General features: G+C 37.9%; 1 protein-coding gene across 2 annotated transcripts; it reads left to right on the top strand.

Moving 5' to 3' along the window:
- Window positions 1–44,329: 44,329 nt before the first annotated feature.
- On the top strand, window positions 44,330–122,395 carry RB1CC1 (RB1 inducible coiled-coil 1). Of its 2 annotated transcripts, none has more exons than XM_040550422.1 (24): window positions 44,330–44,515; window positions 56,683–56,798; window positions 58,648–58,775; window positions 61,660–61,786; window positions 62,045–62,215; window positions 72,593–72,795; window positions 73,913–74,348; window positions 77,150–77,320; window positions 85,843–86,027; window positions 88,737–88,923; window positions 89,004–89,085; window positions 89,921–89,982; window positions 90,964–91,067; window positions 93,017–93,143; window positions 101,071–102,986; window positions 107,005–107,164; window positions 108,958–109,066; window positions 109,182–109,422; window positions 110,351–110,402; window positions 111,729–111,776; window positions 115,710–115,768; window positions 117,568–117,695; window positions 120,784–120,854; window positions 121,424–122,395. In XM_040550422.1, exons 3-24 carry the CDS (start codon window positions 58,705–58,707, stop codon window positions 121,499–121,501), a joined length of 4,788 nt encoding a protein of 1,595 aa, XP_040406356.1. In that variant the 5' UTR covers window positions 44,330–44,515; window positions 56,683–56,798; window positions 58,648–58,704; the 3' UTR covers window positions 121,502–122,395. The 2 variants fall into 2 exon arrangements, with proteins under 2 accessions (XP_040406356.1, XP_040406355.1); XM_040550421.1 differs by having other exon boundaries at window positions 117,568–117,704.
- The last annotated feature ends 21,784 nt before the right edge of the window (window positions 122,396–144,179 follow it).

The following is a 144,179-nucleotide window of genomic DNA, read 5'->3' as shown; positions in this document are numbered from 1 at the left end:
CACATTTAAAAAAAAAAAAAGTGGAAATTCCTGTGCCACATCTCAAGAGCCTTCACAAGGCTGGCTTTTGTATTTTTGTTTGTATTTGTTCAGTAAATATAAATGTAGAGAACTTTAAGGGACTTGTTATAGAAACAAAGATTTAGCAGACTGATGGAGAGTCCTTTCTTAGGTGACGCTAATAAATAAAAAACTACAGTAATTCTTTCCCTGTTGGACCACACGAGCTTTCCTTGGCAAGGGATACAGTTCACCAAAAGGCAGCGGAGACAAGTCACTAGCTCTGTAGAGACTTTTGTTGTATGAAAGAATCAACAAACAAAACAGAAAGATTTCCCAAAGGTCTTCCTCGAAGACAAAATGGAATGAAGGTTGGGAGAAACTGAATCCTCAGCCGACCTCTAATACTGACCTCTAAGATTTCTATGCTACCTATGCTATCTATCAAGGAAAATGTAAGACTTCTAAATACCTTGGAAAGTTTGTTCTTTTCCCAACTATGTGCACCCGTGTATGCAGAAACAGAAAATATGTCACTTGGAAGTACTATAGCAAGGAGGAAATAAAATGGAAATGATAATGAAGAAAAACATAGAACAAAAAGATAGGATGCCATGGTTATTGGACATAGTAAAGAAATAACTGACTAGTGTATTTCTGTTATTGCGTAATGTTAGCTGCTGTGACATAAGAGTATCTTTTAAGGCTGTAACAGACTTAATGCCTTTTTTCTTTCTCATCTTCAGAATAAGGGTTAGCAAACCGTCTCTGTTGTTTCTCTCTATCTCTCTCTCACTTTCTTCCCCCACAAATTGACTTCATGCAGTTCTGTTTGATTTCTTCTAACAAATGGGTGTCCTAACATGTGTCCTAAGAAATGAGTTAAGGTGATCAGTACACTGTGAATAACAAGCTTGTGCGCAAAATTCATAGAAAAGTCCTACCAGACATAAAATATGGGAAGGTAAAAATCTAAATTAGCTGAATTACTCCTGAATGCGGACTAATGCTTACATGATCACAAGCTAATACTTATCGTATTTTTACAAGGCTATGCAGGAGCAAATCTACTCACACTGAGACCCAGGTTTGTTGGAAGGTGAGTGATGGATATACAGCTTAGTGTATTGCATGCAGGTTTAATTTAGCATCTGCTTGCTGTTGCAAATTAATCTTAAAGTAATCGGTCTCCATCTTGGAAGAGCAAATGTTCCTGAAATAAAATTCATATAATAAATTGATTGCAAGGTAAAAAAACAGAAAAAAATTAGATGCCAAATATAAATGATTAGATGAAAGGTACCTATTTCCATGCAACCAATGTGATGACAATTAAAGACAGGTGTGATTGATTGCTATGAAACAGAAGGCAACTTTTGATTCACTTTATCATTGATTCTAAAAAGTTGCTAATTTTGATGGTGTGGGGTTATATTTATGAACAAGCTTGCTTATGATTTTTTATTGCCATTTAAAGTCTAGGTTTTTCAAAGACAAGTCCAGCATTTTACTTTTATTTATACAGATGTTCATCACAGTTCCTTAAAATTCTGTCCATTCTTTCCAAATCATTTTTCACTATTTTCTTACCAAATATTTTTTTTTTCCATTATGACGATTATGTACTGTAGCTAATATCTAGTTATTCCTGGATACATTGTGCTTGGACTGAAGAATAAACGGAGATCTAATTTCTGTTGCTCATTTTAACCCTGATATTTTAATATAGTGTTTTTGTTTTTGTTTTTCAGCTACTTACCTTTCTCCTTTTATTTCCCTTCCTGTCACAGTTCTGAGTCTCTCAAAATGAAACTCTCTAAATGCTAAAGGTAAACATCCAGAATCTGGAAGAAAAATGGAAACCTTGCTAACTCCCAGATATTGCGAATTTTTATGTAAAACAGATGCCTGTAACTTTCATCTTTGATCAAATAACTTAAGTGCAAACATACGTGAAGCCAACCTTTGATCAAACAAAACAAAACAAAACCCCACCCTACACACAACAAAAAATAGTGTTGGTGATTCCATATGATGTGCCAAGAAGCGAATCTTGAAAAGACTACATCTTCAGGCACTGGCTATATTCTTTCTTACCAGTATAGTACTGGAGTCACAACCACAGAATCACAGAAGAGCTGAAGTTGTAAAGTGCATCTGCAGATGATCTAATCCATCCTCCTGTGCAGACAAGGTCAACAAGATCAAACTGCACAGAACTGTGTTCAGTTGGCTTTTGACTGTCTCTAAAAATGGGCAACCTGTTCCAGTAATCAATCGTTCTTACAGTAAAGAAAGTCCGTCCGTCCATCCATCCATCCATCAGTCTCCCCCCTTATATTTAAGCAGAATTTCTCATGTTTCAGTTTGTGGCCATTGCCTCTCATCCTTTCACTGTATACCACTGAGAAGAACCTTGTTCCATCTTCTTTACTTCCTCTGATCACATATTTATACACATTGTTAAGGTTCCCCTGACTCTTCTTTTCTCCAGTCTAAACAGTCCAAGCGCTCCCAGCCTTGTATGACACTTTCCTTGCTGCAAAGACACACTCCTGCCTTATGTATCACCTGTCATCCACCAGGACACCCAGGTCTCCTTCTGCCAAACTGCTTTCCTGCATACTGTTTCCCAGCCTGTACTGATGCCTGCTGTAATTCCTAGCTAGGGGCAGGACTTCACACTTCACTTAGTTGAACTTCATAAGGTTCTTGTTAACCCATTTTGACAGCCCTTGCATTCCCTCTGAATGGCAGTGCAACTCTCTGGTCCATCAGCCACTCCTCCAACTTCTATATCATCAGCAAACTTGCTGTCCCATCATTTGGATCACTAATGAACAATATGGGAGGCAGTATTGACCCTTGAAGTCATTATATATAAGTAGTGGGCATTACATACATGTGGGATCATGATTTCCCTCAACTTTGTGAATTAGTAACCCTAGAGAGTTTCTGATGAAGGAAAGCTTCCTCACCTTAATCATATTACTAATTGGAAAAGGAATTCCAGCTTGACTACATTTATATAGTCAAGATCATGGGATGATGTGTGAGCCACCGCTCATATTTTGTATGATGCATATGCCAACTTTCTGTTTCAGAAAAAATGAGAAAATGCAGTCTGAATATACTGTTTTTCTCATAGATTTCTTTTACTTTTTTTTTTTTTTTTTTTTTTTTTGAGAAGTAAAAGCAGAGATACACACACGTTGTTTTGTCTTCTTAGCATAATGCATGACAGGAGACTGGGACTGGGCGAATTGGAATGCTCAGCAGACCTGTTGTGAATTTTAGAGAAGAAATTGAATTGTTTGGGTTCTAAAATATGTTTCCCGCTCCTAGGCATCATTCATCATACACACTTTAAAAACACGATACAACACAATATTTGCAATACACGCAGTACCACATGAGTACTGTCAACACTAAATCCTAGTCAATAATGATACAGACCAGATAGGCAGGGAGATTCATTTGACAGTCTTTCCAAGGATTTCTGAAGTTTCTGCTGATGTTTTACACATCAGGATATGGAAGGAATATTTCAGACCTCCTTTTTTTTTAATCTGGAGACAGCAACACGCTGGCGACGAGATGCTGGAGAGCAGCCCCGCAGAGAGGGATCTGGGGGTTGTGGTTGACGGCAAGTTGAATATGAGCCAGCAGTGTGCCCTGGCAGCCAGGAGGGCCAACCGTATCCTGGGGTGCATCAAGCACGGCACTGCTAGTCGGTCGAGGGAAGTGATTGTCCCACTCTACTCTGAGCTGGTGCGGCCTCGCCTCGAGTACTGTGTGCAGTTCTGGACACCACAGTACAAAAAGGACGTTAAACTGTTGGAGAGTGTCCAGAGGAGGGCGATGAAGATGGTAAAGGGCCTAGAGGGGAAGATGTATGAGGAGCGGCTGAGGTCACTGGGCCTGTTCAGCCTGGAGAAGAGGAGGCTGAGGGGAGACCTCATCGCAGCCTACAACTTCCTCACGAGGGGGAGTGGAGAGGCAGGTGACCTATTCTCCATAATTACCAGTGATAGGACCCGTGGGAATGCTGTCAAGCTGAGGCAGAGGAAGTTTAGGCTGGACATCAGGAAGAGGTTCTTCACCGAGAGGGTGGTCGCACACTGGAACAGGCTCCCCAGTGAAGTAGTCACTGCACCAAGCCTGTCTGAACTTAAGAAGCGATTGGACTGTGCACTTAGTCACAGTGTCTAAACTTTTGGGTAGACCTGTGCGGTGCCAGGAGCTGGACTTGATGATCCTTATGGGTCCCTTCCAACTCGGGATATTCTCTGATTCTCTGATTCTATGATTCTAACACAACCATTGCAGATGAAGAATCAGTTACATCCATGCCCCTTACACAGCTTTACCCCTCTGGCAGATCAGGAGCTGAAATCAGCTGTGAACATCACCACTTGATGAAGCTGAATGTAGTATAATTAATGTTGAATTGCCCTTACCTGAGACGTTTGAGGTGAAAAAATGGTCAATCTGGCATATCTAATATTGTTATCCTTTGCTTATTTTTAAACAGATCCATTAAGTTCAACAGTGAAGCAGTTTAACAAATGCATGTGCTCCTGCCTAACAGAGTCATCCTTAACCCAGGTTAAAAATATACTAGAAGCTAATTTGAATATCTGGTCCCAACAGCTGATAAAAGGGGATGACCAGCTAGCAGGTGGAGGGAGGTGATTCTTCCCCTCTGCCCTTGTGAGGCCCCACTTGGAGTGCTGCGTCCAGGTCTGGGACTCTCAGCACAAGAAAGACATGGACTTGTTTGAGTGAGTCCAGGGAAGGTCCACAAAGATGATTAGAGGGCTGGAGCACCTTTCCTGTGAAGATAGGATGAGGGAGTTGGGGTTGTTCAGCCTGGAGAAGAGAAGGCTCCTGGCTGCTTATTGCAGTCCTCCAGTACCTAAAGGGGGCCTACAAGAAAGCTGGGGAGAGACTCTGTGTCAGTGATTGTAGTGATAAGATAAGAGGTAATGGCTTCAAACTAAAAGAAGGTAGGTTTAGATTAGATATAAGGAAGAAATTCTTCACTCAGAGGGTGGTGAGCTGCTAGAACAGGTTGCCTAGAGAAGCTGTGGATGCCCCATCCCTGGAGGTGTTTAAGGCCAGGTTGGATGGGGTTTTGAGCAACCTGGTCTGGTGGGAGGTGTCCCTGCCCATGGCAGGGGGGTTGGCACTAGATGACCCTTAAAGGTCTCTTCCAGCCCAAACCGTTCTATGATAATATGATTCTCTGATCATATAACCACAGTGTTTAGGTGTGTGCTGGGAATATGTGAGCTGTAACCAAGAATCAAGCAGAAGAGGTAAAGAAACACATTCTGGATTAGTGCTCCAACAAATATGCTGTTGTTTCAGGCAGGCAGGCTTAACTGTAGCTCTTCCTCCTGCTGTATTTTATTAAAAAGCAGCTGTTATGAATGCTTTTTGTTTGAACTGTCAGGCTCAGACTGCCAGGCTGATCCCTTACAGGAGGGCAAAGCTCACTCTGTGGCTCTCCAACTTGTTTAAATATGCCAGATATTTGTTCAGTGATGTTAAAGCTGGGTAATTCTGCACATGTATCAGAGAAGTGTCTGGTGAACTCTGAGTCAGAAAAGCCTCCAGGCATATTTCTATGGAATCAGAGATCCCCAGGGGGAGATAGCAGCTGGATGGAGGTTTCTGAGGTTATTTGGTGTTTAGGGAGAAAGTTAGGTCATTCAATCTTACTTTAAGTGCATTCTTTATTTAAGCTGGTTGTTCAAATAAGGTTATATAGCTGGCAACATATTCAGCAGTAAAATTGTTCTTCTCTGCCCTTTAAAATTAAACTGAAAATAACAAACCAATTTAGTTCATAAGTAATTACAATGGCTTCTTAATTGTCTCAGTGCGGGTTGCCACTCCAGCTGATGTGCTGACAGGGTATTCAGCGACTATCTTCTGACATTTTCTAAGGGCCCCTGGAGATGTCTGACATAACCAGTGGCAGCAGTTGAGCATTGAGCTGGCCTCCCTGCTGCACTCTGCAAGCTGCAGGCTGCCTGAGAGCCTTGTGAGCCCACGTCTCACCACACCATTTAAATGCCTGCTCAGTTGGATTCACTGCTGGTGGAAGTGGGTGAAATGAAACTGCTGAACTGTCAGCTGGGGAAGCATGGTGGAAATGTGTGCTTCTCTTCCTTGTCTATCTACAAAGATGGTCCTTTAGTGAAGGGATAGAGGGGAGTGTAGGCTCGTACCTGTTACTGTATCATGTCTAAAACACTATAGTAAAAGGTTCAGAAGTATTAGTCTCTCTCTCTCTGTCTTTCTTTCTTGTCTTTCTTTCTTTTCTTCTTTCCTTCCTTCCTTTTTCCTTTTTCCTTTTTTTCAGCTCCTCCTGTTGGCTGTCAAAAGTTTGTCTACTACTGTAGACAAACAGTAAAGTGGGACCATCTAGGGTGTCACAGAAGGGGAAGGAATTGAAGGGTCAGGGTCAGATTTGGGCAAAGATGACTCAGTTTTTCAGCATTCGTGAATCCTGAGAGATCTAAGTGGCCATGCTAATTGTCATCTTTACTTGGCAATTTCTGTGGAAAATCTGAAAGTCTCAGGATATTGTATTTATTATACCATATTCCACCCCTATGTCTGATGTAGTGTCCTTTCAATTTCTCCACAAGCCTCATATCTGAGTATCCCTCAATTTCTCTGGAGAACGTTTTCTTTCCTGATAATGTGTTCTTCCTCTTCACTACAAACTCTTTCTAGCCAACTGAAGAGAAGAAGTATCCTGTTCTGTTTAGGGCAACAGTTATGTTCTACCTAGGCCTACTTTGCTTTTTACACTGAAATTTTTCTCCTGGCAAAACATTCCATCTCAGGACATTGTGATTAAACTATAAAACGTCTGGTGTGATAGTTCAGTGAGAATGAGTGGTGCTTTATTTCATGCTTTATTCAATTAGACAATGGACTCTAAGTGAGGTAAGATAAAGAACTGACTGATGTGTTTGTCTGGAAATTTTAAACCTGATGGAAGGAAATGCATAAGAAATTTCTCTTATCACATATTCCTCTTTACTCATAGTAGAAGAGTATGTAATTGAAATTGAATATATAGAATCATATAATCATAGAATGGCTTGGGTTGGAAGGGACCTCATAAATCACCTAGTTCCAAACCCCCTGCCATAGGCAGGGATGCCGCCCACTAGATCAGGTTGCTCAGGGCCTCATTTCCACTTTGCCACTGTTACAGTGGCTTCAGGAATGGAAATTAATGAAAAGCAATCAAATGGAAGGTAGAAAAATATTTTGTGGAAGGTAGGGAAATATTTTGGTTGAGGCTGAACAGAAGATAAATTTAAATGAGATTGGAACAGAAAGGAGGAAAAAGAAAAGCATTAATTTTGGATATATTTTATTTTACAAAAAACAAGGCTTTTTTTTTTGTTTTGGACAAGGTATATTTGACTAAATTTACTCTCTTTCTAACTTGATAATATGAAATAAATTTAGAAAAGATTTTCCAATTTGGAAAAGAATTTCCCAAAATATTTTCAAGTAGGCACTTCAGAAAACAAGAATAATAGCTGAATGGAAAAAAAAAAAAAAAAAAAAAAAAAAAAGAAGGTGATGTTCCAGCTCTTCGTTTTCTTCCACAATTGAATTAAAATGAATTTTCATAATGAAAGAAGTAAAAGCAAGAATAAGCATTATTTAAATATAGGCAAAAGACTGTTATTTGGATGTTCTGAGAGCCCCTCTTGCTCTCAGATACTTGCATTTGAAACCTGAGAAAACTTCTGCTTTCTCTACTGTTATTCTTTTAATGATAGACTTCCACAATAAGTCTTTTTAGAAATGTCATCTTATATATATACATATAGCCATTAAAAAATAGCATGTTTTATTTGAAATCCTTATTATGCCAGACATTTATGTAAAGTCCATTGTCTGTTTTATTGGGCTTTTTCTTTCACATGTATATACCATATTTCAGAGCACAGCAGGACTGCACAAAATAAAAGGGCTGGGTACTGGCTAATATTGAAGGCTATCATTAGCGAAAATGAAATTAATTGGATTATACATAGTGTGCTATTGGTTCTTACAGAAATACCGGAATAAAACAGCAGGCTTTCTTGAGAAGGGACAAAATCATGTAAACAAAGCATCAAAAACCCCACCAAGGAGCATTAAACTTCTGAAAATTAGAAAGAAATTAACCATAATTGCTTGCTTACTGGGGAGGTTATAACCAGAGCTTCTTAAATATTGTCTGCATTTTGTCAAGAAAACATACAACACACTTTTCTTCCCTACGGAGATGACGTCTACTGAAGTGCCTGCCTGTGCCCATCTATTGCTGGAGAATTCCTGCAGTCAGGTATTATGCAGAGGGAGAATTTTTTATTTGACCTTAGCTGTTCTCCTTCCTGGATTTCACAGAAATTTCTGAAGCTAGAAGACTTCAAATACATTTTTTCTTAAATATTTGGTTACTGGAAGTTGTTCTGTTGGTTCATCTGCCTCCATTTGACATTCATCAGAGTGACCACAACACAGAACAAATGTGGATGCCCAGCCCCATGCTGCGGGGCAACTGAGAGCTGACTCCAGTGAATCTGTGATAGTCCCTTTGATGGTTGTGTCTTTTCCACAGTTAAATCTTCATACCTGTTACTGTGTGGAGCATAACCCACTCTTTGGTGCTCATCTTATTCATCTTACATCAATTAATTTCATTAGCCTTTTTAGTTTATTGGTAAATTCAGTGTAAATTATTCCTGCATAGAGAAATATTCCTCACACTCTGTTCAACTGGATAGGACTACAGATCATATTTAAATACAATACTCAAAATTGTTTGTCATTTGCTTCATTCTGCTTGGGAAATGTCTATTTTTTTTTTTATTATTTTTTCTTCCTTATGTGATAGAAAAATCTAGCAAGACTAGATTGCAAAATTCTAGCAGAAAGAATTGTACCCCTCCACCCAAAAGAAATTTTTAAAGTTTCTTTTTGTGTAAGTTTGTATTGATTGCACATATATCAAACTGATCCATGAATTTTTACTATCCTAATTGCTTTGGTATCTAGAATGTGCATAATATAATAAAAGGTTAGCCAAACTTGCTAATTCAGCAAAACTATCTTTAGCGTCTGAAAAGCATCTCAGCATTCCAGTTTAAAGGCATATAGATTTTGTAAGGTACATTTAAGCAGTGCCAAATGCAGCTGATAAATGGCTTTTTAATGTATCACAAGGTCTTGATGCCTGTTCTAATCTGGAGTCTGCAAGCTACATAGGCCATAAACATCTTCTGAATATTTACAAATGTCTCCTATTAGTCAGAAAGAAGCATGTCCCATCTGATGACTTTTGAGAATAGAAGTCTTCCTGAAGCTGTTGTGGTTTTACCCTGCGGGGCAGCTGAGCTCCAACCATTCTCTCACTCCCCCTCTTCAAAGGGAAAGGAGGAGAAAATATGATGGCAGGGCTCAAGGTTTGAGATAAGGACAGGGAGATCACTCAACAATTATCATCACGGACAAAACAGGCTCAGCAGAGTGAGATTAGAGAAATTTATTACGTATTACTAACAAGCTAGAAGAGTGAGAAACACAGAAAAACTAAAACCACCCTTCCGCCCCCCCCCCCCCCCCCCCCCATCCACCCTCTTCCACCTCCTCCCCTCAGGTGGAGCAGGGGAATGGGGAATGGGGGCTGCGGTCAGTCCCTGACACTTCATCTCCGCCGCTCCTTCATGGTCACTCTCCCACGGGATCCCGTCCTTTCGAACTGAGCCTGCGGGGGCTGCCCACAGGCAGCAGCTCTTCAAGAACTGCTCCCACATGGCTCCGTACCACGGGCTCCATCCATCCCCCAGGAGCAAACTGCTCCAGCACAGGTCCCCCACGGGCGGCAGCTCCCCCCAGACCCCTTGCTCCTGCGTGGGCTCCCCTCCACGGGCTGCAACTCCAGCCCGGGGCTTGCTCCTGCAGGGGCTCTCCATGGGCCAAAGCCTCCTCCAGGCCACATCCACCTGCTCCACCGGGGTCTCCTCCACGGGCTGCAGCATGGAGATCTGCTCCATGTGGGACCCATGGGCTGCAGGGGGACAGCCTGCTCCTCCAGGGGCCTCTGCACAGGCCACAGGGGAACTTCTGCTGGTGCCTGGAGCACCTCCTGCCCTCCTTCTGGTTCTCACTCCTTGTTCTCCCAGCTGCTGTTGCACAGCAATATTTTACCTTCCTTACATCTGCTCTCCAAGAAGCCCAACCAGCATCGCTCACTGGCTTGGCTCTGGCAGGCAGCGGGTCCCTGTTGGAGCCTGCTGGAGCTGGCTCTGATCTGACATGGGGCAGCTGCTGGGCTGTGGTCACAGAGGCCACCCCTGCAGCCTCCTGCTACCAAAACCTTGCCACGTTAACCCAAGACAGAAGCTTCTTATAACATTTCTCATTTTCTGTGAAACCTTAAACATAGTATATAATGTTATATCCATTATTTTTATTACATTAGTATTATAGAATCATAGAATCACAGGGTTGGAAAGGACCTACAAGATCATCTAGTCCAACTGTCCTCCAATCACCAATAGTACCCCCTAAGCTACTAAATCATATCTTGTAGCACCTCATCCAGGTGCTTCTTGAACACTGCGAGGGATAGTGACTCCACCACCTCCCTGGGCAGGCCGTTTCTGCCTCAACCCAGCAGTCCAGCCTATCCAGATCCCTTTGAAGGGTCACCCTACCCTCAGGCAGATTGACAATACCTCCCAACTTGGTGTCATCTGCAAACTTACTGAGGGTACATTCAATCCCCTCATCTAGGTCATCAATAAAGATATTAAGCAAGATAGGCCCCAGTACTGACCCCTGCGGAAAATTATTTTTATCATTATACATAACATTAAACAAAATTAATTAATATTAAACAAAAATAATATTAACAAAAAATTGAAAGTTTAAATACTTAGTGCATATACCATGAGTTATTAATTCAAATGAAGACTACAAAAATGAAAATACTGCAAAAACTATTTGTTTTCTAAGATTTTTTTAACAATGTGAGAAAAAAAAAAGCGTATCCAGTAATTGTGCCAAGAACAAAATATGTTAGTAACAGCTTGCAGGCAAGGCAATAAAAATTTATTCATGAAAAATTCCTAATTACCAACAATGTATGGTATATTCTTTGATGTGTTAAGTTGCAAAACCACTTGTCTGGCTAAAACTACTCACTGTTTCCAGCATATTTTTAGGCTGTCCATCACATATTTTCCCAGGAAAAGGAAGATTAAATCAATTCTGATAGCATAGAATGAATGCTGGCCCTTCTCAAGGGCCTCTAGCTTATCCCAGATGCTGGAGTTTGAGGTAATACAAATCTTTAGTACATTAATTGAAGCTGTATGAAAAAAAGGGGGCTTTACCTAAGACTAATGGTATGAGTGTTATATGACACAGGACAAAGTATTTGCCATTGTTAGAATGAAAAAAAAAAAAAAAAAAAAAAAGTCCAATACCTCTTCCTAATTGTTCTTTGACCTTGGAAATTATTATTCCAGTCTAAGGCGGCAGCATATTTTCTAGTATAAGTCCTCACACTGAAGTACCCACACATACTTAATGGCTGTGTAGCACAGATATTAATGAAAATTGAGATACTCTATTATAAATTGTGAAGTGTGACTCCTGAGATTTACATATCAGATTTCGTATATTGATGCTTTAGTATCCAAATACAATTCTTTCCCCTTTACTACAAGGTCACATATCATATATTTATTATCAAGAGATTGTATTTGGAAGTGAAGTTTAATCATATTAACGGGTTGCTTGTTTCAAAACTTTTGACTTTACAGAGTGTTTTTCATTAAATACATTAAAGTAAGTAAATATTATGATCTTAACCCTTCTAACCCCACCCCTCTGGTTAAGTCAATGTCATTATTTATAGGATGTGTTGGTGACCTCAAAAAAAAAAAAAAAAAAAAAAAAAGACCCCCAAAAGTGATCTGCTCAGATGTATACTGATTTCAGCTTACAGCTGATTCCAGGAGCTAAATGAGACACTTGAGATAGCAGAGAAGTTATGAAATGAGAATGTGTGTTGTGGAAACTGAGCTATGAATTGAAATTAAAATGCAGGTTTTAATAGAGTGAAAATCAAAGATAACTGGGAGATGAGGTTAAGATCATAAATGGCCTTGAAACAGCAGTTTGGATCAGCTTGGGAAGCAAGGACTTTGCTGCGATATTTAAAGAGCAGCAAAATGACACGTTTTAATGGGATACGAAGGTGTCAAGTGGAGCAACAGGAGACAAGTTAGAGCAGAGAAAGATAAAAACTCTTAAAAGTGTCACTGATGCAGATGGAGAGCAAGAATCTGTAAAACAAAACACTTGCAGTTATGGAGTGGGCTTGGAGTAAGAGGTGCTACCAGGATGTCCTGTGTAACTTAATTAAAGCTAGGACAGTTACATATACCTAGAACGTGGGCTTGGGCTTTATATGGGGACTGACGTGGAAAAAAAAGAAAAAAAAAACTATTATATAACAGCCAATCACTTCAAAAGAGCCAGTTACTGATAAAATGGTGTTAGGAAGCTTTAGATCTCGGCTTCTTCCATGATCAAGACGAAACAATGAATGAGGAAGTCAACTCACTTAGAGGAAACTTCTAGGAGGGAGCAGGAGGAAGAATTGGAAGAAGCAAGCTGCTCTGCAGCAGGGCCACCGTGAGAACAGGAGGGGAGAGAGATAGAAATCATAAGTGAGTCAGAAACCACCCGATCTCTGTCCCTGAGTGAGCCACTAGGTATGTGAGAGGATTTCAGCTGTCACCCAGGCAAGCGCATGGTCTGCTATCTGCCCTGATGTTGGTATACTGGAGTCAGTAGTCAGGAACTGGAGGGCAAAGAAGCCAAGCAGTTGGGATACTTTTGTAGGGAAAGGGGCATTGGCAAAGTGATTGGAAGGAAAATGGGCACAAATCCTCAGCCTCTGGATGTGACTCCTGTCTTGTCCGAAGGAAAGGAATCCCTTCAAAGAAGATACTATAAATTTCCAAAGCAAGTAGACCACCATGGAAGGAGGTATCCAGTACCTGAGAGGGTCTCTTGTTATGAAAGTGTGGTCTTCCCAAGCAACCACTATGAGCCTTGAAGCTTTGCTTCCCAAGACATGGCTGAACATTGCTAGCTGATGGAAAGTAGAGAATAATTGTTTTCTCCTTTTGCTTCCATTCAGCCTTTGCTTTTAGAGGTCTATCAGTGTGAAACCACCACAGCTGGTTCAGTTGAACTGCTTGATTCCTTTTTTCTCAGGTGGCTAAGATGGCATGAGCAAAACAAAACTTTCAGAAGCAAGATGAAAATCTTTCTTTTCTGGACTTGGTGATCACTAAAAAAAGGTGTTACATAAAATACTGTTTAAAGTTTTTGAAGATAATTAGATCTCTGATGTTTGTGGGAGTGCTTTGTGCATTCAACTGTTTTGAGGCTGAGATATCACTGACTAATACAGAAATGTGAAGGTGGAATGCTGAGTCACATGGCTTTCAGTGATACCATAGCTAACAAAGTGTGAACAAAGATATAAGAACAAATCTTATATTTTTTTAAACAAACACTTTTGTTAAAGTTAAGTAATGCCCTTTATGCAGTATTTGTTTCCCTCTCTTTTCTTTATATTGAATTCCTTAGGGTCAAGGGATTTTGTGTGTGTGTTTAGGTCACTGTTAAGTGCAATTTAAGAGATGATTTCAGATATGCAGGCTTATATCACTCTCAAAAAGGTGCATATACGCATTTGCTATTGTTTCTAGTACTGTGCATCATAAGGTATTAAACCTCTAAGTATGTGTTAGACAGTGATGTTTATATCTTAAAATGGTTGGTTTAAACAACCATCCAAAATGTCAGACTTACCTGAAATAAGTCAGAATTTCTGACTTTTTTCTTTCGTGTTAGTAGACTCTATAGAAGTAGACTCTACAGAAGGCTTAGTTCATCCTTGTATAACGAATCTTATTTTTAAATTAAAAGTAATGCCATAACATGTCTTGAGTCTATAAACATATACTTAAATAACGGCATTGACTCTCCCATTGGTGAAGGACACAGTCTTGTTCCAGCATACTTTCTGTACAATTAAGTCATCTTGGCTAAATTTGGCATCTGAGTGAAGCAGATGAGTAATAAATATCCCTGTTAGTCTTTATAAGCTCCAGAATTAAAACTGAGTTTTCTGTTATTACAGATAATGAGGTAAGGAGACTGTTGGAGCACTTGCAGCATATTCGTAGGACAACCAGGATGCTATAACACTAGTTCAGACCAGTGACCCATCGATGCCATTACCATGTCTACAACTAATTGCAAGAAATTAGATAGTTTCTTCAGATCCGTGAGGCAGACAGCAAGACAGTGATGATAGTGCACAGAAGCACGTATTGCTCAGACATCTTTGGTATCTTTCTCATCATCCCCTTCTATTGCAACTCTAAATATTTATTTAAGCATCTCCTATCCTATTTTGAATTCTGTTAAGCCTTCTGCTTCACTGCTATTTGTGACAGTGAAGTCCAATATGCAAGGCATTCACTTACTCTTTGAGAATTACTATTTCTGCTGTGCACCGTAAACCTGCTGCCTTCACTTTCATGCACTGGCTAGTGACTCTCACCTTGGCTTTTTAGGCTCACCTAGCTTTCTTTGTGTGTGTTCAAACACTCTGTGAAAATGCTGCTATAATTACCCCAAGTACAGACTGAGATACCATTGTTTGAGTTATTAACTTATACTGCCTTTAACAAACGCCTTGATGCACAGCCTTAGTCTGTTTTGTCTAGAAGGGTTTAGTTTTATATAGTCTTTGCAAGAAAGAAACAAAACTCAGTCCTGAAATGGCATGTGATAAAGTGCCAAAGATTTATGCCCAAAACAAATAATTGAGCATGCATTAGCTTGGACAATACTACTGGGCAAGGATTGTTAAACAAGCCAATAGTTTAACTACAGTCATACGAAGCTAGTTATCACAATGACTTTTTGTTGCATCTCTGTGGCTACATAAAGGTAATTCTTTAAAAATTTCAGTTACACAGAAATGTAATTTCATTTTTCACTTTGAAATTACATTTTCTTTTCATTTCAGTTGATGTAAATTCAAATGAAGTTCCACTGTTTCCTTTCTTCTCTCTTTTGTAGATCTGAAAAGATGTCTTGCCATTCCCTATTTCTTAATGTTATCTCTCTCCTCATACTCATGGTGCTGCCATTAAACTTTTTCACACGCTTAAGAGTACTTTATCTATCCAAAAGATTAAAGCAGATGGGCTAGCTTTCTCTCCTCTTCCTTTTTTTTTTTTTTTTTCCTTCTTGGTCTCTAAGTAAGGGTAAATTTTTTGCATCTAGTGAACTGCCTGTAGTTCTGTATGCGGGGAAAAAAAAAAAAAAAAAAAGAATATCTTTCATAAAGTAACTCTGTAGCCATAATTAGTAATTTGTGCCTGAAAAATTCTGAGTCTTTGAAACATAATTTGAACTAGAAAATCCAAATCAATGCATTTACTGAATGGTAGACAACAATTGAAATGCAAAAGCAATATTTTTTTTCAGAAACACTTTATTTAAACTTATAGCTTATAGTATTAACGATACATTTCAGAAATTGAAATTAATAATCATTCCACTTAACAATACTTTTTAAATAGTCGGTTGTACAAACTGCATAAAAGCTTATACTTTCGTTGCCCATAAATTCAGTCTTGTGCCTCTGAAAAGCTTCCAAAGTGTTCATTCTGCTTCATAGAGAAGAAGAGAAATAAAATCAATAACTTCTTTGTCAAAGACATTTCATGCACTAGTGAAAAGCTATTCACATAAGGTAGAGTTTCAAATATCTCAGCTGCTTGGATTTCTGAAAGCTGCATCTTCCAAACAGAAACAGATTCAGCTGATTTTCTGCCCCAGCAAGTTAAGTTTTGTGCAGGGAAGCCTAGGATAAAGCCGCAGGAAGGTGGGCATTGCCATGTTGGCATAAACAGCCTCTTGTACAGGTTCTGGAGGAAAAACAAAACAAAACAAAACAAACAAACAAAAAAAACCCTGCTTGTTTTGGAATAGGATAACTGGGCCTGGATGAACCACTATCAGGTCTGCTTAAGAAAACAACAAAGTGAGCTAAAGACTGTTTTACTAGAGGCAGAAGACAAATGCAAATGTGGATTTTTTGGAGCAGCATATTTGCAAAAAGCGGCAAAGTACTGCAAAAGAAAATGTAGAAAACGTAGCCAGAAAATAATAAATAAATAAATAAATAAATAAAAGCGTAGCCAAAAAAAAACTTAAGAATGGATTGAGAATAGCCCTGATGAGAAGGACTTGGGGGTGTTGGCTGATGAGAAGCTCTACAAGAGCTGGCAGTGTGTGCTTACAGCTCACAAAGCCAACTGTATATTGGGCTGCATCAGAAGCAGCATGGCCAGCAGGGCGAGGGAGATGAATGTGCCCCTCCGCTCTGCTCTCGTGAGACCCCACCTGGAGTGCTGCATCCAGGCCTGGGGCCCCCAGCACAAGAAGGATGTGGGGCTGTTAGAATAAGTCCAGAGGAGGGCCACAAAGATGATCAGAGGGCTGGAGTACCTCTCCTACAAAGACAGGCTGAGGGAGGTGGGGTTGTTCAGCCTGGAGAAGAGAAGGCTCTGTGCAGACCTTGTAGCAGCCTTCCAGTACCTAACAGGGGCCTACAGGAAAGCTGAGGAGGGACTGTTTCAGGAAGTGTAGTGACAGGACAAAGAGTAATGGCTTTAGTCTAAAGAGGGGTAGATTTAGGTTAGATATAAGGAAGAAATTCTTTACTATGAGGGTGGTGAGGCACTGGCATAGGTTGCCCGGAGAAGCTGTGGATGCCCCATCCCTGGAGGTGTTCAAGGCCAGGCTGGATGGGGCTTTCGGCAACCTGATCTAGTGGGAGGTGTCCCTGCCCAAGGCAGGGGGGTTGGAATTAGGTGATCTTTAAGGTCCCTTCCAACCCAAACCATTCTATGATTTTAGGATTTGAAATGCTGACACTGTGAATGAGTCTCTTATAAATGAAGGCTCTTTTGAAATGTGATGACCAGATGTCAATGGTCCATTTTAAAAGTGTGAATCTTTTTGGCACAGGCAACAGGCAGTCTGTGACTGCATCTTCTGAGCTTTGCAAGTGTGAGGTGGGTGGTGAATGACAGATCAACATTATCATCAATTCAGCTTCCACTGAGCCTTGTAATCCCATGTAAAAGCTGTCCAAGGCTCACAACACATATCTTTAAAAAATGTTGCACCATCCACATGTGTACCAATAAGATTTTATAAGTAATAGAAATTGAAAACAAAAATATTATGTTTTATCCAAGTTTTAAATGTAGAAAGCAGCATAAACTGTACAAAGGACTCTTTCATAAAAGCATGTACTATAACCTGGACATAAGGATAAGGAAAAATGGAGACAGAGTAAATACAGGAATTCCATTTTAAGGCATAGAAGAAACTGAAATCTCAAAGCAGCTTTAGCCTTTAACAACAAGAAACTTTACAGGATGACAGCACTGGATTTAGCTGCAGAAGGTGAAGAGCCTTCTGTACAAATGAATGGGGTGATAGAGATGCCAAGCAAAATCCTTCCAGTTCAATGGAATTTTATTAGTCCGGATTTTTTTTTCAATTTTATTGCACTGTTGGAAGCCTGTGTTTTCAAAAGTGCTCAGCTTTATCTTTTAAAAAGATCTACAGGGATAAAATTGACCCTGAGTTCTCTAACGCATCAGGCCATTCTGCTCCTGCCAATATTAAGATCCCTAAACCCATGCTACAGGGAAAGCTCTTGCAGTAAGGACACTACATGAATTCTCAAGAGTACCCATAATGTATGGTTGTGCCTTCAACAGTTTTCTAAGTGCATTTGAGGGCTACTTAGCCCTATGTCAACAGCAGGAATCTGCTTCTCAGTGTCCAAAGTTACACAAGAAACCCCTGTGGCATGTAGAGCCCATGGGAGATGATAACATTTGAAATACATTGATAACATCATGAAGGCAGTCTATGCTTGCCTACATCTCAAACCACTTCTGCACACTAAAGTGCCTTAGATATTTCTTATGCAGAGCTTCCCAAGGCTGTTTATCCTATCCGAATCTGTGAGCCCATTGTAAATCAGTCCCTTTTATAATAATCACATAAACAGATTCCTTGGTCACAGTCATGGGCAGGGACCAGCTGATTTGTCTAATGCATGTAATGAAATGTCTTGAGGAGCACAAAGCTGAAGAGACTTGCTCCATACACTCTGCATCAAGATTGTTTCATTTTTTCTGAAAACTAGAATGCATCTTCTCAGCTATGTTGAAAGGCTTCAGCCCTGTGGCCTCACTGGGATATATTTTTTTTAGTGTATTTATGTAGAAACATTGTAGATTCAATGACTTACCATTGGATTTTGTTATTGTTGTTGTTTTTGTTCATTTATTTATTTATTTATTTTTAATATAGATTCCGTATTTGTATCAAAAGCTGGTCTCCTATGTGGGTGCTGTTAGGCTATTGCGAAATCATCTTTTTAACCTGCTTCAGGAATAAATAAATAATTCAGCCTTTTAGGAAACAACTTTAAGAGATATTTTTCTGACCTTGCAACTCCTCTCTGAATCCTCTCCACTCGGTTAAGCTCCTTCCTGAAATGCAGTTACAATGCTTGGCACTATTGTGCTACAGTTGGACTGTAGTTCTTCTAATACTTATATAAAATACTTACATAAAAATGCCTTATTCTTAACCTTTACGGGCTTAATTTTCATATATTCTTCTTTATAACTGTCATTTTCACTTGCTTTTAATTGCTGTCAATTTGTTGTGTATATTTTCCATTTATTATACATTGGTAGCTTGGAGTGTTTCTTTTCCTTACAGTATTTACTTACACTCAACAAGTACAGAGTTTAAATTAACAGAGCATTCTTTCTCTTGCATGTTAAAATATTTTCAAATAATTATCCTTTATCATTCACATTTACGTATTTGTATTTTTTTGGACTAAATGATCTCTAAAAATCCCTTCCAACCCAAACCATTCTGTGATTCTATGATTTTCCTCCTCTTCAGCATTTTAATCTTCTCTTTCATGGTAAAGGCTTTTCTATTTTATTTTATTCACTTTGAGTTGTGTCTCATCTTTCTAAACTTAAAATAAGCCATATTCTTTACTTTCTACCGATCATATTAGAAGCCAGTTTTCAGTCTCTAGATGCAATGGTAATATGTCAACATATGGGAACTGGAGTAATTATTTAACAACAAGTGATTATTATCTTTGTCTTGAACATATGCAGGCAAATGCAACAGAAATAATTTGTTGGAAATGCAAAATATATTTAAGAGGGAGAATTAAAGGTTCAACCCACCTGTCTATAAATGTTAATAAAATTGCCAATCTGTTGCCTGTTCAGAAAACAAAAATCAGAGTTGATTGCAGTCATTTTTATCTCCACAGTTTGCAGTGACAGAAAAAATTACAGTGAAGCAAAGCCTACAAGTCCAAATGTGGTTTCGTACATATAATTTATCTCTCTACCCACACTCAGTTAAATAGAATGCTTTGAGGTTCATCTAATTTCCTTGTTCCAACACACAAACACCCACCATTGAAGTTAATGGTTTTTATTTTATTTTACAAAGCTTTTCCAGCTATGCTAAATTAGCAGGAACATTTTAATCAAAGCTTGCAGTGGATAGTCCCTTGCCAGTCTCTGGGAACTATGGTTTGGTGCATGCAGAGGGTGTGTTTGCTTGAAGACACCTATGCACGGATGTCTGGTCGGCTCATCACATGAACAGAGACAGACTGGTTGAACTGTATTACTTGATCATAGCTCTGACAAGCTTTAACTAGTATCTGAGCACTTACTTCCTTGCTTTTGTGCAATTTGCAAAATGAAATTAGAACCTAAGTATTTGGAAAGCCATGCAGATGATTGACCTTTGGAGTATTATGGAGAGAGCACAGGTAAAACAAAGCATGAAATCATGGCAGCTTCCTGCCTTACAGTAGTATCTGTAGTGCCTTACAGTAGTACCTGTAGTAGGCTGTTTTCATCCTCTGGAAATGTCAAAATTACTTTTTGCTATCTATTTTTGTCATCTTCAAAATCAGTGCAGCCAATTGGAAATGCAATTGCATTTACCATATGAAATGGGCATATTTTACACTATCCCCAGACAGAAAACAGTTTTTGATATTCATGCATAATACCTTGGATATGGTTTGAAGAAGAGAGAGCTAGGCTCCTCACAGAGGAGCACAGTGGGAGTATGAGAGATCATAGGCATGACTTGAAACAGGAGAGGTGCCAACAGGACGTAAGGAAACTCTCTTCCACGTGATGACATTGTCAGTCCTTATGTGGGTCTGGTAATGCATATCTCGTTCAGCTCCACTGAGTGCCATAAGAACCCACACCAATGGCCATAAATATGTTTATAGCCATAAAATCAGGATAGATAAAAATTGGTGAAGTCCTTTGGATTGTCTCAGATATTCCTCAAGAACTCTTTGAGAATGTTTCCTATTGTAACTCTCCTAATCAAGAGCTGGTTTGATTTTTTTAACGTTGAAGAATATTTGAATTATTTCTCCTTAGAAACTTACTTTTTCCATTTAAATGTTGTTTCTTCTGCTTCAAAGTACTTTTAACAATTGATATTTTCAGTAATTAAAACACGTTAAAATTTCCCATGTAAAATGAAATCCTATATTCTGTACTGCCCACTTTCGTTAAAGTGCTTTGTGTCAGATGAAAATGAAAGCATAAAATGACTTTATTTTGAACTGTTGTTCATCACATTTCATAGTGACTACTTTCTTTGTTCAGCATAAAAAGGATTTTTTCGTGTATAATATGTAGTATGGAGTAATATCTGCTTTGTAAGAAAGTATTTCTGTGGGGCAAAATCAGGTGTTGTGAGAAAAAAGGCAGCAAGATTTGTTCCACCCAAGACTATCAATAGTACCTTGCTCATTCCTTGAGCAAAGGGTCAATTCCCATACCATATAGTGTGATGCTCTGCGATAAAAACTGGGGTAGAAGAAAAAGGTGGTGGTAATTTGGGGCATTTAAGTTGACTTACCTAGAGACTGGCTGGGCATTGATCTGCCTGAGGGAGCTGGTGAATTGAAGCCTTTGGTCACTTGGTCACAATCCACTTGGTCACTTTTTCTTTTTTTTTTTCCCCCCACTTATTAAACTGTCTTTGTCCTGACTCAGGAGTTGTCTTACTTTTGCTTTTCAGATTCTCTCCCCTGTCCCACTGCTGGGAGAGGGGTGCTGGGGAGCAAGTGCACAGCTGCTACTAACCATGGCAGGGTTAGTAATATAATTGGATTAATTTTTAAGAAATATTCTGAAAGAAAATAACTTAGAGCTAGTTACTACCACAGATCTAACCACTCACTTTTCAATTACAAGTTGGATTTCTTTGATTTTGCTTTCTCTATTATAATGAATGCTACCACATTTTCTTTTCTTTTTCTTTTTTTTTTTTTCCTTAATGCGAAAGAGAACTTAATATTTTGTCTTACAAAACAAGAAATCAAGGAATACTTTATGTCTGATACAGGCAATGCCAGAAGATAGGATGATCTGACAAACAATAAATGATAGATGCTAGCCACAGTGTGATTTTGAAGCATCTGTCTTAAGTATTGTGAGGTGTTCCCTGTGAGATTTACACTTTTCTCTGCCTTTGTCATTTTGGGTACTATTATAGGACTTGCACTCAGGTCTGTAGGAATATTAGATATTGGATATTCTACTGGCTAAGGGGGGGGGGGGGGGGGGGGAAAGGAAATGTGCTTAATACCTTTAGTACTTTCCTTTATCACTGCTCTTCTGTGAGAGGAACTGAGTCTTAACTCGATGCTTACAGAAACGTTACTTAAGAGGACCTATGCAAAACCAAATATATAGTGCAGGTGTCTGCAGTATAATACCACACAGTTTCTACTAACAGAGCTATGAAGAAAAGTAGTGAATATTGATTAATATTTCATTTTCTAACATCATTCTCCAAACACTAGTTTTGGCACCTCTAGCAAGTAATAACAGCCTTTAGCCTGTGTGGGAGCACATTTGGCTTTGACGGCACTGTTGGATGCCAGAGAGTATGTTTTGTCCCCAGTAATATCTGGGTCCTTGCTTTTCTCTTTGCTAGATTCTACAAGGGAAAATGCTGAAAATGTTGAACAACGTTTGGATCTAATGCAAATTGTTGTTTCTTTCATCTAGAATTTGTATTAGCTTAAAAAACTTAGTTTAAAAACGAAAACACTTTAGTGATGATTTAGATAACTAAAGCAGATGGAGTAGACTGTGTGTGAAGATTTTGTTTGTACATTTTGAAAGGCATTTAAAAAAATCAAATGTATTGCCCTATACTGATCTTCTAATAAGAAGAAAGACCGTTTTCTCTGCCATAAGATCTCTGCTAGTTTCTTCACTTAATGTGTAGGAATGGAGTTTCATTGCAAACAATTTCATGGGAAAAGAAGTATTTAAATTGAATTTCTCTGAAGAAATGACATGAATGTTGCAATATATTGACTCAGAATGTGCTTCAAACTTGGGCTTTATCAATATTTCCCTCTGGTTGAGGTATGGGAGGATGCGATGTGGATTGAAAATAAAAGTAATTAATTTTGGAATCTTCTGGGGAATGGAGTTTCCATTTGTCAGTCACCTACAAGCCCAGTCACTGCCTCCTCCACATTTCTCCCTGGTCACATTCTGAGGGGGTTTATTTATCAAGTTGCATAGCTGGATCTCAAGCGGTAAGAAATACAAGAGGTGAAAATTAGCAATTGCTAACATTGTAACTAGATTCCCAGGCACAATAATTGGGTCTCTTCTCAAATCCAGGAATTCCCATGCCTTGCACATTTCTGATTCCAAATTTTGCTCAGACCTCCAAGTACAGCTATTTGCCTGTTTCTTTCAGTTATGGGGCCAGAGTAAGCTGCTTCCAGACCTGATCCTTGCTCCTGTCCTACTTTTATACTGTAAGGAGAAATTGATTTTTGAACCTATTTTTAACCTACCTCTGTTTCTTGTTTATCACACAGCTCCACAATCAATTGTAGTGGTGCATCTCAAGCAATGATACTGGAGCAGCAGTCAATGTGATTGTTGAAGAAACGTAAATCTAAACACATGATTTTTTTTTTTCCCTTTGTCATGATGAGCTGGGTACAAGTGCTTGAAAGTCTGCTTAACCTTTCTGAAATAATCTTTGTGGGAGCTGTGAGCTGTTAATTTGTTTAAATGAGACACCAAGTTTGAAATCTAAAGATGCTAGAGTGAAAATTCAAAGTGCAAATTGCTTCATCACTTCTTATCCTAGCAGAAGCAGCCATCCAACATGGTTCCTTCACAATCCTGCATTCAAGCATTTGGAAATCAAATGTACATAAAGTTTTCAACATAATTACCAAAACATTCACAGGTCTATGGATATCAATATTGACTGACATTCGTTTCTCTCCTATGCATATTAATATTTGTTCATGGCAGCTTCTCTCCTAAGCATATTTTTATGAAAAGATTATGGTTAGATATTGTCCCATCCTGACATTACAGAAATATGTACTAACCTCATGAGTAGTTCTTAATACCTTAGTTTTCTTTTGCTTAATATGATTTTTTTTTTTTTTTGATTAGTTTCCCCAGCTTTTCTGTAAGTTTCAGTAGGAGAAATTTCTTCTCAGAAAGAGTAGTCAGACATTGGAATGGGTTGAGATAAGAACACTTTAATAAGACGGATAAAAGAAATAAAACCAACCAACCAAACAAACAAACAATAAATAAATAAATAAATAAACAAGTGATGCACAATGCTCACCATCTGCTCACCACCTGCTGACCAATGCACAGCCAGTCCCTGAGCAACAGCAGCAGCCCCAGCCAACTCCCCCTGTTTTATCATTCAGCATGACACCCTATGTTATGGGACATCCCTTTGGCCAGGCTGGGCCAGCTGCCCTGGCTGTGTCCCCTCCCAGCTCCTGGTGCACCCCCAGCCTCCTCGCTGGCAGGGCAGCACAGGGAGCTGAAAAGTCCTTGGCTCTGTGTAGGCCCTGCTCTGCCACAACTAAAACATCAGTGTGTTATCAGCATCATTCTCATCCTAAATCCAAAACACAGCACCATACCAGCTACTAGGAGGAACATCAACTCTATCCCAGCTGCAACCAGGATAAAAAGGTACAATTATAGTTTTCAGTTTTGTTTAGTATCTGTATCTTTCAATAGATCCATTCATGAGTTTGGAACAAGAAGCTATCATAATTATTTTATCTCTGAGTTGAAAAAGAACAGAGAAAGAAACATGTTTTGAAAATAATTTTCCACTTTTAATATTTTTTCTTTGTATCCAATCAAAACCTTTTTAGGCAACTACGAGTGGTTTTCAACACAAGGAAGTTATTCTTCTCTGAGCTGAGACTTATTCACCTTTAGCAGTGGCAGAGTCAATATCTCGAGAGAAAATAAAACATACTTCTAAGTGGATTTTAGGGTGTGTGTGTGAAAAATGAAGACAGACACTTGCCATAATTACAGTTCAACTTTTTTGTTTCTAATGATGTGGCTGCTTTTGAACTTGCAGGCACTTCCATGCAGGCAGCAATTTGGAAAAGAGTAAGTTATAGCTTTGGTGGGCCCACTTGCTCAATACCACTTTTACGGGAGGGATTTCATGAAGCAGTTGCTCTAGCACCAAAACTAATGCTGTTCCTTCCCCATAATTTTAGGTATTTCAGTAACTCAAACAATTATTTCAATTTTTAAACATATCTCTTATTAGCTTTATAAGTCAAGACTTTGGGTCTAATCCAGTGAACGTGCCTTTCCTGTCACAGATGAGAAACACATTTCACTTGGAAGAGAGAAGCAGTAATATGGTTTGTTGATGTGAAGTAGTGATTTAACAAAGCTTATGTGACTTAAAGATTTGATGATGGCAATTTTTTTTATTTACTGCACAGAGGATAAGGACAGACAAGATCATCAGGGAGGCCTCCCATTGAGTCCCAAAGTTCATAGTGTACCCCCTTGCTCTCTAAACTCCTTGAACCAAGGAGGTAGGGAGCCTAGGTGCAGCTAAATACAATCCCAGTCCCATGCTTGGTCAGAGGTTTATGTCTGAAGGATTATATATGCACAATCAGTCCTTTCTATTACTTAGAAGTGTGGCTGTCCCATTTGGCACATTTCTGTTGTGCAATTTGGCTTTTCATACATTCACTTTCAAAGCAACAGTTTGGAACTGGAATTAAAATGATGGCAAAAGGCCCTAATCAGAGCCCAGGACCTCATCCAACCTGGCCTTGAACACCTCCAGGGATGGGGCATCCACAGCCTCTCTGGGCAACCTGTGCCAGAGCCTCACCACCCTTTGAGGGAAGAATTTCCTCCTAACCTCTAATCTAAATCTCCCCTCTTTTAGTTTAAAACCATTTTCCCTTGTCCTGTCATCATCTTACTGAGCAAAAAGTTGCCCTCCATCCTTTTTATAAGCAACCCCACCTTAAGTATAGAAAAACTGCAAAAAGGTCACCCCGGAGCCTTCTCTTTAGCCTGAACAAATAGGCAAGAATGTTTTAGTAAATTAAAGATTCTTTTTAATTGACTTGTGGTCGTAGTCTTTTGTACATGCTCCACTGACCCTCAGCTGCTGAGCAAGACATCTCATCTGTCTGTCAGCTCCTCCAGCGCCCAACTTGAGCCAATACCATGGTTGCTCTCTGCCTGAGCAAGGCCTCTGGTGCAGCTGGGACACTTTTTGAGCAAGGGAACAGCCAGACCAAAGTGGGGGTGGGAGCACACTGTCACATTTCCTTTATACATACAGACGACATATTTTATTTTTCCATGACTGTGGTCTCATCTCCTGCAGGATTGCAGCTTTTTGTAGCCTGTGCTGTTCCAATGGAAGGTTATTTGGGTTAACAGCCACTTGATGTTGCTATACCAACCCAGCTGATTGTGTAGCCTTATTGCTGAGCAGCTGGCTTGGTACAAATAAAGGTTTTACAAGCTACAACTCAAGCAGCTGGCTCCACAGAACTATTAGTAAGGCTAAGGCAATTCCCTAGTGAAAAGAAGATAGATCCACACATTAGCAAGACAAGACATGCTGCTCATACCCTACTGCTAGCACTGATAAGACTTTGTGATTTCTGAGGTCAGGCACAAATGTTGAACTGAAAGACGGGTCCAACTGTTGAGCAGTATTTTATCTTTCCCTGGATGGTATAATTTGGACTCTCGATTTAAGCAGACAACATTAAAACCAAAAAAACAAGTACCAGAGAACAGTAGGATTCAAGCTTATGGTCAGAAATTCAGTGAAAAATATATCATAAGAAAAAAAAATGAATTAAGTAATTTTAGATTTCCCTACTTTTCAAGAATATTCAGTTCAGTACTGATGATAGTTCAGTATTCCTAGTATTTTTAATCCACTACTCTTTTCTTTACATAGATATGCTAAACATATCCATTTAACTGCCATGACATCCTCTGTGTGGAAAGGTAAATACTGTGAATATTTAGGATCTCATCAATGCCTTTCTTTTAGCAGTCCTGAAAACTGGAGCAGGTAAGGGGACTCCATATGGCTCCAGTGTGATTATAAATGCGCAGGTCCTCTTCAGACCAAGGCAAAACCACTGGTGGAGGATTATACTGGGGATGTATTCTCTATTTTGAGATTATTAGTGTTTAAGAACTCTGCAAATCTGTTTTGTTTTCAGCATTTTTTACATATTCACTCATTATTTCTTCAAATATAAGTTTGCTTTTGATAGCCAGAGCAGGCTACCAAAATAGGCCCAGGGTGCACAACTCAGCCAGCCTCTGTGCTGCAGTGGGTGTTGAGGTGCTGGCTGTGGACCAGCAATAATGAGAGCTATGGTCTGAAAAAACAGCGATGAATTCTTTATACTGCAAATAATAAATATTGTTGTGGTTATTAATTCTCACATAGAAAGTAACCATACTAACTGTATTTATCTCAAGATCAAGATGGTTGTTTTAAATATTTTTTTTGACATTTAATGTGTTTGTTTTGACTGAATGTAAAGTTGATTAGAACTAATAATTCCCTCATTCTTAACTGTGATTCATGAAAAAGTCTGGAGTGTTTTCAGAGATTAGCTTACTGTTACACTTTATACCAAGTGATTTAATTTAAAGATATTTACCACACAACTCATTGTTTGAACTACTTGCGGTAATGCAGAGAAAACTGATTTTGCAACCACCACTCTATTCCTGTGTAATTACAGCAAAATGTTCAACATTCTTTTTCCAATTCAGCTTTTTCATCAATGTGTTAACCTCAGTCTGTTTCTTTCCTTTCACCACAATCAGAATCAACTTCAACAAACACTCTGACGTCAACATGATCATAATGCAAAATCCTTAATTTTTGATAGCAAAACTCTAATTTTAAGGTAAGCTTTTACTCTTGTGCTCACTTTGTATAATAGCAGTTCAAGCAAGTCCTTGGCAGATTTGTCACCTCAGAATTGAAATCTAATGTGGTTGTTTGAGGCTTGAAATTTATGTGAAATTAATTATTTTTCATAAGCTTGCAGCAGTACTGCTTGGTCCAGGTCCTTTACTAATAATTCTGACATTCAAGCACACCTGCCTTTGACAGCGGCAATGGCAGGGACTGGTGAAACAAGAGGAATAAAAGAGAAAGCTGGTTCTGCTTAATCTAAATATTTACAATGTTATCACTGCTGGGCAAGCAAAGTTCAAGTTTTAAGTTAGCAAGTTTAAATTAACAAAATAATTTAAGCATATATTAGCAAGAAAAAAAAAACATTTTAGGCCAAATTCTTCAAAATAGTTCTCAGTAGAGAGATTTTCTTTCAGATGTAACAATTGTATCACATTGCAAATTTCCAGTAGAAAAATATATGCAGTTAATAGCACAATAATAGGAATTGATGAAAGGAAAACCAAAATATTTTGAATTTGCACAGAAATAGCTGTTTTTATATTCCATATGGGATAGGAGCTTTCGATTCACTTTTCATGGAAATGGTGGAGGGAAAAGAGTCTGGAGAGAAACATTGACAATGATTTCCAACATCCAAAATGAAAGAACAAATGATGCTTTCCCGAGTTGTTTGTTTGATTGTAATGGCTGAAGCAGTTTTATTAATCAGACCATAAAAATATCTCTGAAAATGCATGAGAAATTGTTTTCTTTGAGAAAACAAAGCCTCTGGAGACAGTGTTACTATATCACGTCAGAAGTCAAATAGCTCTTAGTATTTAACCACAAAACTGGAAATGAAAGGATGCATTCTGTGCAGTAGCAAGTTTGCTGCTTTGTCATCAGAAGATTTTTAATGGTTTAAAAACTATGCATAAAGAACAGTTTTGAGCTTAGCTTTATGTTATACATTATTTAAAGCATTTCTTGTTCTATATCTAACTTGCTCCTACACCTACAACAACATTATGCCAGGAATGTCTTCACTGGAGTCCTTACCAAATGCTGACACAAACTTGTCAGGCTGTATTTTCATTTCCCATGGAAAGTGATTTTTTTCCTGTCTCTGTTGGATAGGTTTTCCTCCATAAGTCTATGATACTTGTTGATCTTCAAAAGCCACAAGGTTATGATCCTGGGTCCCTGCTCGAGCAGCGGGGTTGGTCCAGATGACTTCCAGAGGTCCCTTCCAACCTCAACCATTCTGTATTTCTGTGGTACAGAACTGACGATGACAAGCAATTTTTTGAGCAAAAGGTAATTAATCCCAAGCAAAAATCACTCAGAAAAATCATTTGCTGTCCAGCTTGTGATTGTTGGAGGCTTTACACAGCTGTACTTTCACCTCAGCTGCCCTTGCTGCCAAGAGGCAGGCTTAGGTGCTCACTGTTACAAGCACTGGTGACGTGTTCCTTCCCAGGGATGAGTCCTCCACCCTAAAATTGAGTTCTAGACTGAACAGAGATGTTTTTTTTCTGGGTTACTAGGAAGGCAATAGGGGACTGAGGATCGACAAAGAGCTTAAAGATATCCTTTGTTTACTATGGATTTGCAATATGAAGTAGTTTTATTTCTACAGTGGTAGAGAGAAGGTGCACTTCTTACTAATGCCTGTATTTTGGGTCTGCTTTTGTGCTCAGACTAACTACATGCTGCTTGTGGGTGCAGAGGTCCAGCTGAGAGTGTCATAGGGAGAAAACTTCCTTTATTTAAACAGGTGCAAACCCTCTGTGTAAACTGCATTGCCTTCTGTGGCTTGATGCACAGCTTGCCTCTGAATAAAGCTAGACCTGGGAGGACTTCCCTAGGGACTCACAGACTTGTGAAATAGCAGGTGGTTTGGAAAGACATCTGTGTGTTCTTTGAGTTTCGCTTGCTTTTCAGAGAGAAACATGTGGGAACACTGGCTTGGTTTGACAGATTTCATTCTGCCTTAAAGTTTATTTGACTGAAAAGAACCAGCCCTGTCTTCAGTTTTTCCTCTACCTACATTTATAAATTGGCATTTTTTAACAGTATACTATTAACCATAATACGACGCTGATGAAGCAATTCACCTATAAATTTGGAAGTATTTGTTGTACCACAGTAGAAACATATCAGACATGAAGTACTACCATGACAATTCATGCTGCTCTTTTGCACCCAATATACTACTACACTATCCTGAAACCAATGAAATCGTGTGATGTTAAAAAAGGCATGCATTTATTCATATGTTCTTGATTTAAACTCACTGAAGAAATCTAAGGTAAATCTGCTAATTTTCATTGGCTGTAGAGCATGTTTCATATAGAACAAGTACTATCCTTAAGCATGATATAGAATAAGCTTTTTGCCTGGTATTAAGGCAATCTCTGAGCAGTGAGTAGACAGCTAACCACAGTCGCATTTTTAGTAAATATTGGTTTTTAAAATTCCTATTTTTACATCAGAACAGCATAAAGAACTCCTGCTAACTGGGGCAGTAACTAATATCCTGGGATGAGGACAGAAATCAGGTCTCTGCTGATGCTCTTCTTATGACCTTCCAAAGACTTGTCCATAACATACCATAGAGAAAACTACAAGACCAGTCAAAGTAGATGGGATTAAATGAAAGCAACTGTAAGCATTTGAAACTAACTTGAATTAATCTTGTGCAGTATTCAGAGTTGTTGGTATTTTGTTTACAGTAAAATGTGAGCATGCCAGAAATTCTGGCAAAATACTTATGCTTCTGTGCTCGTATGAAGACCACAAAGCATTACAGTTTGATGATGAACAAAGTAGTTTACCACTGCTGTGAAAAACAAGCATATTAAGGATGCTTTTGACACCTTCTGTCTCATACTGAATATCATGACTTGCAAGCTGAGCATATGTCCTCTAAATTGCCAGCCTTACAAAGGCAATGGTAAAAATAAAATTGTCTTCGTTCTGCTGCTATCGGCAGAACAAATGTTCATCGAGTCAAACATACAGTTAAAAAAAATCTCCTTTTTCCTCTTCCAGTTGCAGAATGATAAAAGCAAGATAATGGAAATGACAGTTGGAACTTAAGCCCACAAAGAAACATCAGTGTAGTGACAGGAATTGTTTCAGTTGTGGAGGCTGGCTCTTACAGAAGAATTTGCCTAATTGAAAAGGAGGTCTAAATTCTCCATGCAGTGTATTGCCTAATAATAATAAGAGACTAATAACCAAGAAGAAAGTCCCTAGAATGCAAGATACTGAGTTGAAGGGACTGCTAAACCAACCAAGAAGAAATGCCAGGCAGAAGTCCTATCATATTCTTGATCTAAACATTTACCTGCACCCCTGTGATCAAATTCACAGCATCAAACTGCTTCTGAATTTGAATGCGTGAATTGTTCCTTTGAAAATCCTCCACTCATTTCTTAAATTAAAAAAAAAAAAAAAAATTTAGCAAGCAATCCAAGGAGCATGAAACCTGTGTTAGAAAGGCATTTGGGCACTAGCTGGAAGAGGCAGTGAGCACCACAAAGATGCTGACAGCACTCACTTTGCTGGATAGTGTCTGGGCTGCCTATCAGAAAAAAAAAAAAAAAAAGAAAAAAAAAAAAGCTTTAACAGAAACGAAAGGGATTTAAGAACAAGTAACAGAAAATGACAATCATAAGATTCTCTCTCTCTCTCTCTCTTTTTTCCCTTCACCTTTTGCAGTGAAGGATTATTAGAAATCCCTGAAATTTGCGGGCAGGCATCTTTGAAGCCTTTGGTGTATATTGAAAATTTTAATCATTTCAGGAGAGGCATTTATCTGATGAGAAAGTGCTTCTTTTAGAGTCTCAGGGAATTACCCTCTCCATTATTAAGGTGTAATATATAGAAAGTGAAGAAGTAACACTTCAGAAAGTCTATCCTAGCAGGCAGAGCAGATGGCATTTTTTGTTGTGCTGATTTCTGTTGAACATCTCCATTAGACCAGGAGTCTTGTACCTGATGGTGCTGAGCACTTACAAGTAATCAAAGTGGGGTCTGGGAGAATGGGTTTTACACAAAGCTGAGCCCTGTTCTGACTGACTGCAGGGCTGGTGCTCCTTGAAACCCTCAATCTCCCTTTCTGGATAAATTTGATCAATCTTAGTGGTAACTTTCATAGCTCTGTAGGTTTCTTTTTCAAAAATGGTGCAGGAGCCAGAATGTTCCTGCCTTCATTGATTTGCATTGCCAGGTACTGATGATTATGGGATTTGGGAAAGAATATTTAGTTTAAGTTTGCCTTCAGCGTAATTCTTAAATTTTGTGAATAATTTTTCCCTTGATACAAAAGATTTACAGGAAACTGTATTTATTTGAAAAGACTAACTGGTAATGAAAAATGCCATGTGTTGTTTCACTAACGTAGTATTTTGACTAAGAGAATGGCCTGCTTGAAAATAAAGAATTTGCATGTTACCAGCAAGTTCTCAAGAACTGTTCAAATATTTTTTAATCACTTAAAAGATTTAGTCATCTCTACTTTAAAACAGTGCGTCTCCATGTTCCCTCTTTGTTGTTTCTTCTTCTTTATTTTTTATTTTTTTTGGTAGTATGAGAATTTAAAATTGCCTATCTATCTTATTTCCTGAATATTTAATATCATATTTGGTTGTGAATGCATTCATTGTACCTACTAAAATAGGCTTTACGAATCTGTTTTTCTAGCTTAGGCTAAAAAAATATAGAGTCCAGTATAAGCAAAAAATGGTCTGGTCTCAGCATAAAATTCTGGTAAAATCAAGGTAGCATTACCTTGTATATTACAGTTCTATAGAATAAGTTCTGTAGAAGTTCTATAATGCAAACTTCTATATGCAAAATATCTAACTCTAGAAATAACATTAGTGGTTTATCACCAGTCATAACACATAACCTTAGCAAATATGTTTCCAATGATGTTCTCCTTCAAAATCTTGTTTGCAATTACTATCTTCCACTGTCATCTAGTGTCCAAATAAACTTTCTGCAAGTACTTAATGATTAAACAGAAGAATGAGAAGCTGCTTTTTCCCAACTTAAACTGAAAGGAAAAACAAAACAAAACAAACAACCCACAAACAAGCAAACCAAACCAAACCAACCAACAAAATAACCAAAGAAACAGAAATTAATTCCTAAACCTTGGATATTTTCTTCTGTCTCTGTAGTTACTCAGCCTTGAAAAACTCTCTGTAGCTGAATACGCAGGTCCAGCAAAGAAATGTGAAATGGAGAAGCAATACAGAGCTTTGAAAAACAACAGCATTACAAATGATAGTTGAAGGAACAGGGACTGCAGGTCCTCCTTGTGTCTGAGCTTGAAGGGAACTAGAAGAATGTCGGCTAGGAGAAGGCATTGTCAAAATGTCTCAGCACAATTAAACATAAGAAGTAAATAAACATCTAGTGTAGAAAGATATTAAGATATTATTGAAAACCAAAACAAAAACACAACAAAATAACAAATAAAACTCTGGCAAAAGAAGAACATGCATTCAATATATTCCATGCTTTCCCATGAAATCTCCCTCTTTCCCACATAAAGTAACAAAAAAGCAGACATGGCAGATTTGAGACATGTTCCCCAACACATTTCTATGGTATTTCAGTGAGCACACTGCTGGTATGGTGCAAAACTGAGCCATATTCAATAGTTTCCTCTTCATATGCCTCCTCCCCCCCTCCCCCCCCCCCCGTTTGTCATTCAGATTAGTGTTTCAATAGAACTTGTAAAAGTATTGCACTGAGAATATTTGACAATCATTTCACAGAAATATCAGTTAATTTTCAAAGTGAAAGATGATATGAAACTCTTGTTTCTACTTACATGTATTTGCCACAGCCACCTGACCAAATTCAGTTTTCATTTTACAACATCCATGTAGCACACAAGACATTCTCAGAAAAGCAGGTACTGTGCTCACATATCCATAAGAAAATAGGATTTAAAATAAGCTCCGATAACATGAGATGTCATTTATGTTATTTAGCCCTGCTAGAATTAGCTTCGAGGAACCATGGCACCACACTCTAATATGACAAACTTAACCCAGGGCATTAACATCTTTTTCTGAAGTTGCTGCCAAACGTGTATTGCCTATTTACTTCATAAATATTATTTCAAGGGGAAAAATGGAAGTATAGTGAAGTTAAATAACTCAAGGTGACATAAGGGCAATTTATTATTATATAACATACTAATAAAAGGCTATTTTTTTTTGTAGTTGTTGTTGTTTTGTTTTTTAATGTAAAAAACTTGCTATTCTTGGTTAAAGTAGATATTGAATTTCAGTAGGTAAGTGCAATAAAAGTTCTAATCTGCTTAATGGGATTTTTCTTAACCTTTAAGTTCTCTTCCTGTATTTACTAAGTATGTAAATAACCAACCATGTTTACCAGTTTTTAGTCAGAAAGAAAGAACTTACTTTCACTCTCTTTCAGTAGGTGATTTTTGTCTAATGTTAAAATAAGGTTATTAGGTTATTTTATAGCCTGTTAAAAAAGCCTATATTTAAGTCCCAGTATGTCCTTCAGAGAGGTCCATATGGCAAATGCAAAAGACATTTGGAACCCGACAAAATATGTATGTGCATTATTTATTATCCTGTCTACTGCCTCACCAAGTAACTAACGAAATTTCAGTAGCTTGGAGTTCTAAAAGAGTGTGAATGCATTTTCTATAGAGAAAACAATTTATTCTATAAATCTGAATGATAAATTCCTTGGATTGAAGTGTGCAGAAATAAAATCTAACAGTAGCTTTAGAACTCACTAGAAAATACTATACCGGGGTGGCTGTCCCAGCTAAAATGTTGCTTTAAGAAAACAGAAGAGAAAATGTTCCCAAAAGGTGTTTTTGTTTTTTGTTTTGTTTTTCATTATGAAATGATTTTTTTTTTCACATGGTAAGCTTCAATTGAAACATAACCTTGAAACCCGCTAAGCAGCATAGTACAACTTCAGTCCTTTGTGAAATGAAGTCTCTGTGTAAAGTATCTAAGTATTGGTACTTAAACTTTTAATATTGTGCTATATTGGACCTCTAAGTGTCTACCTGCTCTTTGCTAGAATATTAGAAATATTCAAGGACATGCCTTTTTGCATATGGTAAATGACATTCAGACAACTTTGTACTCATCGGACTGTAAAAGAAACAGAACAAAGATATGCTTCTTTTCTGAAACACTGCCTAACCTTAGCAAGCACTCTATATGGCTATATCACACAGCTCAATAGTAATTCCTAATATATGTCTTTAATGGAAAATATTAAAACTCAGTTTCACCCTTGCTAAATGAGATATTTGAAAAATAATTAAGAAATATTAGAGAGAAATACATAAATTGTGTAGGACTGACATGCAGGTTGTTAGACCACTGTGTTGGTTTTAATGTATATATTCCCTTGTCTGTTCTGGGATTGATGTTCTACTCTTATTTGATAAATAAATAAATAAATAAAAAGATGAAGCATGAAACCTTATGAAACCACGCATCAAGAGTGGATTTGGTTCCTAAACATACTCCACATCATGTATGTTTAAAGAGAAAAAAAAATAAACTCTGAGAGCTCCGCTTGCTTTCAGGCAGAATCAACATGTAAAGACTAACAATGTCCTCTAGCGTTGCTTTCTCAGAATTGCAATATAGTGTTGCCAGCAATAAACCACGGCATCCATGAAATAGGTAATTCTAGACTGTATTTAACTATGTGGTGTAATGCAGAAGAGGATCTTTTAGAGAAGAAAAAATGCTTATTCTATTAAATAAAGCTAACACCAACAGAAGTACTCTGTTATTTCTCTTAAAAGCTAGTAAAAACTTATGGAACTCTATTTGTTTGGATTGATAGCTCCTGTTTCTGACTATAGCGGAGAAAAAAACTTTCTGTGCTCTTCTTTGCACCTGGATGGGGAAGAAGGACAACGGCTCAGCTGAGAGGCCACTCCATCTGGCTCGTATGCCCAGGACAGGCAAGACAGGAGGAGCAGGAGAAAATGAATTAAACCCCAACAACAAAAGTAGCTGAGAGGCTATTACATTTCATACTGTTGCTGGCTATGCTGTGCATCCTACAGACCTTTTGAGGGGAAAGGATTGAGCAGCAGTGCTTTCTAAGACAACCTTCATGCAAGGACAAGGCTGTTACTGTCCCCTACACAGACAAATACCCCTGTTGCATATTGGCTTCAATAGCCATGAGCCTGAACAGAAAGAGCCTAGATACATAGACACGGTTAGAAAAAGACAGTACTAGGATGTAAATGAATTGCTCGTTTGGGCTTGAGAGGGAACACAATACTTCTCTTTGGTAACATCACAGATATGCCAAGAATCTTTGGCCTCAGTCCCGCAGCCCAGACCTTGCTTTCAGATCTCTGGTGCATCTGTTGGAGAAGCGAGATCGATTCAGTTCTATTGAAAATACCAACTGCTTCAGAGGAATACAAAAAATTGTCTTTAGGGACAAGTTGCCACAGCAGGATGGTTGAAAAGGTTAAACAAAACCCTCTGTGGAACCCTAGCACATCTTACAGGAGGACTCCAGAGGCCTTCATAAACACAGCTGAACTGAAATCACAATATCTTCCTGGGTTCTTCCAGGGTTTGTTCTGGTCAGCAGGCACTGAAGAGTGCAGCGTTTCTATGTCTAATTCCAACTTGGGATCTGGCTTGCTCTCACTTGCTCCTCACTTTTCTTCTTCTTAACATTTCTTTCTTCCTTTGTAATGACAATATTAAGCACACTGCTGAGTTACTGCTTGTATCTGCAAGAGTTTTCTATAATTTTCTTTAATTGCCTCCAATTCATTACTATTTGCTGTGTAAACACAGATTTTTTTTTTTAGAGTACATCTATGCAATACACTAGTCAATCTATATCTGCAACTTGAGATGATTTCTATTGCTTAGTTTCAGAAATGTAATCCTGTCATTAGAGAAAAAGTGACCGTAAAGCCTACAGTCAAAAGTTCGACTCTGCTAGCCCTCAATGGGTCACAGCACTACTGGTGGCATAGCTGCAAGGACATAGTGCTCAGGCTGAGATAGCCAGTTGTGAATTTCCCAAGTTCACAAACCAGTTTTGCAGCCACAGCTGAGCAGGTGATACTTCAGCTGTGCTATCACCAATAAAAGATGTGCAACACTTAACGCAAGCTCTGCTCCACATCTGCGATCTGAAATCCAATACAGAGCACCAACACTGCGTGCAAGTTGTGGGATGAGCTGTCTGCAGCAAAATCACAAAACACCCTGGCATGTGCTAGAATGTACCTCACAAAATATTAAGAGGGACAACGAACTTAGGAAGGTGTGAAAAGCAATGGCTTTTTGAGATGGTCATCTGGAGTATTTCTGAATTTAAGATAACCACAAGAAATGCTTGAATTTCCATATGTCTCTGGAGAGCACAATGCAAAATCAATCGTAAGCACTCTCAGACATTAAGAAGCATTTGGGACAGATCAGGCTTCTGTGCTCCTACGAACTAAGTAAACTGCAAAGTGGAGTTACTACTTGGAGAAATATTAAATGAACAAAATTATGACATTTTCTCCACCTCTGTCTTTCAAAAATTACCTCTTATAAACAAGCCGGAAAAAAAAAAAAAAATTCCTCCTGCAGATAAACCTACATTATTCATCAAGTGGAGTGTGTGGCTGTTTAGTGACCACCAGTAAAGTTTGTCTCATTCAAAATGGGTGCACTTTGGTCAGGTAAGGGGGCATAGGTAAACTTGGCAATTCCTTTTGCCTAGTCTTCCAAAGGGAAAGGTAATGAGAAAAACTGCTCTGAAAAGATAAATACAAAGATAAATGTGGTTGAAATTGAGTGTGCTTTCAATGGTCTTAAAAGGCAGATGAAAATCCCCAACTCCACGGTCTAAAGAGAGCTAAAACTAAGAGCCTATGCAGATTCACTAGTGATATAAAAGAAATAGCTAGAAATTAAACAACAAAGTCAGTAAGTATTATGGGACAGAACAGAAGAAAAGGGAAATAGATAGGAGCAAAGGGACCTGGAAGCTATGAAATATGAAAAACTGGAAAGCTGAAGTCCATAGCCCATCAAGGCAGGGATCAATCACTCTTTTGTTCCCCAAATCCTAGAACTAACACTGAGACCATAACAAGTTGCTGAGAATGTTAATGACATAAACATTGTCTAGTGTTAATCAAGGAAGTAACTAGAACCGGGCTAGGGATTAATAATTTGAGTGAGTAAATCCAGGTAATTTGGATTTCTACACTCCGGTCCATTAAAGTTAATACAATAAATATGTGAAAAGAAAGGAAACTTCAGAAGACTAAAACGCAGAGTTCTAAGGTTAAGGCAATTTTTGAAAGTTGCAAATGGATAAAACTAGTTAAAATCTATAGTTTGATGTGACACCTACAGCACACTTTTTCATCATGATGCCAACAGTTTAATTCAGTTAATACACCTAAAAAGACTAAGAATAACAATAATACTGCTCAGAATAATTCCATGAAAATGGATCCAAAACAGTAAAGCTTCATTGACTCAGGTTATATGTTAGAGGAAACAATAGACATACTACTCACTGAAGCTCATTTCTTCACAGTTAAATCATGAACACAGAAAACCTCTATGCACAAACCTGATTTTGTATATATGCTGTAAAAAATGAAGAAAAGCAAAAACCCAAACCAGTCTTCAAGAAAAGAATCCTATTAAGAATTTGATGGTGGTGAGATTACAGTTTTGACATATTTTTTCTTATTTTCCCGTGCCCAAATGATTATGCAGATAGTGATCTGCATTATCGCTAATTTGCTTATTTAAGCAGAAAACAGTAATTTGTTCTTAGTAGAGATTTTTACCTGTTAGTCTCCATTTCGGTGTCCTTCATGTGTTGATGCATAAATGTACCAAACACAATCATTTTAGAAATACATTCTAGAAAAATATTCATTTTATGATCTTTGAGTATTTTTAACTGCAAAATAGCCTTCCACGATCTCTATCTCTTTAAACAATTCCCTCTCTGCATTGGCTTCAACAATCTATACATGCTTTTAAAATGCATAGGGAACATAAATGATGCAATGAAACCAGCAGACTTCAGAGTTGCTGTATTGCAAAGCTCAAATGCAGAGCAAATTCCAAAGCTGCAAAACCCTGAAAGAGGATTCTGCCAGCACCCACAGCTGATCTCATCAATGAATATAAAAAAGCTTCTAAGAATGAGTAATGAATGCAAGTACACTCAGAAGTCAGATTTTTATTTTTTATTATTTGAAAATGATTTAAAATCTAGCTTAAATTAGTCTACTCCTACATAATCTTTTAAAAATACTTAAACTAGGTACTTAGGAATGGTACTTAGGTATAGCCTCTTCTGGTGATACAAAGAATCGTCACTTCAGTTTATTCAGTTAATTGAGGTCAATGACTAATTCTTTGCATTAAGAATCTGTGAGCTAGAAGAAAATGATGGTTTTGTTTCCATTCCATTCAGGAATAAAAATGAATAAAAATGAAACAAAAAGCGCTGAATGCTATAAGCTACAAGACCAAAGGAGAAAAAATAATTCAATATGTTAATAGGTGATATTTTCTTTTCACAATTCATCTTCATTTAAGCACAAAGTGGGTTTTATAAATTTGGTTTGAGGCTCTTAATAATTTATTTAAATATAATTAATAAATTACATTAAATGAAGAGTTTCTGCATCTTGAATTTCTAATCTGAGTTAATTCAAAACTTGTGGGTGGGGAGAAGTTATACGCTAATATAAAATCCAAGCAGTACTTTTTAACAACAACAAAAGAAAACAAACAAACAAACAAACAAAATGCCTAAGTTACTGACTTAGATTATATGTAATCATACTTTTTCTAGCCTTTAAAAAATAGACTGCCCATTAAAAACTAAACATAGGAGTGGACATGGTCTAGAAGAGTATGAGGCTGTCTCAGGGCAGTGCCTGATGAGGGGCATCTCCAGGCTGGGTGCTGGGACATTGGTTGGCTCGTGGCCTGGGTTTTCAGCTGAGTACATCCCAAATCCCTTTTCCCTGAATAATGCCATTTGAATGTGGCTTTGTGTACTGTGGTAGAGTTACAGTGAGATGTAAAGTTCACCACTGAGGCTGAGAGGAGCTGCAGTCTCACAGGTAAGCCTGCACCCCTTCGTTTGTGAATTATTTCTTTACGGTGACTGATCCGGGACAGTGACTGATGCAAGTCATGAGAGGATGGGAATATGTGATCTGTGAACAGAAAGACCACCAGGTATTTGGAATGATGTTTTGCAAATGGGGACAGCGTATCCCATGCCATAACTCTAAAATGAAGAGGTGTCTCCACAGCTTTCTAGCAACTTAGGCCAACTGAATTCCTGGGATAACTTCTTCAACCCGGATATCTGTTTATATAATTAATTTTCTTGTCTGTAGGAATTAGACTTAACATTTAAAACTATAGTTGTATATGTGAATGTGATTGAAGTGCTTTAATACAAAAAAAAAGGCTGCTACATATTAAAAAGTCAATTCTATTCCCAATAACATGAAATACTCAGTAATACTAATACAGCAATGCCTTTATATAATTGTAATTATTATTACTGTTCTGTGTAGTGTTTAGTGCATTACTTGTTTTTCCTTGTGTTCAGTATCCTCCATGTGTTGTGGAGAGGAGGTGGTGCGGGAAGGTTTGGTTGTAACATTACACACAAACGAGGTCTCTAAATTAAAATGAGCAAAGAGGATTTTTATATGATTATTCAGGTGGCCTGTGTTCCTTTCAAAGCTCCTGCTCTTAACCACGTCTGAAGGTATGTCCATTCTGACTATTTTATCTGAGGTTTAAATGTCATTTGCATGTTTCTGCCCAGGACCAAAACCTGATCGCATGACCTAGATGTTAAATTGAAGCTAAATAATTAGCTTCCTGCACAGAGCTCAGGCAATGAACACAAAAAAATCAAGTTACTCACTTATGAATTCAAAACCTATGTAGTCAGAATTACAGAAATATATTGGGAAGAGTCACGTGATGTTAAAATCACTGGTTAGGAATGATCCATAAAAGGGTCAGAGGGAGTGGTGTGCTGTCAAAAATGGCATCAGCTGCTCCTGAGTCACTGACCATTCAAAAACAAATTACTGGGAGCTTATGGACCAGTCTGTGCTCTAGAAAGAAGCAAGAGATGGGACAGTACTTGGTGTTTGCTGTGGAGTGCCAGGCTCCATTAAGGGATAATCAAAGTTCTTTAAGCCTCTCTGCCTAATATGGAGGAGAACTTGTGTTGTTGGAGGCTGGTATTTACTTTGTACACTCCAGTTCAGAGCAGTAATTTACTTTGTGCTTTAAAAACCCCACTATTTTAAAAAGTGATTAACTTGTTTTGTTGCAGGAAAACTTAAACTGAAAACAAATACTTGTTCAAGATTTCTTTAAAAGATGCTGCAAAGACTCAGTGAGTGTGAATGGAGAGACAAGGAACTTAGGTTTCAAACATCAGCCTGGCTCAGCCGGGAAGGGAAAGCAGCTATGTCCATTATCCTAACCCCCTGACCCCTCACCCCTCAAAAAAGACAAAATTGAAGGGAAGTTGATAAAGATATCAAGTGTAAGGGAAGCAGAAGTGCACAGGGACAGTTATGGGCAAGAAGAGCTAAAGAAAACAGGAAGATGTGGTTTTTCAAGTACATTTGGAACTGAATAAATACCAACAGTATTGGTCCATTACTGGCAAGGCAGGTTACAACTGCAGATGAAGAAGCTACAGAAAGATTGATATGCTACTTCCATGTTTGATACTGAAATCATTCTGCTGACCTAGTGCTATCAGTTTAAAGGGTATGCCTGACAGAAGTGTTAGGGATGCACTATGGGAATAAACACTTAGGAGCAGAACTCGAGGAGTTAGCTTATTTGGTGTCATGGAGAAAATTCAGAGGTGCTATGGAATCACATGTGAACAAACATCTCCAGAAGAGAAGCATGTAAGCAATTAAATGGCTGACAGTGAAACTGCCCAGTTAAGATAACAATATGATGCTAATTAACCACTGTAATCCTTGAAAGTTTAGATTGACACTGAATGTCTTTCTTAAAACACTGTAAATCAAACAAGAGTTTTCACAGTCTTGTCCCATTTGTTTTGGGAGTACTCAGACTAATTCATGTCTCCTAGTTTTCTTTTGGAATTGAATTAAATCAATATATGTATATATATTTCTCTAAAGCATTTTCACTCAAAAAGCATTCTTGACTTCATGAAATTACAACCCCCATAGTTTGTAGTAAGTAGCTAACCAACCTTGCTTCAATTTTTTTAAATACATAGCTTTGGCTTGCAACTGGAATTTTGAAATATAAATCACATTTGCAGTGTCTATACCCACTTATGGCAGCTCTCATGGCCCAAACAGGCTCTGCAAGCCCTTCCAAGGGGTTGGCTGTCCTGCTCGAGGCCAGCTGTGACATGGTGTGGTCATGGGGACCTGGTCAGGCTGCTGTGAAAGGACTGTGTGGGAGGCCCTGGGGGGCTGCTTCCCCTCTGCTCAGGAGCTGCATTTACGTTTCAGCCCTTGGCCTTGGCCTTTCTTGAGGTACACTGCAGCTGTGACCCCATGGATCCTGATGCACTGTGCTGGCTCAACCCCAGGCCTGCCTTGTCACCATGGATTTGCCTCCCAGCCGCTGACCTGGTGGCTGAACCAGGTTTTCATCACCAGACCTCTTTCTGGTACAGTGGGACTGCACTCTTTGTTCATGATGACAGTGCTCCTGCCAACCTAGCCGTCAGCCTCGGCTGCCAGCTTGCCTGCCCTCACAGAGCACCCCTTTCTTTTTGCTCCCCAACTACAGCTGCATGAACACGTAACTTAAGAGACACATTCCTTGGTATACCAAATTTAGCTCCCAAAATTAAAAGCACACAGTGAAAAACTCCTTCAACCTCCTTGGCTGTTTTACAGAATGTGAAAACAATGTACTGGTGAATTCTGAACAATACGTTGAAAGAATACTAACTTAAATTTGGTACAGCGCTTTGAAAACGTGAAGAATTATCAGCAACCCCAAATTAATGCTTTTTTATACACATCCTGGAGCAAAATAGTCTTCATAAAATACAGCTTTTCAGGGCAGAAGCGCTAGATATGATGTTAAACTTTTGTTTGTTTTTGTTCAGACAGGCTCGTGGAGAAAAAAAAAAAAGCCACTGTAATTAGTTGCTTGGCATGAAGTGGCTCTGGATCACTTTGAGAGGAAGCAACATAATGAAATGTTACAGGATCAAGCCAGACCAACCTGCTCTGCTAGCAGTGCTTTGCTTACTCCTGTTGCTGCTTCAGTCCTTCCTGAGCTGCCTCTGAAATCAAGGTGTCCCATACGTGCCTGCCGTCGAAGACTAAACAGCACTTCAGTGCCTAGAGCCTTTATGCAATTGCTGAAAGCCTGAATGGCAGAGGTGCTTTGTCAGGAAACTACCAAGCCCATTGGCACCGCCACTTCAGTGTCTGAGTAATCAAAGTTAAATTACACAAAGCTGCCCTGAATTGCTCAATTGCCCTGATCATATTTCCCATTAAATTATGTCTGCTCATTTCGGTACCAATGCCTTCTCTACTCCAGTCACGGTTGTACTCTGAAGTGCCAAAGTCGTCTTCCAGAATGTGGGTAACTAGGCCACGTTTCCCTACAGGCTGCAGGAGTCAGAAAGCACTCGGTATCAGGTGCCACATGGTAGCAACTGGGGGTAACGAGGTCTTATTTACTTGTAAATCCCACAGCAGTGTTTTCCAAGAACAAATACCTGTCTGCACAAGCTGTGGCTGTTCATTGTTGTCTTTAACGTGACAGACAGGCAGGAAGCTCTTCAACCTGACAGAAATAACTACTTCAGTTTACTGTGAGAACCATAAGCCTGGTCTAGCTTGTAAGAAAGCGTGGTTTTTGGCTGATGAACTAAGGAAAAAATAAAATTGGGTGAAGGGCTGTGCACATGAGATTTAAACAGGCCTAAGAGGAAACCTCAGGTGAGGAGGAAGAAAATGTTCTTTATAATGACCCTAGTTGTTTTACTAAATGCATCTGTCCTGCAGGCTGAAAATGAGATGCCTGTGCTCTCACTTTGCATTCCTCCTCTTTTGCGCTTGCTTCCTATTCTGACCACGACATTGTGCTTTGAATTTCTTCTATTCCCTGACCTGCTGCCTATGGTTTATGTTACAGGAGAGGTCACGGTGCTGCAGTACAGAAAACCCAACAATACGCAGAAAATATAACACAAAGAATATGATATGGAGAAGATATGACGTAAGGGAGCCTTGCTTCTTCTAAGGATGTCCTGAACCCAAGCACCGTGACTCCCACCTGCAGCTGAGGCAAACCCCCTCACGCCGCCCACTATCCTGCTCTTTTGTACGTGACTAGACCACGAGAGAAACCAAAAATAAAAGAGAAACCCGAAAGCGAGGCGTGCAAAGTTTATTTTCGCTTTCCCAGCATAGGAACAAGAGGCCAGCCCCCGAGGAGGCTCAAGGGCTGCTTCGTGCCAAAAAAAAAAAAACAAAAAAAAACACTCATGAGCCAACTCGGGGAGGCGGCGAGGGGATCCCCTCGGCCTGGGGAAGGCAGAGCAGGTCGTTCCCAGGCGTCGGGGGGACTGAAATCGGCCCGGCGGCCGCGCCGCCGCTACAAGGAGGAGAAGTGAGGCCCGGCCCCACCGCTTCCGTCGCCCGGTTCCTCCCCGGGGCCGCCCCCTCCCGGCGTTCCCCGGCTCCGGAAGCGGCTGACGACAATAACAAACAGCGGTGGCGGCTGCGCCCCGGCTCCCCCGGCCCCGCACCGCCCGTTCCTCGCCTGCCTGAGCCGCTCGGGGGGGCCCCCGCCCAGCCGCCGGGCCCGGGGGGCGCCGTTGCCGCCCGCCCGCCGCACGATGCGCGGGGCCGCCGCCGCCGGCCCCCGGGGTGAGTGGTGCTGGGAAGGGCGGGGGGGCGCGGGCCCCTGGGCCGCCCCGTTCCATCGTAGGGAGCCGCGGGGAGGCCGGCGGGGGGCTGTCCGGCTCCACCGCCTTGCCGCAAGGGGGCTCGGCGAGGGCTGGGAGGCGAGGAGTCGGGGTACGGGGGGGTGGTAGTGATGGCGGTGGTGGGGACCCCCGGGCGGGCGGGTTGGGGCGCTCCCTGTCCGCGGCTTGACGGCGGAGCCCTGGCAGCGAAGTTGCTCCGAGGGATGACTCAGCCGGCCTGCGCCTCCCTGCTCGCCCTCGGCGGCAGGCAGGCAGGCAGGGCAACGTCGTGCTGGCCAGGGCTGACCTGCCGCCCTCTCGGCTCTTGGCTTCTTTCTGCTCCCCAGGGAGCCGTACCCCGCGTCCAGCCTTACCCTGGTTTACCCTTGCTGTGGGGCCGGCCGGGGCTGGCTTTGCTTCTGCGGTGACCCCAAAGTTTTGTCTGACTGCGGGGTGGAGGTAGGGCTGCTAACCTGGCTGCTGGGGGAATCGCATGAGCAGAGCCTGGCATCGCCGTCTTTCTTTACTTTATCTAGAGATTAAAGAAAAACAACTCGTGCCTGAAACCAAGGTACTCAGCAGTAACCTTGACATGTTAGTTTAGCCCTCTTTTAGCCGTAGTTGTTTTTACTCTACCATCTGTTTCATGCCTGAAGTAATTAAGTGGTGCGTTCTGTCGGCGAGCCGAGCAATGCGTTCACATTTAAAGTTGCGCCTGTATTTCACTTTGGGAGAGAATGAGCAGGTCGGATGTCTTTCCTACCACTACGTAAATGTGAGAAGTGGTTGGCGTAGTAGGCTTTCTGGAAGAACTACGCTTCTGAAATCAATGGGTTGATTGCACAGTATAAGTTATCTTAACTGTGTTGGAAAAGTAATGAAGATGGAAAAAGATGCATCTTAGAGTTGAAGTTCGTATAGCTTGGCAGTAGCATGAGGAGTACTAGATAATAGAAGCACTTCATAACTTCATAATAAAGCAAGCTTGTGCACACTTATGATATATTTATGTTGTGGACCTAAAATAAATTAATATCTAGTACTTTGGGATGTTCTTAGGAGATGAAGCACATGGAGAAGGGACTTTGCTGTTAATTAATGTTTTCCCTTACAATTTAGCACCAAAGAACAAATACTAGCAAGAAAGAAATTGGATGTACAAATCATTAAGTTTAGTTTAAATAAAAGTGTGCAGAGGATACAGTTATACTTACTCTAAATGCCATCTAGAGCTCCAAATGGTTTTATTTTATGGGGAATAGTGAAGAGAATTTACCTGAGAATGTGGAGAAAAGGACTTGAGCAGTGCCAGTTATGGAGCCAGAAACAGAAGCAGGAATCTTTGGGATAATAGATTAGTGTAAGATAGATGTACCTGCACTTTGGAGGTATGTTAACATTGTACACTTTGTATAAATAGCTGTATGTTTTGTAGGTTTAAAAAAAAAATCACAAAACCAACCAACCCCACTATATATTGTACTGTAATCTGTTGATCTGGCCTTTTGCTCGGCACAGATTTGGGTTAGTAGTGTCTGAGATCTTCCTCAAGGGGCTGGCTCTCTCCCCATGTCATGTTACCATATTTATAATTAGAAGTGTACCAAGCAGATTTGCGCCTGCTGGAGGAGAGGGCAGCGGTTATTTTGAGGTCTTTTGTGTTGTCTGTTTAAAACATGGTTTGTCCCTCCGTGTACTTCCAATATCGCTAAGGTTATACATAGTTTTGCAAAACTTGAAGTGAAAAACACTTCAAAAAAAAAGCTACAAGGCTATTTGTAAATTTCTTAGAATTTCAGTTATTCTGGTTAAACTGGAGGTAGGTTTATGTGGGAGGATAGGAATGGTGTGTGTCCTTCTGCTCCTTTTGATATGAGAGTGACAGTTGGAGTAGAATTGTTGGAAAGTTTTCCTTATGTTATCCTGTGGGGTTGGTTGTTATCAGTGTGTTCTTATGCCTTTGTTTTTAAAGTAATAATTTTAGTGGATGACTGGCTCTGCTCTGTGAGGATCTTGAGGCTTGTATTGCAAAGTTTGGGTTTGCTCACATACTACGGTAAAATGAAACAGGTCAAAATGAAAACTATTGTGTAAGGTGGGTACTCTGAAAAGTATAGCGTGCATACCAGGCTGTCTCACGAGCTGCTCCAGAGTCATTTGGACAGTGTCCAGGCTGCTATGCCTCTCCTTCTGCATGTGTGTATTGCTCAAGAACAGTTATGCTCCTGATGTTGGTCTGTAGCTCCATGATACTACACGAGGAGTTTCCGAAAAGGGGAGAAAAAAAAAAATCTAATACCCTACCAACTTGGCACCAGAGCATTAGCTGTTAGTGAGGTCCTTAGAAATAGTAATCTGTGAAGAAGCAAAGCTTGATTACAAGATGCAGGCTTACGTAATGTTATATTATACTGCAAGGCCTGGTTGAATGCACTGATACCAAGCAAGCAAAAAAAAAAAAAAAAAAATGTAAATTACTAACCTAGTTGCTAGAGTTCATGCGTGCATTTTGTAGCCGATTTTTCAGAATAATGATTTCTGTGTACAAGTTTTTATGATTTTTTTTGTCATAAAAGCTTGCAGTGTGATTGATGGTGATAGAGAAATCACTAACAGTAACTTGTTCGGGGAACTAGTTAGGGATTCCGTGGTGGTTATTGCGAAAGTCACTCCTCTATGGGCTAACTCATGTTGCAGATCTGCTTTTAGTTCAGATTTGAGTTCCGTTGGAAGACAACTAGCCATGTATCAGCTGTTTCCCTTTGTAAGCAGGGTTGGAAGTGGATATATTTTGATGTTTTCTAAAGACAATGGGATTTTAACACATCTGGATTGTTAATATCTAAATTATATTGTTGGCATTTGTTGATAGAAATATCAAAACAAATTTATTGATGTAAAAACTTTTGCTCAGAGATTCAGGTAGGGCTGGTTGCTCTTAAACGACTAGGAGAAGCCCCTGGGGTGTGAGGAGAATTCTTGCTTGTCTTCTGTCCATCTCCACATGTGTATTTTCCTTTTGTTGTTGGGGTTTGCAGTTGGGGTTTGCATTGCTCCAGCAGGGTTCTGAGCTCAAGCAACCAACGGCAGTTGCTAGTGGAGCTTTTTTATGTGCATCCAAGATGCTGACAGTTTCTTCTGGGAAGAGATTTTGCAGCTGGGCCTGCTGCCTTTATCACATCAAGGTAAAATGATTACGGAATGCTGTATATAAATCTCTAGTAGCTGGTGTACCTAGAAAATCAGCTGTTGTAGAATGTGGTAGCCTGCTTTCTGTGACTTAAAGTGTTATATGAATTTCTCTCCAATATGTATTGATTACCTGTTGATTGAAAATGAAATGTAAAGTTGCTTTGGCTAGGTGGGTTCCAGATGTCTTGCTGTGTTATGCCACTCCGACTTCAGAACTTTTCGTGCTATGAATAGCTTTTCTTACCTGCTAAGGATTATTTTTGAAACGCTATTTTTGCTTTTTTTTTTTTCTGGAGTTTGGGAAAGTTTTGGTAGTGTGTGTGGGGGAGTAGTGTGTTCGTTATTTGAATTGCCCGCTTTTTATTTGGACAGATGAGTTGAAACTAGTGTCTATATGATAGAAACACAGCACAGCAATCTTCATTACTACTCTTGAAGATACGTTTGAAAGGCCAGCATGGTGTTTTCAGTTTGAACAGATTGAAAACAACGTGTATTTTTGAGGTAGAAAGTGGCACTGGAGAAGTAATTAAAGGGCAAGTTTGACTTTCATCACGAAGTCACAGATCAGACCTCTCTTAGCAAAGCTGCAATATAAAATCTATTCAGGATGGCACTTTGCTGAGACCTGATTTCTATGAACATTTGAGATAGCTGCTTCTAAATTCCCAAATTTTGTGTTCATATTCTGTTTTGTGACTGATCTTATCTTGTAACTTATCTCCCCTTTTTATATGGTTGAATGTTTGTGCTCCATTCTGTAAAATATGCTCTTTTGTCTATTACATGTGTTGCAGAAATGGCTGCAGCAATTCTCATTCTTTTTCCTTTTGAATGGCGGTGTTTTCATGATATTGCAGGGATTATAAATGTCAGTGTTTTATCTCAAATTTTATTTTGGGTTCGTCGCTGCCTACTAGCTGTGATGGTATGTCAAAAGTATGGATATTCGTTTCTTACTTAGTGTAGTTGTGCTTGGGTTAGGCAGTTTACACTGATAAAATGGTGCTTGTATTGATACAGTTTTCCTTCCATCCTCCAGTGTGTGTATTTCTATTAAATTCAGATGAAATGAAGGTTGTTATGTAAGAATATATTGTGTAACTGGACTAGGAGCTCTTTTATAGTATATAATGCTTATGTTATTGTTACATTGCAAGTATTTTACTAGTAAACTCGAGATGATTTGTCTATTGTAATTAAAAATACTCTGTACAGATACTTGTGTTACCTACTAATTGGAAGAGACTTGATGTAAACCGAATGAACGCTTTAAACAAAAACCCTAAAATATCTCTTACAAAACTTCTCAGATCTCAGTCTGAACAAAAAGAGGGGGTGGAGTGTGTAAATTTGCCTTTACTTATCTTATGTGGAAGACTCAAAGATAAAGTACGCTTTTTTTTCAATTCATGGGTATATGATACAACAGAGCAATTTCACATTAATGTTCTGTCAACACAACCAGAGTTTAATAAGGTGGGGGTACAGTTGTCATACATAAAGAGTTGTGGGTTTTGTTGTCTGTGTTTTTTTTGTCCGAGGTTGTCTGTTTCATAAGTTGGTGATATTCCATGGAAGGATTTATTGATGCACTTTGTTAGTTGTTTTAAACTGCCAAAGATTTAGCCAAGAAAGGTAAAGAGGCTAGTTGAAGAGGAAGTAAAATCGAACTTCAAGAAGCTGTTTAATAATATTCTTCATACCCATCCAGCACTTCTTCTCATTTCTTGATACATTGCTGTTATCTTTCAGATTGATTCCAATAGAGACCTGAAGTAGATTTGTAATTATGTAATATGCAAATAGAGCAGTAAGCTGATTTGCCAAAAATCTAGATATGATTTTTTTGAAATGTGTTCATAGGGAGGATATGAACTCTGCATGTTCGTAAGTATCCATATGAAGAAGAAAAAGTTTGAAACCGTTTTGGAAGTTGCTGATTATTTGAAGATTTTACCATGATTATGGTAGTGTTGTTTCTAACTTGCTACAGCAAAGTAATCCAGTTTTCTGCATCTAACTATGGAAGGTTGCACAACTGAAAGTTGATGCAGGGAGAGGAGCAGAAGGACAACTGGCTGAGGAGGGGACACTGCTGCTCGTGCTCTAATCAGTGTTTGTGGTCTTGGTTAGCCAGAGAGAGAGTGGTAAAGAAGGAGAGGCATTGCTGCTGACTTGTCTGATTTTGGTGTAAGAATTACAGGAATTTTTGTTGGCTGTTTCTTACAGAATTGTTTGCAAACACTGCGTAATTTTACATGCTAATCATTTTTAAAAGAGCTTATTACAGGGAAACCTCCCCACCAGTATGGAGTCAGTAACTTGAATAAAACCACCTGAAGCTCTACATACCCAAAAGCACCATTCTTTGCAAAGCATTAATCTCCATAATTGGAGAGAGATGTGTAGTCTGGCAAAATTACACTTTAAAAAAAAAAAAAAAAGCTGACTAAACCTTCAGTTAACTTTGCAAAAGACAAAGTTGCAGGCAGCTGTGCAAAGACTGTTTCCATCAATTAAAAAAAAAAAAAGGAAAAAAAAAGAAAAAGCACTTTTACAAGCTGTGGGCTGTTTCCTAGCAATAAGAATGTCAGAAAACCTTGATTTGTTTTCCAACTTCTACTTGTTAACCAAGGCACAGAAATTTCCCTTTCTGACAGATAAGAGATGTGGGGTTTTGCAAAAGCCAGTCAACTTTTTTTTCTTTTTTACTGTTGGAGAAGAACTTTTGCCTGATTCATTATGTGGATTGTGTTTTGGCACAAATACAGTGAAAAGAGTAATGTAAATAGATGCTAGCCCTCAGAACTGAAGTTTTATAATTATATACATACGGAATCGTGACATAATGTCTAATAATGTGCTCTTTGCCTCATAAACGTGCTTGAAACTATTCTTTTCTTACAGTTCCTGGTACAAGTTCTGTCTGAACTTGAAAGAAGCTGCATTGTTTGGGCCACCTCAATTTCAAAGCTACTCTTTGAGGCATGATGTTTTCTTACCTGCCTGGCTGCAGTCGCTTCTGGTCTCATGCTCTTCCACCCTTGGTGGTGTTGGGGACCCGTGAGGGTCTTGCTCCACCTGCCCTGCTGGCAGGGAGAGCAGAATTAGCTCCCACATAATTCTGAGTTGCTCCTTTATTCATACATACGATGGTCATGTGTAACACCTATTTTGTGAAAAGCTAAGAACAAAGTTGGCATCGTGCCAAATGCCCAATGAAAATAAAAGTAGAAAATGCCTTTTACATTCTGAATTACTGAGTTTTGAAATTCCTCATTAGTGAATTGGGAAGTAGGGACTTGGCACGTTTCCTGGTTCCTGTGCAAAATTGCAGCTTCTTTCCTGCCTTCAGAGTGGAAGGGACTTGCTTTGCTGACCAGCCTGTGGCTGTGAGGGCTGCTAACAAGGCAGGGGCTGTCAGAGGCGCTTTAATTAAGTAACCGCTTCTGTGCCTGACGCACATCTCGGCACAGTATAAATAGAGCTCCAGATGGCACCTTGCAGATGTCAGGGATTGACAGCCTTTCTTGAAGACTACTACACTGTGGCTTCAACATGAGATTTTTAGGACTTGTTGTAAGGTGGCCGTGGGAGATAGGATTTCCACCTGGAGTAACATGCATCTTGGTCATTAGGTGTGGCCTGGTTTAAAACTTTTTGAAGGGGTGGGCGATGGGGTTTCTCTCTGCATCTGGGTCAGGAGAGGCCCTGTTGTTGATTCATCAGGCAGCACAGCCAGCCGTATCATGGGCAATGTCAAAAGCAGCATGGCCAGCAGGGCGAGGGAGGTGATTGTGCCCCTCTGCTCTGCCCTTGTGAGGCCCCACCTGGAGTTCTGTGTCCAGGTCTGGGGCCCCCAGCACAAGAAGGGTGTCGGGCTGTTAGAGCAGGTCCAGAGGAGGGCCATGAAGGTGATCAGAGGGCTGGAGCACCTCTCCTAGGAAGACAGGCTGAGAGAGCTCTGGATGTTTAGACTGGAGAAGGTGCTGGGGAGACCTTGTAGTGTCCTTCCAGTACCTAAAGGGGGCCCACAGGAAAGCTGGGGAGGGACTCTTTGTCGGGGGTGCAGTGACAGGACAAGTGGCTTTAAACTAAAAGAGGGTAGGTTTAGATTAGATATAAGGAAGAAATTCTTTACTTAGAGGGTGATGAGGCACTGGCACAAGCTGCACAGAGACGCTGCCCCATTCCTGGAGGTGTTCAGGGCCAGGCTGGATGGGACTCTGAGCAATCTGGTCTAGTGGGAATTGCCCTTGCCCATGGCAGGGAGGTTGGAACATGGGATCTTTAAGGTCCCTTCCAACCCAAACCATTCTATGATTTATTGAAGAAGTTTGGAATTTGTTTTTTGAAGTGCCTCTTAAAGCATGTTTCCTTTCAGTTGCCCAGATAAGGGTATGCATTTGCATTGTGTTTTAGAAATGAAGCTGTTTGTGTTGCTAAAAATATTAGTGAAGAATGTAGTGAGGTCATCCTGTCTATTTTTCTGGGTGGTTGCAGTGGTCTTTTGCAAAATTAAGAGATTTTTGGTTAGAAGCATTGGTGGCAATAATGAGGAAAGCTCCTTGACGTCTGCTTTTAGAGGTGATCTTACAGCATGAAGAAAGGTGTTTTTTTCCTTAAATTCAATTTTAGTCTCTATGTTCCCTCTCCTTTGATATTAGTAAATGTGATGTTAAATTCTTTGCTTCTGAAGTGAGGTGTGGAAGCTAGATCAAGAGATTTTTTTTTGAGAAGGGCACCAGAAAAAAAAGCAAGAAAATAGAGGTAGAACACAGATTTGTAGAAGAAAGCAAATTGAATTGGAAGGAACATTCTGTGCTAGTCTACTACTTTGTCTATTATAGAGTTGCCTAAGTTGAAGTGAAACAGGAAATCCTGCTCAGAGGAGAACAAGGTGAAATCATGGGAATTGCAGCAGCTCAAAGGCAAAACTTAAATTTTTGCTGCATGGACATGAAGGGCAGCTTAATAAAATGATAATGTGCTCCAGAGTTGGTTCTCCATCCCCAGAGGTAATGAAGGTGTATTCTCCTTGAGGAGAGATGTACTCCAAATACGGTGTTCACTGAATGAGGAATACAATGTGAGTCTTTTTAGCATGTGACAGACTTGTCAGACTTCACCTCGGATGAATTGCCCTTTTGGCAGGTGGGAATTCAACACTGATCCCCTGTGAGAAACCAGGCCCTTGTAATCACAGGTAATATTTGTGACTCATATTGGAGGCAATATCTATTACCTGTAACGTAGCCTCAGTAAGAGAAGAGAAGAGAACTGTCCTTTATTAGCTTATACAGATGATGTTCATAAAGAGCTATTGCAATGTCTAATCATTAGCAATGTGGAAAATTGCAGGCTTTTGAGTGAATAACGAGGGTACTGCCCTGCTTAGGTACTTAAAAGCTAGTTCTGTCTGTTTTTAGAGCCATGCTCCTTCCAACCTGGAGATAAGCGCGGGGGCAAGGAGTTCGATCTCCTTGGTCCACTCTGACCTTGGAGGTGAAGCACTGATGAGTACAGCACTTACTTGGCAGATATGAAGTAACGCTTCCCCACTAAAAGAAAGGTACCCTATACTGCTGATGCATTGCTGTTCCCTCTTGAACCCATGGGTTTTATGGGAAGCCGTGACTTTGGCATAATTTAGTTTAAGTTCTAGGTGCTTAAATAAAAATGTGTTAACTTGGATTACAGACAAAACTTGAACAACCCAGTTCATAAAGGAGGCATGGAAAATGAGATGTGAAAAAAAAAGCACACAAAGAAACATACAAAGGGGAGAGAGAGAGGAGGAAAAAAAAAGTGCGAACTGAAATACTAGAATATTGTAGAGGAAACCTGATAAATTTAAAGTGAAGTTGATGATGCCCCTTTTAACACAAACAGCAAAAATAAACATTGATTGCCGTCTTTGTCCTACCCTGCATGCTGTATTCTAGTGTTTGGGTTAGTGAAGTTGGAAAGAATTGCACTGTGAAGCAGTGGAACGGTCAGGGTGGGATGATGGAGCAGGGATTCTGCACTTAGTGGGAGAAGTGGATGGCTAATGTAGCCATAGGATTATTTGTGGAGTGCTGTGAAACCCATGATGTCTGTGCTGTAGTTACAAAAAGGGAAGGTCTGTAAACAGACATTCATTTCCTTTTACAGATGTAGAAATAACGAGCATATTCTGAACTAAATAAGCTGCATTTTAAAATTTCTAAACAACATACATTGAAAGTATTGATCACCACAGACTTCAAAAGTTCACAGTTGTTTCAGAGTTTATATTGGATAGGACAAGCTTGCAATATTCTTGTGAAGTGAAGCAGATGTAATTGTATTGCAATGTAAACACAACACAGAGCAATGAAATAAATGTTATATTGTCAGCATAACATATTCCTGGCTGTTTTTGGCGTTAGCTAATGTAACAAAATACACATCTGAGTTACTTCTTGAAGGTTTTTCTGCTTTGTGCTATTCTTACCTTCACTTTTTATCATCTTAATCATTTTTTATATTCATTTGTACTATGTTCTGTCTGCTCCGGCAGTTACTACAGCAATTCCTCTTTTCAAATTTTTGGCACTTTTAAATGACGTTGTTAATAATTCCTGGGTGTTGATCATACAAGCTTCCACCCCATGACTTGAAAGATCTTATTTCTATGATAGCATTGACCTGATGGTGCAGGCAGGTCATGCGGTTCAGACAACAAATCTGGGTGGACAAGTCATTTCATTACAGCTTCTAATTACATAGTTAGCAGCTTTGTCTTCAGTAGTTGTCAAATTTTGTAATTTTTCAACCTCTTTTAAAGTTGCTGGAAATAATTCATCAGCGTAACACTAAAAATCCTAACTAACACTTGTATACTATGTAACAGTGTAACACATTGTGAAATTCTCTTAACATACTATTGAAGTAATGCAAGCAGAAGAGTAATAAAATGTATTTGTTTATGGGTATGTTCTGTTGAAACTTGATGGTTCCTGATTTTCACTCCAAGCTTATGTTAAAAACTTGTGTTACTGCTGAATCATATTCTTGAATTCTAGGAACAAACCTAAAAGCTGATTTGTGGTATGGAGCTGACCTTACTTGTGTTAGCCTACTTTAACCTTTTTGAAGAAAAAAGATTGAGGCACCTGTGACTGAATTTCATGTGTATCTATCTCCCTTTAACTAATCTTGGACGTTGTTGGGCAAACTCAGGCAGGCGTTATCCAGAGATGCGAGAATAGTGAGAGCTCTCAATGTTAAGTTTCTTCAATTGTTGAGAAAAGAAGCAGCTTGGGAGACCCTTGGTCCTATCTTCAGATGATGGCCCCTGCTAGATGGAGGGCTGCAGCCTGCCTTCCTTATTCCTTAGGGAATGTGCAGGAAAACTCAACATTCAAAGCATATATTTTCTAAAATCTTGCTTCATGTGACTCCTCTGCTCGTGGAAGTACTTAATGAATTTTGTGGCAACCGTGGGAGTGGGTAAACTCTACTTTTTTCTTCTTCTTCTTTAAATAGTAACCTAACAGTGTGAACATAAAAATTTGTCCTGCTTGTCTGAGCATACTTCAGTTCCCTCAGGATTGTTTGTTAGCTTGTTTGGTGAAGTGTTGGGTGGAAGAAACAATACTTGGTTTCTGACTTCTGAATGGTCTCAGAGGAATTAGAAGGATAGAGGTTATAGTACTGGGGTCCTTCCTTGTGGTAGAAGTAGTTTCTTATGATTTATGGTAACATCCATTACTTCAGTCTAAAACAAGTATTCATAAATTTATTTTGCTTGAGTACAACTGCTGATAGCCAAAGGAGGATGCTTCAGTTAGTACTTTTCCCAATGGTGATACTTAAGCACATTGCTTTTTTTGTCATACTGCACCTTTACTTCTGACTGGGTGATGTATATGCCTTTTGAATGGGAGGAAAGAGGGAGTGTGCAGGAATGGAGGAAGATAACTTAAAAGCTCAAATAACAAACTGCCTGACAAACTGCCATCTGTTCCATGCACGTAAAATGCAGTTGTGTAATCTTTCCCTTGATCATAATGTTTACAAATTCAGGATGAAGAGAGTTTGTTTCCAGTTTACTGTTAGAGGCATGGGTTGCGTAAAACAAGTTACATGTTCTAATGGTTTTGGGGCTTCAGCAATCCTATTTTTAGTAGTGGATTATCACCCTTTATAGTGTCTGATCATCTTCTCAGAGAGCTTGCTCGGGTATTAACATGGTAGAAATAACGTTTGTTTCAGTTTGATTGTGCACTTTCCTGACTGCTTTTGTACCAGTTGAACTGAACGAGTTACTGAGCCCTGCTGCTTGTCACCGCCTCCTTGCCAAGGGCTCCTTCTCCTTCAGCGTGCTACCAAACTGATAGCAGTTAAAATGAACTAAATTGGCATAAAAAGCCCACTTTTGCTGATCTGGCTCACTTTGATTGTTGTATTTTTAACAGCATTTCTGGGAGAGGAAGCCCATGGCAAAGATGCCAGTGATGAGCAGCTGGGTCTGGTAACATCTTTAGTTTAGGAAAATGCCTCTTTACTCTGTTTTTTCTTAGATCAATTGCATTGTGTTTTGAAGCTTAACACCATATCAGCATTACTCTTAGCATCGTATCAGAATTTTGCACCAGTTCTGAAGAACACTTGGTTAATGGAAATACAAGCAGTTCTTTTTAGTGAACTAACTTTACCTCCTTGTAAATACTGACAAATGTTGCAGTGATTTTAAATTGAATTTGTGGGAAAAAGTACTAAGGTGTGTAATAGCTTTGCGTAGACTTACAACTGGATGTCACTGTTAATTTAAAAAAAAAAAAAAAACTACATAATTCTTTCTAGTATTGGCATATACTTTGGCTTCAGTGTTAAATACAGCGATAACCATAAAATCCTGATGTTTTAATGGTACCAGTAATTACATTCTGTGTCTTTTCTTTACAGATCTTCTGTGGTTTTGAACAGTCATGCTACTCTGTTGCCAAAATCAAGTAAAGCAAGCAGGCATTTATTCTCCCTGTGTATTTGAAGAAGGTGATAGCTTTCTATAGTGCCTGAAGGTAATTCTTTCTTTGCTTGAAGTTGAAAACTTTGAGACTGATGCATGTGTGGCAGATGCTGTCATAAATATTTCTGATCTTGATACTGTGTTTTTTTTTTTAGAAGCTTTAAATGGTTAGCCATAGTGTTAAGAATGAGGTGTATCAATTAAAATTTCACTTTCTGTACATGAATAAATGAGGCTTCAGGACAGATTGTCTATTAAATACCACTCAGGCTTGCAAAGTACTGTTTCTGTGAAAACTAGATACTATACAAGTATTTTACTCTGCTTAGGTGGGAAAGACGAGAACAGCAGCTTTTACGTGCACTGTGGTACTCGTTTTAAACGTTGTATTTAACGTGTATTTCTAATTTTATATGGACCATAGTCGCAAATGAAGCACACTTTTGGCAAATGAAGTCTCTCTGTGCTCATGAGACTATTAAATTCACTGGCCTAAGCTATAGAAATAATCAATGAATTACTGCTAGTATGTTCTTGAGATTCAGGAATTTTTGTATGTCTAGTAAGTTTTTTAACAGAGTATATTCCTTACTAAGGCTTTTGTTATTTGACACAGTTCTCTTTCTAAGCCTTGTTAAAATGCATGTCTTGACTAGTTTATGTTCATGCTTGAAAAGTGTGCAGAAAGTCATTCTTGAAAAAAAGCTGTTAATGACTTTCTGGAATTGTTCTTCTGGTAGAACTATCTTCCGACCCCTCACACACTTTAATAGTTGTTTTGTTATTTTTCTTTGTGGTCTGTCAGATTTTTTTGTCTGTGTAGACAAAGATAAATGCATTTTCAAACTCATTTTAAAATAGTACAAATAGCTGTGTGGGTCTTGTGTGTTTTCCTCTTATTTCAGGGAAAGGAGGACTACTTATTCTTCCTGTGAAGTAATTTAATCCAAAAAGTTATTCTTGTAATGATGTAGGAATATTGCTGAGTCTAAAACTTCTCCAGCTTAACTTTTCATCACTCTTTTCACATCAAAAAAAAAAAAAAAAAAGCAGTGCATTAGTGACTGCAGTGACAGTGTACTTTTGCAGCCACTCTGTTAGTGTGGAGAAAAAGGCCTGGAAGTATGGAATATTTCAGGGGTAGAATATCAAATCTGAGAATGTCTTGCAAAGCAATTAAATGTTTTTCTTCTATTATGTGCTCTGGAAAAACATGTGCTTGCTTATAGTCATTAATCCAGAAACTTGTAGGGCACATGACTGAAAATGTCCAATGTTTCTTTGATCGTTCCATAGTGGCTAGTAGTGACTGAGAAGGTAGCTATAGATTTAGCAGTGCTGAAAACAAAGGAAAATCTGTATTTTTTTATCTGTCTGTAGTTACCTAATAGCTTTTAAAAAACTAATTTCAGCAATTTTTTTTATTGATATTGTTTCTTTATATCTGAGAGGAAAAAAATTATGCATAGGGATAGGTAAACTTTGATGTAGGTTGGGGAATGAATACTTACAGCTTAGACCATGCTGCTATTTGTAAAGTGTAGAAAAGATAACTAGAAATGACTATATGGGGATTTAAAAATATATTTCATAACTGAGAAAAGCCAGGTAATCATGCCAGATGATGGCCTCTGCAACTGAAAGTTGTCTTCTCCTCTCCTTCCTGTCTTTCCCCAATGTATACTTTCATGTGTTCTAGCCCATCTGCATATGAGAATGCCCTCCTGTGCCCATGTTTCTCGTAAGAGGAGCATCTGTACGTTTACTAGCAGCAAAAGAACTGCAGAATATGAGAGCTGATATATTAACCCACTACGTAGCTAAAAGTGTTTCTTTCAAAAGCATGTACGTACTTTTTCATAACTCATATGTGAAACACACTTCAATCTTTTTTTTTTCAGTTTCTAGATGATTTTAAGAGTGGAAATTATAAACTTCAGAGACCTAAAGAAATCATCATGAAGCTATATGTATTTCTGGTCAACACTGGAACTACCTTAACCTTTGACACAGAACTTGCTGTACAAAAGTAAGAAAGTAAATTAATCTTGTATTGTTTGTTTTCTTTTAATAAATAAAAGAAGTGGTGTATGCTTTGTTTTTTTTGTATAATGAGTTCTTGAGAGTTGATATTCAATTGTGTTTTGAGTATGTCCACATAGTTCCCCCCACTAGGTTTTCATGTATTTCAGTGAATTGGGGATTTTTTTATTAGCATTTTCAGTGTCTTGCAGGTGGTTGTGCTTCTGTGAGGTCCCATGAAAGAGCAGGGAGGTTACTTTCTGCAGTAGTGACATGGGATGTAGGTGTTATTTACTTGATCTTAGCTCTGTCTGGTGTTATACTTGGGATTACATTTTAGAAAAAACTGTCAGATTTACTTCTGGTCTTCTGTGATCTTTTATTGAACAGCATTTTTGATTTTTGTTTATTGGTATCATAAAATAAGTTCTGCGGATTGTTTTTTCTACTTGCAGTATTTATACATCCTGAAGAAAATGTGTTCTGTAATGTTTTAGACTAGATGCTGAAGAACTGGCGTATAGGTTTTTGTCTTATGTTCCAGGATGGGAAAAACTTGTTTCTGTTGTATGTTGTAAGGCTCTAGCATATCTTACAGCGTTCTCTATATAAAACATAAACTTCCAAACTGTGAACTGTTTGAAATATGAGCAGTGTGTTAGATTACCAGTCAAATCCCAACGACTTTACAACTTTTTTTTTCCCCACTGCATATTAAATGCATCTTGCAACCTTAATGATGCTTTAGAGAGACCTAGATATGCTAAGTATATTATAGCATCTACCCTTGTTCTCATGTAGAACTCTGATCTAGTACAATAGATCTTGTATAACATCATCATAGCCCATGTGCCTTGGAGCTAGCAAGAGCCAACCTGACCTGCTGTCTTCATATTCTGTCAGTGTTGAATGAGTTGCAAGTAATTCATGTACATGCTGTTACATGTGCTAGATAATGCTGATTGAAAGACTTCCATGGATTTTGTAATGAAGTCCATTGTTTCCATACTCCTGAATTTCTGTTTGTAACTTTCCAAATTCACTTGTTGAATCATGATTTTGAAACTTTTGAGCTGGAAGAGCCCTAACACTGTATGCATTGAATGATTTTGTATGCTGTTTTGCAAAGCTAACTGAGGATATTATTGGGGATGAAATAAAATACCACAGCTATTTTGGATCTACTGAGTTATGAAGCTGGTGAAGGGACTAGAAAATAAGATATGAGGAGTGACTGCGGAAACTGGGGTTGTTCAGTCTGGAGAAGAAGATACTGAGGGGAGACCTCATCACTTTCTACAGCTACCTGAAAGGAGATCGCAGCAAGGAGGATGTGACACATTTCTCAAGTGACAACTGTCAGGACACAATTAAATAGCCTCAGGTTATGCTGGGGAAGCTTTAGATTGGAAATCAGGAGAGGGTGGTTAGGTATTGGAACAGGCTAGCCAGGGAGGTGTCACCATCCCTGGAGGTATTTAAAAGATGTGTGGATGTGGTGCTTAGGGACGTGGTTTAGTGGTGTACTTGAAAGTTTTAGGTTGATGGTTGGACTTCGTGATCTTAAGCATATTTGCCAACCTAAGTTATTCTATGATTCCGTGATTTGCAGACATCAGTACCTCTGTGTGTCATCTAGTACATTGAGATCTCAAAATTGCCTAAATCATGGTGAGGTGCAGCATTTGAACTGCCAGACAGGGTATCTAAAGCCTGGTGTGGGCCAACTTCTTGCTCTGTCTGTTATTTTTTGAGGAAAAACTGGTGGACAAAACAAAATACAAGACTATTCAGCTGAGTAGTTTAACTTTGTATTCTGTATGTCTGTAGACACTTGCTCTTTTTAGCAAGACCTTTTTCTTGGGTTCTTTGCCTATCTCCTTGAATGTGTGCCAGTCAGTTTTCTCAATGAACACGGGGATGACAGGTGAATTCTTTTTGTAACACAGCTAGTGAGTACTAGCCTGTGTTTGAGGTGTTTGTAGGCTATATTAGGTAACAGATCTTTATTTTTTCAAGTACCTTATAGCCAATAACTTTGTTTTGATTCCCGCGAATTATATCAAAAACAGTGATGCTTATGTTGATTATTCACTTGATAATCTGAAGCTTTTCAGTGCCTTTGCTCAGTTGTCACCACTGTGTGTTATAGTTTTAGTCAGTTACTGTATCATATTCACAAATTCTTTATTTTGTTTGTGTCTTTGAGACAAAGTCTAGAATTGTTAAAGTAAGCAGTGTCATGAAGATGTCATCACCTGGAATTAAAGCTGCTAGGATGCTGAATAAAAGCAGGGATGGCTTACTGGTCTACTGTTTTTAAATTAAACGTGTCTGCAATGTTTATATTCGTTTGTTGCATATTCATTGATTGAATTTCCTGTCAGTTGAGCATTATACTGTGCTTCATGTACTGTAAATCAATCAGAGTTGATTAAGTGGAAATGTGCTTAAATTAGGCTTAATGAAGTGTTGAGTACTCTTGTTGTCATATTATAGAATTTCAGAAAGTCATTTGTATGCTCATAAAGTAAGCATTCAAAGAATATAATATGACTTTTACAGTTGTTATCCTAAATGCTTTATTTGATCTAGACTTTCAGCACATTATCAGATCTTATTGGAAGAAGATTGCTGATGATATACCAGTGTTCTAGAGGCTCTACTCCTTTAGCTGATAGCTTGTTAGATGGATATCCAGAATACAACGTATTACAGCCTTTACAAACTTATTTCATTGTGCAGAATGTGCAGATATTTCATTGTGCAGAATGCAAATGTAACAAGTCTTGCCTTGAAACGGACAAGTTGCCTGTCTATATTACAGGAATATGTGAAATTAGACACACAAATGTTGTTATTGTCATCTTCTCCCCCATTTTTTTTTTCAGCGTGGCTGATCTGAAACATGCGATACAAGCAAAGTATAAGATTGCCATTCAGCACCAGGTACTGGTTGTCAATGGAGGAGAGTGTATGGCACCAGACAGAAAAGTGTGTAGTTACAGTGCTGGAACAGTAAGTGCATACTGCATTTGTAATCTAAGCTGTGGTAGGGGAAGAAAAAACTTTTTTAGTAAAGGATTTTTAAGTATTTTTCCATAGTATATCATGTTTGCTGAATTTTTCATTTGAGAAACCTTTTTTATCTATTCAGTTTATTTATACATGTGGATTTTAACATGGTCTTAAGACACATTACCCATATGATGGAATAACTGGTGATTGAATGGTACCTTTACTAAATGTGTGGTTTCACTTTCTTCTTGAGTGTAGGACACCAACCCAATTTTCTTATTCAACAAAGAAATGATCTTGTGTGAGCGTCCCCCAGCTATCCCCAAAACTACGTTTTCAGCGGAGAATGAGATGGAATTGAAAGTAGAAGAGTCTCTAATGATGCCTGCAGTTTTTCACACGGTAGCATCACGGACACAACTTGCTGTGGTAAGTAAATTTGTAGTGTACTTGCGCACAAAAGGACAATACCCTTTTTATGTCAGAGCGGTAACTTGATGCAAATTTTGAAGTAGTTTTGTCAGAAGACAGTGAAAATGATATGCTATTAATGATCTATTCTTTAAAGCCTTTGTCTCTAATTTTCAAGGTAGGTACTAAAATGTGCTTCTGTAGCATTTTCAAAGCTGCTTTCGAAAGCAAATTGTAGTATGGCTTTATGGATGCATATGTTTCCAGCACTGGCAAAATGAAAGAAATTTGGTTTCTTTGGACTCGTGCCTCAATTCCCTGCCTCATTTTCAGTGACTTTATTCTGTCTCAACTTGAAGACAGAAAAGTTTGTTAGTTCAGAAACAGTATTAACCCAGATAGAAAATATGCAGCATAATCTCTTTCAAAGTACCTTTCCAACCTCCTGTTTCCTCTTATAAATTTCTCACCAGTTGCATAGACATGTAAAGCTAAGCTTCATTTTCCTGAAATGTCTTTCAGGTGTCTTTCAGGTGTTTTCTTATTGAGTGCTGGCTTGTACTCGCATAGAAAGCAAACTTGTTAGAATTCTGATTTGATTATTTCATATTACTTTGAGGAGGGGGCTACCCTGCAACAAGGGTAGTAAAATACCAAGTGTGCAAGCAGTATGAACGGCTGCATGTTCTAGAATGTGACGTGCGCAGTAGCTGAACTAACTGCGTTTCTTCGTGTTACGAAATGCTGTCCTCATTTTCCTTTTCAAATTTTACATTCTAAATGGGTTAAATAATACAGTCTCTAATAATTATTTAAAAAACCGTCTCTAATAATTATTTAGATTTCCAACAGTTAGGAGTGGGTTAGTGGTTGTGTAGCATTTAGCACAGACTGAATAGTAATTCATGCTTTTAGCATGTTGTCTTGGTAATCATTTGCAAGTTTCAGTAACAACATTAAGGCAGTCCAAAAGAGTATTTAGTATTTTAAGTGATGTACTTTTTAAGTACTGTACAGAAGAATTCAGAGAAAAGTGCCAAGTCATGCATATAGCACAGAGTTTCATTTTGCTTTTTTTCCCCCTTGGCCTATCAGGAGTGGGGAGGTTAGCTTGAATAATCTAACATTGACATACTGTCTAATTTAAGGCAAGGATCAAGTCCAATAAACACTCTTCTTCCATCTACCACCTGTTGACAGTTATTGCTGACTTAGTAAATAAGACCTTGAGTAATTAGGGATCTGTGAATCATATGACTGTCAGACTGAAAAGAGTAGATATAGATGTGAATTCATCTAGGAGTAGGAGGTTTTCATTTGTGCTCCTTGCTTTGAGGAGTGTGAAGATAGTTTTTTCAGCAGTTGAGACTGAAATACTGATTTTTCTGAGGTGTTAAAAGGATTTTATAAAAGTCAATAAGACTAGTGTCTGTTAAATGCTTAACATATTAATTGATTTGATATGAATGGGAGTTCTGGTATTTATGTATGAACTTTACTTGAAAAGGTGGTATTAATGAGTTTCTTGTTTCTAATTGTTGATATTTTCTCTCCTTTGTTTTCCCCATCTCTGAAGGGGAAAAATTAACACAGCAGGGATTCCCGATTTTTGTTTTCATCCAGTGAAGTTACTATACATTGATAGATAAACAGATTTGATTCCCGTGGAGTAAGTTTTTATATTCCAGGAGTGTTTTTTTAATGTATACTTCTACTTGAGAAGGATTGTTAGTGCTACCTTCTCTTCCCCCTCAATTCTGAAGGCTGTATTAATACACAGAGCAAGCAAGTTTATTCAAGTGTTTCTGCTTTTAAATTACTTATCTTAACTGACTTGTTCTGTTGGCAAGTCTTCTGTCAGGGAAACCCATATTTCAGAAATACTCTCAAAGTCCGTGTGAAGTACAGCATTTATTGGCCAACTGGAGCTATAACATTTAGCTTAAGACTGTGGAGTTTACATAGAGATGGAAATCAGTTCAGGATCAAAGTAAAGAAATCTTTCTATGCTTGATGGAATCTATTATTATTGTTGAAGGAGGGTGGATTTAGGATTTTAAAGGTCTTTAAACATCCACTTAAGTGGAATGGAGTTGTTGTTTTAGCCTGCACATTGATCTTGTAAAAGATTGTCCTATGTTCCACACTTCTTCCAGCTCTTCCCTGCTGGTAAAGGGCAACAATTATAGTATTTTTTCTGAAAAAAAAATAATAAAGACTGAATATCTAGTTATGTTCTTAAATCTGATGTGCATTTATACCATCAGTTAGCTTTGTCCAATATTTGAAATATTTCAAAATCATGGGCTCTGTATTTGGCTGTGAAAATGCTTTGGGTGCTTTTCTGAGAGTTGAGGGGAATGCTAAGAAAACAGCTCTGTATCATAGAAGATTAGTAAATAGTCTAACCTGACTTGAGATGTGCCAGGGTGCGAAGACTTCATAAAGGAGTATTATAAAAGGAGTATTGCAGTGTTACTACAGCCTTTCATGATGCTTACTTGAAGCATATTGAGCAGTAATTCAGAAGAAATTAGAGAAAGGCTAGAAATGTGGTTAGATCATTAATCTTCTTCAAGGTTCATTGTAAGCCTCTGGTCTGGGAGGAAGATGGAACATGGGATATTAGTCCTTCTCAAAATTAAGATCTGGGGAGAAGAACAGAGTCTCTGAACCTCTGTAGTTGTGAGAATGATGCATCCAAAACCACTATACTGTACACTAGATTTCATGCAAAATGGGCATGAAAAATCTGCAGCATAATGATTGAAGGCTTATCTTTTAATTCATTTTAGAGACAATTTGTGTTACCAGAAAAACAGTTACAGTACTTGATGGTGGTTTTGCCTGTTGTAATTATTTAGGGAACTTAAATAATTATCATGTATTAATAGTAAGTATTAATTACATTTAAATATGTTTTGTATTAGAATAGAAATCTCAATCTAAATTGTTGCTTATGATTACAAAATCTTATTGTCAATAATAAGAAACAGTGATGTGCAACTACTTAAAAGTAGAGGAGAATGTTAGATAGCTGCCAGTTTACATTTAATTTACTATCTCTTCTGCCCAGAAGATATGCAGTATAACTTTAAAATCAGATTTTATAAGAAATAGTAAGACAGTATATGAAATAGTAAAAATTGCTTAGAAGATGACTTCCATTTTACTGCGCAGGAGTACAGTAACTATTCTTGGTTATCTCTTGTAGCGCATGGCCTGCTTCTAATTTAGTAATAGGCAAATTTATTTTCTTGTATGGAGTGTTATATATGTTTCAGGGTGTAATGGATTTTGTCGTCATCTTAGTTTTCCCTTATTTTAAGTCTTCCTGAAAACTTTTGAATTTGATCAGTTTTTCCATGGGTTGTATTATGCTGTAGAACAGTATGAAAAGGTTTTTTTTTCTTACCTTATTTTGAACTTTATTTGTACTGTAGAGAAAGCTGACAGATATCTGATTCACTTTCTGGATATGGTGTTTTAAAAACTTGTTTGCAGTAAAAAAGTAGTTCTGCGTTTTCCTTTAACAAGTATTTTTCTTAGTCTGTGTATTTATTTTCTTCCCCATTGTTGGTTTTTTTGCCTGCCTAAAATCTTGTTTTGTATCTTTCCTTTGTTAGATGGGCAGCTAGAGCTGACCACTACTGATTTAGATTTCTCTTTTTTGTCCTAATTTTCTGATATCCTTGGTTACTGTCAGGTAAAACAAAAGTTATCTTTTAGTTCACAGTGAAGGTCCTGTTTTGTTCCTGCCTTACAGATAGCTCAAATATTCTGAGTTGGGTAAATAGTCATATTCTGTGCATTTCTTCAGGAACGTAGTTATAGCAGCATAATTATAGTTGGAATTATTGTTAAAGAGTCTCTTAAGAAATCTGCGTAAGCTTTGCTACTTCATGGCTCGTTTTTTTCTTCCAGGTCAGTAATTTAGAATCATCGGGAGGGAAAAAATATGCAGAACTGTAACATTTTTCAGTGATATTCATGGAAGACTGTTTGTTTTCATGGCCTGCATTTTTCTCTTTCAGATGTTGCTCTCACCTACGTTAATGAGCCATTGTCACATGAATAGCTCAACTGCTTTTATGACTTGAATGAGCCAAGTTAATTCCACTTACAAATATAGTTTTTTCTTGAACAAGGAACTTTAAAAGTCCTACGGAATGTTTGCATTCTTGTAACTTTTTATCCACATGGTATAGAGATGTGTAAAAGCAGCAGATGTTAATTTTCTTATTTTCTGATTGGAGCTAATTTCATTAACTTACATTTAATCTTTTTTTTAGGTTTTAATACCTCCTAACCAAAAGTCCTTCCTGTGTCAAGCTTATTGCCACCTGTTTGGTTTTCCACTGTACTATAACTACCCATATCAAGATAAATTATTTTCTTTTTCGTTTCCTGAATTTAACACTTAAACAAATTTCTTTAAGGTGTGTGTGTTTTTTTTTTAAACTGGAGATCTCATTACATAAAATTCACAGTATAAAAACTTTAAAGAAGCTGTATCTGTTACCACAATTTGCTCTTTCACTGATTAAACTGAAATACTTTCCATAGCTTTTGTCAAATGTGGTGATGTCTCAGTGTTTTAAACTTTTTTTAATCATCTTTTCCTTGTTCAGTGTTTGTTTCATATATTGTCTGGCTTTTAAATAGCAGTTAAAGCAACTTTCTAAGCCTATTTTCATTTTATGTCCAAGTATCCTGGTTGCCCTCTGGCTAAAAATTTACTGTTGAGATGTAAGTGCCTTAAGTGTTACAGCGTGCTTTTCTACAGCTACCCTACTTTCCTACTTCTCTTCCAGTTCATCAGTTTTGGCGTTGAGCTGCGGAATGTGGACAATGAGGTGCACAGAGTGTTCGCAAAAAGTTGCGTACATATCAGCTTAGGAGAAAACAAGCTGTTCTCTACACAATGCATTGCGCAATGAACTCTGTTCTGTGAATCTTGTCTAATCTTTTTTTAACACTACTGCTAAAAAAATCTGATAGCTTATCTTTTAGAACAGGGTTTACTTAGCTATTTTTAAGTGATTTAACTGAAATTCCCTAATTTTAACTGAAGTCACAGAAGAAGGTTATTGGAGACTTGCACTTTTGGTTAGTGGATATATTTCATATTTCATGTAATACTGTTGCTGACATCATCAAACTGTCAATTCCAGTCATTTTTCCTTTTAGAGATAGGGATGGCAATGAGAAACTGTGTGGTTGTTTCATAAGGCTATGTAAAACCATGTCTGTAGTCGTAGTACCTACATCATTCTTGGTTCAGTTCCAAATGCTTCCAACCCTAGTGAAGATATATAATCATGCTTCCTGAAAGCGATGTAACTACTGTTTAAATATGTACACTTTCACTTTGACTAGAAAGCTACTTTGAGACCCAGTGGAAAACAATTACTTAAAAATGTTGAGTTCTTAAAGCATTTGTAATGATTCTAGCAATTGTGTGATTAAATTGCTATTATTCATCCGTTTTTACTAAATATTCTAATAGCAGGAAACACTTCTAGCTCTTCCACAGAAGTCCAGACTTCTTTAACTTGCATCAATGATCAATCTCATCATCTTTGAATGTCTTTGAGCTGGGCAGGGTTTAAATAGAATAGCTTTTATGATTAAATGTTTTTTGGTTGGCCTTTTTGACCAAAATCATTAGGTTAAGCTTTTGGAAAATTCACTGGGAGTGTTTAAAAAAAAAAAAAGACTTGGATGGCTTGGAAAAGCTAGTGAAAATTATCACTTACCTCATACCCTGCTTTGATTCATTGGCTGGGTGTTTTATATCAGCTTCTCAGTGTCCTTTTTGGTGGTAAATTCTGTCACTTCTCTTAGCTTGCTTTTAGGATCTCAGCCAAGAGCTAGTGAAAACAGGACTGAAGAAAAAGTCACTAAGCTATGAATAGCTTGGCTCTGTATCACGCTGATGAAATAAATACTTAATAAATATGTAGTAAGTCATGAACTGTGTGGACAAATGTTCAAAGGACAGTCACCAAAATTGATCAATATTAAAGGAGAATGGAATAATCAGCTGTCTAATGAAAGACGAGAAATTATCATGAAATCTCAAGTCTCCCTCACAGTCAAGTTAACTGTTCTAGCTTCAGGTTTTAAAAGCTGAAATCCTGAGAAGTGGTTAATATAGTAACATTACTGTTGTTTTCAGTTGACGTGTTAAAAAAGGGATATTGGTCTTAGTTTCTGGTATTGGTAACCAAGATATTGGTTACCTTTTGTGGAAGTGTTTATCCTCTAGTGTAGTGTGTGGTGTGTGTAACTTCACTTTCAGGGATCCTTTTTGGTGGCCTGAGGTTGATTACTTTTTTGTTTAGGGTGACTCAAACCTGTAAGGAGTCCTTTAACAGAATTTCAGACACATGGCAATAGAGGACTTTGATGCCTTGTTTCCTTTTACCACAGGGTTGTAGAGAATGGAAAGAACCCTGCATTTCCTGAGAACTTTTGTTCTTTAGAGGTAAGTCCAAAAAAGCGCTTAAGACAAATGGACCTTCCCATGATTTTTTTTCCCCATTTGGATGAGCAAAATTAGGGTGTTAGGATGCAAGGGCGAAGTCTTGAAATTAATGGGAAGCACTTTACCAGTTAATTCTTGTTTCAGATAAAACGTACTTTGTTGCTTCTACTGATTTTGGTTGCAACTTACTAAATTGAAATAATTAGAAGAATAACCTATGGTGAAGTCATGCTGATAGAATAAAATAATTCAAGTAAACATTCTGTTAAAACATCTAGATGGAGATAAAGAATCTTTCTGGTGAGCCTGTGGATTTTTGGACTAACTAAAAAGGCAAAATGCCTTTATTTCCTCTTCAACATAAATGGGCAAGTTGGGTTTGTCTAGTCTTGTAGCAGTGCTTCTTGAGGTCCATATTCCAGTGGTATGGTGAAACTCAGTGTTCTAGGTATATCAATATAGTTGAGTAAAATGAATGTAGCTGTGCAAGTCATCTAGTTTTTAATTTTTATGTTCTGTGAACCATTGGTTGTCTGCAAATTACTCTGATCTGTAGAAAAATCAATGACAAAAGCATACCTGTTGTTAGGCAGGCTTCATTTTCTGTGCTGGAGCTTTACTGAGAAGTGTTAAAACATGTTGAACTGCAGGCCTTTATTTATGTCTGTCGTTTTAGATGTTACTCGTTTGGAAGGGAACTGCTTAATTCTTTTATTCATGCAGCAATACTGATTGTGTAAAATAGATTGGTGTTGATCTTCTAAAGTAGCTTGAGGATGCCTCCCCTTTAATATTGCTTATAGAAAAGGCAGGAAAAACAAGCCAAATCACTTGAAGCTGCATTCAGTAGTGATGGAATGATAAGAAAGATGCACCTGTGCAGATTTTAATTGAACCACTTGAGCTACATATAAAATATCTTTTTGCCTCAGTATCTTATTTATGGTTGCTTTCATAATGAGATTTTTTCTTTCAGTGTTCATGTCTTCTGTGTGTATGTACAACACTAAAGAGCTGTAGCTCATTTCACACTGAAGATGAAACTGGTTGAATAGTTACACGGCACTGGGGTGTTTTTATATAGCAGTTTCTTTGGGTCTGCCTCTATTACATGACAAATCTTGACAGTTACTAGAATGCCCTTCTGTTATGTGGTTTCTAAAAAGCATTAATTTGCCTCTATGGGAAATACTGTTCTTTACCCTTTCACTTTTCTGGGACATGAGTTTCTGACTCGGATTAAGTTTGGGTAAATCATGGCAGGTCAGACTCCTAGATAAAAAGTGTCAGTGCTGGTCATCTGTAGTATAACAAGCAATCTCAGTTGTAATGTTTTCCTATTAAAATGTGATAACTTGCAATTTTTATTTTGAGTTTGAAAGTGCTGTGACAACCTTGACAGAATTAATGTCTTAAGTTGACAACACTTAAATTCTCCAGGGAGTATCAAAGATGACACACAAAACTTAATAGAACAAAACTAACTTAGCAGCTTCTGGCTCCTATTTTGAACTCAGTAAATAGATCTAGCTTAAAAAAAAAAGTGGTCTGAGTTGAGAGTATGTCTCAGGGCACAGCATCTGTTCTTATCAAGCCTAATAGTTGATCTGTGCAATACCAAGTCAGTTTGTCCAAAGGAAAATAGAACTAAAAGTCCTCTATGCCCAGGGCTTTCAAAGAAACATTTTAGTTAAGGGGTGGGAGAAATTCAGTCTTTATTTTCCTCAGTACACGGTGATGGTACTCACTTGAAGATACTGCTGCATAAAAAGACTTTGAGATCAGTTTAGATTTTGTAGATAGCTTAAATTGTTTTAGTCTTCAAACTAATGTATGGTTTCCATATGCTGTCATTTATAGGATTCTTGCCGATAGGGTGGGGGAACGTTGACTTTGGGAAGGGAGTAGTGTTTGTGGGTTGAAAGTAGAATGCTCATTTACTTTCACAGGGCATACATTAGAGTACAATGGAGACATTTAGTTGCCTTTCAGCTTTATATTTTTCATATATCTTTTAGTATACTTTAGGGTAAAAAGTCTGTTCTGGTTTTCAGTATAAATGAGAAAGCAGCAGCTCTTTTTTCGTCTGCTGCAGAATTTGTTTGAGTAATTTGTATTCAAGAATGAGTAATAAAAATTCTTCAAGTTGTCAGTATTGCGTTAGTTTGCATGTGTATATTTAAGTTGTACAGAGGGACTGGATCTAGTATTAAGGTAATGACTTGAAGATGTCAGCACAACCTGGATGCTGTCCAAGTTGTGTTGCTAGTTTTGACTTGGGAAGCGAGAGCTCATGCTGCAAATAAAATAACTGTTCTTTTCAAAGTAGAAATTCTTCCCGTTGTGTGCCCAGAAGGTGAACAAAGTTCAGAAAACAAGACCAAGTTGCAAAGACATACTAAAGGAAAACCAGTGCCTGTACTATGAAATGGTAGAAATTTGTAATAGCTTTTGATTTCCTTGGGTTTCACATATAAGTAGTTATATATTCATTGTTTGCATGCTGATAAGTTAGATACCAGTAATTTGAAAGACAATGGAATTTTGTGATGCTGCTGGAGACAATACTTGGACTTTTTTTTGTTGCTTTTTGTTTGTTTTTAAAGTGAGTTTGTAACTTAGGCTTTGTCAAGATTAATTCTGAAATCTTCAGATAAGATGCTCTGCAGTTTTGTGATTTATTTTGGGAAGATAAGTGTTATTGTTTGAAAATTTTGTGTATGCATATGTGCTGTAAACCATGTGGTCAGAAGTGAACGTATTTTATAATATGTTGAGGTTTTTACTGCTTTTTCACTGTACTTAAATAATGTAAACTTGTTTCTCCATGTACGCTTCTCACGTGCACTATAACAAGGGAAAGATATGCTTTGTTTAGTTCAACGCTATGAACAACATGCAAAAAGTTGTAGGATTTTTTTCCTTGGTGGGTAGGCAAACACTAAAACCAAACATCCAGGTATTCTGAGGAGACTATTTCCAATTTAGTATGTTATAAAGTGTTGAGCTGAAGGATTAAGTGTGACTTCTATATTATTTTCTCATTTGGGTGTTTGGGAAGTAGGCATCTTGGGGGTAGTAGGGGAGATGCAGTTTGTTAGTATACTTTAAATAGATTTTCTACTAATAGTTAAAATTTTGGAATTGAATAGAATAAGGCATTGCTATTAGTGCATTTCTAATAGGATTTGGTACTTGCCATATCTAGGTCTCTTTTATCTCTGCCATATTGGGTGGTAATTAAATTTTCACCTTCTTATGGTGGGTAAATGTTTGTGTCATACAATTATTTAATAGAAAAACTGTGTTGATTTGCGTGCACCAAGTTTCAGGGTGTTTTAGAGTTTTGTATGCTCTCTGCTCTGCTTCTCTGGTTTATTAATTGCTAAAAGACTTCAGTTAAGTATCTGCCCTCCCTTTTACACTATGCATCTCTCCCTGCATCTGATGTACCTGTGTTTCTATTGATGGATACTGCCATTCTTTATCTTATTCTGAGTTTCTGCTTGGCTCTTCAATAGTTTTCTCTTTAATCTACCTTGTTTTCCAGCTCCTTCTGCTAGATTAGTACAAGCATTATTATTCACGTGTGCACTGAATATTTTATATTAGCAGAATTCAAGTATGAGTTTTTCTTTTGAACTGCAGCTTTTCATCTGCCTATTTAGAAGAAAAATAATTCAGTAAATGCTCTATAATTTTTTCATCCTCTAACTGATTTTCTTAAGAGTAAAGGAAGTTATTTTTGGTTGAAGTTTTAAGAGATGTGCAGCTTTAGCTGTCACAGTTTAACACTTTTTATCTTAATATTTTCTAAGTGTCTCACTTTTCTATGGTAGCTATATAAAACATCACAAGTCCGGCTAAGTGAGTTTCATTTTTTTTTGTTGGATTTTTTTTTCTAGGAAATGTATGAAGTTGCCAAGAAGCTTTGCTCATTCTGTGAAGGTCTTGTACATGATGAACATCTTCAGCATCAAGGCTGGGCTGCCATAATGGCCAACTTGGAAGATTGTACATACTCTTACCAAAAGCTACTTTTCAAGTTTGAAAATGTATATTCAAGCTATTTGCAGTCCATAGATGATATCAAGTTGAAACTCACACAGTAGGTTTGCCATTTAACTTCACTCTCAATCTCCAGAGCTTATTTACATTTTTTGTGTTGTATATCTCTTGCTAGTTTTAATTAATCAGGCGTGTATTTGATTATGTCACTGAAAACATTCTTTCTCTTCTATGCTAGTTATTTTTTAAATGACTTTTTTTCATTGCATTCATCACCACACAGAAACCTGTATTGAATTATCTGGAAGATTATGCTCACTAATGTGAGCTGTTTAAGAGCTGGAGTCCTTCCAAATGTACACTAGAAATATCTAGATAATAAATTTAGACATTAAATAGTATTTTAAATACATATTTGAACTTCTGAATTATATACTTCTGAATACTTACATATTAAGAATGATGATCTATGTTGCAAATTTGAAGCTACTTATAACACGGAATCTTGGTGTATATATACATCTTTGGGTGTGTGTATATAAATGTATACTTACAGCCTTGCAAACTCTGGATGTTGCTTGAAGGAAAATATTTTTTTGACATCTTTCTGGAGACGTTATACTATTGTGGTATTTCTGTGAGTGAAGTGCCTAATAGAATTTCAGGTACTTAGAGAAATCAAGCAGAAATATGGTTTACCTTTTTTTAATAAAACAAAAAATAAGTTGGACTTCATAGTTTTTACCAAATACGTAGAGAGCATTCAAGCTCTGCAAAAGTAGTCAGCCAGAGGGCACTCAATCTTTACTAATAAGCATTGGTGTATACCTATGCAGAATGCAAACATAAAAGTCCCAGTTGTGTGTTTAAAATATGGATGTCTCAGTTATCAAACTGCCATGTTTTTTCATGTTTTTGTCATCGCATTATGCCATATAATATTGACATATAAGCTTATATGACATATAAGCTTACCCTGAAGTTTAGAAGAGTTCATATTCAGCAGTGGAAGAGAGCAAAAAATTACTTTCTGTGCTCTCATGATGTTGTTACTGAACGCAGTGCTTTGAAAGGGTAATAACCAAATTCATTTTGAAGTCTGTTTCAGTTCTAAAATATACAAATGGCACTTTAATTATGAGTGGCTTGTGTCAAAGTTGGTATGCAATTGGCTTCTGGATACTGATGGCTTTTTGTTTTCACCCTTTTTAAAAAAGCTTGGGTTCTGCTGTTTCTATCATGGCCAAGATACCACTGCTGGAGTGCCTAACAAGACATAGTTACAGGGAGTGTTTAGGAAGACTGGATTCTTCCGCTGAGCGTGGAGGGGCAGAAAGTGAAGAAACTGAGGATGGGAAATCTCCTGAACTGGTGCTTTATTCTGATGTATCTAAAATGAACAATAAATCAATGTTAGCATCATTTTGCAAGTCAGTTGAACATTCAGCTTTGGAAGGCACAAATCCTGAAAATGTAAAAGATGATAAGGAGTCTGGTCAAAATGCTACTGTCCAGGACAATGAAGCATCAGTAGAATTGAAAGATGATGATCAGCCTTCATTCAATGTGTCTTTGTTAGACTGGATAAACGTTCAAGATAGACCTAACGATGTTGAATCGCTGGTCAGAAAATGTTTTGATTCTATGAGCAGGGTAAGTTAACAATTTTTTTCTCACTCAAATTATATTGAAAATTTGCTATGGGATAGTTTTATTTTCCAGATGACGGTTCTTTTGAAGTGATTCAACTTCCTATAGCTTGTTGTTTCTCAAATAACTTTCTGAAGGGAGACCAAAACAAAGTGGGGGTGGGGGAAATATTTTGTGAATGAGTTCTTGAGTTTTAAGAATTTGACCTCTGAGAAAATTTATAATTTCACAATGAATGTTCATTATCTTGGAGGTTTTGTTGTTGTTTTGGGGTTCTGCTGCCTTTTTTTTCCAAAAGTAGCTACTCCTTCTGGAAAGCCAATAATTTCTTGTATCAAAGCAGCTTCTGCTCTCAGTTGATTGTGTTTTTGTGCTTATAATGAAACTAAAATTTTCCTGGACCAAATTCACTGTTAGTCTGTACTTAAAAATACTGAATATTTATTGAAAGATCAAATTCATGTAGTTAATCGTGATATTTCTTCATTCTTTATTAACTGGTACATGCTCATGTTCTTTGTAAGTCACTGCTTTAGCCAATTAACGTTGTAACCTTTTACATTGAGATATCCTTCTTTCTTGCTTGCTTGTACCTTTTTCTGTAGCTTATATTTCTTATGTTGTGTAACCTTGTTTGCATATGTATTGTTTTAATATAACTCAATGTACCTGGAACAAACAAAAAAATAATTTATATTGTCTTGGACACTTTATTTTAATTAAGGTAAGAATGGAAGACTCTCAATTATGTCTAGGCATAATCTGTTACAAGGAGAGTTACCATGTGATCAGTTTTACTTTTTTTAATTCTGCCTTAAAAGTAAGTGGAGAATTGGGCTTAATATTAAGGCCTGCCCAAGGTTTTGAGCTGTCTCAATTTTAGTAGTACAGAAAAGGCTGAGTGAATGACTGGGCTTTCCAAGTTGTGACAGTTTTACTTTCTTTTACCAAAACCAAGTATGTTCAGTGCTGTCTCTGAAAAACTTTGCGGAAGTCTGAGACAATCCTCTGTTTTGTTTCTTTGGTAATGCTACAAGGTGCTTTCTGATAGTTTTAAGCAAGTAACAAAGCCCTGTAGTTCAATTTGAGGGCGAAGAAATTCATTTTGTTCATACTAGTTAAGTTGTCCTGTATTATGTCCCTATATCTATCAATATTTTGAGAGACAGGAATTAGAGTTGCTTCAAAATAAATGTAGTGATGCTGAAGAAAAAAACAGTTAGTTGCTGTACCTTCTTTAGATTAGCTTGAAGTCTTATTTGACCTATGTCACCTGTTTTGAGTAGGTTACATTGTAACTGTGTACTTTTCTGTCCTTGCTTTTCTTATCTAGTTGTTTTTTTGTAGGGGGGGGTGGGAATGAAGTTGCCCCTGCAATTTTTTTTCCAATCGTAATTGACAGGTAGATACTCCATCTATTCTGGCTACCACCAGACCAACTATAAGTGATCAATTTTGATTTAGTTCTCACAAAAACTCAAAAGCTTCAATATGATAGCTCCTAGGAAAACATTAATTTACTCTCTTTAATGTAGCACAGACAAAGGATTCAATCTTTGTTTGCCATTGATTTAGAATTAGAAAACAGAATTAGTGTGTAGCTGAAAAGGAAAATCAACCAAATAAATATCTCACAACACAGTTGTCATCTCAAGTAAATATTAAGAGAACACTTCAATGTGAGAATACAAAAGCCAATCATTTTTTGTTACTGTTCTTCGCCATTCTTCCCCTGCCCTGTCCTTTTTGGAAATATGAACCATACAAATGACTTACAATTGCAATTCTTATTTGAAACTCTGAATTCAGGTAAGATTTTCATTGAAGTGTAACGTGTCTGTATGAGATTTGTAACAGAATGAAAGTACTGCATAGGAAAGCTTTTATACAGCCAAATACTAGATTGGGGAAAATAGGGTTTTTATTCATGTTAATATTGATACACGTAAGTGTATCTTTAGGAAGGTGTAAGTATGCTTTTTGGTGTGGGTCGTTGTAAAACCTGCATATTAGTGGAAGAAGTCAGTGTTATGACAGCTTGTATGACTTTGTACTTGTATACTTTTCATTAGATTCTCACTTAATGCTTTTAATTTGTTTTGTTGCTTCTTTAGTGAAACTTGAAGGGTTACCCTTACTGTCTGTGGGTGTTGTAGCTTCTTAATGTTTCACAGTTTATTTTTTTTATTTTTTCCTGGATGATGGGTCACAAAGGAGTATGATGAAACAATTTTATTAACGATGTGTTATCAAAAATAATAGTGAAAAGTATTAGAAATGTACTATTTTTCTGTAGCTTGTATTCTAGTTACTAGTACTGATCTGCCTTATATACGAAGCCATAAATTAAACACTTTCATTTAGTGGGAAAGTGCTAATGAGTCTTGCAGCTCTTTCCTACCACCCTCCCTATTGCACTTCCCACTGAGTCACATTTGTCGTTTGTTCTGATTATAGCTGTATAGACTCTTTTCTAGTGTACGCTCTGTCCATTAGCTTTAATTCTCACTGTCCCCTCATTGTCCCTTCCCCTTGCAAGGACCTGATTTGTACGATGATCTGGTTGGAAAACTTAAAAGAAGCTGATGCATTGATCAAAAATCCACAATCTAATTAATTCAGGATTCTGAAACAAATGAAAGATGTAGGCATGTCTTTGATTCAAAGAAAATGCTTAGTGGAAATAGTACTAGAAACGACAGAATAGTGAAGGAAAAATATTAAGGTTATGAAAATTCATGTAGTTATTTCATGTTACCTTTGAATACATCAAGTGCTAATTTTTTCCGTTATTTTATTTCTAGCTCGATCCAAGGATCATCCAGCCGTTTTTGGCAGAATGTCGACAAACTATTGCCAAACTAGATAATCAGAACATGAAGGCTATTAAAGGCCTTGAGGATAGGCTCTATGCATTGGATCAGATGATAGCAAGTTGCAGCAGACTGGTGAATGAACAAAAAGAACTTGCTCAGGTAATGCAAATGTATATTTGTGTGACGTTGGAAGATGGTAGACTTTTGATATGTGTATGCTGTTAAAGGTTATAATGAAACAGTTGCATGTCTTAATGCAAGATAGTTTTCAATGTGTTACAGTAAAGCGCTATATTTATAATAATTGGACAGTTAAATATTATTTTTACATGTTATGTTTACAGTGCACAGCTGATTACCGTATTCTTTTGAATACTTCAGTGTTCTTTTATTTTTTGATCTGAAAAGAGGAGTTACCACTGTTGTATACTTCAGGAGTAAGAGCAAGTCTGTTCACCTTCAGGTTTCAGTCATGGAGGGATTTATTGTTATCCTTGTTGTCTAGAACTAAGGAAAAAAATCAGAGCTTGATTGAGAGATACGGAATAAGAAAGAGACACATTAATTTTTGTTTTTGAAGGCAAATACTTAGCCCTTGGTAACTGCCACTATAAAAGTACCCGAGAAGAGGTAATGTGCTTAATGGTTGATCACCAAGCTTGTAGTGAGGAGAAAATGTAGTGTGCCTGTCATTTGAAGTGGTAAGAAATTTGATTTAAAGCTTTTCTAAATATTAAAATACACAAACACACGAGCTGTACATTTTAAATAGTATAGTGCTGTAGTAAAGTTTCTTTATTAAATGCAGCTTCTGTGAAGAGCTTCAGTTAATTTTATACCCGATTGTCTTTTGGAACTAGAAGTATATTAAGACCTGTACGCGATCATTACCTGATGTAATAGATGTGTAGATTTTCACCATTGTGTCAGAATGGGGACCATAAGGAAACAAACGAGTTACTCATTTCTGCTTGGTGCGGTGTATCATTAGTGGGAATAATTGAGCAGCGTTCTTCCCTATCTTGCTGGTCAGCTGGGTGGTTAGGGGCCCCTTTCAAGTCCTAGGGAAGAATTGGACTGGCAGTCATGTAGGACCCAGGTTTCCAGCTGCATCCTCTGACTGGTGTGTAAAGGTGGGTGCTACTAGTTCTTCTGGCAGCATTACTTAAAAGTGGAGACTGTTCTCCAGTAATTTCAATGAGTAAGTCCAGGCATAAGTTTTTGTTAAATGTATGCAAGACAGACATACAAAAAAAACATGTTTATGTTGTAGGCAGGTGCTAAATCCAAGGGAAATTTAGCATGATGGAGAAAGCTATTCTTGCATCTCTCTACTTGGTTGCCCAGTGCTGTTGTGGTCTTAGCTGTGTTCTCCCTCTCCACTTGAATGAGGAATGTACCTCAAGTTTACCAATTCTACTTGAGTGACATGCCTAAAAGTCAATTGGAAAGATACTTGGTACCTTTTTTAAATACCTCTGTACGTTTTGATTATGTGCCTTTTGAAGATTTATCAGACTTCAAAGTTTCAAATCTTCATCTTTGCCTTGTCTTTTTTTGTAAACTGGCTGTTTCTTTTGTATGTGTATCATAAAAGACACAAGTTTTTTGTTTTGTTTTAAGAATAGTGAGATAGACTCATAGAATGGTTTGGATTGGAAGGCACCTTGAATATCATCTTATTCTGATCTCCCTACCGTGGACAAGGACGCCTTCCATTAGATCAGGTTGTCCAAAGCCACATCCAGCCTGAGCACTTCCAGGGTTCCACAACCTCTATGGGCAACCAGTTTCAGTGCCTCACCACCCTCATCAAGAAGAGTATGCCTTATCTTATACCCTAGATAGGACAAGGTTTTTTTCTTCCGTAGTGAATTGAATGCTTGTGATTAAGTACGAAGTGTACTCCTAGATAGCTTTATTCCTTCATTTTATATGGAAGCATTTCTGTATATGCTGCATATATGATGGAAAAGCCTCAGGAAGCATTTTCTAATCAGATCTAGGAAGACATCGTACATCGTTTTTCATTTCATATGCTTGTATGATTTCATCATTTAATGTAGTTGTTTAGATACCGTTTGAAAAAACTAGGTGCTTGTAGATGCTTAATGTGAGATTAGAGCTACTATCATATTAATCAAGTGATAGTCTTCATAGAAATCTTAAAAAGGATAGCTATGTGCAAGGGTTTCATCTTATTGAAAAATATAGGCAAAGACTTGGGTATTTTTAAAGGGAGTGCTTAAATTTTTTTGATAACTGTTGATATTTGGTGTTACTAGAAGAAAACTCTTCCTTTATATCACATTTTTCAGCAGTGAACTATTTCTGTTCATAAAGAAATAGCAAGTGGATGTATTTTATGGAACAAGAGTAAGGAACATCTAAATGGTAATTCTAGCGGCAGTGTATGTATTGGAAGTTGTATACTTGTCTTTCCCAGGCTGGAAAAAGCTTATGTTCCGTCTAGAATTTGACTTGACTTTCTATTCCAACTTAGGTTCTGTTACTGAAATTCAGAACAAACTTAGCCCACAGAACAGTCATCTGCTGCTAGAAGGCCTCGTTGCTTAGATAATTTGTTTGTCCCTTGGACTGTCTTAAGAGTTATTTTGTCTCTGGTTAGTCTTTTCAATGAACTGACTCTTAAACAGCCTTTTATATGAAAAAATACTTTTTGATTTATGTACTTGAGTAGTTAATCTCCAGCTGCTGGAGCAATGGAAAGCTGCTTTGTTAAATTCAAAAACTATTTTTCTCTGTGGAAGCTGGGTTTTGTAGCATAAGCATATATAACTATGGTCAGTAGGTGGCATTATGTAATAAGGGTACTCATATAGAACATTTGGAGCCTCTTTAATCTTTCAGTATGATTCTGTCCAGTAGCTTGTCCTTTACAGCATTTTCTTGCATTTGATTTTTTTCCAAATTTTCTCAATTAATAGTGTAGCTTTTTAAAACATAGTTACATCAAAATTCACTTCTACAAACTAGATTCATAGAAGTGTTAGTCTTCTGTTAGTTCTGTTAACCATAGCCAACACACAGATTTTCAGATGGCTTTCTTGTTTCTGGGATTGTTCTGCTTCTCATAAAGTTAATGAGAAAAGAACTTTAATTAAAAGGGGGAGAGTTATCCATATTGTCAGTGTCATATTTTGTACTTTTATATCCCTTCCACTTATTGACATTAGGGAAATCTTATTTTGTTTTTTGGGGGGATTTATCATGCTTCTAGGTCTTCTCAGCTGTTAATTACCCCACCGACTGCCACCTTTCCCTGTTGACTATTTGAATTTAAGTCTAAAGTGTTAAATATTCTTTCTTGTTTTGTTTTTTTTTTTTTTTTTTGATTTAGAAATAGTCACTGTGAAAATCAACGAAAGAACTAGCGTACCTGTTTATTTTCAGGGCTCTTCTTAGTTTACCTGTGGTGCTCATGTCAACCCTTCCCTTTTCTCAGGGCTAAAAAGGCAAGAACTTGTTGGTACAATTGATTACTTTACATCTTGGATTTCTCCAACGTTTATTGTTTCCTTGCTTTTTTTATTTTACTGTAGTTTTTCTTAACTAGCTGTTGTAGTTTAACCCCAGCAGGCAGCTCAGTGCCATACAGCTGCTTGCTCACTCTCCCCAGGTGGGATGGGGGAGAGAACCAGAAAGGTATCTCTGGATACCCAGTGCCCTGAGCTGGTGGAAGGGGATGGGGAGCAGGATGTGGCCTTCGCTATTCATGAGGAAATGGTTGGCGACCTGCTACGGAGCTTGGATGTGCGCAAGTCGATGGGGCTGGATGGGATGCACCCGAGGGTACTGAAAGAACTGGCGGAGGAGCTGGCCGAGCCGCTTTCCATCATTTATCGGCAGTCCTGGCTATCGGGGGAGGTCCCAGTTGACTGGCGGCTAGCCAATGTGACGCCCATCTATAAGAAGGGCCGGAGGGCAGACCCGGGGAACTATAGGCCTGTCAGTTTGACCTCAGTGCCAGGAAAGCTCATGGAGCAGATTGTCTTGAGGGTCATCACGCGGCACTTGCAGGGCAACCAGGCGATCAGGCCCAGTCAGCATGGGTTTATGAAAGGCAGGTCCTGCTTGACGAACCTGATCTCCTTCTATGACCAAGTGATGCGCTTGGTGGATGAGGGAAAGGCTGTGGATGTGGTTTACCTTGACCTCAGTAAGGCTTTTGACACCGTTCCCCACAGCATTCTCCTCAAGAAACTGGCTGCTCGGGGCTTGGACTGGCGTACGCTTCGCTGGGTTAAAAACTGGCTGGATAGCCGGGCCCAGAGAGTTGTGGTGAATGGAGTCAAATCTGGTTGGAGGCTGGTCACTAGTGGTGTCCCCCAGGGCTCGGTACTGGGGCCAGTCCTCTTTAATATCTTTATCGATGATCTGGATGAGGGCGTCCAGTGCACCCTCAGTAAGTTTGCAGATGACACCAAGCTAAGTGCGTGTGTCGATCTGCTCAAGGAAAGGAAGGCTCTGCAGGAGGATCTGGATAGGCTGGACCGATGGGCTGAGGTCAACTGTATGAAGTTCAACAAGGCCAAGTGCCGGGTCCTGCACCTGGGGCGCAACAACCCCAAGCAGAGCTACAGGCTGGGAGATGAGTGGTTGGAAAGCTGCCTGGCCGAGAAGGACCTGGGAGTATTGGTTGATAGTCAGCTGAATATGAGCCAGCAGTGTGCTCAGGTGGCCAAGAAGGCCGACAGCATCCTGGCCTGTATAAGAAGCAGTGTGGCCAGCAGGTCTAGGGAAGTGATTGTGCCCCTGTACTCGGCTCTGGTGAGGCCGCACCTTGAGTACTGTGTTCAGTTTTGGGCCCCTCGCTACAGGAAGGACATGGATGCGCTCGAGCGAGTCCAGAGAAGGGCGACCAAGCTGGTGAGGGGTCTGGAGAACAAGTCTTACGAGGAGCGGCTGAGGGAGCTGGGCTTGTTCAGCCTGGAGAAGAGGAGGCTCAGGGGCGACCTTATCGCTCTCTACAGTTACCTTAAAGGAGGCTGTAGAGAGGTGGGGGTTGGGCTGTTCTCCCACGTGTCTGGTGACAGGACGAGGGGGAATGGGCAAAAGTTGCGACGGGAGTTTCAGGTTGGATGTTAGGAAGTACTTCTTTACCGAAAGGGTTATTAAGCATTGGAATGGGCTGCCCAGGGAAGTGGTTGAGTTGCCATCCCTGGAGGTCTTTAAAAGACGTTTAGATGTAGAGCTTAGCGATATGGTTTAGTGGAGTACTTAGTGTTAGGTCGGAGGTTGGACTAGATGATCTTGAGGTCTCTTCCAACCTAGAAATCTGTGTCTGTAAAAATGTGAGAAATCATGAGTTGAAATAAAGACAGTTTACTGGGTAAAGCAAAAGCCATGTGCACAGGCAGAGCCAAACCAGGAGTTCATTTGCTGCTTCCCATCAGCAGGCAGGTGTTCAGCCCCTTCCAGGAGATCAGGGCTCATCACAATGGTTTCTTGGGAAGACGAACACCATCACTCTGAACATCCCCCCCTTTCTCCTTCTTTACCCCAGCTTTTATTGCTGGGCATGACACTCTGTGGTATGGGACATCCCTCTGGCCAGCCTGGGCCAGCTGCCTTGGCTGTGTCTCCTCCTAGCTTATGGTGCACCCCCAGCCTCCTCACTGGCAGGGCAGCACCAGGAGCTGGAAAGGCCTTGGCTCTGTGTGAGCACTGCTCTGCAACAGCTAAAACATCGGTCTGTTATCACTACTAGTCTCATAAAAAAAATCCAAACCACAGCATTATGCAAGCCTCTACTAACTCTATCCCAGCCAAAACAATGACATTGTTTTTTTTTCTAGTATGCTGAGAATTTTATTTCTGATCTGCATGCTATGAGAATTTTAGTTTGAAATTTATTTTAAAGATGGATTCACAGATACAGAAACCTCAAAAGACATTCAAACTATTCAAACTCAAAAAATAGCCTTTTGGAACTGAGAGTAAAGCTGGAAGGAATTTCCTAGCTCAATGCATCCAGTTTTGTGTAATTGCAAGCTCCATACCACGTGGCCAATTTAAAAAGCTTACTGAGATGCAATTTAAAAGCAATTATTTTCTTGATTTCTCTGTACGTGTTACAGTTTTATACAATCTGATTGTCCTAAAATGTATAAACATCCTTTCATCTCAGATCTGCATGTATTCTTGTCTAGTTCAAATCTATTTTCTCATGCCTAATCCTGTCTTTGATTTTGGTACTTGGCAATTCCCTAATGATTAGCACAGCATGTTCAATGTCTTTGTCTTCCATAGCTAAACAATTCAAGTTCTTTTGGTGAGACTCCTCATCTCGATCATCTCTAACAATTCTTCTCACCTTTTCTAGTTTCCATTCACTTGGGCTGAATAAGACAGGCAGTTAAAACGCTGGCAACCTGCTTTTGTTTGCCAAAAGGTCCTCCCTCATTCAATGCGGAAGTTGCACAGAGTTCAGTAACTGCATAGCTCTTCAGTATTCTCTTCCATCTGCTGTGTGCATCTTTCATTTTCTTTTCGTTACACTTAACCTACTTTTATGATACTTTACTTTCTGATTTCTGTGCTTTTCTCACTAGGATACAAATACTTATTGCAGGCTTTGCAAATAAGCTTTATAGTATTTGATGTCAAGACCTGTTCGCTTTCAATATTAAACCAGCAATGACAGTAATTTCATTTGTTACCTTGTATATGTAATTCTGTATGGCTTACTGTTCTCATTGACTTCAACATCAGAAAGAAACACTTAGAACTAATGTCTGTTTTTTATTTCTTTATTAAGAAAACAAAGGGTTAATAAACAAGCTTATGGAAGTACAAATGTAGTGTCCGCTGTGTTCAAGCAATGTGTCAGATGCAACATGGAAGTGGACAAAATCAATGAGCAAAATCATAGGTGAAGAACCACACTGCCTCCAGCAGTATTTTGTCTCACCTGTTGCATGTGACGAAGGAGACAATGGCCCGGCACAGTAGTTCTTATGTCAGGATGCTTCCCTGTCCCTGCCTTTGCTGCATCTTCTGCGTATGTCTACATATGCTACCTTCTGTAATCACCAATCTAAGACATGTCTAAGATGGTCCAACTTTCTTGTTTTGCCCCCTGACCCTTTTACGGGGTTGCCTGTTGTCATCCACAACATAACAAGTAATTCCTTGCCCTGCCCAATCTCCAACTTGCAAATAAATGTCTGGCTGCACGTTTCCATTCTTGTTGTCTTGCTGAAGCTGCTTTCTCTCCCTACTTCCTCTTGTTCCACTGGCTCATCAGAAACAAGAGTTTAGAGCAAGTGTTCACAATTGGAGAGACTTGTCAGCACTCCCCACCATGATGCATATGGATAAACTAGAGACCCTATTGCTTTATGGCAAGTGTTTTGTTACCCTTGACTTAGCTACTTCAGCTTTTAAAATATTTTCATATCTTTCTGGATTACTGAAGAGAAGTCAGTGGGGAGAATTTCCATTCATGAAACTTCTTCCACCCTCACGTATGGTATTGATAGGATGTTTGCCAACAAAACTTTCTATTTGGTTGTTATGCAAAGCCAGTGCCCTTTACAGGAATAAAAGAAGAAAAATGTATTACTGATAGTGTTTGCAGTATTCTCAGCTCTACAATTGGTAAAATGGACAACTGTTTCAGAGAGTCTGTGTTGTGGTCTAGATTCCACAGAAAATCCTGGTCATAATGCTCTTTTGTCCTTCTCTCTTTCATTGCGTTTTCTTACACTGTAGAGACCCAGGGCAAATTCCTAATTCCTGCCCCATAATAGGAAAGTTAATACTTCTGAGTAAAAACAATTATAAGAATTTTAACATATTGCAAAAGCACTTAATGTTCCTCAGGTTATTTTTTTTAATGGTTCAGTATTTGACTTTTCAGAAGATACTTGTGAGGAACAGTCTTATACAAGTAGACAATGGAAGAGCTAATGACAGACAATTACATCCTGGAATAATGAAGGCTAAGTGAAAATTGATGCTTCTAATAAGGAGTATCAGGCATCCTTAATTGTCACTGCATGTACTTATTTTGCTGTGTTTTGAAGGTTATACATTCCATACTGCATAAAGATGTTCAATAATTTGTCTTAGGTAGGACTTGCATGGCTGACAATTTAGTGACAATTATGATGTACTTCCTAATTGGCAGATAATGAATGAAGATGATGTTTAACTTTGTACATAGATTCATCCTAGGAAGGAGGGGGAAAAATTATTTTCATATATGAATTTAATTGTTTAAGAGGTAGATTCTTTCGCCCACAGGAATAATACTGGATATGCTATAATGTTAAGTCTTGGATATGCCAGAATTTAAAAAGCTGTTTGCAGGAATTAGAATGATGGTTGATTGCATTAGAATTAGTATCTACTTCTTTCTGCTGTATTAAATTTAAAATCTTTCACTTGTGCTGGTTAGTTGTGGGAAGTTCTTAAAAGGTTGTGTTGGTAATGTTTGGAGATTAAAATCTCAGCTGAGATTTATTTGGTATTGGATTAGAGAATGGAAGTAATGTGAGCTTGACACTTGATTTCTCTATGTAGGATTCTGTTATACCCTTTAATAGTTACAGGAATTTTATTAAAAGTCTTGCATGCTTACAGAGAAGATGATTACTTCAGTGCTTTTTGATTGTTACAAAGCTTGTGTAACAAACGTATCTTTTCTCCTATAGGGATTTTTGGCTAATCAGAAGAGAGCTGAGAACTTGAAAGATCCTTCTGTGCTGCCTGACTTGTGTTTGAGTCATGCAAATCAGCTGATGATTATGTTAACTAATCACAGAAAACTGTTAGATATTAAACAGAAATGCACCACTGCCAAACAGGAGCTTGCAAATAATCTTCAAGTCAGACTAAAGTAAGTTACAACTTCTCAACTTGGCACTGCAAATTCCACTTGCATTGATATTCTTAAAAGAAAAAGTGTCATAAGGAAATCTTCAGTAATGCACAGAGGCTTTTCTCAATGGAAGAGAAAATAAAAGTTGGATCAGTTGAGGTTGTTTATCAACTCATCTGTAAGTATGAAACAAAATATTACTTAAGCTGTAAGAAAAAATCTCTTAATGACCTTCATATCAATAAAACAATATTCTTGAACCAACAATCCCCTCTCCTGTCATCAACCTTGAAAGCCATCAATATCTTATTTAAAATCTGGCAATTATATTGATATTTTCAAAAGAGTGTAATAAATATAAGTAAAACATTCTTCAGTAGCTTGTGATCATATCAAAGCAAGAAAGCATGACATTAGTTTATTTACCTGCAGTTAATGAAAAATAATTACATCTACTGACAGTGTCATTTTTTCATGTAAGTGTCATTGCCTATGCCATAGAAGGCAGTAAGTAGTCTGTATTGCTAAACGTAAAAAGTGTTCTTTCCGCTATTAAACCTAATCCTTAAGCTTTATTTAATGTTATGTCAGATACATAGGGAAAGTGTACAGACTTATAATCCTTTCTGAAGAAATGATATGTTTATACTAGCTGTTAATAATTAAGCAACATTAGTGAAGGGTATAGAGGGCAAGATGTATGAGTAGTGGCTGAGGTCCCTTGGTTTGTTCAGCCCGGAGCAGAGCAGGCTGAGGGGAGGCCTCATGGCGGCCTGCAGCTCCCTCACAAGGGGAGCGGAGGGGCAGGCACTGAGCTCTGCTCTCTGGGGACAGCGACAGGACCCGAGGGAACGGCATGGAGCTGGGACAGGGGAGGATCAGGCTGGGTGTTAGGGAAAGGTTCTGCACCCAGAGGGTGGTCGGGCACTGGGGCAGGCTCCCCAAGGCAGTGGTCACAGCACTGAGCCTGTTCGAGTCCGAGAAGCATTTGGACAATGCTCTCAGACACATGGTCTGATTTTGGGGTGGTCCTGTGTGGAGCCAGGTGCTGGGACCTGATGATCCTTGTGGGTCCCTTCCAACTCAGGATATTTTGTAGTTCTATGAACACTGATGCTGTTAAACTTGCACACTGGATTGGTTATCCATCAAGAAGATTTTTTTTCTTCTTGACGAGATTACAGTTTGTATGAAAAAATGTAGTTTAAGGATGCAGGATAAAGTAAAGCAGAATCAGCAGTGCAGTAATGACAGATTCTGTGTTTGTAAGATGAATTATTGCTAGAGAAATCAGAATAGGAATTTGTCTCTCTTCAGTGCCCATGCACCTACTCTTACCCTTCTGAAAAGATGTGTTTTGTGTTTTTTCACCATTTTTCAAAAGCAGCGAGGGTTAGTATGTAGAAGTTAGCTTACCATAAACATCCCTTTGATTTCCTATATGCTGAAGTACTGGTGTAGCTATGCACCTAATTCACAAGTTACTAGAGGAAAAGAATTGCATCCCTTTGGAAGGAGAAAGTGAGGCACAGAGAATGAATGCAAGGAGGATAGATCTTGAGAAGAATAAAGCATAGATTTAAAAAAAAAAGAAAAAAAACCACAACTTTTGTATGTCAAACCAAAGGTGGTTCTAGATTGTCTTTAGCAGCAGCTAGTAGCAAATGACTGTAACAGGAATGAGGAAAATACATATTTTCCTCTAAGAATATTTATGTATAGAAGTAGTTCTTCTGGGTTTAACTGCTGGTTAATTACTTTAACTACTTCTTTTGAATCCACGAACTCTTCCTGGCTTTCGTAAGTTCAGCCGTGCAACTCTTTTGTGGAAAAAGTCCTTCCTTTGTGCTTGAACTGGCCACTTGTTGGCTTTGTGTAATGCTCTCTGTTTATTTGTTGCTACTCATTACTGTGAGAAGGTTAAAAGTGTATGTTTGTCTTCTCTGTTAGTATATGTTCCTCCTAGTTTAATGTTGACTTCATTGTATTTGTCACTTTTACTTCACTTCTGTCAACAAAAAGATTTTTTGTTACTGCAGGGGTGCTATGACTTCTTTGGAAAAGTTGCTGTAATGTTTCCACTGAGACACCAGGTTATCACCTTTTTAGTAGTTAAGCTGTGATTTAATTATTTTTGTGTCTGTGTTTGAAATTGCTATATTGACCAAGGAATACACACGTATATTTTCAATAAGATAATTGGACGTGTGGTTACATAAAATGAAAATTTGTATGTTAGCAGGGCAGTTATTTGTAGTGAGCAAGTAGATGGTGTGAACTTCCTAGGCAGTCTTTCGATCTTCTCTTTCACGGTATCCCCACCCCTGATATTTCTGGCTAATGCTTTTCCATATTTTTAAGATTTATGAACAAAGACTAGTGTCGTCTTTGCTCTGGATGTACCAACTTCTTTGTAAATTCTTCTAGAGAAAATTACATTATTTTAAAGTTATGTATGCTAAGAGTATTACTTACCAAAAACAATACCTTAACTTCAATGTTGGTGAGTGTTAATTTGAACGTTTATGTGGATTTTTTACTCTGAGAAGTTAATAGAGAAGACAACTGCTGAATTCTGAATTACGTGGTACTTCCAGATGGCCTGTTGTTGACCTGTGTAAAATAATATTGTTTAGCTGATCCAAAGATGTTGCTAATTTTGGATAAATTAAAATGCAGAAGAGATGACTAAGTTGCTGTCTTCTGAAGTGTAACCTGCTTTTGTAGGTGGTGTTGTTTTGTAATGCTTCATGCTGACCAAGACGGAGAGAAACTGCAAGCTTTGCTTCGTCTTCTAACAGAGCTTCTAGAAAGGGTCAAGGTTGTAGAGGCTCTCAGCACTGTTCCTCAAATGTACTGTCTAGCTGTCGTTGAGGTTGTAAGGAGAAAAATGTTCATAAAACACTACAGGGAGGTAAGTAAATACAAAGGTTTGGTCTTGACAGTTTGTCAATGTATAAATTAACTACTAACTATGCATTTTCCTTTCTGCAGTGGGCGGGTGCTTTAATAAAAGATGGGAAACACCTATATGAAGCTGAAAGAGCAAAAAGAGAATCTTTTGGTAAACTGTTCAGTAAGTACTTTCTCTTCTGTGAAATCAGAGCTATGGTTTAGTATGACTTTTGTCTTTAAAGGTAGTTAAAATATTTTCATTATGTTGTAATTTAAATACCTGCACGTTGTTTTTTGTCCCTTAAATAGAGAACATACGGTGTGCCAGGAGGTCCTATTATGAACAAATTTTGCTACTAAGTCATGTTATGATTTAATCTATTTCATATAGTTTATCCAAAATACTGTGAAAGTTCTAATTAGTTTAATGCTTCTGAAAGAAAAAAAATTCCTAATTACTACACTTGAATGGAGTTTCTTCTTGAACATGTTCTACAAGCTTTACTATTCCATTAAATAACACTTGTGAAACCATTACCGAATATTTGGGTATTGGTACAGTTTCATCGATATTTCTTCAGGAAAGACAAAAACTAAAGTTGCACGTGTATAACACTTCACCAGAGGTTTAAAAAAAAAAATAGGAGAAACTGGATTTTTTCTACTAAATCTGCATCCTATGTTCTAAATGAACTACTAAAATAAGAAAATTGAGTAAAAGGTTATCAAAATTTTGGAAAGGAGATTTGCAAGATTACGAAGAAGAAAATTTGAAAAACGACTTGAGGATTTTAAGAGATAAGCACTAAGGGAACAATCTCAAATGGAGTGCAAAGTTGTATTTTTCGTGGTGGGTTTTGCATGAAATTCCATGCAAAAAGTTCCACTTTCTGTTAAGAAATAGCATAGTTGGTAATACCTTCAAATTTGGTTCAGTTGTTAAAGTGTTTCTCTTGGGGCATTGTTTGTATGTTGCATTTATTTCTTTTAAATAACCACTTTTTTTCTTTGCCCAGGGAAGTCTTTTCTAAGGAATCGCTTGTTCAGAGGACTTGATTCCTGGCCTCCATCATTTTGTGTATGTACTCAGCATCTTTGTTTCTTTCATGTTTGTAAACAGTACTTCTGTAAATTAAACTAGGCTTAATTCATGCTGTATGCCTGTCACATTGCTGACACAAAAGAAACAACTAGAAACTAGTATTTTTTGCTATTTAAAGTGACCTGTATTAACACTGGTTCCTAACTTGCGTTGCGGTGGGAGAGGAAATGTCAGTTTGATACTCCGTTTTAAGAAGGAGCCTCTGGAATTGAATAAAAAAAAAAGCTGTTGATCGGAAAGCAGAGGCCAGGAGGGATAATTTGCCTATCTAATCCAATATTTTGAATAATACAGCCATAAAATTAACCATGCTGCAAAAGCAAGTAAAAGGTTTTCGTGTTTTCCTGTAATTACTAGATGAGTGGAACAGAGTTTTCATCTCTTCATTGGTTGATAACGTGATGGTGAAAAATTGTAGCTATAATCAAGTATTGTCTATTAAATTTAATTTCGCACAGACTGGTTAATTCAAGTAAGATCTATCTCTGTGATTCTAATGTTGCCATCTTATTTTGCCTTGTTTACCCTTTGCAGCTTCTCTTTTGCATAATTTTTTTTGAAAAGATGCTGGCAAGAAATAAAAATGCTACTTTTCCATTATTTTAAATACTGAACTGGATTAATACTTAAATATCTGTTTAGCAGCACAATAAGTAAATTTTCAGTGCCATCTCTTAGCCCTTATCTACTTAAATCATTAATGTTTACAAAGCTTGGTAATAGGGAGGAAGTACTGATGCCAGAGGCACTATGGATAATGACTGTAAATGTAAATTAACTTTTTAGGGTTGTATGGGTGAGGGTGTAGCCACAGTCTCCTTAAAAAGATAACGAATTCTTTTGAGAGATCAGTTTGTTAAACTTCTCCATTATGAATTAGGCTCCTTTTTTGAATCATTCCTTAGTCATCTTGATATCACCTTTATAACAATATAAACTAATTTCTCCTTAATACAGACACGAAAACCTCGCAGGTTTGACAGTGAGCTTCCAGATATCTCATTAAGTGACTTGCAGTTTTTGCAGTCATTTTGTCCTTCAGAAGTACAGCCATTACTCAGGTAAACTTTAAACTTTTAAACCTTTTAAACTTTGTACAATATGGAGGTAGCTTCCCTTTCTGTCGTGCTTCCACCTCCAATTTATTTTGCATAAGGAACAGACCAGGATATTTTTGTTAAACTGATATTCGTAAGCAATGCTCTTTTGCTGACTTAGTGCAGATATATATTACTTATATTCTTATACACAAGCTCAGATGACCTGAACACACGTATGCCCTATGTATTCTGTATGGAAATGTAAAGGATGTTGGACATTGCTCTGGTTAGTGAGCTTTCAATTCATGTGTCTTAAACCTGTAAAAATTGGGCAAGCACAAAATAGGAGCAAGTCCTCTATAAGGTCCTGTCTAGGAAGAGGTCTATCTGTATCACTGTAATCAGATGCTACAGGTATCTGCATTCTCCGTTCTAACAAACGTCGCTGTATTTAGAGATTTTCTCAATTTCATTTTTCTAGCTCTAAGGCCACAACCCCACAAAGGATTGATAATATAAAAAGGAGTTGCTCCACTGTCATTTGTCAGGTTCATCAACAGTACCAACCTGCAACCTGTTATTGGTCCACAGTGCAGGAGCTGAATTGACTGCATTTTTCACCTTTATGTTGTACTGGTGTTCTTTTTAATTCAGAAGTCCTGGAAATCCTCCTGGTGCTATGGCTGCTGACATTAACAATAAGTATAGTGAGTTTAGTTTGCTTGAGAGTGAATTTGCCATAGATTGCAATGCAACTGATAAACCATTCTAATTTCCTTATGTTAAGTTTGCATCTCAGTCACTGTGGAGATAAAATGCAAACTATCATGATATGTATTGCTGATATTTACTGTGAATTTTACAACCTTCATAGGAAGTTCAGACTGAGTTCAGGAAGAATTTTGTTTTTCTGTTGTCGGGAAATCATCAGTAACTAAACTGTTGTGGGTTACTGATGTAATGATAGAGCTTTCCACTTGATGGCAATAGAGGTGGAATTATGTCATGTTCACTCTGTTTCGTGTTTACGTTTGGCGATTTTGATGACAGTGGAGGACTTATAACTTGAGTGGGCTGAGTTGCCCCACATGTTGGTACACTCTGAGCTTCAGAACAAACTTCAGAGCAGTGCTTTGTCTGGTATTTTCATTTAACATCTAAAAAGAAAACAATCAGCAAACTAGCAAGCTGAAACTTAGCACGGAATCCTTACCTATCATCACCCTGAGCTGCATAATTAAAATGACGTTTCTAGTATATATACTATTATCTAGTATATAATATTTTGATTAGAGAATGCAAAATACAGTGAAATATAATCTGCTTTTATTATGTTGTTAGTCTAAATTAAGTTCAGCTTCATGACTTCAGTGGAGTAATTCCAGACAAATATTCTGGAAGTACAGGCTCTCAAGAAAAATGGAATAAATATTACTTTTCTGGAGGTTTAGGAAACTTGCAATTGAAATCTTACAGTGCAAAACTTGCAATATGATCACAACACATTATTCAGCCTTTTAATTTAGGCTACTTATCATTGAGAAAGCATAATTGAGAATTAATTGTTGCTTCAAAGGAAGAGCTGGATTGGAGAAAATCCAAGAGAATAATCGAGTCATAAGTGCTTCAATTACAAATCTAATCATCATCAATTCTCTTCTGTTAGTGTTGTTGTAACTCTAGGTACTAGTGGTAAATCTTTTTCTCAGAAGGAAAGACTCTGATATATTACTTCCCCATTACTGTGTTTATTATTATTTAGTCCTTAAGAGCTCTTGAGTTCTTATTTTAAAGCATAAATACCAGGTGTTTTTGTGGATTTTCCATGTGAAATAGATGAAACGAAGAAAATATAAACTTTATACAGAGGGAAGCTTAGCCTTATTGGAATATCTATATAACGCTTTAATATATTTGAATATTAGATGTAACAATAAGGGGAAAAAAGTTAATCTTGTACTGTTTTTAAGGGTTCCCATACTTTGCGACTTCGAACCTCTTCACCAGCATGTACGTGCTCTACATAACCTGGTAAAAGCAGCACAGAGTTTGGATGAAATGTCACAAACCATTACAGACCTGCTGAATGAACAAAAGGTATGTGCTTTTTTTACCAAGAAAATAGAATATTGGAAGAGTTGTGTATCTTCATAATAGTGTTTTAACTGAAAAAAACTTTGTTGTTCCAGACATGAAGATTAGGTTATCTCACAACTGCATAGTAATTGTTTCTTTTCTGATGAGTAAAATGAGCCTATTTAGAAAGCAGTCTAAAGATATTAAACGTTTATCAGATGTTTATATTTTACAGAATTTTTAAAGTTAGGAAAATAAATTAGAGAGTCTAATAGAATGATTCTGAATATTTTTCTGCCTTTGTGAGTTTCTGTGTGTGCAGTGTATATATTTTGCCTATGTTGCTTTAGCTTGTATTTTAGTTTGTTCTCCCTCTAGATACTTGCATTGATTTTTTTTTTAAGTCTTCCTGCCACAAACAGGTAAGGGAGAATTCAGGACCTTGATTGATTGTCCACATTAATCTGCATATTGGTGTGTCATCTACTCCTTTTGTTGCAGTCCTGTTTCTTGGGGAAGGGAAGTAATATGTGCAGTTCTTTGAGTATAGAAGAAATAGATGGGAAAAATTTCTTCCTCATTTCACTCTACTGTTCAGCAGATACTTTGCCCTAGAAACTCTATTCCTGTCAATCACTTTTGATTCTACACATTCTGCCTCTTTCATAGTATGCCAAATGGAGTCTTTTTAGCTTGTGACTGTAACCTGTCCTGTTGACTTCAAGCAAAAGTTCAAACATAGCTTAAAGTTGACTGCTTCAGATTGGGCTTCTCTAGTAGTTGTAGTACAGAATTTTTGCAGGACTCCATGCTATCTACAGTATGAATGTTCAGATACATTTTGATGCTGACTAGAAGCAATTTTTGTAACTGTCTTTGTACTGAGCATGTCCTAGTTCCACTGAAATTTGAGGTATACTCTTCAAATAGGTTGTTACTGTTTTATCCTCAAGATCATGTGCATGTTCAATTTTGAATTAGAAAATTCCTGCTTAAACTACATGCATGAAGTCCTCTGTCTTTTTACTCCTTTGAAACTTGAACAAGATATTTACTGGAAGTCTTTGTATAAAATGAGATCTGGGCTATTCTTTGTTCCGAAATATAAAAATGGCGTGCTATTTGTCAACTTAGCTCTTTTCTCTTTATGAAAGTTGCTTTCTTTATGAACAGCCATTATGAACAAGAGAATTAGGGCCCGATTGCTGTATTAGACAATGGGATGGCTGGGAGTAGTGTAACTTCTGTGAAGTCTGGGATTTTTCTGAATATACTCTTCTACCATGCCACGCTATGGTATGTAGAAGTCCACCCCCATCTTGGAGCATACTGAAATTTATCTTGTAAGAAACCAAGGCAGTGACAGGGGTTCTAGGGAATTCTTAATATCACTGAAGCTTGCAGTGTCAGGATAGTGTGAAATAAATCAAAAGAGTAACTTTTAATCCAAGATATACATAACAGTAGAACAAGAAACAGGAAAGGTGCCTTGTTCAGTCTTGATCATAGAATCATAGAATTGTTAAGGTTGGAAAAGACCTCTAAGATATCTGATCCAACTGTCCCGCTAAACCATGTCCCTAAGCACCATGTCCAACATTTCATGTCACCCCCAGGGATGGTGACTCTACCACCTCTCTGGGCAACCCATTCCAATGCCTGACTACTACTCCTGAGAAGAAATGTCTCCTAATTTCCAATCTGAACCTTCCCTGGCACAACTTGAGGCCATTCCCTCTAGTCCTATCACTAGTTACATGTGAGAAGAGGCCAACCCCCAGCTCCCCACAACTTCCTTTCAGGTAGTTGTAGAGAGCAATGAGGTCTCCCCTGAGCCTCCTCTTCTCCAGACTAAACAACCACAATTCCCTCAGCCGCTCTTCATAGCACTTGTGTTCCAGGCCCTTCACCACTGTCATAGCCCTTCTCCGGACACATTCCAGGGCCTTGATGTCCGTCTTGTAGTGAGGGGCCCAAAACTGTACATAGTGCTTGAGGTGCGGCCGCAACAGAGCAGAGTACAAGGGGATGATCACCTCCCTGGGCATGCAGGCTACGCTACTCCTGATACAAGCCAGGATGCCATTGGCCTTCTTGGCCACCTGGGCCAAGGTGCTCGTGTTCAAGCGAGCATCAGTCAGTACCCCCAGATCCTTTTCCTCTGCAGAGCTTTCAAGCCACTCTGGCTCAAGCCGTAGTGCTGCATGGGATTGTTGTGGCCAAAGTGCAGGACCCGGCACTTAGCCATGTTGAACTTCATCCCATTGTCCTCTGCCCATCCATCCGTCCTGTCCAGGTCCCTTTGCAGGGCCTTCCTACCCGCTCCGGCAGCTCGATACTTCCTCCCAACTTGGTGTCGTCTGCAAATTTACTGAGGGTGCACTCAATTCCCTCATCCAAGTCAACAATAAAGATATTAAAGAGGATGGGCCCCAACACCAACCCCTGGGGAACACCACTGGTGACCGGTTGCCAGCTGGATTTCACTCCATTCACCAGCACTCTTTGGGCCCGGCCGTCCAGACAGTTTCTAACCAAGGAAAGTGTGCACCTGTCCATGCCACGGGCTGCCAGCTTCTCCCGGAGCATACTGTGGGACCGTGTCAAAGGCCTTGCTGAAGTCTAGGTAGACTACGTCAACAGGCTTTCCCTTATCTACCAGGTTGGTTACTTGGTCATAGAAGGGATGGTTTCTATTGCTCTGAAAGTCCACCTAAATATTGCTTCAGACTTGTTTATCTGAGAAATTTGTATCTGTATCAGGCTTTACAAAAAATGCTTGCCAAATCAGGAGAATGTTCTATCCACTTTTTTTTTGCTGTTCTTTGATCGGTTTGGATTCTTGGCTGACTCAAAAATGTGAAATGCCTAGACAGATTTGGATAATTCTCTCTTCCCTTTAAGTAAATTAAATTACACAGAGTTGGGCAACTCGTGATGTCATCTTGAAAATGCCCATCTCTGTATGTCATTTCAATGATTCATTTGAACATCTTTTTAACTGAAGCAAATAGGTCTGAAGAGATTTTTCTTTGTCAGTGTTCTTGTTGTCACCTGATAGAAGATTGGGCCCTTTCTCTTTGTCACTTCGTTTTGCAAATGTTCTAGCAGTATTTTTTGTTTTGCTTTAAATCATAGAACATATAATCAAAGAAAGGCTTGGGTTGGAAAGGACCTTAAAGATCATCTAGTTCCAACCCACCTGCCATGGGCAGGGATGCCACCCACTAGATCAGGTTGCCCTGGGCCCCATCCAACCCAGTCTTGAATATCTTCAGAGATGGGGCATCCACAGCTTCTCTTGGCAACCTGTTCTAAGTGCCTCACCACCCTCTGAATGAAGAATTTCCTTCTAACCTCTAATCTAAATCTCCCCTCTTCTAGTTTAAAACCGTTTCCCTTTGTCCAATCATTATCAGCCCGAGCAAAAAGTTGCTCTCTATCTTTTTTATAAATCCTCTTTAAGTACTGAAACCCCCCTTTAAGTAGTGAAAGGTCTCGGTGCGGTCACCCCAGAGCCTTCTCTTCTGTAGGCTGAACATCCCCAGCCCTCTCAGCCTTTCTTCAGAGGTGCTTCAGCCCTCTGATCGTCCTCATGGCCCTCCTCTGGACCTGCTCTAACAGATCTACATCCCTCTTTGCATATGCTCTTTTGTTTTTATTTAAAATGATTGAGATAATATGAAAGTGACCTCTTATTGTCAGTATTGCTAGGTATTTCTAACCATGAGCCAGCAATGTGCCCTTGTGGCAAAGAAGGCCAGTGGTATCTTGGGCTGCATTTTGAAGAGTGTTGCCAGCAGGCCAAGGGAGGCGATCCTCCCCCTCTACTCAGCCATGGTGAGGCCACACCTGGAGCATTGTGTCCAGTTCTGGGCTCCCCAGTACAAGAGGGACATAGAACTGCTGGAGTGAGTCCAGAAGAGGGCTACAAAGATGATTAGAGGACTGGAACACCTGTCGTACGAGGACAGGCTCAAAGAACTGGGCCTGTTTAGCCTGGAAAAGAGAAGACTGAGGGGCAGACCTCATTAATGTATGTAAATATCCGAGGGGAGGGTGTCGAGCAGATGGAGCTGGTCTCTTTTCACTTGTGCCCAGCAACAGGATGAGAGGCAATGGGCACAGACTGAAGCACAGGAAGTTCCTGCTGATTACGAGGGGACACTTCTTTACTGTGAGGGTGACAGAGCACTGGGACAGGCTACCCAGAGAGGTGGTGGAGTCTCCTCTGGAGATATTCAAAACCCACCTGGGTGCTATCCTGCACAACGTCCTCTAGGTGATCCTGCTCAGCAGGGGCATTGGACTAGATGATCTTCAGAGGTCCCTTCCAACCCTGCCCATTCTGTCATTCTGTGAATTTACACAATATAATTTGCAGGATAAATACATGTTTAATAATAATCCTGAATATTACTATTTTTCATGGTTTGTGAACTGTGAGATATCTTCCCAGAATGTTGATGATTGTGCAGACTCTGAATGTCGCTCATGTAGCCCATATAGTATTTGCCCTAGGAGGCCCACTTGACCCCAGCCTCCATTTCCACACAGGTAGCAGCAGAAGCCTGGTTCTTCAAGTTGGACTGTGATAGTTTTCCAGGCTTACTGATAGTGCATCAGTTCAGCTTTTTCTGCGTCAGGCAGGAGTTCAGCTTCTGTGGTTGATGCAGGAGGATCGTCTTTTGATAGCTGCTTTAGGCAGAAGAGGAAATCTGTCTGCAGCTAAGTGAACAAAGAGCAAGTCAGAGGGAATCCAGTAACTGATCGGGGATGCTAGTAATATATATTTTAAGTGTCCCATTAATTCTTATCAGTCCAGCTTTGATGACATGGATAGTATGCATCTTTATCTGAGGTTTCTTTTTTTTAGTATTACATCAAAGTATTTAAAGAATGTTGTTTGGTTTTGTTTAATTTGTTGCTATTTTGAAATGTGTTTTTCTTTGCAATGCTTACTGCTCTTTCTGTTTCATTTAATGGTCTCACACAGGTTGGTGTGTCCTTTCATTTCTATAATACAAAGTTCAATCTGATTAGTGATTGGGTTAAAGATACCTAGGAGAAAGTTAAGATGTCCATAGGAGTGAGGTAAGAGGATTAAGGTGTCTTCTCCATGGTTAGTAGGTAATTAACATGTGCAATCCTGTGGTGTTAAAAGGTCCTAATGTAAGAGAAGGCTTTTCAAATGAGATTAGGTATCTATCGTTTGTTCTAGTTGAGTTCAAAATCCATTGCTGTTTATAATCCTTCAAAGAGTTGCACAATTCCTTGCCTATGATTTTATCTACTGATATAACTAGAACAAGGCATGTAATCCAGTAACACCTCAGAGCATTAAAATTACTTCCGATCTCTAGTTTTCCTTGTTTGCTCTGGACTTTTTCTTTGTTGTCACAGAAATTACAGCATATGACATATGCATGCATTACTGCGTATACTTTGTAAATGGACTACATAGCGGACATCAAGTTTTCAGGGAAATAAGCAGCAGTAAACAAAGTCTTCCGTCTAGTTTTAGTTCCTCAAAATGTGAGGTTTTACTCTTCACTAGGAAATAATCTAGTAATTCAACCAGAGTTCCACCCTAGTTCACAGCAGCCACTGCAAAGACATTGAATTTGTTACAGCCTTGTTTCAGTTTCCCTCAGAACTGTATAAAAAAAAATCAAGTTCACTTCAGAGTATTTCTCTACGCAGTGAAAAGTTGTGGTTTATTTTCCTCTTCTTTATGCTGTATTCTTACTCTACACCTTCTAGTATGATCCCCCAGGAGTGCCAAAAATTGATACCATCTTTTGCAAAGGCATGTAGCTTTCTGTAGGGTTTTCTAATATTCAGTCTTCAAAGTCATTTTTTTATGTGCTTGTTTACATCTGTGATGCTAGCTTTTATTACTGTTAAAGCTCTGGTTTATCAATATTAAATGCTTGTCAGTTAAAGCATGTGGTTTGAGTCCAGGCATTTATCAACATATAGAGTATCTTTCAACATTTCTTTTTCTCAATTTTCTTAGATAAACAGCAAGCTGAAATTAATCACAAGGGAAATGTGTTGAAATCTGGACTGACAGTATTTTTAAAAAAGGAATGGTTCCATTTATGTTTTTTCTCTTGTGTCCTGTATTCATTTTTGATGGCTAAAGACAGTATTTTGAATGAATAATATAAAGCTTTTTGCAGTGGGTTTTGATCATCAAATTTAAAAATCATTGTATGATTTACTTTCATAGAAATCATTGTATGATTTACTTTCATAGAAATGAAAAGGCTAATGGAGGTAAGGTATACATGCAAGTCTGCTGTTTGGGTGAGTGTCACAACTGGAAATAAGTTATTCCTAAATCTTAGTTTAGAAATCTTAGTTTAGTATTCATTTCTTACTCATATTAGTCATGTTACATCTCCATGAAGAAAACGTATACCTAATACAGAGAAGGATAAGGTCCCTTTTTGGGTAGCAGCTATTTGTAAAAAGATTGAGAAAACAAACAAACAAAAAAATAGGTATTTATGCAACAGCAGTCTGGTGTCTGCCACTTTTGTCTGGTTTTGGGGTTCTGTTGCTGACCATTTATTTCCCTGCTCTACTAAGTCATGTCATTTAAGTAGCTGAGTTAAACAGATAACAAAAGTTTCTTCAGTAAAAATTAATGTCCTAGAGAAGACTAGACACACTATTTAAATGCATGGAGACAGCAGGTATATTTTGGAAACGAGGCATGCACAGGATCATTAGCTGGAGGAGGTTGTTGGCTTTTTGGAACTGAGCATCATTCTGAAAGATGTCCTTCAACTGAATTCACTTAAAGTATATTTTCCATGGCAGTATAGAAAAGCATTTACACTTCTGAAATGTACTGTAGCACCTGTCTTTGAAATTGCTTCAGATTTTTCAAACACTGTACATGAACTTATACTTCACAGTAGAGTTTGCAGAATTTGAACTCTTAATTCTCATAGTGCTGAACAAGAGGTAATAGTGATGAGATTTAAACATGTTATCTAATCTCAATTAATTGGAAAATTGATGTGAGGTAATTTTTAGCCTTTTAAATATCAAAAGCACTGTGATCAGAGTTTTTTCAGAAATAATTCCACAATGGTGAAGAAGCTTGCATAATATTTGTGCTGGGTTACAAACTGCTGTTATTCAGGGGTGATTGTGGAGAGGTATTCTAATCCTTAGCCTTTCAGTTGAAGACTGAGTTGTTTGGAGTTACAGAATCAGGTTTAGTGCTATCCGGCGTCTCTAGGCAAAATGGCAAACGTTGGTGTTGGAAGCAACATGGGGAAATAAATCCACTCCAACCGTAATGTCCTGACTTGTGAAAAGTAAGAATTTTGCCTTTAATACGAAGGTGCACTTTATTATATTAGTAGTCTTTTACACTTGCACTTACTGATCTCAGAAGCAGAACAATTCTCATTGCATGTTTTTGATACTTATGTTAGAAGACAACATTTTGTCTTGGTAAAGTTTGTGTAAATCTTTTTAATTTAATATTCATTAATAGTATCTGAATTAAACTAAATTTTAACGGCAGTATTAGCAAGAATAAAATAAAAATATCTTAAAATTATTAAGGAAAAACAATTTCAACAGATTGTTGGAAAACAAAGGGTGTCTGTTTCTGACTAGTTCCTTCATTTTTTCATCCAAAATTGTTTCAGACTTTTCAAACACAATTGTATGTGATTTATGTAGGATTTCTATATAGGTGGACATTTAATATTTGTTTGAGCAATTTTCAAATTTTTTAAGAAGTATCACTTGCAATTTCTGTAATTTTTAGTTAAATTGCAGTCTTAGTTATTTTGGATCCTTACAGATAAGGCTGACTTCTTCATTCTAGTTTTTCCTGGTAATTATTGATCAATCAAAAATATTTGTCAACACGTCTGCTAATCTCTTTAAATACTTTTTTGTGTTCTTTATATTCTAGGCCTCCAATAGTCAAGCATCGCCACAATCTGCTGCTACACCAAGGATGGAAAGTACAACAGGAACCACAGTTGCTACCTCTTCAAAAACTCCTCCATCGCTCAGTCTTCAGGGTCCCCTGTGTCCTCCTGTGTGTCCCCCAGCTCCGTTAGAGGAATTGTCACCAGACAGCATTGATGCTCATACATTTGATTTTGAAACTATTGCCCACCCGAACCTGGAGCAAGCTCTTAAACAAGGATCGTTAGACTTGGATTCATTAGCAGAAAGTCCAGAATCTGACTTTATGTCAGCGGTAAATGAATTTGTAATAGAAGAAAATCCAGTATCTCCTAATGTAATAAGTGATCCACAAAGTCCTGAAATGATGGTGGAATCTCTTTATTCTTCAGTTATCAATGCAATAGACAGTAGACGCATGCAAGACACAAATTCTTGTGTAAAGGACGTTTCAGTAGAAAATGCACCTCTCAGTGTTTGCATGGAGAAGTGTAGGGTTATTGCTCAAGATTCAAAGGTACATTTAAGAGGTATAAAAGAAGATCTTTGCCACTTTAGAACACTTGTACAAAGAGAACAGTGTGACTTTTCTAATTCTTTAAAATGCACTTCATTAGAAATAGTAAATACTATTGAGAAGGTAAAACTTTCACTTGAAAAAACACTAAAAGATAAACATCAAAAAGAACTACAGTCTTTGAAAAGTGAATATGAAACTAAAATTAATAAATTACTGGAGGATGGTGAAGAAAGCCAAAAAAAGATTACAAAGTTAAAAGGTGACTTGTTAGGCCTTGAGGAAGTACTTCAGAATAAAAACAATGAATTCGCAATGGTGAAAAATGAAAAAGAAGCTGTAGTTTGCCTTCAGAATGAAAAAGATCAGAAATTACATGAATTAGAATGCCAAATGGAGACACAAAATTGTGAAATTAAGAAACTGAGACAGTCACGTGAGATAGCTCTTGAAGACTTGAAAAAACTTCATATCGAAAATGATGAAAAACTACAACTCCTGAGGGCAGAAATGCAGAGTTCAGAACAAAGTCATTTAAAAGAACTGGAAAACAACCTACAAGCTAGACATTTACAGGAATTTGAGAAAGTGCTAGCTGAGCACAAGGACTGTTTAGATAAATTAAAAAAAGAGAACCAGCATAGACTTGAACAAATGCAGGAATCTCATGCAGCAGTTGTACAAGAGAAACAACAACAGGTAGAAGAGCTAAAACTGAAAGTTTCAGATCTGTCTGATTTGAGGTGCAAATTAGAAGTTGAACTTGCCCTGAAAGAAGCAGAAACTGATGAAATGAAGCTTCTCTTGGAAGAAAGCAGGAACCAGCAACAAGAGACCTTAAAATCTCAGATTGATAAGGAAACTGAAAGCTTAAAAAAAGAGATTGATAAATTAAACAGTAAGATACAGATCAGCAGTGATGAATATCAAGTGGGCTTGTCAGAACTGAGAACTCTAATGACAATTGAGAAAGATCAGTGCATTTCTGAGCTGGTAGACAGATATGAAGAAGAATCAAATTTGCTGAGAACTGAACTAAACAAAGTAACAGTTCTGCATCAAGAAACTTGTGAAGCAGAAAAAAGACTTTCAGAGCAAATAACAGAACTACAAAGTAAGTTAGAGTTGGAAGTGAATGCCTTAGAAAAGGAAAAAACAGAAAAAATGGCACTCTGTGAGCAGCAGGAAAAATATGAAGCTATTATCCATAAGCTTAAGGAAGAGAAAGAACTGTTAGTATCTAACCAAGAGCAAGACAGGCAGTTGCTCATTCAGAAGCTCAGTTCTGAAAAAGAGGATGCAGTGCAAACTGCTTGTAAAGAGTTTGAATTACAGAGAGAAGCTGCTGAAAAAGGGCTTTTGGAAAAAATACAACAACTTGAGATGCAAGTAAATCGGAGGTACTGTAAGAATTAAGTTGCTGTATTGTCTTAGTATTCTAAAGTAATTAATCTGGTATATTTGTGATGCATTATGCAGTAGGTAAAATTTCTACATGTTTGTAGTAGTGTTTGATTTTTTTATTCAGGTTTCAAGTTATTTCTGTTTTATAGGTAGTGATGTTCCTGTGTCTGCATTTAGTCTAAAAGACTGTAACATACTTTATACAGTATGATTTTCAGACAGCAATGAAGATTTTTTATTTCAGTCTTGTAATGCTTTGTTGAAGGAGCACTTCCACGGTTGCTTGAAATTCAGGATTTGATGGTCTCAGCCTCCTGTCCTGTCCTGTCCTTTGCTCTGGCACTAGCACTGTATGAGCTTGAAGTGGATGGCTTTTAGGCTAGTAACTTTCTTATATCGGTTAGTTGTACTCTCATGGTGATGCTAATGCTGCCATGGAAAAATGTGTGAGAATACATGGTCAACTGAAAACTGGACTTTAGCTGCCTTGTTTATACATTTAGGGTCCTCCATTTGAGCTTTATAATGAAACATTATTGGGCAACGTCCTTTTAAAGGACATCCTAACATAATTGGTTTTTGTTGTTAATTTTTGCAGTATTTTTCCAATTGGGGAAAAAAAATCCTTGCCATAAAAACCTCGTTACTTCTCCTGACTTCCCATTTCTAATCTACCTACTAGTTCATAATGCCTGTCAACTGAGTAGACATTTGTATATTGTATAATGGAAATACTAGACTTTTTCTATGCGACTGTGGCTTAGAAACAATATTCTAGTTTGAAATGCTAGAACTTGTTGTTAACCTTCCTGTAGAGTCTTGGAGCTCTGGAGATAATTCTTGTTTGTACAATACCCAATTGAAGCATTTTGTTCTAGGTATTATGATATATCAAGTATGTGAAATGTGAAAACTGTGATAAAATTAGCAGAATATACATAAAAAGAACAGTGCAGAATGCAAACACAAACTTAAGTTGGCATTCACCTTTTAAATATCAAGGTAATATTTTAAAAAAAAAATAAAAATGGGGAGAGTTTATGCAGAGAATCCAGTACACGGTTCACTTCTGTGGTGTAAAGAAATATAAACATCCGCTTCACTTGAAATATCCACTTCATCCCCATTACCTAAGGATTTTGATATGCTAATATCTGTGTTGTATTACTGTCTGTGTTTTGTGTGTCCATGTACTAAAAAGGTCAAAATGAGGGTGTGTTTCCTGAATTAAGATTCAGTGATCGGGATACAATTAAATTAAAACTTCTGTTTTTAAATGTTCTTTAAATTTAATGAAATACACTGAAATGAGGAGGAAAAAAATGAATACATCAAGCACTATGTTCTTTTCCTTTTGTTTGTATTGATGCATGTAGAAGTTTTAGAAATATGACTCAACAGGAAAAAGATGTAGCTATGTCATCAGACTTATTTAAAAAATAGACCGACATTTAAATTTGAACAACTGAACACAGCTGTGTGCATTACTATACAAACTGGATGAAATGGAGAGCAATATATTTCAAAGAAATGTTATCTGCTTCAGTCTGAAGATATGTTAGTAGTTTGTTATGCATTCTATCAAGTGATTTAATTTTCAAAGTGTGATCTTAAAATGAGGCCGCTCTTTATGCCTTTAATCTGCTGTTAGGCTTTTTCTCTAGGAATAAAGACACAACGTGTTTCGTCTCCAGAGGGCACATACGTTATGTGAATCTGTCTTAATATTTCAAAGTCACTGTCTAGCTGTTTGGTTTTCAAGTACCTAAAACCCAAGCTGTGTCAGTAACTTGAGTTGACTTGTTATCCTCACTTGGTTGTTGTTTAGCCATTAATTTTTAACAGTAGAAAACAAGTTTTATTTGGCACCTGCTTAAATGCTTGTCAGATAAATGCTTTTTTCTTCAAGATCAATGTTACACTAGCATTCCAGAAGTCACTGATAGGGACTTGCATTGTTGAATTTGATCTGAGTGTTGCACTGGTATCAGAAACTTAATTTTTTGAACTTTCATGAAAGTGAACAAAAGTATTTAGAAGCTAGAAATAAATGTATATGGCTCATGCATTACTAAGACATGAAAATTAATGCATTTTGTTTATAAAGTGCCTGGAGTTCAAGTTGTCATGATTAGGAGAGAGAATAGATGTGCAAAGCATTTGTAACTATGTAATTTTTCTTATGTATGTAGTGTGTACTGTTCCCAACTTAGATTAACAGAGATTAATTGAACAATGCAATTTTTATAATTACTGTCATTAAGCAATTTGTTTAGCTAAAAGATTTATAACTTTGAAAAAATATTAAAAGTGTAGTAGGACTTCTGACTGGTTTTAAAACTGAATTACCGATTTGATATCTTCCAGCCTTGGGATTTTCCAGCTTAGTGGTGAAGCTTTTCCATAAAGCATGCATGTCGTATCTCACAGATAGTTTTAATTTATTTAAAAACAAATTTAAATTTAATCCAGCACAAAAATGCTTTTTCTGGCATAAAAAAAAAAGAGACTTGCCTGGGTGTCTCACAACTTGCTTTTTTCTCTGCTCGTTTTCCCTCTGACTTCTGGGATCTCAAAAGGTTGTTTTGCCACTGTGTACACTCAGTTCTTTCAGGGCCTTTGTATTTACAGCTTCTGACAGGCTTACTGAGTGCTTAGCTACTGCATCATATTTTGTATCTTCAGTATATGCCCATGTGGTAGAGCAGTGGCAGTGTTCCTAAATACGTCCTTTGTCGACTTAAAGTACAGTAGTACACTGTTTACTTGCGAGAGGAACCCCAGTCCCTGAAGAAAGGTGCTTTTGGTATCTGAAAGAAAAATAAAGGTTAGGTAGGCATTGTAGCTAATGCCACTGAGCGTCCTTAGAATAACAATGAACTTGAGTGTCGTTTTCTAAAGAGTTGAGAGTTCATTCAGTTCATCTGCGAGGCAGATGACACCTCCTTTGGTTTGGTGCAGCTAACAGTCTTGGGTTTAGGCTGGTGCATTAGCTTGGCGCTCAGGCAACCTGGAGTAACACGAGTAATGTTTTTTTGTTTGTCTTGTAAGATGCAGGCATACCTCCTTACACTTCCCAGCCAAACTTTTACATAGCTCTCTTAACTGGATAGGGAGAATTGATGGCGGAAACAGGTGAGTTTGTGCTGGATGATACAGTGAAGAATTCTTAAAGCATTTTTAGATTAGATGTGCTTCTGGGAGTTGGTATATTAGTGCACACAGTGTTTTTCAGCACAGTCTACCTAATGTCAGGAGACTGTCCCTGCAGGCTGCTGAGACCGGGGGAAAAAATTTAAAAAATGACACATGTATGTAGATAGGTTTGGGGAAATTTAATTTATATAAAATATAACTGGAGTAGAGGAACAATTGAAACTTAAAATAATACAAGTTTTCACAAAAGTTGCTGAACAAAAGGGATTTGTCTGTCCCAGTACTGTACACAATGGTGGTATAACCAAACTGTTTAAAGAGCTGTTTAATGTTGTTATTAATCTTCCTGCCTGAGTGGCAGTTAATGCTTTCTTTTCTTTATGATCATTACTGCTGTTCTTCAGATTCTGCAAGCCAGTGTTGTCTTCTACATCTGCATTCCTTTGAATTATTGCTGAATTGCTTATTTTTGTAAGGGTACTGTAGACTTTGCATTTTGACATACTAAAAATCTCAATGGAATTGATCTGTCATTGTTTCTTGTTTCACCACTTCCCATACCTTTGTGTTCAAAAAGGAAAAACAAAAGTCACTCCCTCAATAAAATTTCAAAAGTATAATCACTGTAGTGCACTAGAAAACAGAATGCCCAAGAGTGTGAATATGTTGAGATGTACGTGATTAAAAATAGAGTGGAGTATTAATAATGACTTAATTGGAATACAGTTACAGTATTTGTTAAATATTTCAGAGAAAACTGTCTCAAAACTGACTTCTGATTTGTGTGTTTCCCTCTTTCCATATATTCTGGGACTCTGTATATGACATAAATTTAAAGCCTAAACATTTTCTTTTAAGTCCTCCCACTGAATCATCTGCTGAATCAAGCTTGGTTGCTGAACTTCAAGAAAAGCTTCAGGAAGAAAAAATGAAATTCTTGGAGCAACTTGAAGAACAAGAGAGAAGAAAGAATGAAGAAATGCAGAACATCAGAACATCGCTAACTGCAGAGCAGCAGGTAAAGCTGATTCTTTATTACCGTCCCTTCTGTGAGAATGTGTTCTTTTGCTGTTTTGAAGATACGGACTTCTTTTTTGCTATGTAACACACATTCAGAATTTGTACTGTTTTGTGGAGTCATATGATGTGTTAATGAAATTCAGCACTCCATGGTTTATTTATTAATTGCTTAACTATCTGTGAAATGTGCAATCCAGATTCAAGTTCTGTTCTTCCGTCACTTTTGCTTGTGTTGTTATACTAGTTCTGTAAATTGTATCTGTTAATATATTGAACTCCAGAAAGATGTCACTTAAGTACAGTTTAAGTTAAGTGTTATTCTGTGCAATATGTGATTAAAGCTTTGAAATACTAATTGATTTGGAATGCTACTTAATGGCTTTTATACTTTATTAGCCTGGGCAGATGGCGTTTGAGGTTCAAAGCAAATGTGATCTTGTACTTCTTTCTAAACCTATATTAAACAACTCTATGTATTCCTCACCTTGATACAAACTCATACTACACTGATTTAATTATTAGAATATCTTTAATGGTGCATTTTTTTCTTTTTAAAATGTCGTGAATCTCTGATTTTGTAGAGGTGCTCAGTTCTGAAATTAAATCTCTCTTAGTAACAGCTATTCTCTACAGCTTAGCGTTTAACCACTAAGAAAGGTTTTTCTGTTTTAAGCACCTCTACTTACTTTAGTTATAATAGGATCAAATAAGATCAGAGACAGTGTAGCAATCAATCAGCTTGGTGAATGAACTTTGAATCACTTGGTACAGAGAGCAGAAAATCAGACAGTTATAAGGAAAAGAGTATTTTTGAAATTTCTGGACTGCAGACATTAATACTGAAGTGAGCCATACATAGTTAATCTAATAGGGATGTTTTATAGATTACTTTGATAATTTTAAGATTTCTTTTTGTGCTGGAATCTGCCTTAGTATGCCATTTTCCTCATTATCTAATAATCTTCATTCATGCAGCAGAAGCGTGGTAGGGAAAGCATTAACATCAAATTCCAATGAAATACAGAATCTAATTAAAAATAAATAAACATATCCACCAGTGCTGAAAACTTACGAGACTGCCTCCAATGATTGCTGAATTTTCTGTGTATTTAACCTCATACTTGATGTCATTTTCACCTTAGCAAAGTTACTTAAGTTTTTACTTACGCTTATGCTTGCGATGTGTTATGTCATGTGAGTTTTATTAGACAGACATTTAGTAAAGTCTGCAATGCACTATATAAGTTGTATAACCAGTCAAATAAGTTGTGATTTAAGACAGAGATGAGTAGGCATAGAAAAAAAGTAAAAATAGAAATAGAGAATCTAAAACTAATCAACGTCATGACTGGCTCCTAAAATTCACCAAAGTGAAATTGTGATTTAAAATATCCTCTTAATAAATGGTTGATAATTTTTTGTCTCCCATCACCACAGCCTTAAAAGTAGGAGGTATGAGGGTGTAATGGTTAGTAGAGGGATTCATATCATAGAATCATTAAGGTTGGAAAAGACCTCTAAGACCACCTGGTCCAACCATCCCTCTACCACCATTATCATCCACCAAACCATGTCCCTAAGCACCACGTCCAACCTTTCCTTGAACACCGCCGGGGACAGTGACTCTACCACCTCCCTGGGCAACCCATTCCAATGTCTAAAATTTCCTCGGTATGGCATCAAAACAAATAGCTTATTTCTTGCTTGGGCCTTTGTTTTACATTTCTCTCTTCTCTTGCTCTACTCGTCTCATACATTTCCTACTTCAGTAATACTTTTTTCTGTTTTCAGACCAACTTTAACACTGTTTTGGCAAGAGAAAAAATGAAGAAAGAAAATATAATTAATGATCTTAGTGATAAATTAAAAATGCTAACACAACAGCAAGAAAAAGATAAGGGTAAGCATACTGTGAAAGTATTTCTTTTCTATTAGGATAATTCCATTTGCTTCAGGTTGGTTTTGCTCCTTAGTTCTGCTATTACTAAAGGAATTTTGATTTATTTGTGTCATAGATTTGATTGAAACACTTTCTGAAGATCGAGCTCGTTTACTTGAAGAAAAGAAAAAGCTTGAAGAACAAGTTAATAAGCTGAGAAGTAGTAATCTTTCTCCATCAACCTACTTAGCAGCAGCTTCAGAAGCTTGTGGAGCATGTGCAGCTGATATTCCTGCTGACACAGATAGATTGGCTTCTGACATTGCAGCTGAAGGGAGAATGGATTCCACAATGGAAACCAGTATGATGGCTGTGCAGTAAGTATGGGGCATTGTAGTAGAATTGCGCAAAGCATGCTCTCATTCTTTGTGTGCACTGTTGGGTGTTCTAATGTACAAATGAGCATGTTTAACGCTCCCTCCACCTTTGATATTATTACTAAGAATTTTCTTTTAAATGTACACATACAATTGTGGCATCACAGTCATCAGAAATGCATGGTTTTGATGGCTTTGAAGTAGACAGCCTTAAGGGCCTTGCAATTATAAGGCAGAAAACTACATCTAGGTGTATGAAATATAAATCAAGTGGAAGAAGAGCAATTCTAATTGCTAAGAGTAATTGTAATTGACCTAGGATGAGCTAGTAGAGTGTTTGCATTTTTTGGCATATCTTTTGAACAGTGGCTGACTCATATCAAACACAAAAAACTTCATGGTTGGTTGAGCATGTGACTGCTGTAGATTGCGTAACTGTTCATGTATGAGTGGGAAGTAGAGATACCTGTCCTTGGTAGAAATTAGGCTAAATCTTGGGCTGAATCCTGTGAAATATTCAGAAATGTCCCCATTCTTCTTAAATGACCGCAAACTTTTTATCAGTAACTGAAAACTCACTGGATTATAGAAGGGGGAAAAAAAGCTTTTTTTCAAAGGTTCTGCCAGAAATATCAGTGCTGATTCTTAAACTACCTTTCTGTGCTGTAGTTTTTTTTTCTCCCCCAGCTTCTCAGCTACTTTCCCGATTCTTCTCTTTCCTGATTCTTTCTTTCCTAAATATATACCCTGCCTATATACTAGGAATGCTAGTACCAAAGTATTCTGTAAACTCTGAAGTAAGCTACTTATCATGCTAGCAGAATGACAGCATTCATCTGTGCGTGAATGAGAAGGGGGGAAAAGCACTTTAGAGTGTGTAGGGAAAAATATTGCTTTTAATGTACCCATTTTCTTTTTTCTCTTTTAGTGAAAATGTCCATATGTCTGAAGAAAAACAGAGGATCATGTTGTTAGAAAGAGTGAGTAGATTATTTGTGAGATTAAGAATTACAGCTAATTATTATAAATGTCTGTTATGTACTCTGGTGCAATATCGCATCAGCAAAGCTTATAAATATCATTTCGAGGAATGCTTTCTGTTTGTATGAATTTCAGATTGGTATAAGTGAAGTCATTCAAAGTAAGTATTAATAGACTGTATTTATACCAGGCCTAACTTAATGCTCATTTATACTTAATTCTGTTTATATAGATTTCGGGATAAATGAGTCATGTGTAGTATTTCTTCTTTTGGAGTAACAGTTCATTGATCTAGGGAATTTTTTACCATGGAAAAAATAGTTTGCATTTTCAAATCAAGGCATCCAAAACAGTTGGACGTGAATCAAGGTTGGTTTTATGCGTTTCCTTTGGAAACGGGTTACTTCTACTCTTAGACTGTTACTACTTAGATGACTTTAGTTCTACCTGGGATGCATTATAATCCTAATTTTGCTTCTGTAAAAAGTGAGATAACACCTGTTTTGAATGTTCATATTAACGATTTTCTGACTTTACAGTAATGCTCCTACATTAAGTATTTATTTAATGTGCAGGTTAGGTTTGTAAGTTTAAAACTAAGACTCGCTCCCCTGCCTCTCCCAAATAATATATGTTAATTTAATTTTTACTTCTGTTACACCTTTTATTTTGAATGTAACTTTCAGCATACATTAAATTATGGAACCTGTTTGAAATAAGCTTTTTACTTATTTGTAAACAGTTAAATTAATCCTCAGTGATTAAACTGAAATCTTTCAGGTTCTGGTCATTTTTAACAATCTAGTCATATTTAACTCCTCTCTAGTTGCCTTTTTTTTTTTTTGCCTCTTCAAAATTGAAACCCGAGTTTCAGTCTTTAGCCTTCAGTTTTTTAGGATCACTTAGACTGAATTCTGTGATCATCAGGAGAACTTGAATGTTGAACCACATAATGCGAGTGACTGGATGTTTCTGATTAGGACTACTTGCACGTTTTATTCTGTATTCTGCTTGCGAAGGATTTGTCATAGTTAGTAGCTAGCAGCCACAAAATAGTAATATATATTTTTTTCTGTTTTATCAATGGCATGTTTTCAAGTTAAGGAGAATGAGTGTGGAGATAAGCATAGTTTAACAGTAGTAATTGCTGGCCTTTGATCTTTGCACAAGTCTTCATTCAAAATATGTTTTGATACTGTTTTAAAACTGAAGCAAGTAAAGATTTCTATTGTGCAACTACTCTGGAACTGGTAGTGTCAACATTATTTAAGATGTATATACTGTACAAGTTGTATTAGTTAATCAGATAAGATTTTTTCTTTCAGACTTTGCAGTTGAAAGAAGAGGAAAATAAGAGATTAAATCAAAGATTGGTAAGTGTGTGTGCAATGCACATCTTTTAAGTACCTTAAAAAGATTACAAATTTTAAATTTGTTAAAATTCGTTTAAATATAAAAATGTGGTTTATTAACTACAAAAGTGATTTAAATGGTAATGCAAGTGGCAAATTGGTGATCTGATAACCTTTGAGTTACCTCAGTTTAGCAGTTTTCCCATAGAACGGATGAATATGATTGGAGAGACTTCTTCCCAAAGAGCGCAGACTCTCCAGCCTTGGTGTGGGGGGACTAAATTTCAGTGTCACCAAGGCTAAGTTCTTTGAGAACAGTAGACTGAAAGTCAGTTTACAAGTTTATATATATGCCTGCACATTAAGCATATCTAGCAATAACCTGGAGATTGTTTTTGGAAAACTGTTTTTTGATGTTAGCATTTTAGAGGATTTTTTTTGTTTTTAATTTTCAAAACAGGGATGCAGCACATTAGAATCCAACAGTGCTGTTGGCTCTGTCACATTTCTGTTACAAAGTGCTTTTAAGTTATAAGCCAAAAATCTAATTATCCTAATAAAGCATTCAGAATACTCAGAGACCCTTCCACCTGCATCTGTATTTTTATCAAATGTGAAACTTTAATTTTGCTTAGCTACTGAAAATACTAAGTCATCATTTTTAACTTATATGCTGAAATATTAGTCAATGCCTAAGGAAGGATAGAGAATATGCTGACAGAGTTCCTTTAATTCATGAACTATGAATCCTTCTCGATTTATTTAGCTACAGCATAGTATTGCTAGCAGATCTTAACCTTAATTTAAAAAAAAGGTTTATACAGGAAATTGTTAGTTCCACTGGCAGTTGAGTGGTTGGACTGGCCATGGAGATATCCATTTATTTAAATCAACATATATCTAGGAATTTTGTAAGAACTGGTATCTGTGTGGTTGGATGAAGTTACATGTCATAGCAAAAGTGTTTAAATTTCTTCAGTTACATAACAGCAGTCAGTTTTCTGTCTGGGATAGGATTGAAATTTGGTTTAGAATTTCCTCCTATTCTCCTGTTACACATTCAGGTATTAAATGATTTTTTTTCAAAAGCTTTCCATTCCACATTAAAACATGTCCTTAAAAATCCTTCTGTTGCAGATCATAAATGATTGCAATACCTTTTAAAGCATATTTCCTCATATTTGTTTGTTCAGAATGCTAATAAAGTGCACACAAGGCATTTCTGTATAACAAATGCACTGGACAGTCTGCTAAACTTCTCTGTAGTATCCTGAATTAAATTCTGGATCTTTTGTCATCTAAGAGTAAAATTAAATTGAAGGAAGTCTGGTGTTGTACAAGATAAATACAAAATTATTTTTGTTAGTGTAATTAATAACAAGCAGTATAGGAGAAATTAGCAGATCATTGGTGTCTAAATCTATTCAAAATTAATTTCTAAATGGGCATGAGAACATACCTTCTCGATTCCTTCCATGTAGGTCAGCTGTTTCAAAAATAAAACATTTAGTCGTCTCTTCCTCCTCCTTTTTCTCACCCCCTTCCCAATACTCTTCTAAACCTAAAATATACATCAACGTTAACATATCAATATTTATTTATATCCAGCTACCTCAGATAAGGAACCCAGAAGGTGTACTGCATAATAAAAGAATCTTTACAGGTGACTGGATTTTGCAGTAAAGTTTTTGGGTTACCTCTTTTAGCAATACAAGATAAAAAGGAGCTTCTTTTAATGACAGGAATGTTGTTACAGGATTTTCATTACTTTATATGAGCTTGAAAAAACTTCCATTTGTGTGTTTGGTTTACATGGCAAGGTTTTGGTAGTGGGGCAGCTTCAGGGGTGGCCTCTCTGAGAAGAGTCCAGAAGCTGCCCCATTTTAGATAAGGGCCAGTTTCAGCCAGCTCCAAAGGAACCCGCAGCTGGTCAGAGCTGAGCCAATAAATGATGTTTCTGCTTCTGAGAGCAGATTTAAGAAAGGAGGAAAAAAGGAGCGGGTGGATGTGGCCTGGAGGAGGCTGCAGCCCATGGAGAGCCCCCGCAGGAGCAGGCCCTGGGCCGGAGCTGCAGCCCGTGGAGAGGAGCCCACGCAGGAGCAGGCGGTCTGGGGGGAGCTGCCGCCTGTGGGGGACCCGTGCTGGAGCAGTTTGCTCCTGGGGGATGGAGCCCGTGGTACGGAGCCATGTGGGAACAGTTCTTGAAGAGCTGCTGCCTGTGGGCAGGCCCCACAGGCTCGGTTCGGGAAGGACGGCATCCCGTGGGAGGGACCCCATGTGGAGCAGGGGCAGAGAGTGACTGTGAAGGAGCGACGGAGACGAAGTGTCAGGGACTGACCGCAGCCCCCATTCCCCTGTTCCCCTGTGCTGCTTGTGGGGAGGAGGTACCTTCTTCTACCTCCTATGGGAGGAAGGTGGTTTTAGTTTTTCTCACTCCTCTAGGTTGTTAGTAATAGGCAATAAATTGTATTAATTTCCATTTTCATATCCAGTCTGTTCTGCCCTGGATAATAATTATTGAGTGATCTCCCCATTCTTATCGCAACCCTTGAGCCCTTGCCATTGTGTTTTCTCCCCGTTTCCCTTTGAGGACGGGGAGAGAATGGTTGTGGTGGAGTTCAGCTGCCCACCCGAGTAAAACCATCACAATTTAAGCTATTTGAACTCTAGTTAGAGTATTCTTAAGCTTTGCCTAGTTGTAGTACAAATGTATTTAATGCTCTCGTTTGTTCTGTGCTTTGTCTTTAAGTTAGAAATTAATGAAAAGGTACAAGCTAGCTTGCATTTTAATTTAAATTTAACAGTCCGATTAAATGAAAAACTTTAGTCTTAACATCTGAAGAAAACTCTCAAATATTTTTAGAGAAAAATCTAAGTACATGATAAGCAGGTGACAACTTTTCTTGTTAAATGCAACTCTTTTCAAGTAAGAGAATTACTATGCGAGTCAAATGAATCTAAGAAAAAAAGAGTCTGAAGTCGGACTACATAAAGAAAACTGCTGAGAGGGTCATCAAAAGTCAGGAAGTCAGGAGCTTTTTGTGTTGTGCTGGATTCAGTAACCTTGATTTGTCTAGCCATTTATACATAAATGATCCAGAAAGTAGGAACCAATGGAAAAACTACTGAACATTTAATCAGAGTTTCTACAGGGCACTTATCAAAGTGTAGACAATTGTATAAATTTACATCAGATTAGCTTCTCTTTCTAGTTGCTTGTATATGGGTTGGTATATCTTTGTAAATACAGAGCAGTAGCTTTACCCATTTTCATTTCTTATTATATCATGGTTACTGCTGATAGTGTATGTACACATGGTCATTTTTGCATCTAATTTACTTTGTTACAGTTGGTTCGTGTGTCAGTATTAGAGGAACTTAAACCGAATTAAAGGCGAATACTGCATTTATAGGAGATGAGAATGATGTGCAAAAACTCTCATAGTTAAGCCTTTGTTTGGTCTTAGTACATCTAACTACAATTTTACTCCAGGGGATCTTGCTTTAATACAATAAACTTCGGATTGTGTGACAATCCTTTGTAAACCCAAGATCCCCATACTGAATTTATGGCTGTTAGACAAATATAACATTCAGAGTTTAACTTCTACTATTTTACCATCAGACTTCTTAGAATGCCAGTGGATTCTGTGTTAGTGTGTAGCTATATCATAGATTTTCTGTATACCCAGAACAAATTTTCAGTAGCACTGATCTGTAAAGCACTTCTCATCCTTAATAACAAGGGAGATACCAGCTATTTCATAAAGGTAGTTATTTTTAAAAAGCTGCTAAAGAACAAGCTGAAAGAAAGATACTTTTTTCTTGAGTGAACATGATCTACAAGAGCAGGCAGGTTTGAAAACAAATGATTTATTTCAACCATATTGTTGCCTGCTGTTTACATTTCATCATAGCTTGCCAATTCTTTATAGCTTTTTTGTTTTTTTATAGATGTCCCAGAGCATGTCTTCAGTATCCTCAAGACATTCTGAAAAAATAGCAATTAGAGAGTAAGTACATATTTGTTTTCCTATAGTCGGATGTGCCTTCAGTAATAAGTTGTTAAAGAATGTCACAGTTCTTCTGTCCATCCTCTTTGATGAAAAGGTGTATAGATCATCTTTATAGCTTACACATCAGCTATTGAACCATGCCAGTTCAGCATAAATCAAAATTTATAAACATTTCTTTTTAAAAAGGCCTTTCTGAATTCATTATTGAATTTTTGATTTCTTGATTTCCCTGCCTTTCTTTACGCTGTTCATAAGGCTAGTGTTTCATGGGATTTCTAGAATGCATCCAGTATTTTCTTTTAGATTTACTTTTTGTTTAGTTATCTTTCTGAAATCATGCTAAGAAAAAGTAGAAGGAATGCTATTAATCCTGAATCTGTATAGTGCTCCATTGTATTTCAGTAGGAATTCTACTTTCCTAAAATCTTTCGACTTACCTTGAGAGAATGAAATTAACTCAAATATTAGGTATTATGGAACTGTTAACATGTGAAGTTGTTGCTTGTGTGGGTGTGTGCGTGTGTCAATTGTTGAAAAATACAAAAGCTACAGACAGTTGTTTTCAAGTAATATTTCAGTTTGAGATTGAGGAACATCAGAAGTGATTTTTCGAAAAAAAAAAAAAAAAAAACCTACAGATTATTCCTATAATGTTTTCTGAACTGCACCAAATTGCATTTTTACTGTAACAAGGGCAGTATGTACAGAATCAACCTTTCCTTTGAGCATCTAAATATTATGGCAGTTCTCATGGTATTCTCTGGGGAGAAAAATATTATGAAAAAAGATTTCACCTGTCCAGGAGAAATATCTTTTGAGTCATAGTCTGTTGTCATGATCAGAACAGGGAGAAAAGCTGGAAGTGTTACTTAATCTGAAAGTGTGCATTCAAGCATATGAGCTATATTTCTCTCCAGATTTACTTGTCTATACCTGAGTATCTTTCTGCCCCTCCCCGCCCCCCCCAAAGAAGTGTTTCCCCCTTTCTTTGACACTTCCTCCCCCACGTTCAGTGTAATAGTATAATAGTATTTATTCTTAGTGTTCTCATGGTTTAATGCTTAATTTGTAGCTATTTCAGACTTCATTTCATTCACGGGTAATTAAATTACTTCCAACACATTTGCACCGTGAAACAAATTGGAGACAGAAATTCTCTGACTTCTGTCACTGAAACTTGGCTGAAAAACTTTGTGGCTTGTGTTAACCTGCTGTGAAGAAGGAGACTTTTGAAACTTTTTATGTAGTCACCAAAGTATCTGTTTTTATCCCTTTGGTCAGAGTCAGATGAATATTTCATCCCTTCTTTGTCCTGCGTGCCTAACATTTTAAGATATCTACGTAAATGCTTTGCAGTATTTTTATATGTGATCAAATGTGTATTTATATGTGATCAAATTAGCTACAGTTTAAAACATCAAAAGGCTGTTTGTAAATACTGTGGTACAGTGGTCATCATCATAAGTATGGGTGAATATAAATCAATTTAAAAAAAGACCTTAGTATTTTGTTAGGTATTCTTGTTTATATTTTAAAGCAAAGCTGTCAGTTCTTTTGAAAAAAATAATAAGAGCTGATGGATATAGAAAAACATTTCAAAAACTTACTTTTTAAACAGTAGAGTTTTTGTTGACTCCAGAAAATACAAAATGTATATGAATTGGCATAACAAGTAGAAAATTCTGTTTCTTTGCAGCTTAATCTCATCCTGTGCAGTATGTGGGAAAATATTTCATGTAATTTATGTAGTCTTAAACTTTCGTGCTTTTTTTCACTAAATTCCTTAATATCTCTAGTTTTCAGGTTGGCGATTTGGTTCTAATAATCTTGGATGAAAGGCATGACAACTATGTATTATTTACTGTTAGTCCAACCTTGTATTTCTTGCACTCAGAATCTCTTGCTGCACTGGATCTCAGACCAGGTGAGTGTGGTAAGTGTCAAATTATTTTCAATATTTGTCTTCCTACAAATAACGCTTAAATTTCTAACACTTAGTAAGTGATACAAATACGTATGTGGTAAATACAAGTGTGTAACATAAATAGCTACTAGCTTTCTTTGTAGCTTTTGCTATTTGATACTAAATGTTTTTCAACACAGAACACTTCAAAATTTTATGTAGGTATTAATATCTCTGAAAAATAGAAAAGAATATCTGTATCTTCAAGCTGTAATAAATAAATGCCAATTTTATGCACAGCCAGTGTATATTAACATAGAATCATAGAACAGCCTAGGTTGGAGGGGACCTCAAAAGAACATCACATCCAACCTTCTGTAGAAAAAAGGAGCCTGGATGAGATTGTCTAGCACCCTGTACAGTAGCATCTTGAAAACCTGTAGTGATGGGGAATTCTACCACGTCTCTGCGGACTCCAGTGATTGATTCTTCTCACTGTAAAACATTTTTCTTATATCAAGACAAACCTCTTCCAGTGCAGCTTGTACCCATTGCCCCTTGCATTCTCCATGTAGCTGTTTGTGAAGAGATCCTCTGTCCTCTTTGCAGCTGCCCTTTAAGTACTGGAATACTGTGAGGTCTGCCCAAGCCTTCTGTTCTTTAGGGTCAAAAGACCTGCCTACAGCCTTTCCTCATAGGGCAGCTTTGCCAATCTTTTGATCATTTAGGGAAAATATTCTATCAGGCCACTTAGCTGTTCAGTATCAGCAATAACAGTGTGTAATCGTGTAGGTCTCAGGCCTATTATTATGTGGAATTTGTTTTCAGTGTCTTTTTTATTTGGTGAGGATAGCAAATGCAAAACTCGTAACATTTCTGTCAAAACTGTGCATACTCAGTTCTTATTTTTAATACGTGACTTTATGATGCTCTTTAAAGATTGTATTTGGATAAAATGTGTTCTCTTTCTAGCTCATCTTCTGTGAAGTGACTTGATTTTAGGTTCATGTATTTACGGCCCTAAATATGTGTCTATAATAAAATGTAAGCTGTAGTATAGGGGGATTTGTAAGCAATTTTTTTTGCTGATAAATCTTTTCCACTGTATTTACGTGGTGTTTAGGAGGACTCATTATTCTTCAGAGAGTAGTTTCTATACCTTTTGTTTATGTCCAGGTTGGTGGTACATCCGCTTTTTCCCCTGTTTAATCTTCACGTTATTCGTTGGCGATTTTTGGCAGCTACGTAAACTTAACTAAATTGAAGTATTAATCTTTCAGATATCAGGAAAAAAACAATGTTTAGTGCATTACAATAAACCGTGCTAAATTAAATAGATTCATGTAAATGTCTTTATCTATCACACCTAATTATGTTTTGCAAACCTCCCCATCCCACCATGCTCCACGTCTTTGTTGCAGAAATATCTAAGAGCGTGCATCAAAAGGAACTTTATTAATTCTGACTTATCAGTGAAAATGTATATCTGCTGTTGCTTGTCAGAAGCTGTTAATTTATACTCAAGCAGCAGACCTCGTTATGGATTTCAGTTACAATGAAAGATAAGACCACAAAGTTCTAACTGAATTCAGAAACTATTGAAGAATCTGTGCTGTATGTTTTATCTTACATGTCTGGGCAGAATTCCTATCTTACAGATATAATGCAGTCTAAAATACAGTCTAACAATGGCATTAGTATTGCATATGTAACTGTGAAATATGACTGACTTTCTTACTGTTGGTTTACGTACATAAGGTAACCGCCATTTCAGTTTGTATATTATTCTGAGTATGCAATTCACTGAACTCTCTTTTTGAACGGACTTAGTTTGTTCTGTCCTTACCACTTGCTAACCAGAGGTAGTGTTAAGCTTGAGAAAACTGCACGTAAAACAACCATGAAGACTTACCTTTGGAACACGTTTATTTCTAGCTCAGTATTTCAAGAAACAGTGTCTTGATTCTATTTCTGTATCAGAAAAGTAGGGAAAATGAAATAAAGGTTACTTCAGTATTATTTGTGACAGATCAGAATTGGTGTGGACCTAGGTACTACAAATTATTGCTTTAAGGTCTTCCAAAAACAACAAAAATCTGACCTTTGGTACCAACACGTATAAATTGTTAATATTTTAGTATAGATCTCTACAACATTAAGTGTCAGGGACTTAGGCTGTCATAGTCCTCCATTAAGAACACTTAGAATGTTAGGATGATGCTGAAATTGGTTGGAAGACTGCAGGATTTGTTTTGTCACACATTGTCTGGATATGGAAGTTTTAATTTGCAAATTTCAGGAATGGATGGCATCTTTCTAATTTTTGTGAATTTAATGAAGTCCACCAGACAAACAAATTCAAAAAAAAAAAATCATCTAGTATTTAAATCACAATATATTGTTGTACAGCATTCAGGTCAGATATGAATATGTCCTACTGATATGTAGGAGCTTTGAGCAGAATGGAATCTGCTTTATTATTAATAGCCAAATTAATTTTGAAGAGCAAGATTAAAACTTCAAACACCGGTTCTTGAGTGACTTATCTTCTAGTTACTAGATCCAGCTTTTCATAGATGTGTTTAGAAAGCACTGATTATGCAGAGCATGTTCCTTCAGTCTGTTTTTGATACTTTATTCATGCCATGATCATTGATAAAATATATATAATTTCTTGGAATAATAGACAAGTACATGTCCTTACTCTTACTGGAATCTATAAATGCTGAAAGTTTTATATGGAAGACTTTCAATCCTTTGAAATACATCAAGAAATTCTCATCCTAAATCTGACTAAAAGGTCAAACAAGGTTGACTAGAATAATTCTGAATCATTAAATTTTCAATATTGATTTGGTTTTCTCATTGCTGATTTTAATTTTTCAAATAAAGTTTGAACTGAAACATTGTTTTTATTTGAAAATGCCAGTAACCCCATTTTGACACCTTTGAATTTCTTATTTTTTGTGGCTTTAATTTTTTTAATATGGTTTTTGAACAATTCATGTTTTCAAGGAGAATGTTAACAAATAATTTTTAACTATAGTTAATATAATGTCCTGTTGTCTGTAGTTGACTATCCAAAATAATAAGCATATTGTCTCTTTAGCTTCAGGTGCATCTAGGAGACCTTGGGTGTTAGGAAAAGTTATGGAAAAGGAATATTGCCAGGCAAAAAAGGTAAGCAAATTGGAATAGAAACGTCATCTGATTACATTAATAGAGACGAAAAACAGATTAAATGTTTGTACCAATTATAAAACTATACACTTCACATAATGAGTACTTCAGTATAGAGATTGTCCAGGATTCTGCCATTATTGCTATATTTTTTGAGTCAGTGAATAGCAAGAGAAGGGGAAGTAGAAAAAAGAGTAAGTGAGCAAGTGGCTTGGGTAGGTTTGTCTCTGGAAAACCTGCCTGTGTGATTAAACTTCATGTTAGTGACTATTTCCATCAACCCTGTGTAATAATATTTCAATGACCTGTAGGGTACAATTCCTAAACTTCCATTCAGTTACTAGTAAGATTTTGGTACCTTGAAACCATCGGAATTTTACTGGAATCAGGGAAAATGATGAGGTATCTTTGGAGACCCAGATAAGGCAATACTTTAGTATGAAGAGATACAGAGGAACCTTGCCCGGGTCTGGCAAACTTAGAGGGATGGGAGTCAGTTTTTATTTAAAACAAAAAACAAAAATAATCCTCTGATTACATTTCTGATGTGCTTTTTTTTTTTTTTGTAGGCACAAAACAGATTTAAAGTTCCTTTGGGTACAAAATTCTACAGAGTGAAGGCAGTACCGTGGAACAAGAAAGTATAACACAACAGAATTTCAGTTCATTTTGTCTCCATTCTTTTTTGACTTGTCCTTCAGTGCTTGTTCATTGCTCCGAATACCAGGCCATGTTTTTATACTGAGGTCATGTGACAAGATACTTCACTGATGTACTGCTTTTACTTTTTAACAGGTCACATTTTAGAAACAAGAATTTCATCAGAATCTCTGGCCCTGTTCCAATTTTTTTACCCAGATAACTTTAGGAGTGTGGACCAAATGAGTTCATTTTCTCAAAGGGCAACCACATGCAACATGGTTTGTTAGCCATGTTAATTGCCTGTTAAATATACATTAGCTTGTATTTAGGTGTTAAATGTTAGTTACCATTATTACCAGCATATGTCCTTTTGTGAAATCATTATCAAAGTACTTGCACTCTTTAACAGATTCTTTATATGTGTAAAATTCATCAACTATTTAAAGAGGAGTGTTCATTGCATGCAGATAATCATATAATTTTTCTTCAACATGAGTTTGCCTCAGTAGATGAATAAAAATAACTACTGCAACTTGTTTCATTACATGAAAATGCTCTTTAATGTTTAAAAAAAAAAGTAATTTGATGGACTGATTTTGGAAATCAGTCACAGTTAGATCTGCAATCTTCAAAAGCACTTTCGATGGATTGATCACACAGATTCTGAAGGGAAGACTCACGTGCTGTTTATTCAAAGTGAAGTGCTTGTTCTTCCCAACAAACCAGAAATCTTGTATTAATCTATTTAGAAAAATCATATTGATGAAATTGTATTTCATGGTTGAGTTTCAGGAAAAAACTCATTGTACATTAACCCATACAAGAGTCATTTAAGTAACAAATTATTGTAATTGTAAAAGACGTGTAGAATTTTAAAACAATAAAGATTTGAAACTGTATGTTTGAAGCATTTGTGTGCCTTTTAAATATTAACTTTCTGTAATGTTTATTTCATGTTAATCTGTTGTAGCTTTTATCTGATTACTCAAAAGTTTCATTACAACTACATTTTCACCAGAAGGAGTTAGTGTTCAACAACATACAGTAATTGCCTTGTAATAATAAAAAGAGCTTAAGTAGGTAGATACTAATTTTGTTAGCAAATAAGACTGATAACATGACATTTTTAAAAACAATTATACTGGCTACAGTTTAAAAATATAGTCTACTTTATTCTGTTTTATTTTTTCAATAATACTATAAGAAGACACACCACAAATGAGTAACCAGTTGAAAGAGAAATTCTGGATTCAACAATAAGCTTATGTCTAGGACTTAACTGATATAATTATGTAACGATAATTTGTCTTCGGAAGGTATAGAGTTGAGGAAGAGAAAAGATAAAGAAATGATCGCATGAAAATGTCGATGCTTCTGCCCATATGTTGAAAATATTATTCCTTCAGACTAGCTAGTTCACTTGAATACCCAGAAAATCCTGTGTCTGATTTACTTTAAAACAAGCAAACAAAAAAATTAAATTCAGATTTTTATTTTTTTAAATTAGGAAATGTGTAGACTTGGAATTGTATCTCACCTTTGATTAAAATAAAACTAAGACAGTTAATCTCTGGAAAATAGGATGGCATTTCGCCAAGTCTCTTTCCAACCTGACACTTAAATTTGCTAGTTGATGGATGGACTTTTTTAAAGCTACTTATTTAAAAAAAAAAAAAGTGCCTTGTTCTTCAGGAACAATATTACCATACTTGAGCATTACCCAGTGTCAAATATGTAAATAACATTAATCTATAAAGCAAGTTTAAAGGTCCTGTAGTCAGTTGGGTCAAGTGGTTTACGAAGGTGCACACATAGCACTATTCATTCCTTCTAATAAGCTGTGTGTTCAGTTGCCTTGATACTTTTACTCCACTGAAAAAACTTCTCCAGTCCTTAGGTAATCTTCCTACTGCTTTGAGCCTTATTTGTCTTTTAGGGACTCATCTCCTAGAAGCCACTAGGCCTAGCTATGAGGCACAGAGTCCTTCTATTTCTAGGAGAATGGTTACTCCTTGAGTAGCAGTGGATCTGCATAATAGTGTGTAGTCCAGCACTACAATGTAAAATCCCACTCTGCCATTATTGAATTGCCTACTTCAAAGATAAGTAAAAGGTTCCCCAGAGCCGTCTTCATGGAGAGAAGGATGTGTTTGTGAAGTTCTAGATTGGATAAAACTGTAAACTATTACGGGCTTACAGAACTATGCACCTACAAAACACTACTTTTAGGGCATACAAAAATTAAATTGTGTTTCTGGTACTCCAACCTTTAAGACAGCACCAAGGTCTCTGTATCTTGCTACATTTTGGATGACATTAGGTCATTGCAGCTGCTTGGATTATCTTCCTGAGTGTACAACTCCGTACTGGGAATTTTTTAACAAAATAAAAACATTTTATCTTTGTCTGAAGTCTTAAAAGTCTGTGCTTTCATTTGAAATTAGTCAAAGTTGTTTGTGCAGATTGAAATTATATGTAACTTTTATGTGGACAGTAGCAGTAGTGATGCATGGTGCTACAAAAGTTGGCTTGATTTCCTTCTGATTTCTATCTTATCATAGACAAAAACGTGACTGATGCTTATAGAACCAAGAAACACACAAGCAATTTCTGAGTGTGAACTTGTGTTTAGCCTAAATACTTTGATTAAAATAAAGTACTGTAATGCAAACCATGAGGGCAGAAAAAAGTCCTTCCCTGCTGATATCTGCCACTTAAAAGAATACCAGGATATAGCTGTTATTTTTACATGACATCATACTTCTAAAATATAAATAACCAGCAATGGCTTTGGTTTTTAGGAATATTTGTCATGTGTTTCATTTTATAATCTTTATGTATATTCAAAATGGAAATTCTGTCAAACAAACTCCTAACATATTCAGTAATGATTCTGAACAGTCATTGAAAAAAATTTAGTTTACATATTTTTTGTATGTCACAGCCTTACTGGTTCTTGAAACTATGCTTGTTATGCACCACCTATGTGTTTCATCTTGCTCCATAATAAAACTTTGTATATAACTATATAATTTGGAGGAACAGCATATTCAGAAGTGGTGGGGGAAGGCTGGGAATTAGTTAGGTCATGAGAGATTTCTTTCATTGTTTTGTGTGTGGCTGTGTGTTGGAAATGTATTTGACTTTTTTAAAAACAAACCCTCTTGTGCTACTGCTAATATATATTTAGTCTGTAAGTCTGGCTTTTAACAATAGCAACTATATTTTGAAGTGCAAAAAGTAACATGAAGAGTGGATAAAGTTGATTAAGAGCAAACCTTATCCTGTAGACTTAAACAGAAAGGAGGTGATAATTTAAAAGGACTTTAAAAAAAAAAAAGTCTTGGAAGTCTGTATCTGTTTGAGTGCTCTGGGAGTTACGTGGCTTTTGCACCTCTGCTGCTGTACGTCTCCAGTCAGGCACTTGTGCTGTTAAGAATTCATTTGTGGTTCATTTGAATCTTAAGATGGCCAATGAGTAAGACTGATTAAGCATACACAGAAGTATACGTGTTTCCCTAAATATAGCTGCCGTTACATATGTTGTATAGCAGGACTGGAAAGTATGCCCTTCGCTCTGCAAAATTATTCTGTGCCGTTTTGTAGTACAAGATTTCCTCCATACCCAATATTCCAGCCTTTCTTTTTCTGTGGAGTTTGAGCTAGAAACCATGTTGGCTGTAAACAGCAAAAATTGAATAGTAGTTTGTAGTGCTTACTCATTCTGGTAGATTTTTCATTAATAAGCTGTAATACAGGGAGTTACTTTTTCATATTGTACAAAGGTTAATTTTAGTAATTTTAGAAATGGAGCATTCACCACACAAGAACTGTTCCCTTTTCAAGTTACATTTGGCTATTAAACTTCAGTAAGCTATCTCGGTACTGTGTTTTAAGGTCACAGTGTCTTAATATCACTTTACAAGCCATTCCACAGTCCTAAAGCAATGATGATAAATTAGAAATGTTAAACAGTTACTTCCTTTAGCACTCACTGTAATTAAATCACTTGTATTAACAACATCCATATATAATACTGAGGAGTAAGGGAAAGTCTAGTCCTGTATTCCAAGTAGCTACTGGCAAAGAATTCAGTTCAGTGTTAACATGCTCAAGTGGTGTCAGAATCGCAGGACAGTTAAGGTTTGGAAGGGATCTCTCAAGGTCAGCTTGTCCAAACCCCTGCTCAGGCAGAATTGCAGGGACATTTTCACCAGAGGATTTGAGATTAAAACTAATTTGTTCAATTGAACAAACTCAAAATGTTCAAAATGTTCAATTTATTTCCTTTGTTTTGAAAGCTGGATTGAAACTGATGGTATAATTTGGGTAATTTTAAAGTTTTCTAGTTTTCCCCTCAAAAAAAAAAAAAAAAAATAATCATAGGTAAATACTGGCTTTTAGCATGTTTTTGTTTTACAATATTTTTTTTCTTAAGTAAAACAAACTTGGCTGCCAATTAATATTTCTACGGCTGCTCCCAGCAAATACAATAATTTTTTGCCCTATATGTTAATTCCATTTCATAGTTGTAGTATATTTCAAGCCATAAACATATGGCTTGCCACTGCAGTGCTGAATAGTCTGAATACACTGAATATTCTGCTCCATATTCTTGTTTTAATCCTGTGAAACTGCTCCTGGGTGGCAGCCTTGCTTTTCTTTTCCTTCCCGACCTTTTGCTTGTTGGACTTATATTTTGCCTTTTACCTATTTATCTTGGGACTTTTCCTAAGGCACCGCTTTCACCTTGTACTGAAAAACTTGTACTGGAAAAGAAAAAATAGGAGAATTATTGTGTAAGAAGCTGATGTTTCTGTAATAGGAGCAGTTTTGAAGGTGTCTTATAATCAAGAACTTGTAAAGGTCATCAGGGGGGTGTTAGAAGCTAGGTAGACACGTTCATATAAAGTAATAAAACCTGTTTCTGCCCCAGATCTCTGCATGAGATCTATCTAGTCTGAACATGTGTGCAACAAATGCTTGAGTGATACTGATCTACTTGCTATATTTTGGTCCCGTTTACCTGCATGGTGAGTATCAGAGGTCTGGAGGAAAAAAAAAAAGTATCAAGATTTTTTGTGCAAAGATTAACTACAGAAGTAGGACCTATGTGTTTCTGTTGCTGAAGGGTTTTTGTTCTGTTGGAGTTTACCACTTAGCAGCTCATCCTTTCAATAGTCTCTGCAGAGAAAATATCGAGGAAGAACAAAGGTGACCTAAAGATCCTGGAGACTTAAGGAGAATAAGTTGATTTAAAGTATTTGAATAACCATTTCATCTCTGAGCCTGTATTAATTTAAGCAACTGAAACATAAGCATATAAAATATCTAATGTAATTGCAATGGTAATCAGAAGACTGCTGAGTGTTGCCTCTCACAGGGGACCATTCAGCATAAATTGACTGCCATGACTCTCATGAGGAGGGGTATTTTCAGATTGAAATTGTAGAAAAAGCTTATGATGAATACTAAATTTGGCAAAGAAGTTTCTTATATTGCCATAGAATGTTTTCTTTTTTAAATTTTGTGATAGAGCTTTATTTTATGTAATTAGGACAAAATAAATAAATAAATAAAAAGGATTGTTTCAATTGAACATGCCTAAAAGGCTTTAAACTGGAAATAACCTTTCTTGGTTTAATACTAATCTTTCTTGAATCAAGCTAAAATAACTTTTTCAGAGATTGTACCTGTAAAAGTATTTAAGAAAATGAATAAGAAGTAAAATGCCCTCTTTTAAGTTTAGACCCTGTCATGCTCATTGTATTTATAATTTTTGTTTGTAGCTCTTGGATATAAGTGAACTTCTGTAAGCACAAATAATTATCCAAACATGATGCATGGAGTTAAATATGCTTGTGTTGACCTTCTAACAACGTACTGTAGAGTTTGTAAAATTTGTTAAATGACATTAAAATGTAAGTGCATATAGTTACACGCTTGATTTGTGACTGCAGTCCAGAATACCAGATCTCTTCAGACTTATGTATGTTTGTCTTGTGTGTATGTAGTCTGATGGAATGCACTTAGATTTTTGCAATGTTAGTTTTAAAGCTCTGAAAAATTAGGAAATTGCAATTTGACTGCTTGACAAACTCTTAAACTCCTTTCATATGCGTGAGGATGCACATTTTAATTAGTTCTTATTTTCCTGCTCTTCTCTTTCACATCTTTTCTCACAGTTCTACATTAAAACCTTGTCTTAAATGTATGATTACATTCCTGTCCCTTTTATGTTGACAATTTTCAAGTAGAATACTTGCTATGTGCCTCGTAGGTAAGAAATGAGAGTCTCTAGTTTTCTTAGTTTCCATTTATACCTGGTACCTGAAAACCAAGGTGACCAAATTGAGGCATGTGGACTGTTTCAGAGCATTGTAGTTTATAGCTTCAAAATACCGTGTTCTTGCTGTTTGTGCTCTGTTATGTAAGAGAGAAAATGCTATTAAAAGGTAAAACAATGTGTGCAAAGGAACAAAGTACCAGGACAAAAAACTGCAGCTGTGAATCTGTGCCCTCTGATGTTTCTGACTCTGCTGTCAGGAACCCCTGCAAGCTGCTGTGTTGAAAGCCTGCATGTTGAGAGCCAGTTCTTGCTCTAATCCAGTACAATGTGAGCCATGCGGTTGTACCCTGATGTTTTGTAGCAAATCACACAAAACTTGCTTAGAATCTCTCTGAGATTATACACGCAGGAGGAAATTCACTTTTAGAATGGTTGATTAAAGATCTGTAATTTATTTTCAGCTGAGTTTTGTAGGTTTCAACTTCTGCCTACTGGAATCTTGTGCATTTTCCTGTGTTTTGTTTTTTCCTTCTTTATCTTTTTTCATCTCAGTACTTCTCCATCTGCCAAATTAATTATTTTTTTCCTAATCTACAAGAGTAATTTTGAACCTTTAGTCTTTCTATGGATATAGTTCCTTTGCAATAATCTTGTGAAATGTTGAACTTCTGACCCCTTACTGCATAGGAAACTTAGGATAAGCCTTAATTTTTAAATGGTACCTTTTGACTCTTTACGATTATCTTTTTTTGTTTTGTTTTTTTAGTCTCTTCACTCTCCTCTTCTTCAATGAGTTTGGAAAGAGAAACTTAATTGTTGATAACCAAAGTTCATTGTCTTTATCCCTGTATGGCAGGATGAAGCAAACGTTTTTGCCTCATGTAGATGAATCATAATTTCCATTGTATGTATGTAGCTTAACCTATCCTATGGTGACAAAGAATAGCGCGTAAGCTTTTGTACACTGGCTCTGGTTGTAAGTTTTTAGCAGAAGGCTTTTTTTTTTTTTTAAATGCCAACTTCTCCATACTTGAAATGTCCCATAGAAGTACATCTAACATTTAGGAAACTTTTCTTATTAACATTGGAGCAGATATACCACAGTGTAATATAGCATGGAGGGAGGGGTTTGCTGTTAAGCCACCTTGTTGTGTTTCTACTAGGCCATTGATTAAATAGATCTCTGCAGGGGGCCCACACTTCTTTTTTTTTTTTTTTTTCCTGAGCTGATTACAAGAATTAAACACAAAAACTGCAACACCATCAATGAAATGGAACAGCTGTTTATTAGCCAGCCTCATCAATGCCCCCAGTTCCTCTCCTACCTACCAAGCATTCTCATAACCAGCTATTTTAATAGCTATATCAAGAAATTACGAGAAGGAAAAGAGGTTAAAATGACTTTGTTCTGTAACCATGTGTATGCAGTGCTACTACAACAACAACAAAAAGGGAAAACGGGAAGAAATGGCCCAAGGAATGGCCTTTTCCTTTCTACATGTTGCAGACTTTCCACCAGGCTCCATAAATATTCTTCATCCTCCCTTCATGTTTTCAGTTGCTCCATATTTGTTATATTTAACTTTATTTTCATTATTTCCATGGGTTGGTGGGATTTTGAGTTTGCTATAGGGGTTTTCTGCAGAAGAAACTGAAATCATTTTGCTACAGGCTGTATGCTATTTTCTTTTATGCTCATACCTTTTTTATCTTCGGTACTGTAATCCTCTTGCCGAATTTACAGATGGCAAGCTAATGGCAGCACTGTTTTCTGCAGACCAAGTGCAATGGCTTTGGGCTGGGATGTAATGAAAAGCGCCAGCAGAATGTTCTCAGCTCTCTTGCTGCTCTGCACTGGTTTTAAAGTGCTTTAGTTTTCCTCATCAAAGGCGCCTTGTACACATCCCCAGGAGCAATGCACGTGCCTTTCATGGCCAGTTCTGCTGCCCAAGTAACTTGTTTGATGTGTTTTCACAGAAGGTTATAAGTTTAATATTAAGGTTGCCTGTTTCATGCTGCAATTATCCTATTGCTTTTGTTAGCATTGTGGTGAATTAAATATTTGTTTCTAATGAAATGCTCCTTCCCATATGATTCTTTAGCCCTCTGACCTGCTTACCAAATCCTGCTTCATTGCTTCTGGAATTTGTTTTGTTTCTATACTATGAGTCCCATCCATGTCATTGTAAGCTCTTTCAGACGACTGAGCCAGTTTAAAGGAGCAAAGTAGGGAGCAGGTATTTGAGTATGTGCTGCAGAGCGACAGGCTGTGCAGAGACCAGAGCCGTGTCATTGGCCTCTGACCATGCACGTGATGCAGGACCAACAGGCAGGGGCTTTAGGATGCTGTGAGGCAGGTTGCTGTGGTTGCATTGACCTCTGAATGTATGTGCAAGGAACAGAAGGCAGAATTTCTGGAACTTTTCTTGAAGTTTAATTTCATCCTTCAACTGAGTGCTCCAGGTAGATCTGCGCTGTGGGTTGCAGTCTATAGAATCAATGGTAAAGCAGTTCTTGCACTGTTGTTCTCCAAACCAAACAAACAAAACACCAACAACAAGAAAAGCCACAACAGGACAGTGTTTGAAACTTATGTCCTTTCCTATACAGTGTGGTGCTGCAAGAGGTAGTGATTCACTAACCTGCAAAAATTAAAAACAAACAAACAAACAAAATCTGTTACTACTCAGAGTCCCACCTACTTGCAGATCTGGCATTTACGTATCTTTAATACATCTCCAGAAACTGCTCTCCACACTTCCAGCTTCTTACAAATGAACAAATATTTTCTACAGGGTGATGATGTCTCTGTTGCATAACCTCCTTTGGGTTCTTTCTGAGGGAATATTTTTAAGTCTATGAGCACAGTTATTAGGTAAATGACAGAGCAATAGTAGCACTTCAATTTCTGCATGCATAGTTGTTCCTGTTAAAACAAGCATATGATTAGAATATAAAAGTCAAACTAGTTGATTTGGTTCATATTTTCACATACAGAATAGATTTAAAATGAGAAGAAAAAAAAAAAAAAACACCTGCTGAAATTCCAGTGCAGAAGAGGACTATTATTAGGTTTTCTAAGTCATAAAATGGCTCTCTAAGTTGCTATTTCAAGTGTGTCCCTGTAATTCAGAAGCCTTTTTATAACACAAAATCTGTGGGTTACTTCAATGAAGAGAAAGAAAGCAAACTATTAGTCTCATACAATTTTTTGACATAAGTAATGTTTAAATCTATTTTTAAAGAAAAAGAATTAGATGCTTTCATATTTTAAAACCGGAGTTAAATTACAGTTTTCTTATTGAACTGCATGTTATTATGTATGCAGAATATTTAAACAGATCTTTTCTGGTTTTTAGACCCTTTTCATGTGTGTTTATTTCATGAACGATAAAAGCAGGCAATAAACAATATGCTAACAGCTACAATGAAATTACTTGCTTTCTTCCTGCTGTGTTTCATCCTTTAGGAAATTGTTGTGACTAAGGCAGTAAACCTGAGATGTGTTCACACCCTGCTTCTAGCCTATGTTTGTGTAGAGGTTACGTAGCATGAAAGCAGTGTTGCTGTGTGCGTAGCTATACATGTGTGACATTTCTGAATGGGCATAACGTAAAGCTGGTAGTTCCTGCCGCCTGTTTGATTCAAGATTAGACTTTTCACTAGAAGAACTTCCTCTAGGACTGCCTTTAAAAAGTTGCACGTTTTGAAGAAAGACATCAAAAAAAAATAAAATCCTGCAAAGCATTAGTTTAAATAGCCTGTTTCCTGTCTTTCCACCAAGTTCTACTTTTGTTCTGTGAATGAATGTATCTCCTGTTTTAAAAAATATATATATGCATAAAAGAAGCATGGGACTATACAGACTACATTTATGCTTTGGAGGAAGAAAAAATAGAAAAAAATAATGTAGATCTAGAACAAATCATAAAGAAAAGAAGGGCTACAGCTAATGGATAAATTAACTTCCTGACTATTGGACTAAAAAGTAACTTGGTGGAGAACTTGTATTCTTAATAATTTTATAAATAATAATAATATTACTATATTGTAGTGCCACTGATTCTTAGCATTAGTGGTTACTCATAATTCTATTCGCTTCTCTGTATAACACTTTGGTAGATGGAAATAAACATCTTGGCTGAGCTGCTTCTCCAGGTCCATGTTTCACATAGACTAAGCCTTACAACCTCCAGCTGCTCTACATCTTATTCTTTTTGTCCCATCTGTGAGGTTTTCCAGTTTCCATTGTACATCTAGCCCTCCTTCCTTTCCTTGTCTCCTGATTTCTCATCTCCATTATTAGGTACTGTGGGACAACATATAGATTTTTTTTCTCTTGAGATTATATCATTTACTTCTCAAAAGTCTTGAACTATGGAAGAACAGAAGGAGCGGGGTGGCACCAGACAGCTGAAGCTCATCTGACTACTCTCAATTGAGCTCTCAATAGCTTGCTTCTGACCTGAAGACTTCACAACTTCTGAGTGACTCTGATGGCAATTTTAAGGAGGAAATGGCTGCTCCATTTCAGGAAGATATTAAAGCTATGAAGAGGCAAGAAAAATTCTGCTGTCCTCAGGGTAAGAGTGAAAATTGATTATTCGTGGTATTAGCTGCTTGAAAAAGGTTCAGTGCCTGTAAGTAATAACTGAGTGAAAATGATGTAATTCATTTTTGAGGTGGAAACTAGCAATGCAACATAGTTCCTAGAACAATACCAAAAGTTCACAGTCTCATAATAGAAACAGCTGTTGGCTTTGAATGGGGGAAGGCAATTTCTAGCTATTGCCTCAGCCAAAAGGATGCAGGACTGCTGGCTGAGACCTCTGGGAGGAGCAAGCCTAGTAGTGGAGCAGTGACTGCAACCCTGAGGAAAGCCATCAAGCTCCTGAAGACAATGTCCTGCTGGTGAGACATCGCCAGAGAGATCTGCTAATGTGTCATTCCACCCTGGTGAGAGAATTATGTGCTGGTACCATCAGCTACATACACAGCCTTGTAATGGCTCAGTGCAAGTTCAATGAATAACTATCAGAGGTGGGAAAGGACCTCTGGAGGCCATCTGGTCCAAACCCCTGCTCAGGCAGAGGCCACCCTGAGCAGGCTGCCCAGGACCGTGTCCAGGTGGCTTTTGAAGATCTCCAAGGAGGGAGATCCATAGCCTCTCTCGGCAGCCTGTGCCAGTGCTCCGCCACCTACAGAGTAAAGAAGTGCCTCCTGGTGTTCAGATGGAGCCTCCTGAGTTCCAGGTTCCGTTGGGCTTCTTGGCTTCTCCTGAAGATTATGGATGTTTTCTGAAGGCTGCTGTGTGCTTCACTAAATACGTCTACGGATCCTGTTTTTCCCAGTATCTTAGTTTTCTAGCATGAAAAAAAAAAAAAAAGTTTCCATAATCCTCACAGTTAATTATGTAAATATGTGAAGTATTTAATGACAGACATCTGATCCTTCATGCCTATTTCATTCTGGACCGGAATGATGATTCCTCATGTTACATTAACATATTCATGAAAAAATACATAAGCATCTGACCAGTTCAAAAATTTGAGAAGGCGTTTTCATAAAGACTTGGCCAGATGTACTCCTGTCAGGAAACACTCAAGGCTTTGTTGTATATGCTAAAAATACAGACAAGCAAAAGAGCCCAAGCTGGTGGCTAAAGACAGATCAAAGTTAGCTTGACTAGTGTGTGTTGCATGGGGGAAAAACAGGCACTTGCCTTACACCTTTACCCTTGATTTCTTAAAACATTCTTCTTGTTAAGGCTTTGCTGTAATGTTACAGGCTAACTTCGTGTTTACAGAGAACCCAGAATAACCACGTTAGAAAACAGTGTTAAAGGAATACAGACAGGTACAAATATCAAAACAGACTGATTAAAAACATCAACAGGAAAAAATCCATGGTTCTTTAGGATGCCAGCATCTGATGATGCGGCAGAAGAATGATGCTTTGTGTGTGCAGGGAGAAAGGTGGTGCTTTCTATAACTGTGTTTACAAACAAGATAACCTTTTAAGAAAATAAAATTATCTTCAGAGAGAGGCAAGTAGGAGGATTATGTTACTTCACATAGATACACAGAGCAGTGAATTAAAAATGCCAGTCTTCCATCCTGGTGGAGAAAAGCAACTTTTTTTTTTTTTTTTTCTTTCTCTCTGAGGTTGTGTGGTGCTGGATGAAATGAATGTAATGCCTCCTGATAGCAGAGCACTGCTATTTAAAGGAAGACCCACAAGTCCAGACAACAACAAATCACCTATAAACTTAATTTAGTGGACTCTAACCATTTGGAATTTTGAACTATTTTTGCCAAATTTTAGGAGGCAGGGTTTGTTTTGTTTGTTTTTCCTGTAGCAGAAAGCCACGATGGAATTTGTAACTGAGTTTCTCCATTGGCAGAAGAACAGGATAGAGATTTTTCTGCTAGTGGAAGCAATGGTAATTGGATGGGTATCAGTGAGCAAAGCAGATATCTTTCAGTACTTTGAATCCTTGATTATCACAGCTATAAGAGTGGTAAATTCCTATGAAGTTATCAAAATAATCAAAAACCTACTGTTGCTTCGAAGTATTCTTTCTTTCCTTTTTTTCTTTCCCAGACTAGGAAAAAGTCATCTGTGACAGGAAATATAAACCAAAAGACAACAGATGAATTCTATTTTTTTTTTCCGTTATTCACTAGAAGCCTTATCTTTAGTAAGAATGTTTTTTAATAGCATCTTGCTGAGAGGAACCTTTGACTCCTCTAACACATGCAATGCCATGAACAAGGTATTCTGTTAACTAATATGGAGTGTTCTGCAAGAATTCAAACAGTTCTTGATATAAAGCACACTGTGGGAGATGTTGCGGGATCATGCAGTGGTTAGCTTGGTCAGAAAAATATAGTTGTTGCCTCTCTCTAGCATTTTTCTTTAAAAATAATAAAGTAGCCAACAACTATCTGCAAGCAAATGCATGTGCCAAAATAACAGTTCGTGAGAAAGGCTGCCTTCTGGAATTCTATTAGAGGTATACCAGTTTAAAGGAATATTTTTAATCATGTATGAGATAGAGCTCCCAATATCTGTTCTATCTAATTTAATGCTTGTTTTTTCTTTCTTCTTTTTTTTCAAAACCAGAAACAAACAAACAAAAACATCTAATCTCGCCTAAACTTCCCCCCCCCCCCCCCCCCCCCAGGTTTAAGCCAAACGTTTCCTCTGCACTTCCAATGACTGAGGAAAGTACAAGTATTCTTGAAGAAAGCATAAGGTTGTTGTTGTTGTTGTTTGTCTGTTTTTGATTTATCTTGGGAAAACGCAAATGAACATGTAGCAAATCTCTTGGCATTGTAATGAGACTAAACAAATGTATGTTAATTATAATAAACTTATCCATCTAGGTAAGTATTCTGGGAAGTTACTGCTTTAGAGTGGTCGTCCACTCCAAGCTAAATAGCTTGAAGTTCTTTTAAGCTATAAACTTTAGCTAGAAAGTATGTTCTTAGAGTAATTTCATGGTGATTAAGTATGTTGTTCATGGACAAATATGGATTTATTTTACATGATTCATTAGATGATCCTCTTTAAAAAGTAAATAATTTTTGTTTAGACCATCTGATCTGTTTTTACAGTGCTGAAGGCTTTAAAATGACTGGACATTGAGCCAGTACAATCAATTCCTCCATCTGCCAGAAATTCTGGTGATGACTTTTCCTGCTGTTGTCCTAATGAGTGTTTTCATGTTTGTTTGTTTGTTTTTCTGATTTTAAAGTTCTTAAGTCAGATGATTAGATTGCTTAGTTTGACCTTACTTTGGCATACTAAAGATCATCATATTTTTCCTCATTAGGACTGAATCAAACATAATAACCTGCCTAAATAACAATGACTTAAATCATGAACCTGTCTTCCACAATGACACTTGATCTTGGTGTCAAAACTGTAAGTAACACCTCACTATTTGTTACAGTGATTAAAATTGCTTTCTAAAAATAAGAACAAAAATGATGGGCCTGAATTCATTTTCCAGCCCTTTGTCTAGCTCTGCTGGTCTGTGGCCCAGGGCACATTAGACAGTGTCCAAGGGGAGTTGTAGTATGCAGAATTATTTGAGTGACCACGCTATCTGCTGGGCTATGTGAAGCAGAAAAGCATCTTCCCTCTTGAAGATGCTTACATCTTCTTCTTCTTCTTGACTTACCACATAGATTGACCTCTTGAAGTCTTGTCCTGGCTGCCGGCCGGGTTAAACCACAACTAGTCTTTAAGAGGTTCTTTTTCTAACTGGGAGAGCAGCAGGGAGGGATCTGAGGTACATTTTTCAGTGGTTTGTGGGGACAGGATAAGGGGCATTGGCCACAAAATGGATCACAGGAAGTTCCGCACCAACATGCAAAAGAACTTCTTCATGGTGAGGGTGACAGAGCACTGGAACAGGCTGCCCAGGGAGGTTGTGGAGTTTCCTTCTCTGGAGATATTCAAGACCTGTCTGGACGCCTACCTGGGCAGCCTGCTCTAAGGAGTCTGCTTTGGCAGGGGGGTTGGACCCGATGATCTCTTGAGGTCCCTTCCAACCCCTACAATTCTGTGATTCTTTGTGAATAGCTACCACTCAGACTGACAGCCCTAATCAGGGCTACCTCCAAGGGCAAAGACTCCACATCACTAATGAGGGAGCGCATGGTCCTGTTACTGTGTCTGCTGTGTATATCCATGAATGTGTTTCTTGGTGTTTGTCCAGCCTCCAGCTCTGTGACTAGAAATCCCAGAGCAGACTGACAACCTGAGAGTGGGTATTACATTGTCTGTAGGACATCTTTGCATTGGCTCAGTGCCAGGGGAGAAAATAGCTGAAGGTGCTCTCTTGTGTTGGAAGTGTAGATGTTACACTGAAATATGTCAATATGTCAAATGTTTAGAATTAGTCCCTAATAAACATAAAAGTGTAAACCAAAACCAGTGTGTTGTGCAAGTTAAATACCAATTCACAAGGGACACATTTCAGAAGACTGAAAAACAGCTCTGCTGGCTGTAACAATACCTGTCCTATACAAATGATTTTTCCTAGCTTTGCTAATATAGGTTGTACAGCAACTTATTTAATATGGCACTATTAGGTCTGAAATGACAACTGTGATCTCTTTAAAAAACAAAAACAAAAACGGCCTATATCTACATTCAGATCAGCTATGCATTTTCTGTTTTTTTTAGTAGTTTTTCTTTTTTTTTTTTTTTTAATTTTCCCCACTCATATTTTACAATTTAATTAATTAAATTGCACTTTTCTTCTTAGTACGTATCCTTGCTGTTTTGTATGAGGTATACAGTCAGCTAAGTTTTGACAATAAGCTAGACATTGCATGTCATACATGTATTGCTGAAGTAGCATACTGTCCCAAAGAAAATCTCTCCTATCTCCTTGACAGTTTGGGAAAAAAAAAAAAAAAAAAAAAAGTTCTGCTTTCCTAAACCTGATATCTGGTATTAGGCACTGCTGATCTCTGCAGAGTTCTCTTTGTTACTATAGAAATTGTTATTAAAACAGCTGCAGAACAGCCAACTGCAAACTAACAAGATCAGAGCTTTGTTATTGATCCATGGAACAAATTTCCTCTCGAGGACTGTAAGCCTCAGTTTGAATTGACACTTAATCTGTTTCCTATTCTCTGTAAAAAACTGTACTTTATAAGAGGCAATAGGTAGACTTTGTCTTTTTGCAGTAATCTGTGGGCCTGGTATCAGGGACAAGATTTCACAAAGAGCTGTTACCTCATACAGCAGCACTTTCCATGAGAAAGGTAATATTTTACATCAGAATGAAGTGCTGTGGTTGTCAGTACAAAGGGATATACAAAGGTGATTGACAAACCTCCCAGGAGGCAATTCCCTCAACATCAGTTAGATGTAATAGCAAAACATGCTCTAAATGGTGGAAGAGGTGGAGTCAGATCCCCTCAAGCAGGGACAGAAATTCAGTTTTCCCATTTGTTTTGGAGTCTAATTGTTATAAAACAGGACTTTGGACCTGAATTTTTATATTAAATTGTATTTTTCATAGCCTAAATTGGCCAACAGTTTGATTTGTCTCCAGGCTTGTTCATGGACGCAATCTCCTTTTTATTCTGTCAGCTGCTGGCCAGTGATGGCCTTCCTTCTCAAAGAAATGCTGGGTTATTTTCAGTAAATAAGCATTTTATCAGAAACATTGCTCAGGTCTCCTCAGGCCCAGAAGGAGCTGACTTCACATCTCCTGTTACCCAGGCCTGTGATATAAACCTTTATACAGGAAGAGGGTAAGTGGCATTTCCTTTCACAGATGTTTTATGAACAGTTATTTGTTTTAGTCCCAGTTCTGTGGGTGTCAGGATGACTAGTTGGTTATGTGAGTCATTAGGAGGGACCCCAGGTTTGCGCAGCTGTGTGTTGCCTAACGAAAACCTAGTTCCCCAAGACTCCTCATGCTTTTCCTCCACTTCTCTTTCTGGATGTGTTTGGACCTTAACCCCATGAGCTGGCTTCAGTGAATTTATTTTATCTTATACCTACCTCTTTGGCTGTCCTTAGTATTATTCAGGTTGCCAGATGCTTAGCATGAACAAAATAATTTTGAGAATCTAGCTCCTACTGACAAATCTTGCTTCCATGTCCCGTGCTGATGTTTCTCTTCAATGAAGCACTGTGAAAATCAGGTCTCCACTAACTGGGTGGACTGACTTCTGCTACCCAAAAGCTGCAAAGACCAAAGTTCAGCCTTTCTTTATGGTCATGAGGTCCTGGCTTACTCTCGTTGAAAGAGATGGTAATATAAATTTTAAAATCATATAAAAAGCAGTTCATGAAGATTCTCATTGCCTTACCAAGGGGTAAGCAGGATCGAAACAATCAAGGCAGTAATAGGTAGTGAAAAGTATCACTTCTCAACTTATACTCTTAGTATTCAAGTCATCATAATAGGTCTTTGAAGCCATTTGTTACTGTTGGCTCGGCAACCAAAATCTGATTTGATTTCCTCTTTGCAGGCTCCTTCAAAATAGTATTTGATGTTGTCTTCAGGCTGGCCTTCTCAAAAGGAGATGGGCATAATTTTTTTTTGTTTTTCCTTAAGTTGGTATGAAGCCTCTTTTAGCTTTTGATCTTTATCTGCTCTGCATTTGTTAAAACAAAATGATTACCCAAGCATTTTGATAGTATGGTGTAGTGGCACAGTTTTGGTACTGGGGGGGCCATAGGGGTGGCTTCTGTGAGAAGAATCCAGAAGCTGCCCCATGTAAGACAAGGGCCCCGCCGCTGGCCAGAGCCGAGCCAATAAGTGATGTTGTTTGCGCCTCTGGGAGAGCAGATTTAAAAAAGGGAAAAACAAAAACAAACAAACAAAAAAACTGCTAGGGAACAGCAGCTGGGAGAGAGAGAGAGAGGAAATGAGAAACAGCCTTGCAGGCGCCAAGGTCAGTGAAGAAGGAGGGGGAGAGGTGCTCCAGGCGCTGGAGCAGACGTCCCCTGCGGCCTGTGGAGAGGCCCCTGGTGGAGCAGGCTGTAACCCTGCAGCCCATGGGTGCCACATGGAGCAGATCTCCATGCTGCAGCCTGTGGAGGAGCCCCCGGTGGAGCAGGTGGATGTGGCCTGGAGGAGGCTGCAGCTAATGGAGAGCCCCTGCAGGAGCAGGCCCCAGGCCGGAGCTGCAGCCCGTGGAGAGGAGCCCACGCAGGAGCAGGGGGTCTGAGGGGAGCTGCCCCCCGTGGGGGACCCGTGCTGGAGCAGTTTGCTCCTGGGGGATGGATGGACCCTGTGGTACAGAGCCATGTGGGAACAGTTCTTGAAGAGCTGCTGCCTGTGGGCAGCCCCCGCTGAGAGAGGGAGTTAGGAGAATACAATAATTTACTAACTTTTTAGAAAAGAACTTACTAACTTTTTAGAAAATTATTTACTAATCTTTTAGAAAAGGGGGGACTGAGAGAGGGAGTTAGGGGAATCTTATCAAGCAGAGAGAGAGTGCTGACGGCATGAAACTAGGATGCTACTTAGTGTCTTTACTAACTATGGTGCTTGTGCAAATCAATTAAAGCAAGAAGCCTTGGGCCCCTTTACCAAGGTCAGTCTCTTAATAAGAGTGTGAGCCTGTCTTAAGAAACTGGTAGAAACTGGTCCTGCGGATGGACAAGATCCAAGAAGCAACTGAGTCTGTGCAGAGACAAGAGGTCAACTAGCGGTGACGAGGAAGAGTCATCAATCTTCATCCCCACGACCCCCAAAGACCACCACCAGAATACACTGCGCAAGCGCAGATGGGAGGAGTTTATGGAAATGACTCACTGGAACTAATTTTAATATGAAGCGGGGACAGGTTATGAATATGTATAGGTAGGTGTATTGTGAAACTTCATGCATATGTAACTCTTTGCTGCATATAGCCATGGCAAGTTGCCACGTCAGGTGCGCACGATTTTGGAGGGGCTACCCCCCTGTGCTGCCCAGCGCTGAATAAACATACCTACTTTACAATCTTGCTGATTGTGGAGTCTGTTTTCCGCACGTCACCGCAGGCTCAGTTCGGGAAGGACGGCATCCCGTGGGAGGGACCCCACGCGGAGCAGGGGCAGAGAGTGACCATGAGGGAGCTGCGGAGACGAAGCATCAGGGACTGACCGCAGCCCCTGTTCCCCATTCCGTTCCCCACTTGGGGGGAGGAGGTGGAAGAGCGTGAATGAGGGGAAGTGGATTTTGGTTTCTTTCCTTTGTTTCTCACTTCTCTAGCTTGCTACTAATAGGCAATAAATCTTACTATCTCTGTACTCTGAGTCTGTTTTGTCCATCACGATAATTGTTGAGTGATCTCCCTGTCCTTATCGCAGCCCTTTAGCCCTTTGCATCATGTTTTCTCTCGCTTCCCCATTGAGAAGGGGGAGTGAGAAAGCGGCCCACCCGAGTAAAACTACCACATATGGCAACATCAGATCTCAAACACAATTGGTACCCTTCTGACAGCTACTGCAGAAGGAGAGGCACCTTGATAGCTGACAAAGGGCAGGGCTTCCCATGCCTTGGGTTTTGTTCCTAAGCAGGGTGTAAAGCCAGTGCTGGGAAGGAGCAGCTAAAGGGGTGATCCTGTGCTCTTCTCCATCTGCATGTCTGCAGCTGCTCCAGCTGCCAGACTTGGTGAGATCTGCAGGCAGGTTACGTCTCCTGAGACAGTCGCACTGTGGGAGGTGGGAAACATCCAACACAGCCTGAAGGGTTCCCAGGAGTCGTAAAGGATAATAAACATATGGATTTTTTTTTTTTAAGTCGTCTTAGATATTCATCTTGCCAGAGAATTTATCATTGGGGCAACAACAACCCTATTTAGCAAGGTATAAACTTCCCTTTTTCCTAAACATCCCAGGCATTAAGGAATTTGCAGCTTAAACAGCTGAGAGGAGAAGAACACAGCTGAAGTATTTGAGGAACTGCATTACATAGACAAGTAGGGTCATAACTTATTAAAACATTTGCAAAACACATTCCAGTGAGATGAAGTTAAACAGCTAGAGCATCTTCCCACGTAAGAAAGGCATCGGGGAGCAGAATCACAGAAATCGACTGCCCGGGCGCATTCCTCAGATGGCTGAACTCACTTTTGATAACTCTGAACTCCCCAGCATTGGCTTGTAGGGCAAATTCAATTGGTATTACAGTGTAAGTGATGCTGGAGCTCACGTAAGAATATTTTCCTTCCTACATCCCACTGTATATCTAATCTGTACATAACTGTAGGCTGCCTTTCAGCATATGTTTGGGTCAGAAATAGATTGGTGTGTAATATACTTTCTGCTAAAAATCTTGAATATAAACAGCACAGGTGGGAAAGATAAATCCCGTTTTCTTCCAGTTCAATGGCAGTCTGAATACTGGTTTGGCTTTCATTGTGGAATGATGTAATATTGGCAATGGTAAGCAGGAGCAGAGCCAGGGATTTCAGCTTCATGCACAGAGCTTCTAGGCTGCTTCTCTGTGCCCCATCCAACATGCAGTTAGTGTAGCTGCATGGTCATGACTACGTCCCCTTCCAGGCCTGTTAGCTATTGCATTTTGAGGGGGCAGAGCACTAGCTGGGGTAATCCTGTAAAGAAGAGCCGAGCTAGGTAGGAAGCTTCCCGCCCATCCCTTCCTAGGAAGGCTGTGCAGCTACATGCAGTGAAGGTGTTTGCCCTGCACTGTTAACAGCAAATGTAATGTTCGTTGTGGTGCACAAATGTGTTCCATTGATGAAGAGTATGGAGAGCTCCTTCTGCAATATATAAAAGGCAAAACAGATATGAAAATTTCCCACAGGTCTCTGGTGAGCAGGAAACACACATCCCTTAAGAAAGTTGCAGAGACTGGTCTGTAGGTAATATGGTTGTGAACCTAATAGGTTTTGTTCCGTTTGCCTTATGTCATAAAAAAGTTGTTCTGAATATTAAATAATTATCAGCATCATATACAGGATATATCCATACTGTATACTCTACCCTATCAACCATTCAGCAATGTACAGAAAACCAACTGCCATGCTAACTGGAGAATTCAATGTATTTGTGTATCATCTCTTGAAAGCTTCTTTGAATAATGGTTACACTCAGTAATGAGGAAAAACTGCCAATAAATCAATGAATACTGTAGCAGAAAGTTAACAATAAAGTGGAGCTTCTAATTGTCATTGATCAGTTCCTTAACAAGACATTCATATTTAGGATTTGTTATTCTTAATTCAGCACCCGCTTCTGCAAGGCTGAGTGCTGTTAAGCATCACATGCTGTTGTATTAATTGTAAAAAATTGATTCTTTTTCTGACTTCAAGGCTAAAAATCTACTAGCCCAAAGGAGCTATCAAGGTGATATGATAAAGGCCCTGTTGAATATTTATACACAAATTAAATTAAATACGCACGTGCCACTTGTTCTGCAAAGAACAAGAGGGAAAATATGACTAATACGTAAGAGCAAAGAGTAGTTTACTTGTCAGTTCATGATCATGATATAGATGGAATTTCCTTCCATAAAAATAGCATGACAAAGAGTTCATGAATATTTTCATCAGTAGCTAATGTTTCCATTCCCAGAGGAGAGCTCTAAGCCCACAAACAAGAAATGTTGCCATGCTTAAGATTCAAAACAACGTCATCACAAAATGTAAACTGTCTGCAAGAAACTTTGAAAGTTTTATCACATTAGAGACAAGTGCATCACAGTGCATTAGAGAAGTGCATCATAGCACAGATGTGACCTGTATTTATAAAATATTTGACTAATATAGGATTTTGTTGTATTAGATGTCTGTGCTATATTGTAACCGAGAACAGGTCTGGGCTCTGCTGAGAGCAATGAGAGTTTGGCAACAGAGAGCAGTATTGTGTTTCCATTGAGTTACCATTTTAAGGCGAAAGATGCAGCTTTTCCAGTGCTACGAGAGTGAGGATGTGTTTTCAGTGGATGGCATAATGTTTTTTTATGGATTCACTGTCTGACTTTCAGGATTGTTCAAAAAATGTAGTAGACTAAATTACAAATGAGTAAGTAGCAAGTGGATACAACATAAATATATATTGATTATACATTTTGTATATGTTTATCATGAAAATTATTGGCCTTGTTTAACAACTCAAAAACAATTATCTCCTAGAAAAATGATAGTCCTCATAAGTGAATACAAAATAGATATGATCTGACTTTGAGGCATTGTGTAAATATAGTATGCACTGAGCAGATTTAAAATAGTAATATCAAGAATTCGGAGACAAATTACCTTCTGCCAAGAAGAAATGTGTGCATGACTTTAGTCATTCTCTTGTATCTTTCCCAGTTTTTTTATCCTTTCTTCCTGAAATTGGAAGGGATAAGCAAATGACATACATTGGAAGGTTTATTACCCAAACGTGGGCAATAAAAAAAAAAAAAAAAAAAAAAGTGCTGCAGCAGAACAGCAAGAATTAACACATAGGAGAAAGTAGGCTTAATAGTAAACAGAGGAGACCAGTGAGGATAAAGCTGAAACAATGTTCTTAAAAATGCATAGTTAGCAGAATGAGTTAGAGAAGTCATGGATGGGGGGAATATCTTGCAAAATGTATTATGGGAAATAACTTGCAGCCTTCAGAATGTGATAGATTAGAAAATCAGCAAGATTCTATAAAGGGAAAAAAATCACAACCATCTAAAAATATTTTCAGTTGAGTGCTGTGACACCTTTTCCACATAAGGAGTACAGAAATTCAGGAAGTTCTTATTATAGCTGTTGAATAAACACAAGTGGGCAAACAGTTAGTTTTTTCCAAGTGCACCCAACTTCTAGTGGCAAACAGCGAAGTTCTAAGAAAATGAGATAATAAAGCCAAAGGATTACAGACATTTACTTCTAAGGAAGTCTTAAAAAGTATTTTACTACATTTCT

The sequence above is a fragment of the Cygnus olor genome, chromosome 2 (assembly GCF_009769625.2).
Source record: "Cygnus olor isolate bCygOlo1 chromosome 2, bCygOlo1.pri.v2, whole genome shotgun sequence".
Lineage (NCBI taxonomy): Eukaryota > Metazoa > Chordata > Aves > Anseriformes > Anatidae > Cygnus > Cygnus olor.
This window is presented reverse-complemented; position numbering and strand designations above follow the sequence as displayed.

Excerpts from the sequence above, each read along its gene's own strand:
- RB1CC1 (XM_040550421.1), top strand. The coding sequence starts at position 58,705 with ATGAAGCTATATGTATTTCTGGTCAACACTGGAACTACCTTAACCTTT. Across the intron at positions 91,068-93,016 it reads GAAGTACAGCCATTACTCAG|GGTTCCCATACTTTGCGACT; the intron begins GTAAACTTTAAA and ends ACTGTTTTTAAG. Across the intron at positions 120,855-121,423 it reads AATATTGCCAGGCAAAAAAG|GCACAAAACAGATTTAAAGT; the intron begins GTAAGCAAATTG and ends TTTTTTTTGTAG.